The sequence below is a fragment of the Chrysemys picta genome, chromosome 12, assembly GCF_011386835.1.
Source record: "Chrysemys picta bellii isolate R12L10 chromosome 12, ASM1138683v2, whole genome shotgun sequence".
Classification (NCBI taxonomy): domain Eukaryota; kingdom Metazoa; phylum Chordata; order Testudines; family Emydidae; genus Chrysemys; species Chrysemys picta.
Window position 1 is genome coordinate 26,306,395 of NC_088802.1, and position 118,970 is coordinate 26,425,364.

Sequence of the window (118,970 nt, forward strand, 5' to 3'; positions counted from 1 at the left end):
GTACAACAGCCCCATTATATTATTGCTATGGGAATGTTATTGCTTGTGTTGCTATTAGTTAGCTTAGGATTATGTTATCATTGTTGTAAAAGACGTAATAATAGTAATACCTTTCATGTTTATGCTAATCATGCATTGTCATTACATCCAATCAGAACCCCTAAGATTGAAGCATCTGATGTAGAATTTGAAGTCCAGGGCTTAATGCAAATAGAGATTTAAGAATGTTTGTTGTACTAGAAGTACAAAAAAGGCGGGGTCGTAGAAGCAGAGAAAGAACTGTCAGAAAAGAACTGCTATGCATGACAGTTTGTTAGCAAGAGTCAGGCTAACTGTAACCCTGATAACGCGAGATTTGTAGAAGCGAGGATTGTGTGAGGCAGGTGAGAAAGTACTGTGTGAGAAGTTATTGTGACCTTGTATAGATAAGGTGTAGAAAACCTTGTGTAGATAAAGTCTAGAAAATATTGTATGTTGGCAAGAGTCAAAACAAGTAAGGAATTAAGATATCAAGATGGCCTATGTATAACAAAATGCAGCTGTCCCTCATTATTTTTTTTGTAATGAAAGGTATAAATGCAAAGTTTGTTAAGTACCTGCCTTGTTTCTGTTTGCAAACCATTCAATTTGCAATAATAGAGTATTGATTAGTTACAGCATTATACCCCCTTTGTAGCAAATTATGCTAATAATACTTGTGCCAAAGTAGTTAATTGTTTTACTTACAAACCCCATGGGGAGTGTTTGGCAACTGGTCAAGCCTTATGAGATTGGCATTTTGCTTTGCTGTTTTGTTTAGTGTATACCCAATCTAGTGGCATTGTGTATGCTACCCTGCGAGAGCGCTTTGTTTAAACACCGCATCTATAAAATAAAATAGGGGGGGATGTAGGAATGTGTTGCTCCCTAATCACAAGCCTTGAAGAACGGCAAACTGTTCCCTTGGCAATGAGGCAGGAGTGACCTTGTTCTAGCGCCTATGTTTGGGAAACTTATTTGGCTGATTTGATTGTTTCCTCGCAGCTGGCATTCACGCGCTCAAGAGATGGGTTTGTTATCTTATGTGCATGTATACTGCCTGGCCTTTTTATGCGCAAGAATGTAACCACTAAGAAGTGTTGTAAACAAAGTAAGTAAAGAATAAAAGCCCCAGGAAAAGTTCCTGGAGGTAGAGGGGCTTTTCGGCTACCACAGACCTGGTGTTCTGTTTCCTTTCCTGCGTCGTCACCACAGGTTGGACTATTGCAACTGTTTGAAAGAGGGAGGGAAGATTCCTTCTCTGACTGGAGCATTGGCTGTTTAGGTGAGGGGGTGGCTCCCCTCACTCCTGTCTGCAGCAGGGCAGGGACACAGAGAATAAAACTTTGGGCAACCTATGAATTCTGTGGCAGACACACTGAATTCCATGGCATCATGAGTCCACTGAGCTGTGAGGAATGGAGATGTTTCCATTTCTTAGCGCTATTGTTTCAGGCTGCCTGCAGACTCAGGCAAACGTCACTGCATCACTTACACTCAGTTCCTTTTCAGGATTATCTCTGCAACCACAAGGTCTAGAAACACAGGGTGTGATACTGTGCCAGGCCTCTAGGACATGCAGCAGAGAACTCACAGCTCTGGGGAAGAGATGGGAAAAGTCGCTTGACACCACTTTTGCATCCTTGGGATTCCAGGCTGCTCTGGGGGGAGGGAGGGGATAAAACATCCCCCAGTGTAATTTAAGGTAGCCAGGGGAGCTACCCTAAGTCATAGGACTCCAGTGTTGGCCGTCTATGGGCGGCAGCACTGTCAAAAATGTCCATCGTGCTAACAGTATGGACCCACCTCCTACTGTCTGCAGCACATTCCTTCCCAGCCCTGCTAACTCCAAGCTTCACTCCCAGCATGGAGCCCTTTGATGGAGAGCCTGCGGCTGTGTTGCACAGCGCCTGTACAGGGGAAAGTGTCTCCCAACCAGAGACAAGTTTTAATGGCCCCCGTACAGTGCCAGAGTGGGCTGGGCCAAAAGCTCAGATTCTGGATGCTGGTGGCATGGCCGGGGTGAATTTGTTGGTTGTGGAATCAGAGGATTCCCCAGCCTTTGGCCTTGGTGCCTTTCTGAAGAACATCCCTGCGACTTTGGAATGTGAAACTGTTTGGCGGGTTACCAAGGAATTAGGCAGGACAGGTAGATCCAGTGGATGGGGAGTGACCTTTGGAATGTCTTCCCTGAGTGTCAGGACGACATTGGCAGCCCAGCCCCGTTCGTTCCCCTGCGGGACCCGAGTGGGACGGGGGAGGTGGGGCCTGCTGCCCCCACTCCGGGGCCGCTGCGGGATTGCACCAGCTGGGCAGCCAGCCCAGACGCGACTGGTCAGGGGCTGGGCATGCGCAGCGTGCGCCCTGCTGGGTCCCCGCAACAGGCCCAGGCTCGGGCGGTTCGGGCCCGGGCGCCAGAGCCGCAGCCGCCAAGCTTGGCCATCGGCCGCTTCCTCCCGCACGGCAGTGGGAGCTGCAGCAGCGGCTGCTCCCAAGTCCCGCTGCCCGGGGGGAGAACAGCCGCTGCCTATCTCCGCGGGCCGCCCCCCTACTCTCCCTACTGCCCAACTGAGTCCTGCCAGCACTTGAGGCCAGGCCGGACTCTAGGGTTACCATATTTCAGCGAGCAAAAAAGAGGACGGGATGAGCCCCGCCCTAGCCCCGCCCCTGCCCCTCCCACTTCCCGCCCCCCCTGACCTCCCAACCCTCCCCCCATTCCTTGTCCCCTGACTACCCCCTCCTGGGACCCCTGCCCCTAACTGCCCCCCAGGACTATCTAAGCCTCCCTGCCTCTTGTCCCCTGACTGCCCCAACCTTTATCCACACCCCCACCCCCAGACAGACCCCTGGGACTCCCACGCCCCATCCAACCACTCCCCACCCCCTGACAGCCCCCCCCCAGAACTCCCAACCCATCTAAACCCCTCTGCTCCCTGTCCCCTGACTGCTCCGATCCCTCTCCGCACTCCTGCCCCCTGACAGCCCCCCCCAGAACTCCCAACCCATCTAAACCCCTCTGCTCCCTGTCCCCTGACTGCTCCGATCCCTCTCCCCACTCCTGCCCCCTGACAGCTCCCCCCCAGAACTCCCAGCCCCCTACCCCCCCCCCGCTCCTTGTCCCCTGACTGCCCCCTCCTGGGACCCCTGCTCCTAACTGCCCTCCAGAACCCCACCCCCTACCTAAGACTCCCTGTTCCTTGTCCCCTAACTGCCCTCTCCTAAGGACCCCCCCCCCCACTGCCCACCAGGACCCTACCCCCTACCTGTACCCTGACTGCCCAAAACTTTCTCCACTCCCCCCAAAAAGCCCCCCCCCGTTTCTTGACTGCCCCCTCCAGAACCTCCCTGCCCCTTCTCCTGCCCCCCTTACCCTGCTGCTCAGAACAGGGTGTTGGGCTCTGTGCGAGCCGGACACGTGGCTAAGCTCCCCAGCACAACAAAACCCGGTCCCTGGCCCTGCACAATAAAACCCGGTGCCTGGTCCGGACCGGGTTGCAGGGGAGAGCTGCCCTTGTATCAGCACAAAGTGCTCTCGCTCCCGTTTTGCTACGCTGCATGGCAGAAACTGCTCCCAGTTGCAAAAGGGGAGGGCTGCACTTTGTGCTGAGACACTTGCTCAGAATGCAGGGCGGAGCTCCTCTCCAGCTGCTCTGGAGTCCAGCCCGGGACTTTCCTGCAGCCCTCCCAGCCGCTCGCTCTGCTGTGCCGGGGGAGGGGGAAATCCCGGACATTGTGAGTGCTTTACAAATTCCCCCCGGACGCTATTTTTAGCACAAAAAGGAGGACATGTCCGGGTAAATCCGGACGAATGGTAACCCTACTGGACTCTCACTCATGGCACCGTGCTCCCCCTGCATCTCCGGGGCCTCCCTCCCGCTCTTGTGGAGGGAGGAGGAAGGGGGGGGGGGTTGTGGTTTTTTTTTTTTTTTGCTCTGACGTTTTGGGTTTTTTTGCCCCGCCCACCCCCGCCACGCGTCCCGATATTTGACCTGGGTGATCTGGTCACCCTAGAGGAAGATGCAGAACCTACGAACCCGGGCAGCAGCAGGGAGCAGAAGTCTGGAGCCTCTGGACTGCCTCAGCTGTTGGGAGGGGAATGGGAAGGGAGGGAGATGGGAAAGGGGAGGGGGGTGGAATTCTTGAGCCCACGCTGCCCTGACTGCAGCTGGCAGGAGCGGAAGCCCCCAGGAGATGCAGGATGAGAAGCCCAGGGAGCCGCGGTAGGAGCTTGGGGCAGCAGGAGGACAGGGCTGCAGGGCAGGGCAGAAGTCCCAATCCCGGGCTGCCTTGGCTGGGGTGGAAGACAGTCAGTTCCCAGCCTAGTTGGAGCCTGGGCTGTCTCGGCCGTTGGGGAGGGTGCATGGAATTCCTGAGTCCCATCTGGAGCAGGGGAGGAAGGATGGAAGCCCCGAGCCTGGGCTGCCCCAACCCCTTGCTGGAGCTGGGAGAGGACCCGAGCCCAGGCTGCCCCGGCTGCTGCAGTGACTGGGAGCAGAAGTACCTCCTCATTGATTAGCCCCATCCATTGTGCGGCTGCTAAGGTTGCAAGCACCTTGTCCTACTACTTCCCCAATCCCCAGGTGGACTTTCCATCCCTGGGGGGGCTCCACATCTAGGTCCCCTGGGGCAGAAGCTCCCAGGACCAGGGGATAAATCAAGGCCTGTGTCTGCACAGCACTTTGCAGATGAAGCCAGCTAGCCACGAGCAAAAGGTTCTGCTTAACTTTGCAGATTTGAACTTTTGCCTCTGCAACTCCTTGCACTGAAACAAAGAACCATTTCCCATGTAAGCTGCAACTTCAGCCTGGCTGGGCATTGTCCAGAGCCAGCCCTAAACACCCTCCCTGCTAGGGTTACCATACGTCCTCAAATCCCCGTCCGGGAGGAATTTCCAAAAAGCCGAACATGTCCGGGAAAATAGGGAGGCATGGTAAGAGGACCGCCTCCTCCCCGGGCTCCAACTTTCCCGGCTCCCGCTGCTCTCCATCGTGGCGGGGGCCAAAGCAACTTCCCCGTGGGGGCCAGGCGGCGGCTGTTCGTTCTCCCCACCTGGGCAGCCGGACTCAGGAGCAGCCGCTGCTGCAGCTCCCACTGCCGCGGGGGGAGGAAGCAGCACAGGCGGGGCAGAGGGGGTAACAGTTACCCAGTGGGACTGAGACCCCAGTGTTTGCAAAAATGGTGGGGGGCAAAGGGGCTTTTTTATTTCCCCTCTCACAGACAGCACCTTTCGGCATCGGCTTCCCAGGGCTGGGTTCTTAAAGGCACAGGGCTGGTTTCTTAAAGGCACAGGCCTCCCAATGTCTAGTCAAAGCAGCTCCTCTTTGTCTGATCTAACCTACTGAAACTATGTCTACACTACAAAGTTCAAAGCGCTGCTGTGTGTGCCAGTGCTCCTGGTAATTCACCTCGATGAGGGGATTAGCTCCAAGCATTGGGAGCCAAGCCTGTTCATACTAGCACTTTAAAGCGCTCAAACTTGCTGCGCTCGGGGGGAGGGGGGTGATTTTTCACATCCCTGAGTCAGCAAGTGAGAGCACTTTAACTTGCCAGTGTAGATAATCCCTGAGACTTAATTCAGTGAAACATTTTACACATATCTAGGGTGACCAGATGTCCCGATTTTATAGGGACAGTCCCGATTTTTGGGTCTTTTTCTTCTATAGGCTCTTATTACCCCCCACTCGCTGTCCCGATTTTTCCCACTTGCTGTCTGGTCACCCTACACATATCCCCTCAGAAACAAAGAATCCCTTATCACTGTATCTGATTGCATAGAGTCTCCTAGCAGTTTCCCAAGTTATCTTATCTGCTGCTGGGATTCCCTGAATTCCCTGAATTTTTAAATTTAATTTTTTCTTCTCATTTTAGAGCTGACTGATTTTCTGGCCTAGTGTCAAAACTTTGTTTTGAGTCAATACACCAATGGGAATTGCATTTTTGCAACTGTTATTTTGCCTCTCAGTCTAGCCCTTAGTGTTTTTCCGCATGCCATTGTGTAGAACTTGATTCTGAAATATTCAATAAAGGCAGTATACTATCTCCTATAACATCTTTCTCCCTGGAAAAAAATCTATTGTCATTTTTGCAGAAAATTAGAATTGCCATCATGGGTCAGACCAATAGTCCGCCTAATCTAGTATCCTGTCTTGTGACAGTGGCCAATGCCAGGTGCTTCTAAGGGAATGATCAGACCAGGCAATCACTGAGTGAACCATCCCATTGTCCACTCCCAGCATCTGGCGGTCAAAGGACAGTTCAGGGACATGCAGAGCATGGGCCTGCATCCCTGATTATCTTGGCTAATAGCCAATGTACTTATCCTGACGAACTGATCTAATTCTTTGTTCAACCCATTCATAGTTTTGCCTTTCAAAATATAATGAACACACATCTACAACCCCAAGATACCTTTACAACTACAAGAATTCTAAAATCATGAGTTATACACCCTCGAGTCAAGACATTTTAATAAATAAATGATCTCTTTTTTTATGTGCCTCTTTGTTCCTGAGCCTGCAGGGTGCAGTAAGGCCAGTTCCAATGCCTTGAGCCTAAACACCTGAATGAATCTTAGGCCTGGTCTACACTACGACTTTAATTCGGATTTATCAGCTTTAATTCGAATTAACCCTGTAACCGTCCACACAACGACGCCATTTAATTCGATGTAAAGGGCCCTTTAAATCGATTTCTGTACTCCACCCCAACGAGCGGAGTAGCGCCAAAATCGATTTTAGCAATTCGAATTAGGGTTAGTGTGGCCGCAATTCGATGGTATTGGCCTCCGGGAGCTATCCCACAGTGCATCATTGTGACCGCTCTGGACAGCAATCCGAACTCGGATGCACTGGCCAGGTAGACAGGAAAAGCCCCGCGAACATTTGAACTTCATTTCCTGTTTGCCCAGCGTGGAGAGCACAGGTGACCACAGATACCTCATCAGCACAGGTAACCATGCAGGCTGATAATCGAAAAAGAGCACCAGCATGGACCGTGAGGGAGGTACTGGATCTGATCGCTGTATGGGGAGAGGATTCAGTGCTTGCAGAACTTCGTTCAAAAAGACGAAATGCAAAAACTTTTGAAAAAATTTCCAAGGGCATGATGGAGAGAGGCCACAATAGGGACTCTGAGCAGTGCCGCGTGAAGGTCAAGGAGCTCAGACAAGCCTATCAAAAAACAAAGGAGGCAAACGGTCGCTCCGGGTCAGAGCCGCGGACATGCCGCTACTACGCCGAGCTGCATGCAATTCTAGGGGGGGCTGCCACCACTACCCCACCTTTGTTCGTGGATTCTGGGTCGGGGATAGTCTCGACGCCTGAGGATTCTGCCGATGGGGTAGAGGAGGAGGAGGAGGAGGAGGAGGATGAGCTTGCAGAGAGCACACAGCACTCCATTCTCCCCAACAGCCAGGATCTTTTTATCACCCTGACTGAAGTACCCTCCCAAGCCTCCCAAGCCAGTACCCAAGACTCTGACCCCATGGAAGGGACCTCAGGTGAGTTTACCTTTTAAAATATAAAACTTGTTTTAAAAGCAAACGGTTTTTAATGATTACTTTGTCTGACTTTGCATTCGCGGTCAGTTCAGCTACTGGAAAAGTCTGTAGCTACTGGAAAAGTCTGTTAACGTGTATGGGGATGGAGCGGAAATCCTCCAGGGACATCTCCATGAAGCTCTCCTGGAGGTACTCTGAAAGCCTTGCCAGAAGGTTTCTGGGCAGTGCATCCTTATTCCCTCCTCCATGGTAGGACACTTGACCACGCCATGCTTGCAGCAAGTAATCTGGTATCATTGCCTGACAAAGCCTGGCAGCGTATGGTCCCGGTGTTTGCTGGCATTCAAGCAACATCCGATCTTTATCTTGTTGTGTAATCCTCAGGAGAGTGATATCACTCCTGGTAACCTGGTTGAAATACGGGAACTTAATTAAGGGGACAGAGGTGGCCGTTCCTACTGGGCTGTTTGCCTGTGGCGGAAAATAAATCCTTCCCTGCAGTTAGCCAAGCGCAGATGGGAAATTGGCCCTGAGTTTTTCGCGTTTGGCTAGCAGGGATCTTCCCTGTTACCAGCCACGCGGTGGGGGGAGGGTACCGTGATCATCCCAGAGAATTCATGGCGAGGGGGGGGGGGTCGGCGGAGGGGGGGGGGTAGTTTGGTGCCTGCAGGGATCTTCCCTGATACCAGCCACGCGGTGGGGGGAGGGTACCGTGATCATCCCAGAGAATTCATGGCGAGGGGGGGGGGGTCGGCGGAGGGGGGGGTAGTTTGGTGCCTGCAGGGATCTTCCCTGATACCAGCCACGCGGTGGGGGGAGGGGTACCGTGATCATCCCAGAGAATTCATGGCGAGGGGGGGGGGGTTAGTTTGTTTTCTGGTGCTGCTGAATGTTAACAGAAAAACCGCAGCACTCTACTTGCCTGAAGGGGCCCAGACAAGCCCCACCACACTGCCCCCCCCCCCCAACTGGCTGAGATTGGCCAGGCTTCTGCAGCACTCTACAAGCTATGCTTGGTATGTGGGAAAGGAGGGTGCAGAAGCTGTAAAACAATGGCTTACCATGGCCGCATGCAAGCCAAATTCTGTTGCCCAGACCTGTGATCTCTAGCAGCAAAGCCACAGGCACTCAGCATTAAGAGGCAAAATGCGACCTTGCACAGAAATCACATGTGCTATGTAATGTGAACAGTGTTGGTCACCGTGAAAGAGTATAAGCATTGTTCTGCAAAATGTAGCTTTTAAAACAATTCTCTCTTTTTTCCCCTCCCTACAGCAGCTGCAAATTCCTCAAGCCTCCCTCCTCCATCCCGAAGGTTATCACAGATAAGGCGTCGTAAGAAGAAGACGCGGGAGGACATGTTTTCTGAAATTATGCAATCCAGCAGGAGTGACAGAGCTCATCTGAATGAGTGGAAGGAAACAGTTTCAAAGTATAGGAAAGAAGTCAGTGATCGTGAGGAGAGGAGGGACCAACGTGAGGAGAGGAGGGACCAACGTGAGGAGAGGAGAGACGATCGAGATGAGAGATGGCGGCAGGAAGACCAGAGGATGAAGGATGCAACGCTGGGGCTGCTCCGGCGTCTGGTGGAGGTTCAGGAACGGCTGCTGGAAAACAGACTGCCGCTTCAGCCCCTGTTCCACCCTCCCCCCTCCCCATGTTCCGTATCCTCCTCACCCAGACGTGTAAGAACGCGGGGGGGGAGGCTCCGTACACCTTCCCATTCCACCCCAGTAGACAGCCCAAGCAAAAGGCTGTCATTTTTTTAACCTTTTCTTTGTGGCTTTTTCCTTCCCAGCAATCCTCCTCCCAAATCCCACCCGGGTTCCCGCCCTCTTTTTCTAATCTATTAATAAAGAATAAATGATTTTTAAATGATAGTGACTTTATTTGGTTTGAAAGAAAGCTGGGGGAAGGGGCAGGGTGGGTTCCTTACAGAAAATCAGTCAGTAAAGGGGGAGGGTTTTCATTAAGGAGAAACAAACAGATATTTCACACGGTAGCCTGGCCAGCCATGAAACTGGTTTTCAAAGCTTCTCTGATGCACAGCGCTTCATGGTGTGATCTTCTAATCGCCCTGGTGTCTGGCTGCGCGTAATCAGCAGCCAGGCGATTTGCCTCAGCCTCCCACCCCGCCATAAAGGTCTCCCCCTTACTTTCACAGAGATTGTGGAGCACACAGCAAGCAGAAATAACAATGGGGAGATTTCTTTGGCTGAGGTCAGAGCGAGTCAATAATGAACGCCAGCGACCTTTTAAACGGCCAAATGCACATTCTACCACCATTCTGCACTTGCTTAGCCTGTAGTTAAACAGCTCCTGACTCCTGTCCAGGCTGCCTGTGTATGGCTTCATAAGCCATGGCATTAAGGGGTAGGCTGGGTCCCCAAGAATAACTATGGGCATTTCAACATCCCCAACGGTTATTTTCTGGTCCGGAAAGTAAGTCCCTTGCTGCAGCCCTTTAAACAGAGTAGTGTTCCTGAAGACGCGAGCGTCATGAACCCTTCCCGCCCAGCCCGCGTTGATGTTGGTGAAACGTCCCTTGTGATCCACAAGTGCTTGCAGCACCATTGAAAAGTACCCCTTGCGGTTTATGTACTCAGTGGCTTGGTGCTCCGGTGCCAAGATAGGGATATGGGTTCCGTCTATCGCCCCACCACAGTTAGGGAATCCCATTGCAGCAAAACCATCCACTATAGCCTGCACATTTCCCAGAGTCACTAACTTTCGTAGCAGCACCTGAGTGATTGCTTTGGCTACTTGCATCACAGCAGCCCCCACAGTAGATTTGCCCACTCCAAATTGATTCCCGACTGACCGGTAGCTGTCTGGCGTTGCAAGCTTCCACAGGGCTATCGCCACGCGCTTCTCAACTGTGAGGGCTGCTCTCATCTTGGTATTCTGGCGTTTCAGGGCAGGGGACAGCAAGTCACAAAGTTCCATGAAAGTGCCCTTACGCATGCGAAAGTTCCGCAGCCACTGGGAATCATCCCAGACCTGCAACACTATGCGGTCCCACCAGTCTGTGCTTGTTTCCCTTGCCCAGAATCGGCGTTCCATGGATAGAATCTGCCCCATTAACAACATGATCTCCAAAGCACCGGGGCCTGTGGTTTCACTGAATTCTGTGTCCGTGTCCGTGTCCATGTCCTCATCATGCTTGTCGCTGCGCTGCCGCCGCCGCTGCCTCCTCTCCTCGTTTTTCTGGTCCTGGCTGAGCATAAACTCCACGAGAACGCGCGAGGTGTTTGCAATATTCATGAGTGCTGTCTTGACCTCAGCGGGCTCCATGCTTCCCGTGGTATGGAGTCTGCAGTGTTCACCCACCCAGGAAAAAAGGCGCAAAAATGGTTGTCTGCCGTCCGTTGCTTTCATGCAGGGAGGGAGGGAGGGAGGAAGTGAGGCTGTACCCAGAACCACCTGCGACGATGTTTTTTGTCCCATCAGGCACTGGGATCTTAACCCACAATCCCAATGGGCGCGGGAGACTGCGGGAACTATGGGATAGCTATGGAATTGCTACCCACAGTGCAACGGTGCAGAAATCGACGCTAGCCCCGGTACTTGGACGCACACCACCGAATTACTGTGCTAGTGTGGCCGCACTCATTTCGACTTTATACAACCTGTTTCTCAAATCCGAATTATCTAAATTCGGATTAATCCCGTAGTGTAGACATACCCTTAGTCTACCCTCATACTGTTCCTGTTCCCTCTCCCAAACATTTCATAGACCTAAGGCCATATCTACACTTTAAGTGTGGATTAACTCAAGTTATGTCACCATAGAGTCACCACGATTACTATGTCACTTGTGTGCATGCCTCCTGGACTCCTTGTCTCAGCAGTCATGGTACTCACCAGAAGCACTTGTCTAGATTCAGAGTGAGGTGCACCATGAATAGATATCTCACTGTATTTTGGGAAGCTTTGGTTTGGCAGTGTATGCTGGGTACTAAACAGGTCAGACAGGGGTGATTGTGGTCATGGGATCCAACTTCTTATAATGCATTGTTAACCATCCACTAATTTTATATGTATCCCATACATAAACGTATACATAATGTTTACACCTTTTTTTCTAAACCCACAAACCTGCCTGGTCCTCCTCACTGTCTGCCATCTCACACAGACTCATGGAGCTTGCATGGCTCTGCACTATTGTCATGAGCGTTTGCACCCAAAGGTGCATGCTCCTTTACTATTTGCAGATCAGCAAACATACATGTGGGGTGTGACATTATCCTCTACATTCTTTATGAAAATATGCTTATGATATGGCTATCACATAGCTAATATATTCTTTATGCAAGATGGCTGATGTGGGGTATCATTGCAAAACTTAAGACCTGTTTACTGTGTTTATCCAACCTGTATTCATGTAACATTTGTATCTGAGGCTAGAAATATTGACCATGTTTTATCTGAATTACTGATAACACAGTGATCCCTAGAGATCAGGAATAGCAACTTCGGGGGGAGGGGGGCCATTGACACCCCTACACTGGCATACCTGGCAAACTGCCCCTACCAGGGCCACCCCCGCCAGCTCTGTGCCCTGTGGGTGGGGCTGTTTCTTTAAGAGGAATTTGCTGTGCCCCAAACAGCCAGGGACACAGACCGTTATCTTAACTTCCTGCTACATTTGTACTTTCAGTTTTGAAGTGAGTGGAAGGCCCAGGCCGGGAGGGAGCTCGGCCCAGTCAATTCAGCTACAAATGTAACAAAAATAACAATGAAGAGTCGGGTCTCAAACCCTCCCGCTTCATGACCCTGTGTGTGGAACTGGTGCTGCAGCCTCAGTAAGTGACATGGGGACCAGAGCCAGATTTAGGGGCACGTAACCTGGGTGACTGCCTGAGGTGCCAGGCTTGGGGGGTGCCGGGCTTGGGGGCCTGTGTTTGTTGTTAGCAATAAAAGGAAACATAGAATGTTTGAAGTAAAATGTTTCGGGTTTTCCTTGTGTGCGCTAATTTTTCACTAACCTTCTAGACTTTCTGATTCAAAGCTTCTTTCTGGGATTCAGCAGGGAGGGGAGCTCTGGGCTCTGGATCCCCAGCTGCACGGCTCTGGCTGAGATTTCCGGACACACAGCGCTGAGGTCCCTTCAGATGGGCTGTTATTACCAATGGGCCTCACTGAAGGGATTCTCAGGGAGAAACCAGCCCCCTCTGACTCTGAAAGTAAACCTGGCTGTGGGAATGTCTCTGCAAATTCAGAGATTTCTCTGCATCTGAACACAGACTGGGATGCTGGCTGGCACAGAGCTGGGCTCCCTTTGTGACAGGTGTGTGTGTGTGTGTGTTTGTGTATTTGTGTTTCTCTTCCCCCTCCTTCCCTTTGTTATTGTCACTAAACTGTCGTTCCAGAGTGCGCTGTTGAAAGACAAGAAGAGAAAAACCTTGGTCCAGATTCAGTGAATCCCTCCCATCCCCACCCAAGTCTGCAGGGCCATTGCCCCGAGGGAGGGCAGGTGCTGTTACCACACCCACCCATCCTACAGGTTTCTGCCAGGGCAGGGGGTGCATCACCCCCTCCCAGATCTCTGTCAGTGGGAATCACACAGGGAGGCCGTGAGTATGTGCCCTGGAGCCCTGGTCAGGCTCCCTTCCTGGCCAATGCTGGCCTATCTGTGGGTAACATGGTGACCATCCCAGTCTAGGGGAAGTTACAGGCACAGCCTGGTTCCTGGGAGGACTTGACACCACTGCACAGCCTGACAGGGGCTGCACAACTGGGTGGAGCATGAGCCATGAGTGACTCTAACATTTATCTAAAGCTCTTTGTCTCTAAGGGTACGTCTACACTGCAGCTGGGACTGAGCTTCCTAGTGTGGGTATATAGACACATCCTTGCTGTGCTCAAGTTAGTTTGCTAAAACTTACAGTGTAGCCGGGGTAGCACAGGTGGCGGCTCAAGCTAGCCACCCGGATACATACCCCAGGAGTCCAGACAGGTTTGATCTCAGGCAGGAAGCCTGACCTGCCACCTGGGCTACACCATTACTCTGCTATTTTTAGTATCCTAGCTCAAGGAGAGCTAGCACGACTGTCTACCAGCGCTGGGAAGCTCACTCCCAGTGGCGGTGTAGACGTACCCTGAGAGTGGTTTATATGGTGCAGATCCCAGGGGGCACAGAGATGTGGTGACCCTATTCAGAATTTCTTTGACATTTACACCAGTACTGGAGGCAATGAGGGTGGGTCACTGACACAAAAAATCACTGAGGTCAGGGACTGAGCTGCTCATAGGGAGATCCCCAGAGACCCCTCACCTAGGACAAGTGTGGCTGGGAGGTGGGGCCACTTTCCCCCACAGCGATCAGTGGCCATTCATACCCCCATTCAAAGGCTTTGCCTGCACTGGCTTGTTTTCCCTAATATGTCCCATGGTAGCATCTAAATGCCCCAGCCAAGATGGGGCCCCACTGTGCTGGGAGCTGGACACACCAATAGTGAGAGATCCCCTCTGCCCAGGTTTAAGGGACCAGGGCACAGGCAGTCTTGCCTAGTGGTCACAGCTGGGCTGAGGTCTGCCCACCTGGGATGGGAGTCATTGGGCCAGAGTTAGAGGAATCACAAGGCCAGGGTCCGTAAACAAGAGTCAGGGTCAGAGTCAGATACCAGAGGTAGTACCAGGTTAGAATCAAGAGGCTGGATTCAGGGTCAGAGGTCAGGAGACAAGGCAAAGTCCAGCATCACAGTAGGCAAAGGTCTGGGTGGTTGCCCAGACATCTTCCTGGGGCAAGCCCTGCGGTTAAGTAGGGGCACTTGGCCAATCAGAGGCCCACAGGGTACTGTCACTCTGGGTCTCGCAGGCAGTACTTCCTGTAGTGCCTATTTTCCACACTGCTCCCCAGGTCCTTACACAATCTAAATAGAGCAGAGAGCTCCATAGGTCTCAGCCGTGGTATGGACTGGCTTCTGGCAGTTCTGGGTTTTAATCACAGCAACATCTAACCCTGCTCAGAGCCACAGCAGACGAGGACTGTGGGGGAAATCCCTTCCATTCTGGTGTATGGCAGGCAACAGTGAGGCTTGTTACCACCTCCCCACTGCCCTGTGTCACTTTCAATGCATCACATTGACGGGGAGGGATAGCTCAGTGGTTTGAGCATTGGCCTGCTAAAACCCAGGGTTGTGAGTTCAATCCTTGAGGGGGCCACTTAGGGATCTGGGGCAAAAATCAGTGCTCAGTCCTGCTAATGAAGGCAGGGGGCTGGACTCAATGACCTTTCAAGGTCCCTTCCAGTTCTAGGAGATAGGATATCTCCATAATCACTCACCATCTGGTTTGTTATTTCTCCTGTTCCCCAGATCAAGCTATGATGATGGGGAAGATTCTCTCATTCTCCCGTGGCTCCACTCTGCCCAGCTACGTCGCTCTCTGCCTCACTCTACAGGTTCACAGGCTGGTGTCAGGTAGGAGCTCTGGCTTCCTCACTGGGTTTGCTGCTGGTGTCAGAGAATAACAGAGTTCTCACTCTTTGTTTGGGTACAGCAAGTCAGATACTTTATTTTCTCTAACAATTGCGTAGAGGGAGAGAGCTAAACAGGTCTCTCTACAGGTAAACAATTACAGCAAACCTTTATACCTTTCATTACAGACAATAATAAGCAACAGCTGCATTTTGTTTATACATAGGCCATCTTGATATCTTATTTTTCTCACTTGTTTTGACTCTAGTCTACATACAATATTTTCTACATATTATCTACATAAGGTCGCAACAACTTCTCACACAGTTCTTTCCCACTCACCTCACACAATCCTCGCTTCTACAAATCTCGCTTTATTAGGGTTACAGTTAGCCTGACTCTTGCTAACGAACTGTCATGCATTGCATCCCCTTCCTGTCAGTTCTTTCTCTGCTTCCACACTGGTCATCACCGTCCATCTCGCATCACTGCCTTGTTTTATAAACAGCATCTGCTCAACCCACCTGGAGTATCTTTGCTCTTTACACAACAATCAGCAACATGGAGAAACCACAGGGCACAGCTGGGTCCCCCTGACCATGGTTAAGATTTATACACCAGTTTGTCAGGTCTTGTCACTACATCCATCCTACTGCTCTGGCTGGTTTCTGGTAGCTTCAAAAATACACAACACAGTGAGCGCCACTACAGGGCTCACAGACTATTTAAAGGGACACTGCCCATTCCTGTACACTGCACTGGCAGTCTGTATAAGTCACAGATCAGACTCTTTGGCCACAAACAAATCATGAATCTCCGACTCTTCAGCTATGAAGTAACAACCCACAAATCATTCATGCTGCACAAGGCACATCTGACCAGGGCTCAGAGCTAAAGCTCCTGTTACAATGAGGATGTGAAATTAGCCAGCTTCTGTGTTCTGTTCCCTCAGGGATGATAGTGACCCACTCCAGCCCTGGGGCTGCCTCCACAGCAACTTGGGCATTTTGGTTCCCTCCTGCTGTGGTTTCCATCCTACTAATTTAACCTGCTCTCTCTGTCTCTCCTGATGCTGAGTCTCTGCACTGAGACCCCCCCCCCCCTGTAATTCCATAATGGCTGGTTCTCTGCTTCCTGCACTTTTCTATCTGCATCCTTCTCCCTCTGCATTATCTGGCCTCTGACTTTGCCTGCATAGTGGTGATGATCTATTTTCATATCTCATATCTTTTCTTCTTGCATGCCCTTCACCGTCCCTGCAGCAGTTGGGGAGGCCCCATGACGGAGTGGCACAAAAAGTCCTTTGTGTATCAGAGAATTAAGCCCCCAATATCCATTATACCCAGGGTGCCTGTGAGAAGTTTTGAGCCCTATTCAGAGATAATAGGAACAATCTATAACACTCACATGTGTACTCTGTCTAACAGATATTGCAACCACATGTGGTATTTTGGGAATTATTGAATTAATTTTATGAATGTTCCTTTTGTATCCCCTGTATAAATGGCACCTACACATGTTATAGGTACATCTGTGGGCTCAGGATTTTAATCTACTCCATTGGGGAGGGTTACCCCATCTCCTCCAGGAGCTACAACCCATGGGGGGTAATTACTGCTAGGACAGGTAACAGCTGCAGAGAAGTGCCATCCCTAGGCAGAATTGCACAAACCAGTTCAGATCAAGTCCCAGAAGCCAAAGAGAACAAAGATATTTGGTAAAAAAAACCCTTGTTTTAAATGGACCAGAGGCCTGGTATCTTGGCCTACAAACTAACAGGACCTGTTATTCAAGAGGACAAACCCCTAGGGAAGGTTTGAAGGACTTTGGAACCTATCAGAGAATCCCATGTGCCTAATGAGAATCCTTCAGTATAAGTGTAATGTTCAGACCTTTTATTGGTTTATGGTAAGTTTTCTCTGTCAGGCTTTTGTCCTTCAATGTTCTCTGCTTCGGAAGAGCTATTGGGTTGCTGGTAATCACTGACACATGCTGTTCATAGCCCTGGGAGAGAAAGCAAAGCACAAATGCTGGTACTTGGTCAGGCCTGCTGGGAAACCCACAGTGAATTGCAGGGAGGCAGCAAGCCTGAAACCCCGGTATGAAGAGAGAGGGATGTGGGTCCCTGCCCAGGGAGACACCTGAGAGCTAAGGGGACACGCCTTGAGCAAACCACAGAGGGAGTCAGAGGTGCAGTTACCCCAAGCCTGTGACTCTCTGCACTCTTCAAACCATCATCTGATCCCTGGCCTCAGCATCAGCTGAATATTCACAGACTGGCCCTGGGCTGAACTCCCCTTAAAGAACTAGCCACCCTGTGACACTCAGTCTCTCCCATCTTAAAACTTTCTATCCCCGACCCCAATTGCCTCTCTACCTACTGCCCCTTCTGCTTCCATCTCTAAGCTCAGTGAACGCTCTGTCTACAATCGCTGTCTGGAGTTCCTCTCCTCCAATTCCATCCTAGATCCTCTCCAATCCAGCTCCCACCGCCTTGCACAACACTGAAACCGCTCTCACCAAAGTCTCTAATGACCTTCCTGGCCAGATCATATGGTTTCTATGTGATCCGCATCCTCCTTGTGCTAGCCTCATGCTCCTCCTTCTGACACCACTGACCACTCCTGTCGCCATTAAATCATTGGCTTTCACAGCTCCCTCCTCTCCCAGTTCTCCTCCTGCCTTTCTAATCACTTCTTCGATGTCTGTTTTCTTGGGTTGGTCTCTTCCTGTCTCCCTCTTTCAGAGAATGTCCCCCAAAGCTCAGTGCTTGGCCCCCAGCTCTCCTCTCTCCACACGCTGCCTCTAGTAGCTCCTATCTACACACATGGCTTCAGATACCACCTCTATGCCAATGTCTCTCAAACTCCTTCTCCGCTAAAGACTGTTCCCCCTCCATCCCATCCCACATCTCGGCTTGTCTGACGTCTCCTCCTTGTCAATGTCCAGTGGGCAATTTAAGCTCAACAGCTGAGTGTTTAATCTCTTCCGCACCTCTCACAGCCCACCCCACTTCCTAGTTTCTTCAGCCCTTTGGATAACACCACGAGCCCTCCCAGAGGCAGGGGGCTGTGGCTGCTCTCCCTCCTCCCTGCCTCCTATCCCGCACACTGGGCCCCACCAGAGCAAGGTACCAGGATCTCTGCCCCTCCTGTGGGCCAGGGATTGTGGCCCTGTGGTGGGGTATGAGGCCTGGGCTGGCTGGAGGGAGCTCAGAGCGGAGTGGAAGACCTGGGGTCTGAGCCCTGCTCGAGGTGGCTTCTTTCAGGAGGAGTCCAGGGGGTATTTCCTCTGCTCTGGCTGGGAGAACCACTCCATGATGTAGGCCCAGGTCGAGGGTTGGGGAGAGCAGAAAAAACTATCCTGTAATTTTGAAATACAGTGCTGGCCACCCTTAGAACACGTCCATTCACCCAATCACTTAGGCCAGAAATCTGGGCATTGTCTCTGACTCAGCCTCTCTCTAAGCCCCCATGTCCTGACCTCACCCCAGTCTCCCTGCTCCTGCGTGTATAACACGTCACAGATTCAGCGTCTCCTGTCTGTCCTGACAGCCCAGGCTCTCATTCACCCCATCATCTCACACCTCCACTGCTGTGATCTCCTCCTGCCCGGCCTTGATACCAGCCACTTTGTTCCGCTTTGTCCCCTCACCTCCATCCAAAACACTGCTGCTAGGATCAGCTTTCAGGGGTATTGTCTCTGCTACCACATCCACCACTTAGTGTCCCTCCACTGAGACCCCCTTCAGCTCCACTCCCTCACAAGCTTCTTGTGTTTACCTTTAGGTCCCTCACCAGTTAGTACCCAGTTGGCCTTGCAGAGGGTGATCTCCCTGGGCCAGGGACTGTCTCTTTGTTAGATGCAGTTTGTGTGGACAGAAGGGGGACAGTGGGTGTGACTGGGAGCCATAGAAGAGGATGTTAATAGTGGCGGGATATAGTGAGGGCCTTTGAGTGAGGGCCTGTGCTGCAGGGATGGTGAGAAAAGGACGATTCTGGAGATAACAGTCAGGAAAGAGCAGTGGTGTTTGGAAATGGCCTGGGTGTGCAGAGGGAGGAATAAAAAAAACCCCCTGTGATTATGGGCATTGAGATTTGGCCAGAAGATCATTAGGGACCCCAGTGAGAGCCGTCTGACTAGAGTGGGAAGGAGGGACGTCAGACTGGAAGGGATCTAAGACAGCTGGAGACACAAGCATTGTTTGCAGACTGGGTTCACTGAGTTCAGAGATAAAGGGGAGGAGGGAGATGGGGCAGTACCTGGAGGGGTGAGTGGGGAAGAGGGGCAGGTTTCTGAGTAAAGTTATACCTGGCTATAAATATTTTCAGGGTCAGGACCCTAGATTGTAAACTCTTTGGAGTAGGGCCTGTGTCATCTTACAGTCTGGAGTGTGTGTGTGTGTACAGGACCTAGCTCAGTGGGGCCCGGCCCTGAGGGTATGTGTACAGGACCTAGCGCCATGGGGCCCAGCCCTGAGTGTATGTGTACAGGACCTAGCGTCGTGCGGCCCAGCCCTGAGTGTATGTGTACAGGACCTAGCGCTGTGGGGCCCAGCCCTGAGTGTGTGTGTACAGGACCGAGTGCTGCGGGGCCTGGCCCTGAGAGTGTGCATACAGGACCTAGCGCCATGGGGCCCAGCTCAGAGTGTGTGTGTACAGTAATTAGCACTGTGGGGCCTAGCTCAGAGTGTGTGCGTACAGGAGCTAGCATAGTGGAGCCTGGCCCTGAGTGTGTCTGTACAGGACCTAGTGCCGTGGGGCCCAGCTCTGAGTGCAACCTCTAGGTGCTACTGGAATGCAAATAACAATGTGCAGTGGGGCAGGAGACTGGCCCTGGGATATGGATTTATGGCAGGGGATGGGGCTTAAAGGTGTGTGTCTGTGCAGAGGACGGGGGATGAAGAGGTATAGGTGGGTGGGGGGTTGCAGGGATCAGTGTGGGAGGGACAGAGAGTTGTGATGTGGAGCCAGGAAGCCCTGCTCTCTGGGCCATGTTGATCTGTGCAGTATCTGAGGTGTATAACAAGTAAATGTAACAGCTGGGGCAGGACAGGTTTAGGGTTGCCAGGCATCTGGTTTTCGACCAGAACTCCCAGTCAAAAAGGGACCCTGGCAACTCTGGTCAGCACTGCCGACTGGGCCATTAAAAGTCTGGTCAGCGGCACAGCGGGGAACCGGGGCTAAGGCAGGCTCCCGGAAGCAGCCGCCAGGTCCCTGCGGCCCATAGGCACATAGACAGCCAGGGAAGCTCCGTGCGCTGCCCACACCCTGAGTGCCGGCTCCACAGCTCCCATTGGCTGGTAATCGTGACTATAGGGAGCTGCAGGGGCAGCGCCTGCAGCCGCGAGGGCAACACACAAAGCCTCCCTGGCCACCCATGCACCTAGGTGCCTCAGGGACCTGGCAGCCGCTTCCAAGAGCCGTGGTAAGCACTGCCAGGACCTCACACCTCGTCCTGCACCCCAACCCTCTGTCCCAGCCCTGAGCCCCCTCCTGCACCCCAAACCCCTCATCTCCAGCCCCCCCCCATAGCGCCTGACCGAGCCTGTTGTCCCAGCGCTGACCCCTCCCCTGCAGGTGGAGACCCTGCTGTTCTCAATGGCTGCGCTCCCTCTCTCTGCCGCTGCCTCTGCTGCTGCACTCGCAGGCTCAGCACATGCTTTTCCTTTCCTTTCAACCACCCCAGCAGCCCCGGCCAGTCAGTGCCACTTGACTGCCTGCGCTCTGACCCCAGGGATCCGGATCTGGCAGCTCGGGGGAGTCTCAGGATGAATGTGTGGGCAGCGGCGGCTCCAGGCACCAGCGCTCGAAGCACGTGCCTGGGGCGGCAAGCCGCTGGGGGCACCCTGCCGGTCCCTGCGAGGGCAGCAGGCAGGCTGCCTTCGGCGGCCTGCCTGCGGGAGGTCCGCCAGTCCCGCGGATTCGGTGGCAATTCAGCGGCAGGTACGCCGAATCCACGGGACCGGCAGACCTCCCGCAGGCATGCTGCCAAATCCGTGGGACCCGGGACCTCTCGCAGGCAAGCCACCCCTGACCCTGTATTTTTTTTTTTTATGGGTAATTTTTTTTTTTTTTGCTTCGCCGCTCCGGCTGCCCTGAGGGTTTGTTTTTTTTTTGCTTGGGGCGGCAAAAAAGCCAGAGCCAGCCCTGTGTGTGGGGCAGAGTAACCAGGGCTTCCTTCCCCCCAGGGTCCCCATGTGCAATGGGGAAGGCCACGCACTGTCATGCAGACCTTAGGGGCTGGGCAGTGAGCGTTATTGATATAGCGCCCACGCATGAGCCAGGCTCTGCAGAGATAGAACAAGGGGCTGCCAGTCCCACAGGGCTCCCAGTCTGAGCGCAGACAAGGCCCAGCAAGGGCAGCAGTGAACACTGGGGGAGGGGGCACGAGGGTCCCATTGTGGGACCGGAGTGGAGCTGGGGGCAGAGCAGGGCTGGGGGCTGGTCCAGGCCCTGCCATGCCCCCAAATGTTCCTCCACGCCCTCTAGAGGGGCATGACCCACAGTTTGGGGACCACTGCTCCAAGAGCACCTCTTCCAGGCTCCTTGCTCTGGTGAGCTCTCCTGGGAGCTCCTCTCTTCAGCAGCTTCCTGTCCCTAGGATCCCTACAGCTGAGCCCTGGTAACCCTTTATCAAGCTCATTAGCTATTTAACTGCCAACTAGCCACCTAGGATTTAATTACTTCCAGGTTGGTCTGGGCTGTCTCATTCTCCCTTACAGCAGCCTGTCATAGGTAGTCTGGTCCCTGACTCTTCTAAACGGGGACTGTCCAGCATTCCAGGGAACCAAAGCTTCCAGCGCTTGCCAGGCATGTTCTAGAGGCAAAATCAGAAAGTCCCAGTTGTTGAGCTGAGGATCAGGAGCTCCCTCCTCTGCTCCAGACCACAGAAGGCTGGTCGCCTGCCGTTTCCAATGCACAAGCAAAGTGGCATGAATCCCTGTGCAGGAGGCTTGCGTTGGGAAAGTTGGCCTGTGACAGATCTCTGGGTGGAATGTCAGAGGAGGATTTCTAGGTGTGATTTCTGGTGTTGTGTTGTGTTTGGTTTGGTTTGTATAAGTCCTCCTCTAGGTAAGCAGGGAGGGATGTAAGGCCAGATTTTCAAAGGCATTTAGGAACCTAAAGAAGCAGATAGGTACCTTGTGGGGTTGTCAAAAGTGCTTACTCTGTTTAGACACCTAACTCCCATTGATTTCAATAGTCTGTAGGCACCTAACTCCCATTGATTTCAATAGTCTGTAGGCACCTAACTCCCATTGGTTTCAATAACCCTTAGGTACCTAACTCCTATTGATTTCCCTTGGGTGCATTACTTGCTTAGATTCTTTTGAGAACCCCACTAGGCATCTGTCTGCCTCTGTAGGCACTGCCGTACCTTCATAACTCTGGTTCGTAGTGAAATTCCATGGGCAGGACTGGTTGGGACATCTGCCTCTGTTAGACCTGGACCCCTCTGTGCTTCCTGTGCCCAGCTCTGTAAGCTCACAGGCCCTTCTCTCTGGGCAGCCAGGGGCCAGCTATGGCCCTTGCCCGCTGTGAGCGCTCTATCTTAGTGAGTATGTCCCATTGTCAGCTACCCCAGGACCTGCTGCGCCCATTCTCTGCTGGCACCACAGGAGGAGCCCTAGGAAAAGCCAGACTGGGAGGAAAGCTGGGGCTGGAGTTCCCATTGTGTTATTGTGAGTTACTTTGTGAATAAAACAAAGTCCCAGGGCAGGGCAGGGGTGCGTTTGACCCCACACAGCATGTGCAGACTCTGGAGCGGAGTGGGAATGCCGCTCGATTACAGCATCATGTCAGCAGGAGTTTATAGCTCCTTGGTCAGTTTCTAACCACCTGTCCAGTGACAGAAGGAGATCGTCCATCAGTGCCCTTAAAGCAGTTGCAGTTCCATGGCCTGGCCTCAATCCAGAGAGAGACGTGTCTGGAGTGTGAGCTCCAGCTAGATGAGCTGGTGTTGGGCCGTTTGCTAGCTCCCCTCTCAGCTCGCTCAGGAATAGATATGATGCTGGTAATAGTGGTGAAAACTGAAGCATCCAGTGTGGGTTTGCTCAGTGTTGATTGGACTATTGCAACTGTTTGAAAGAGGGAGGGAAGATTCCTTCTCTGACTGGGGTGTTGGCTGTTTAGGTGAGGGGTGGCTCCCCCCACTCCTGTCTGCAGCAGGGCAGGGACACAGAAGATAAAACTTTGGGCAACCTGTGAATTCTGTGGCAGACACACTGAATTCCGTGGCATTATGAGTCCACTGAGCTGTGAGGAATGGAGAAGTTCCCCTTTCTTAGCACTATTGTTTCAGGCTGTCTGCAGACTCAGGCAGGCGTCATTGCATCACTTACACTGAGGTTTATGGGGGTGTCCATGTATAGAGAAAGTTTTTAAAAACAAAACTTCTGTGTCGTTAATTGATTGACTGCTCCAGATATGGCAATCATAGTAAATCATATTTACTATTGAAGCATTTTGGAGCTTGGAGTCTTAGCAGAAACATTTATTTATATGAACTTATCCTCATCTCTGTACAGTTCTTTGCAAACCACTCAGACCGGTTCCCTGGGCTCTGAGTCAGATGTGGACAATGGCTTGTTGTTTACAGTCAGGTTGCTTTAAGCAGGTATTTGAAAAGACCTCAAGCTTCCTGATTCATGGTCTGTAGTGTAAATACCTCAGAGTGACCTGAAACACTCAGAGGAGTCACTTCTTTGCTTTGGGTTTTCTGGTAGTTGGAAAAGAAGTTTTATTTCCTCATCCTGCCGTACCTAATCTGAGGGCTGTGTTCTGCACTAAGAGCATAGGCACTGTCTCGGTAAGTGCTCTGGGGCCCGAGCACCCATGAAAAAAATAGGGAGTGCCCAGCACCCACCAGCCACAGCTGTTTGGTGCTGGCTGCCAATCAGCCGTTGCGCAGGTTCTGGGGCTGGCCGCTGATCAGTGAGCGGCTGTGGGAGGCGCTTGGGGGAGGGGGCAAAGAGGAGCGAGAGGCTGATGAGTGGGCGGGGAGGCTCGTGGAGGGGGTGGAGAGGAGCAAGTTGCAAGTAGGCAGGGGGGCCTCCGGGGAGGGAGCAGAGTAGGGGCAGGAAGAGACAGAGTGAGGGCGGGGTCTGGGGGACGAGGCCCCGTGGGAGCAGGGCCTCGGGGCAGAGCAAGGCCAGAGCACCCACTGGGAAAAACAAAAGTTAGCGCCTGTTTTCAACAGGGTCTGTCTTCATAGCAGAGTTAACTCGGGCTCTAACTCAGGCAGTGCCCTAACCCCCCTTGTGTCCACACACAAACCCTTTCATCCCAGTCTGGTGGTGATTTCAACCCAGGTGACTTAAGTGACCAATCACATCACACATAATGAATATACAAGGTGATTTGCTCCATGCCTGCTCACATCACATGGTTTCTGACAGGTCTCGATGCCTCTTTGGCTGAGCAGCAGTTGTAATTTGGGGCCTGGCTGGGGGAGCAGGGATCCGTTTGGATGAGCAATTGCAGACATGAAGTCAGAGTTATCTTCGGTGTCATATGGTTATTTACAGTAAGTTCTGTTCCCCTGAAAAGCAGTGGGGATGTACAGTGCACAGGCGCCTATAGAAATCCCAAGCCCGACACTCCAGCCCTGTGCCCGAGAAGCAGCTCTCTCTGCCGCATTACCCTGCCACTGCGAGGGCTAAGTCACACAGTGCAGAACCAACCCCCAGTCCCTGCACTTGGAATCTAGGGACTTATCTCGATGAGGGGGTTAATCCAGTCTAATTCAAGTTAATGCAGATTGAAAATGCTTGTGTGCACATGACACAAACCTTTAAAGCACACTAACTCCCCACTTGTTGTGAATACTGGATTCCACTTTAAAAGTGCACTACATTCAATGTGAATTAAGTTAGTTTGCGGACTATTGCTCGTGTGGATGCAATGATGCCACCATGAGGACAGTGGAGCCCCTGAGGCTGAGCAGCAAGAGTCACTGGAGGAGGAACACAAAGAGGGTGGGGAGCAGATCTCCCCAGAAAGCCAGGATCTCTTCGGGACTCAGGACTCTGAGGGTGGCCTTGTAGGAAACTGCCCCAATTCCCGGCCCCAAACCCAGCCCAGAACACAAAAGGAAGATCTGATTGAGGGTCAGATGACCGTGTCTCCCTTGATTTATTTCCTGAAACAACCTCACACAGAGTACAATTACCAAGAGCTTTGGGTTGAAAGAATCCTGGGTAACAGATTTTGGAGGCCCCAGTGAGGATGGTAGAGAGGAAGGAGATGGATGGTACGAACAGTCTGTAGTTTGTCCATTGCAATAGGAGGTAAAAGATGGCAGGGTGGGATCACTCCCCACAAGTACCCGTGTCGCAGTTTGTGAGTTAATCTATGGATAAATTGATTACTGGGACTCAGGCTGATTGCCTGCTTGAGTGCAGAATTATGCCCAGGGACAAGGAAACACTTGGAAAAAGATAACAGGTGTAAATGACGTTGGGGAACAGTTTGACAGATTTTGTACATGAATATGGGGGTAATGGACCCTGGAAGCTTGGCGCCTTCACTGGCCCTGGAGCCTTCCTGCAGCTCCACAAGCAGTGGGATGTCTGGGGTGGTGCAGGGAAGTGGGGAGGTCCAAACGTTAGGGCAAAGAAGAGAGATGCCTTGCAGGGATTGTGGATGGTCGCGACAACACTAGATCAGGAGAAAGATCGGCTGGAAGACAGACTGCAGGAACTGGAAAGAATCAGAGCTGAAAAGGAAAGTGAAGTGATTAATCTAAAGGGGGGAGGGATAGCTCAGTGGTTTGGGTTGTGATAGCATTGGCCTGCTAAACCCAGCATTGTGAGTTCAATCCTTGAGGGGGCCACTTGGGGATCTGGGGCAAAATCAGTACTTGGTCCTGCTAGTGAAGGCAGGGGGCTGGACTCAATGACCTTTCAAGGTCCCTTCCAGTTCTAGGAGATGGGATATCTCTATTATTATTATTTATTATTAGAATCTGATGCTCTCAGAGCTACGTCTCTGACACAAGCAGCACAGATTGTAGGAATGCAGAAGCAAGTGTGTGACAGTGAGAGGGTCAGTGGCAGGTTGCAGAAGGAAGTGTCTGAGTGGAAGCAGCAGACAACAGAGAGCAAAGCTGCAGTGAGAGCCCTTTTAAAAGAAAAGCAGAACCTAGGCAGACCATGGGGAATGCTGGGTAGCAAGCAGAAGGCAGTTGGCAGCAGGGAAATGGGCGGTTGCTGTTAGGGCAGCACATTTCTAGGAACAGGAAAATTAAAATAAACCTGTTAGTCCTGGGTCACACGGATGTGAGCAGGAGAATCAGGCCAAGGGAATGCAGAGTCCTGTCCTGTCAAGTCTTCCGCAGCTCCTCTGAGCGGGGGGGGCGAAGGACACACCCTGACCTGGCTGGGCTGTTGTTCCTGGGCTGGGGTTCTCTCCCCACGGAGTCCCGGAACTTTTTGCCAATAAAGGTCTTAACAAAGGTAGAAAGACACTCACCACCTTTAAATTCCCAGGATTTTTCCAGCTTTAGGGACATAGCAAAAGTTTAATTGGGCACATGCAACCCCGTCTCCTGCGTGCATTCAAAATCGTAAAAAAAAAACCCACCCCCAAACATACACACAGACTTTTCTGATGATTCAGTCTTTCTAATGCTATCCATAAAACACAGGTGGCTGTCTACATCACCGGAGATCAAACCCTGACACTGCTTACAACGCCTCCCTTTACACCTGTGCCCCTTGTCCACGTAAGACTAACACTGATCACATAAAGTTTTAAACAGGCATTTGACTTGTTTTTTTTCAATGCACAGTTGACATGTCTGTCTAAACACTCTTTGGAGCAACAATACAGTCTACAGCTAGGACACCTCAGCTGCACACCCACACTCTCTGAGCTCGTCGCACTCAAGCAGAAGTGGCAAAGATACCTGCAAGAGTGCTCGTGACTACACCATGTGCAAAACTCACAATAATTTTTTGCACCAAACAACTCTTTCACATCCAGAACTCCATAGTAATGCTCATTGTTCAACAGGATGAAAAAAAAGTCTTGGGGTACACTGGGCCCATTTAAAAAAAAAAAGCACTCGCCTTTTGCCGCATAAAGCACCACCTGTATTTTGACTCCTAAATGCTGTTCAAATGCTGCTATGTCACTGAGCATAATCTTTTTTTGATTTGACCACCCCAGTTTCTCATGCAACTTTCTCGCCCCATCTAACAATTCCGTGTCTGTGGGGTTACAGTCGGACATGACAGCCAAGAGCCCACCCACAAAACACAGATTGGTAAGTCAGGTCTACTAAACACGGTCTCTTTTGATGATAATTTGACTACTGAGGATAGAATTTAAAACTCTATGGCCACCCCCACCCATGTTTTTTTACAATTGTCACAATGAGACACAATGTCCCATCGACATGCATCTCTCTATTACTCTGTAACAGCTCTGAGATCTGATTTAAGAAGTCTTCAGCAGACAGCTCATCCCTAGTTCTTCTTACCAAAAACAAAGGACTGGTTAAATTATGACTCTCTAAACATAACTGAACGTAATCGTCAGGGGCTATTCTACTGTTAACATCATCAAGAACTAACTGTATCCCCCTGTGTATGGCTTCGACGACCTGCTGAACTGAATTTATTCGCTCAAGATTGACAAAATGAAATTCCTCACAATACACCGAACCCCCAAATCTAGGTAATTCCCATTGCCAACTTCTCACTCACTCCATATACACATCTGTTTGGGGGTCTGAATCTGCATTTTCAGGGTTACTTGGGGGTTTCTCTACAGGACCATCAGCTGCATCTTCTACATCAGACACTATTTGAGAGTCAGACTCTGAGGGGCACCGTGAGGATCATCAGGAGTAGACAGGGACCCGTCTGGAGAGCCTTCTGGGGAATTTTCTAAATCAGACTCTGTTTCCTCCTCCCCATTCTCAGACACATCAGTCTGAGAGTCTTAAATGGAGGCATCTCTTTTTGTTCTTTTCTCCTCATCACCTCTTTAGCCTTTAAAAAAAATTTTACAGCAATCCTGGCCTGTAACTTTTAGCAGCTGTTTGTTTATCCCCCAAATTCTGTCCCCCTTTTGTTTAAGCCTTAGCTGATGTGTACCCTTGAGGATGCCCCTTTTACCCAAGCCCCTTTCCACGGCTAGTCACATCTGCTCAGAGCCACCCTCTTTGAAAAATACTTCAATTTTTCCAAAGTCACCTGCAAGAGCTTTTGCATTTTTGATGTAGTTTCCAGCCCTCCTTTCTTTGAGAACCCCTGAGGATACAGTGGCCATCAGCTTTCTGAACGAAGCGTCATATTTTTGCCAAATCTTTTTAGAATACCGAAGAGTTGTGCCAAGCTTATTGTGTTGGCAGAATGGTTCGTAATAATTTTCAGATACTTCATAAAGAGATACCCCACATTCACAACCCCTAAAGCGCGTGCTCCGGGTTTGTGAATATCTGTGTTTTTGCTCACAGTTTTCTCAGGGTTTGGTGTGGTGCTGACCGCTGAGGAACTGGAGTTGTGTTTGCGTGGTTGCTTTTTCCTGGAGTCTTTTGTTTTGTCCTTGGGTTTGACGTATGCGAGCTTTGGACTGCCCTGATAACTCATCTGTGCTCTTGTGCTGTTTTGCATTGGCGCTGTTGTTGTTGTTAAAGGTCTCAGAGCAGATTCCTGGTTCTTTGGTGGTTCTGGTGGAGGTGTCCCTGTAGCTCTGACTACAGCATTGTCAGGAGAGCTGCCCATGCCTGATTAAGAAAAACAGAAGTTCCAATTTAGCATCAAATAAACATTTTACAAAACTTAACTTTACCATCTTTCTCACTCACACATATGTACTTGCTTAAAATACAAAACCTCATAACATAACCAAACCAATAAGCAAAATATATTTACTGGGCTTCGTCCATCCATCAGCCGTTGATGCTGGTGAATTTTCCTTTTCAGCTGTCTCTTTCCTTTTTCTTTTGAGCTTGTTTGCACTCTGGTCTAAGGATCTCTCATGTTTTGACCGTACTGTGGAGCAGACAACATTGTTATTATAAAACACATGAAATGGTCTTGTAAACTTAAAAATAAAGTACTCATTAGGGTGTTTTTCTCTTTAAAAAGTCATAGCTGTAAAACAAAATAATCAATTTCAAGCTGTATAACACACACAGGTTTTGATTTATTTCTACCACTAGTGTTCCTCTAAAACCTGGACATTTTTTAATACAAGCACATGTTTCCACCATGCACCCAAAAACAAAGTGTGCAATAAAATACTTTTTAATTCCCCCACCATAACTATGTCTTGCATAGGCCCCTTAAATCACCAACAACACTAACTAATTTTAAAACAACCCATTTTAAGAAACACATCACATTTTGCAGAGTAAAAACCAAACTGTTTTGAAATAAAATATTGTAAGACCCCACACACTTATCTCTAGCATAGGCTCTCTGAATCACACACACAAAAAAACAGCAGTTTTAAACACACCAAACCAACAGTCTGTAACCAAATACTTTTAAAAAACCCGCACCTATCTCTAGCATAGGCCTCCTAAATCACCAACAACAATTTAAACACTAATTAAAAAACATTTTCAAAGAGACGCACAGTTTTAAAAGCCAATTGCAAAAGTTACCTTCCACCACAGGGTAAAGGGATGCTGGCACATGGTTATTCTGTCCCCACCCCCCCCCCCCCATGTGTATTTGGGTCTTTGGATTAAAGAACAAGCAAAATTTGTAGTTACTATTATTCCCCAATTGTATCAAATCCCTATGCAATCTGTGTTATACCTGGTGTTTTCTAATTTAACAATATTAAGCACAACTATAGTTAAAAATGGGGTTTTACCTGGCCCTGGTGAAAAGCAGCTTGAAGTTGCTATTTCCATGCTAAACAGATCACACTGCAATAAAGATAGGTACCATTATTTAGTAAGGACAGCATGGATAAACAGTGACCTTATATAATATATATTTTCAGAGTTAAAAACAAGTAGTATACCTAGTCTTGCAGTCCAGCAGCTATTCTGTGCTGTTCTGTTCTGATAGTTTCTGTTGAAAAAGGACAGTCTCAAAAAAAAAAAAAACCCACAACCTGAGGTTTTTATACCATCCTAACTGTAGTTTGCAGGTTGATTCAATCACTTACAACTCTGAATTAATAAATACTGAAGGAAATTAGGCCCCCCTCCCCAAAGTTCCCTTTTGTGATCTGAGGGGTGGGGGAATTAAGTTGTCTGCACAACTGGGCTGCTTTTTTTTTTTTTTAGTTAAAATACATTTTTCTGTTTCAATGAAAAAACAACATTGTAGGGCCTTCTTACAGAATTAAACAGTAAATCACCATACACAACAATCCTTAATGTTACTAATATCAGTGAATATCTTGGTTTTTTTAAAAACATGTTTCTTTCATGCTTAAAGTTTTGGGTTGTTTTGAAATAAAATGGATGTATCACAACCATAGTAAACACCCTACAAATACCCATAGCTTTTAAATGTTTTTACAGCAAATGCTTGTTCTATAAAAGTATGGTGGAGGTTTGTGAACCCTTGAAACATTTCAGTTTTGGGTTAGACCCTTGTTTATTTTTGTAAATATATTATTTTAATGACTTTGAGTTGCTAGAAAGAGCGACCCATAGCATTCAACCAACTCCTGGGTTATATTTAAACTGTCCAATAGCATCTATGAACTCCTGAAGTTTTATTTCATTTAATATTAATCAGAGCTCACCATCCCCAACCACCCACCTCTCTTACTGTGGGTGTTCACCCATCAAACTTAATGATTGATCACTAATACGTTTAATCCTGATGGCAACAAGGGTGGGTAATCACATCTAGACCTACAGACTCAATAGAGTCACCCTGGCTATTCAGTGGGGGTGTGGTTAAACCATCAGCTCAACAGGGTGAGTCAGCTCTATTGTATGGTCTTTTTCTTAAGCAGGGTTCTGTAACTTCTTGTGTGGACCAGGCGGTCCATATAACGCTGTAAGCAGGCATCTTCCGGTTTGGTCATTTTCTTTAAAACACGGTCAGGGTCTCGACCGAATTGCACAGCATTTACCAAGGTCACCCCTTGTGCTAAATTTTCTTACATTAAGCACAGATATTGCATAGCATAACTATGGCAATAACAGTGTTTAATAAGTTTTCCAAACACAGGTCAGGTCACAGGTCCCAGGAGCTTGCAGTTTATATCCTCCGAAGTCCAACTCACACAGTCATGGTGCCATTGGGCTGGCACATCTATGACACAGCCCTCACAATCTTCAAAAAGCTTTTCCCTAAGGCAGTGATTAAGGACAGCATAAACAGCAATGTGTACAATAGAACACATGACTTTTTTACGCTCATGACATGGCATTGGCTCAGTTAGTTTCATTCCAAGCCTCCTCCTTAAATCCATATAGCTATCATCCTCAGGGTCCTTGTCAATGATTTCTACCGGCATTGAACAAAAACAAGGCAGGCTCGGTTCGTCTTCGCTGTCTGACGCAACACTGTCCAGGGCCTCTGGGTCCTCCAGAAAGGCATCATTGAGCTGTTGAGAGATTTTCAGAAAAGAAACAATTGTAAACCCCCACTGCTTGTTTTTAGATTTATGCAACTCCAGGTTGGTTCCTAATCCCATTATACCCCATCCTCGACAGTCACTTCTTAATCGTTCATTTACCTGAGTGATGTCTTTTCTGTTCACCTTGTCCACCGGTGACTCCCAAGAGCCACGGTCACCTTCCTTCTCTAGGGGGGTGGACGACGAGAGGCCATTGTGCTCGTTGGTCTTCCTCATGAGCAGTTGGGTTTCAGTGTCAGGTTCTGGCGTATCCATCAACGGCTGGGCCAAAGGGCTCCCCTTGGCCGCTCCCTCCTGATGTAGCACTTTCTCCATGGGCAGTTGAAGGCCCTCGGAGCTAAAACAAAGTCCTAAGTTCTCTCAGGGGTGGTGAAGGAGTCCACATTTCCTTTTAGACTTTCCACGATTTTTAAAACACGCGTTCTTGGAACGAAATGGCCTCCTCTGCACAGTTCTGGGACTTACAGGGGCGGTGCTCTGCTCTGATTGGTAGAGGACGGTGGGAAAAGTTCTTAGAGGGGTCACACGACCCTCTTCTGGGCGGGTCACCCTGCCCCTGAACTCCGTCCAATTGGTCAAATCTGCTCTCGGGGAGGTCCTACAGGGACTGAAACCCATCCTGATTGGTAGAGGGCCATGGGAGGAGTTCTTCGTGGGGTCACATGATCCACCTCCAGATGGATCACCCACGGAACCTCCCCTGATTGGTCAAATCTCCTCTCAGGGCGGTCCTACAGGAGGTGAAATCCATCTTGATTTGTAGGTGGCAGTGGAAGGAGTTCTTAGAGGGGTCACATGGCACCCTTTTATTCTGGTCATGTGTCCGTCTTGACCCCAGAAGTAATACCCCAAGGGGCGGGTCTTAGGGTGACAAGTGGGCGGGGCCTGTGCTTGATTGATAGTAGACCCCTTATACAATGAGAGGCCATCATGCTCGTTGGTCTTCCTCACGAGCGATTGGGTTTCAGGGTCAGGTTCTGGCGTATCCATCAACGACTGGGCCAAAGGGCTCCCCTCAGCCGCTCCTTCCTCCTCCTAGGAACTGTCACTGATCTAGCGCTTTCTCCACAGGTGTTGAAGGCCCTTGGAGCTAAAACAAAGTCCAAAGTTCTCATGGGGGTGGTGAAGGAATCCACGTTTCCTCTTAGCCTTTCCACAATTTTTAAAACACGCATTCTTGGAATGAAATGGCTTCATCGCATGGCGCTGGGACTTCCGAGGGCAGTGCTGTGCACTGATTGGTAGAGGACAGTGGGAGGAGTTCTTAGAGGGGTCACACAGTCCACTTCCAGACGGATCACCCCACACCAAAACACCCTCTAATTGGTCAAATCTTCTCTCGGGGCAGTCATATGGGGGCGCAAAACCCATCCTGATTGGTAAAGGGTGGGGAGGGATAGCTCAGTGGTTTGAGTATTGGGCTGCTAAACCCAGAGTTGTTAGTTCAATCCTTGAGGGGGCCATTTAGGGATCTGGGGCCAAAATCTGTCTGGGGATTGGTCCTGCTTTGAGCAGGGGGTTGGACTAGATGACCTCCTGAGGTCCCTTCCAACCCTAATATTCTAGGAGCTCTTCTATGATTCTAGGGTGGTGGGAGGAGTTCCATCAGTCTGGTGGAGTGAGGACAGGTCTACATGGACCTCCCTCATGCATTAGACACCTTGATAAGTTGCAAAGGACTGTGGCCTGGATCCAGGGCCCTCCCTAGTGGGGGTGCAGGACTTGGGAAAAATCAGCATCCCCTTTAGTCTCCTCATCGTCTGCCTGGCGCGCCCACCCGCCCGGCCACTGCTCACTTCCTCATCCCCCCCTGTGCCCCGCTCTCCTCCTCACCATCTGTCTGCCCACACGCCGCTCGCCTCCTCACCCACCTGCCCACCACTCGTCTCCCCGCCAGGGCCGGATTAACTTTTTGTGGGCCCAGCACCAAACATATTTGTGGGCCCCCCTGGGGAATGAAGGGGTCAGGAGTAAGAGCACAGCGGGCAGGGTGGATTTGATTTAAATCATGATTTAAATACTAGTGAGGAAGACTCGATTTAATCATGGTTTTCTACATAAAAGTGCATAAAAGTTGGTTGTTATTACCTTAATACATATTCTTCACAACTCAGAGCTAGATGTAGGTTTCATTTTTAAAAGGTACACACTATACATTTTTAAACAGTGATTTATTTTGAAAACTTTTCAGATGAGTTTTACAGCTATATCAGAAAATGAATGATTGTTTGGTTATTTCATTTACCAAACATAATTGAAGCAGATATTTATGAAGTCATTGGGAGATGAACTATCTCCAATTCAACAGGTTAATCATTAATATTTGGAGGATTTTCTTGCCAGGCTGAATAGGAGGAAAACATCACCAGGCAGACTTTTAAATCATTTTATTTAACTAAAACAATGTTAAGTATTCTGGATTTTTTTCTTCAACAGCAAACATAATATTTTAACAAAAAAGCATACATCCCTCACTTCTCACATTTATCTCCAGACTTCTTCTCCTTGTCCAGATCTATTCCGCCCCCCAACAATCTTCTCTTCACTGAACTTTTTGAAACTTTTCACTTTTAAAGAGAGCTAAGGGACTGACTCTGTGTACACAAATTTGCAGAGGGACAATAGAGTTGAGGTCTGTTATTTCTCACCTCTATCTATTATTTATTTATTTTAAAATATTTTTGCTGTTAACAAGCATGTTACCTTTGGAGACACAAATCCACAGTTTGAGAACTGCAAAACTAAGGATCTCTGATGGTATCTTCGAAACTGAGCAATGATTCCCATTGGGTAGGTAGAAAGATTAACCTAAATAATCTATACAGAAGCCTGTGGAAAGCCATAAGATTGGGTCCCTAATCCATGAACTATTAGAACTCATTTACAAAACTTTTTTAAACATTACATGAATATATTGTCTCATACTATAGAACAGGCCTGCACAACATATGGCCCACGGGCCACATGTGGCCGTGGGGGCTCACTATGCGGCATGCGGGGGGTGAGTAGGCAAGCGGCAGGGTGAGGCAAGCCAATGGCTGGTTGGCTGGCCGGCCGGCTGGCCAGCGGGTGGGAAGGGTGGTGAAGAGGCCAGTGGAAGCTGGGGAGTGAGGGTGAGCAAGCGGCAGGGGGTGGGGGCAGCAGCAGAAGGTAAGAGGCCAGTGGTGGGCAGGCAGGTGAACTGGCAGTGGGAGGAGCAGGTGAGCCGGTGGCGAACAGGCAGGTGAGCTGGTGGGGGCTGAGGAGGCGAGCGGACGGCAGGGGTGAGTAGGCAAGCTGGGGGGTGGGGGGATGACGAGCCGAGTGGGCAGGCAGTGGCAGGGGGGCAGGTGAGCTGCCGGCGGGGGAGGAGGGGTGAGTAGGCGAGCTGGAGGGATGGGGGGATGAGGAGGTGAGTGGATGGGCAGTGGCGGTGGGGGGCAGGTGAGCCGGCGGCGGGGGAGGGGGGCTTTATACTTGGTCCTTTTTGCTTCTTTTCTCTGGGCTGGGGGTTGTCCCAATGCTGCAAAGAGGGTGTTCCCAAAGGAAGGTGCTTGCTTCTAACCCTCGAGGCCCTCAGTATGTCTGCTCTTCTCTAGTCAGCCCACTTGACAAGTTTGATTGTCCTTGGTCTGGCTCCCATCCCCTCTCCAAGGGTTGCAGCTGTCTGGAGGTGCCTGTCTTCCACGCCGTCCTCATTCACACCTCATTCATTCAACAGGGCAATTGATTACTAAGTGGGGGGAAGATCTTATTCTACTTCTAGCAAAAAGACATTTTTCTTTTACCTTAATTATACTACCTTAGGGGCCCACTATAACATATTACCAAGATTCAATACCGCTGTTTCGGCGGGGCGGCGCTGGGGAAGGAGGGTTTGTTTCCATGGGGTGGGTGGCGCTGGGGGGGGTTGTTTCCATGGGGCCGGGCGGTGCTGGGGTGGGAGGTTGTGTTTTGGGAGGGAGTTGAGGTGCAGGAGCAGGCTGTGGGTTGGGGTGCAGGGCCTGGCCAGGAGCTAGGGTGAGGAAGGGGGCTCAGGGTTGGGGCAGGAGGTTGGGGTGTGGAGCGCTTACCTGGGTCAGCTCCCATTTGGTGTGAGGGCTGCAGGTGGGAATGTGGCAGGTGTGTGTGTGCAGGAGCTCCCGTTTGGTGCTCAGGGTATGGGTGGGGATGTGGGGGTGTGTGCAGGAGTCAGGGCATGGGGTGTTGCGGGGCTGGGTATGTGTTGGGGCTGCAGGAGTCAGGGCTGGGGGTGTTGGCTGGGGTCGTGGGGGTGCTCCACACCCTTCCCCAAGGCCCCACCCCCGCCTCTTCTCCACCTCCTCCCCCCAGCAGCAAGTGCGCTGGGGCTCTGCTCCTCCCCCTCCCTCGCGTGAGCGATCAGCTGTTTGGCGGCAGGGAGAGGGGAAGGGGTGGGAATGTGGGACACTGGGGGAAGAGGCAGGAGAGGAGCTTGGCTGCCGGTGGAGCCTGCCCTGCTGCAGCAGTGAGCCCCAGGAGCTGGCAGCACCAAGCTTCTGCCCCCACAGGAGAGAGTGGGGGGGGCCCTTTGGCACGTGAGCCCGGCGCCATGGTACATCCGGTACTGCTCCAAGGGATGGCTCTGCCTGGATCTACAAAGGGCCTTAGGTGTTGCAATGCTGAGTGTTGCAATGCTCAACTTTTAGACACCTTGAAAATCACTAGAGTTCACAAAACCTGGGTTGGGTGCCCAGACTGCCTCCACAATACACTGGGAGTGAGATGCACCTAAAAATGGGATCCATGCAAACCAGCACACTAGCTAGCCAATGAGAGATGCCAAGGCGGGGGGGGGGGGCCGCTAAGCCCAGGCCCTTCTCAGGGAGCTAGTCACCTAACTCTGGGCTGCAGGGAGGCACCTATCTCTGCTAGTGACCCACAGCTTGGAACCCATCTCCTGGAGTGTGGAGCTGAAGGCATTTCTTGCTAGAAGCACTGGAGGCTGAGGAGATGCTGCTGCCTCCCTTACAACACTCCCTGGGGATGTGGGACACCTACACTCAATTCCCCCCTCTGCCGGGGGGGAGAAAGGATTTGAAGAAGGTCTCCCACCTCTCACAAGATTGCTGTAACCACAGGGCCATTGGACATTCCAATGTGGGGATCCCTCAATCTGTCCTGCTGAGACCCTTGCACTGTGTATAAAAACTTAAACAGTCACTGGGCAGAGAGACCGAGCACGTGAGAATGACTGTCTAGCCTGGCGGTCAGGGCATCCCCCGAAGGGATGCTGGGTCCTGCCCACCTGCCCCAGTGATACGGTTCCAGAACTGGGCTCAGGCATAGGTGAGGGATTCAGTGACTCATTCTGAAAGTCCGAGGGCTGCACTGTGCTCTGAGTGCTGCTTAGTGCTGGACCAACGTGGGGGAAGGAAGGACAAAAGTAGCTTTTTGCCATGTTTCCACTTGCCCCAATACCTGCGGCTGCCAGAAGCCAATTCAGATCCTGGCATTATGAAAGCAGCCTCAGGTCTTCTCCATATTGCCCCAGCAGGCAGCAGCCCCCAAGGGAACATCACATCTGCTGGGGATCAGTGGAGTTCAGCAGCACCCCAGCCACACCCTTTCCATCCCACCACAACCCAATAACCCTTCAACCCTGGGGAGATGGAGGGGCTGCAAGGGGGTGACCTAGAACTGGTGGCTTTACACCACCTGAGGATTCCCCTACGCTGACAGAATTCCCAGCTGGATGCCTGCACTGGCTTTCCAGCCCCTCTGCACTGCTGGCGAGGCACAAAGGGACCAGGGTAACATCAAAGATCTGGCCAGCTTCATGCAACAATGTATACAAGAATGTAAGAGGTTTAATGATACATTTAGTCTTGTTTTCATGTGGCATGGCATGTTTGTAAGCTTCTGGCCTTCGTACTGCAACACTCTGTGTCCTGCAGCTTATTCACTGCACTAGTAGAGAAATCCCAGCAGTTTGCTAACATGGGTTTGATTTTGTTTGTTTCTCTCCCTGTTCAGAACAAGTTATAATGAAGAGGACGATTTTCTCATTCTTTCATGGCTTCACTGTGAGCTCCTTTCTGCCTGGATATGTCGTTTTCTTCATTGCTCTGCACATTCACAATTTTGCATCAGGTGGGAATTGTTGTTTATCCATGAGATTTCTGCCTGCTCATATACCTTCTCCTTCTAAAAGTACCAGTTCTCTCACATTATAGTGTCATGTTATTCACCATGTCTGTTCACCCTGGAAGATCATGCAAGTCACAAACTCGTCTCTTGGTTCCAGATTTTTGTCTGCATTCTAGTACCATGACTTCAGAAAGCTGCCAGGTTCTCCCAGTTAAGAATTTCCCCCTCTTGGGGGTGGTGTTTCCCTGAGGGACATGTGGCTGGTTTAACAGCCCAGCACTGCTCCCTGCACAGGAGTATCCTGGGAGTGCTTGGGGCCTGATTTGCAAAAGTGAAAAACACTCACCACTGCCAGTGAATTCCAGGGGAGTGTGGTGTGGACATGTAACATGCCCTAAGAATGCAAATCAGGCCCTAGGTGTCTCAAATTAGTGGACAGTTTTGGCCTCAATGTCTCTGTGCCTCAGTTTCCCATCTGGAAAATGGAGATAATGAAACCTCCCTACCTCAAAAGAATATTGTGAAGTTAAAGACATTAGTATTAGTTGACACACTCAGCTAGGGATGAGCACCACCGAAAAGCTTTTGAGTAGATAATGTAATTCTATATCTAGTGCAGGATTTGGGAGGTGGCAGTAAATATGGCCTGGAGCCCTCACTGAATGATTAGGATAAAAAGAAGCATTGAATAGCTGCTAATTCAGTGAGCACGATGCATCCTGTGCACTGAATAAGCCAGGGCTCCCATGGAAAAAATACCACATTTTCAAGTAATTAAAGACTGTAGCATAATGAACACACACAATTAAGGTTTCATACAAATTGTGACTAAAATGCTTTACTAATGATAAACTGTGGCATTTCCTCAGTGCATTTTGCCTCAGGCACTGCCTCGTCACCTCTGTGGGTACTAGTCTCATACCCTCTGGCTGTGTTAGAGAATTGAACCATTGCTCATTGAACAGGAGGGCTGCTCTAGTGTAAGCACCCGTGCTGCATTGTATCCATACTCTTTCTGTTTGCACCCTGCCCACTTTTGTGCCCTGCCACACTGTTGCACCTAAATTAATGTCCATTCAGTTTCTCTTTGACTTAATCACCTTTTTCTATTGGTACATTTCACAGCACAGTTCACAGTGACTGGACCTGACCATCCAATCACCACCTCCATAGGTGGGGAGGCTGTCCTGCCCTGCCATCTCTCCCCCAGGATGAGCGCTGAGAACATGGAGGTGCGATGGTTCCGATTCCAATATCATTCAGTTGTCCACCTGTATCAGGAGGGACAGGATAAGTATGAAGAGCAGATGCTGGAATATCATGGGAGGACAGAGCTGCTGAAAGATGGCATCACTAATGGGAGTGTTTCCCTGAGACTATGCCAGGTCCAGCTCTCTGATCATGGGCAGTACACATGCTTTTTTCAATACAGTATCTCTTATGAAGAAGCCATATTGGAACTAATGGTATCAGGTTAGTTATTGTGTTTAATTGTTTTGATTTGCCAGCAGTATAATAAATGGAGTAATCACTCATTGTGATTTACCTCTTGATCGCTCTCATTCACACATGAATATCCAGAATTCTCTTTTAGCTTCCAATTATTGCATTGCAGGGTCAATTCCTGAGGGAAAATGGAAGAATTTTGCTTGTGTGCTCTGTACTTGGGGCAGTTTCTAAATTTGATTTTAAACAGAGTAATATAGAGTTCAAATATTTCTCTGGCAATAAACAAACCCACTGTGATGATTTGAGGACTTATGAATTCTGTTTGAACACATGGGATTCAATGGCTGGATCCCCTTACAACAGTCTGGTGAGTGGCCAAGAGGGGGTGCTTGACAAAGCTGTGACACCCCCTCACTCTTTTTCCTTAGATTCTGCTTATATCAGGTGTCTGTCATTTGCCTATTTAAACATAGAACACGTCATCTGAAACCTTTCCAGCATGTTTATTTTTTTCCCCCTTCCATATTATGAGCCAAACCTCGAGAAGGGCTGATCACTGATGACTCCCACTGAAACTGCAGTTACTCAGATCCTCTCTGGATCTGGATCTATGTCTATTAACTGTTTTTTTTCGAGTCATACAATAGGATCGACTTCTTTTGGAATCGCCTTGTTATTTTCATAGTCCTGTACCCCTCTGGAATAGAGCTGGTCGGGAAGTTTTTGACCAAGCTTTTCTTTCATCAAAAATTGCTGATTTGTTGAAAATGAAATTTTCTACAGGAAAGAGTTGGTTTCAACTGATTTTTTTACTCAAAATTTTTGAAAAAAAGTTTCAAAATTGTCAAAATGTTTTTGTTTTGACATTTATAACATGAGAACATCCGTTTTCCAGTTAAAATGAATTGTTTGTTTTAAAATGCAAGCTAATTATAGTAAATAAGTAAAAGTAGTCAAAATTGAAATGAAATGTTTCAACTAACTTGACTCAACATTTTTGGGGGATTTTTGATTCATGAAAGTTTTGGAGATTTTGATTTTTTGTCTCAGTTTGCTAGGAGAAATGTTTTGTATATATCTTGAAAATTTTCACAGGGCAGGAAAACTGCTTCCTGCCCAGCTCTGCTCAGGAACTAAGATCAGGAAGAACATTGTCAGAGTATCTCAGGATGCTGTCAGAGTATATCAGTATCTCTATCTACTGATAGCTCAAAACTCAATATAAATGACAAATTGAATTGTGAAATAATCATTTTTAGATAAAGCAATAAAGTGACATGTCACCTGAAGAAATATATGAAAATAGTCAGAATGAATTTACTCTCAGACTTAGTCTCTATAATATTAATTTCCCCATAAAAAAGGAAACCCAGCCCAGATGAAACCAATAGAAGGAAACTGCAATGTAAGGCATAAGATATAAATTAGGAGGGGGAGAATAAAAGCCAAAGCCAAAAACAAATATCAAGAAATTGTTTCAGTGTTTATCAGGGGTTGGTAGTCTGCCAGAGAGTTGGTGGGTAAGGTGTACCAATACAGAAGAAAGGGAGCAATCAAAGAGGATAAGGACATTACAGAGAAGCTAAAGGTTTTCTTTGTGCCAGTCGTCAGCACAGAGGAGATATCTGCTCTTCTCAGCTAATAAAGATGAGGCATTGTCAGAGAATGATGTATCAAAAGAAGAAAAGCTGGAACAAACTAATGAGTTAAATAGCAAGGCGTCACCAAGAGTTCCTTCAGAACAGTTATAAGAATTTAAGAGTTCAGTGGCTGAGCTGCAAATAAAATCATGCAAACGTCAAAATCACTGCTCGACTGGAGGAATGGAAGGCAGCCAGTGTTTTAACTGTCAGTAAATATGGTGCTAGAGGTGACCCTTGGATTTACTTCAGAACTGAATAAATTGGTTGAAACAATAATCAAAGACAGTTAGAATAGTTTCACCTCTGTGGAATTTCCACATAATTATATGGCAAATTTTTGTAGTTTTGAAACTTTTCAAACATGAAACAAGTGTAGCTGAAGCACTTTTGTCTTCCTGAATCCAGCAACATCCTGAAATAATTGGTGAAGAGATGTGAATGTCCCAATCATCTCATTGGGATATTGACTCTGAAACATAATGATGACATTTAAAATATCATCATTGTTGACTATTTCATTGCTGAGATACCAATAAAGTAACTGTCCAAAACTTAACCTATCTTCTAGTGAAGGGCTGAGTCCAGTGTGATGGGATTGAACAGGCAATTTTAGGAGTCCAGGTGCCAGGGCCATAAGCAGGGTAGAGCAAGTGGGGCAGTCGCCCAGGGCACAAAGCTGCAGTGATGGAAAAATGGGGTGGAAACAGAGGTGACTAGTAAAGCCCTGCGTGGCAGGGCTCGGTTGGGCCAGCCCCACATGGCAGAGCTTGGTTGGACCAGTCCCACACAGCTTGGGTTCAGGAAGGACTTTCTCAGCAGGCTACCCATCCTGTCTGGGTTGGGGGAGACGCAACTATAAAATCTGTTGGGGCATGTGACCCCATGTGCCCCCCCCATACATGTTGCCACTGTGCAGAAAAAAGATGAAAAAAGCTCAAATATGATTGCTCACCCCGGGCACTAAAATGCTTAATTACTGCTCTGCTAGGTGCTTCAGACAAGAGATCACCAAGGGCCTTTTCCAGTGACTTCAGTGGGCTTTGGGCTAGGCCCTGTCCTCTAACATGCACTGTCCACACTAAGCTAAGTGTTCAGCTTTCGAGGGTGTGTGCACTAGTGAGATTCTGGTATCTAGCTGAGCCATAGTGAAGGGACCAGGCCGCCCAGCACTCAATGACACACACCTGCAGTGAGTTTTCCACATAGCTCGCTCTGACGGTGGGTGCTGGGGACAGAGAAAAGGGTTAATTTGCTACTTCTCCTGAAGGTTAGGCTCCTGTCTGCTTTGCTGAAAGTGTAGAATTAACACAGGTTCATTCCTTTCTCCTCTAGCTATGGGCTCGGACCCCCACATCTCTGTTGATGGTCACCAGGACGGAGGAATCCGGGTTGTGTGTCAATCGGCCGGGTGGCACCCAGAACCTGAGGCTCAGTGGAGAGATCACCATGGGCAGCTGCTATCATCTGCCTCTGAAAAAATATCCAAGGCAGACAATGGCCTATTCCAAACTCAGATTTCTATTGTTATAACAGAAGATTCCAACCAGAACTTGTCCTGTTCTGTCAGGAACCCACTTGTCAACCAAGATAAAATATCAACAGTTTTCATAGCAGGTCAGTGCCTGTCCACACTGCACTGGGGTCTGACGAGACATTACAGATGTTAGTGGGGAGTGTATAGTATTGTGCGATTATTACTGACCCCCTGTTTATAGCTTTTCTCTGGATAACACAAGACACCCTCTCTTACACTCTTACCTCGGTTTCTTTCTTGCATTACATCCAGAAGACTACACTAATCTAACAGCAGCACCAAGGGGCCCATCAGCATGCTGGCAGGAATCAAGACAAACTCTCACTGGCTTAAATGAAATCTTTACATGAGTAAGGAGTGAAGGATCAGGCCCTAGTGTCATATTTTGGTGGAGTGGCAGCATTTTTAAAGTTTTGGCAGAGTTTTATTGTGACAGCACTGTTAAACCTCTGTTTTTAAGAAATGTAGTAAAAGTGGTTTAAAAAAAAAAACACAACCAAACCCAGCCATATTGTTATGGGTTGGACATAAGATGGGCACTCACATGTTCCCGGAATACCAGCCATTCCAGTACTTCTGAGAATGGTGTGACCCCACCCCCATTGGTGTGATCCTGTTCCTGCTGGTGAGATGGTGCATGTGAGGTCACGCTGAATGGGGCACCACTATCTTTAAGTGTGCGCCACCCTGCTCCCACCAGTGTGACCTTGTACACACCGTGTGTGTGAGGTCATGCTGCACTGGGGTGAGAGGTGCCAGAAGAGGCAGAGCAGCATGCCCCATCTGATACCAGACAAAACCCAGTGCAGGACAGGGGACAAAGGTCTCAAACAGAGCACCAATCGGTTTAATACTGGATGAACGGCCTCCCTAGTTGGGCATAACCACTGCCCTTAATTTAAGACAGGGGTAAGAAGCCAGTAAGCCCTTTTGTGGAACCAGAGAGCTGAAAAAACTAGCAGCCTCCACCCCAAATATAGGCACATGCCACTGCCCAAAATAAAGGCCTGTGTCAGGCACATGTGGGTGGAGGGGTTTGGCTGGGTATTATTTTCGGGGGGGGGGGAGTGTGAGAGAGAAGCAGCAATTACACAGTACAGAGGCAGACACAGGGAAGGAGCATAACAAGCACTGGGAGCGTGGGCCTGAGAAAAGCCTAGCGAGAGAGTTTTGGGCTGAGTGCTGGCTGAAAGGGGCTTGGAGCTGTGAACAAAACAATGGCTTGATTCCTTCTGCATCAGTCCCTGTGTGTGTGGTTTGGTTATTCTATCGATGACCAGCTCACCACAGTGCCCTCCCAGCTCCAGAAACACACACCAGCATTCCTGTACTCCAGTTTTCTACTTTCAGAGTAACAGCCGTGTTAGTCTGTATCCGCAAAAAGAAGAACAGGAGTACTTGTGGCACCTTAGAGACTAACAAATTTATTAGAGCATAAGCTTTCGTGGACTACAGCCCACTTCTTCGGATGCATATAGAATGGAACATATAATGAGGAGATATATATACACACATACAGAGAGCATAAACAGGTGGGAGTTGTCTTACCAACTCTGAGAGGCCAATTAATTAAGAGAAAAAAAACTTTTGAAGTGATAATCAAGCTAGCCGAGTACAGACAGTGTGATAAGAAGTGTGAGAGTACTTACAAGGGGAGATAGAGTCAATGTTTGTAATGGCTCAGCCATTCCCAGTCTTTATTCAAACCGGAGTTGATTGTGTCTAGTTTGCATATCAATTCTAGCTCTGCAGTCTCTCTTTGGAGTCTGTTTTTGAAGTTTTTCTGTTGTAATATAGCCACCCGCAGGTCTGTCACTGAATGACCAGACAGGTTAAAGTGTTCTCCCACTGGTTTTTGAGTATTTTGATTCCTGATGTCAGATTTGTGTCCATTAATTCTTTTGCGTAGAGACTGTCCGGTTTGGCCAATGTACATGGCAGAGGGGCATTGCTGGCACATAATGGCATATATCACATTGGTAGATGTGCAGGTGAACGAGCCCCTGATGGTATGGCTGATGTGATTAGGTCCTATGATGATGTCACTTGAATAGATATGTGGACAGAGTTGGCATCGGGGTTTGTTACAAGGATAGGTTCCTGGGTTAGTGGTTTTGTTCAGTGATGTGTGGTTGCTGGTGAGTATTTGCTTTAGGTTGGGGGGTTGTCTGTAAGCGAGGACAGGTCTGTCTCCCAAGATCTGTGAGAGTAAAGGATCATCTTTCAGGATAGGTTGTAGATCTCTGATGATGCGCTGGAGAGGTTTTAGTTGGGGGCTGAAGGTGACAGCTAGTGGTGTTCTGTTATTTTCTTTGTTGGGCCTGTCTTGTAGGAGGTGACTTCTGGGTACTCGTCTGGCTCTGTCAATCTGTTTTTTCACTTCAGCAGGTGGGTATTGTAGTTTTAAGAATGCTTGATAGAGATCTTGTAGGTGCTTGTCTCTATCCGAGGGATTGGAGCAAATGCGGTTATATCTTAGAGCTTGGCTGTAGACAATGGATCGTGTGGTGTGTCCTGGATGGAAGCTGGAGGCATGTAGGTAAGTGTAGCGGTCAGTAGGTTTCCGGTATAGGGTGGTATTGATGTGACCAGCACAGTAGTGTCCAGGAAATGGACCGCTTGTGTGGATTGATCTAGGCTGAGGTTGATGGTGGGATGGAAATTATTGAAATCATGGTGAAATTCCTCAAGGGCTTCTTTTGCATGGGTCCAGATGATGAAGATGTCATCAATGTAGCGCAAGTAGAGTAGGGGCGTTAGGGGACGAGAGCTAAGGAAGTGTTGTTCTAAGTCAGCCATAAAAATGTTGGCATATTGTGGGGCCATGCGGGTACCCATAGCAGTGCCGCTGACTTGAAGGTATATATTGTCCCCAAATGTGAAATAGTTGTGGGTGAGGACAAAATCACAAAGTTCAGCCACCAGGTTAGCTGTGACATTATCTACTGCAGTCTAATAAATAGTTGTGTAACTCAACGGAAAGTGTGTGTCAGGCCTGTCTCTAGTAACTACCTTAATAGGATGCTAGCCATAGCTCAAATAGTAGAAGTTGGTGTTGAAGCTCTATAGGGTCTGGGTTAAAACCTTTCTGCTCCTGCTGCAAGAAGTTTGTAGTTGCTTATAACAGAATTTATTTATTTATTTATTTAAACTAGTTGATGTAATTCACACAATGAAAAACCATCCTTTAAAAAAGCTGTTTGGTCTCAGTGGGAGGTGCAAGTGGCAGCCTTATGGAGTGCTGGAGTCGGAGTGTGTTATTGACAGCCATGTCGAGGATGTGAAGGCTGCTAGGAATGAAGGAATGTTTTTCCTTCATTTCTGATTTCTAGGCTGTTAGGGTTGTGCTGGGTGGGTTGTGCCTTGGCACCACCTTAATGGTCACTAAAGAAAGTTTTTATTTTTGTTAATTAAATTAATAGTTACTACAGAAGGGATGTGGACAAATTGGAGAGAGTCCAGCGGAGGGCAACAAAAATGCTTAGGGGGCTGGGGCACATGACTTATGGGGAGAGGCTGGGGGAACTGGGCTTGTTTAGTCTGCAGAAGCGAAGAGTGAGGGGGGATTTGATAGCAGCCTTCAACTACCTGAAGGGGGGTTCCAAAGAGGATGGAGCTAGGCTGTTCTCAGTGGTGGCAGATGATAGAACAAGAAGCAATGGTCTCAAGTTACAGTGGGGGAGGTCTAGGTTGGATATTAGGAAACATTATTTCGCTAGGAGGGTGGTGAAGCACTGGGATGGGTTACCTAGGGAAGTGGTGGAATTGCCATCCTTAGAGGTTTTTAAGGCCTGGATTGACAAAGCCCTGGCTGGGATGATTTAGTTGGTGTTGACCCTGCTTTGAGCAGGGAGTTGGACTAGATGACCTCCTGAGGTCTCTTCCAACCCTAATATTCTATGATTCACTGACCCAGTCCAGAATTGCTTGGCTGCTGAGATTTATCAAGGTTTTATGGCACTGAGGCTACAGGGCAGATATTTATTTGCTGTTAAATTTAGTGATACTTCAGGAAGTGAGATAAGGGGAACGGGAATCCAAGTGAGGTCTCATTTAACAACAAAGAGCACTGGGAATAGGTTACCAGGAAAGATGTCAAAGGCCAAATGTTCAGCCAAAACTCGGGGCTTGTCTACACCTGAAACACTGCAGCAGCACAGGTGCAGCTGCCCTGCTGTCACACGTCAGTGTAGACACTCATTACAGCAATGGGAAGGGTTCTCCTGTTGTTGCAGTTAACACACCTCCTGAAGAGGCAGTAGCTGGGCTGAGAGAAGAATTCCACCATCGACTTAGTGCGGCCAGCACCGGGGGTTTGCTTGGCTTAACTACGTTGCTCGGGGGCATGGATTTGTTACAGCTCAGAGCGACATAGCTGGGTCGACCTGACTTTTTAGTGTAGAGCAGGCCTGTGCTTCGCGTTCGTGCCTAGGCTTTGCAGGTGACAATATTTGTATTCACAGAGTTACAGGCTCGTGGTGTCAGAGCACACGATTAAACTGGAAAACATTAACTGTGACATTCCTGGGTGCAATGGAATTTTCACCTTAGTGTTACGTTCCTATCTAATTTACAGTTAACAAAGGCTGGGATTTTCAAAAGAGGGTTAAGCTCCCAAATCCCTCTGACAATCTAGCCACCAAGGCAACTGGACTATGAGATAAATGGTCACTTACACCAAAAATCACAAAATATTCAAGTTACACCCAGTCCCAAGAGACCGGTCTCTCACCCAGATCGATTTGAATCCCAGATCTCACTCTAAAGACTACAATGGCAGCCAATTCTATAGTAAACCTACTAAAGGTTTATCAGCTAGAAAAAAGGCATGAGAGTTATTGAGAAGTTAAAGTAAGTAAAAATGTAAGTACAGGTGAATCACAGTCTATAATTTCAAAAGGTAGCGGAGATGTAGTAATCTGTGAATTTCCAAAAACTCTTTCAGGGCTACCCAGAATAATTCAGGGGATCACCACCACCTCTTTGTTCAGTTATTCGGCCCTCTTAGAATCCAAACTGTCCAGAGATGAAGAATTTTTCCTTGTGTCCATACTTCTTCTCACAGGAGCCAAGCTCACAGCAACACTTCCTATGAAGGTCCCTTCTTCATGGGGTGGGGAAGGAATGCACTTAACGAAGTCTTTGATCCCTGATCTCACACAATGGCTCATTTGCATGTAATGAACAGGATTTAACATCTTGTTAGAGACCCTTATTTGCATTACACAACAAGGCTTTTTCCCTTTTTGATGAGTTACATAGTCACAGAGGTTTACAATGCAAATGCTTGTTATCACGTTATACCATGGGGTATAGCTGAGTGAGAACAATGCACGCAGCATCCTACAAGTATTTTGTAAAACACTAAACACATCCCTATCAACTTAACCTCTATTATTTATTTTGATGATGCTAACACAGAGATGAGCAAGACTGGTTTTCAGCTATGCATTTGTAAGTGTTCAGTGAGGCCTGGGGCCTTGGCATGAGCAGGCATGTCATCTGCCAACATCACAGAGAGATTAATATTTAACCAGCTGGGCTCCCTATTTGTTCCCCGTAAGTATGTCACTGGTCTGTTGTAGGAAGGGGGATCTGCCTCTCTCCCCCTCAGACCAAGCTCAAGGATTCAGAGACCATGCTGGTTTCACTAGTTCCTATCTTACCCTTTCAAAAACGTAACCATGTATTTTCTGCCCATGTAAGGCCCAATGATGTTGCAACTATGGCCAGGTCAGGGTGTCTCCAGCAGCACTACGACACAGGTCAGATCTGCAGTGCGGATGGGACCTTTGTTATATTCCATAAGCAGGTTAAGGCTTGGACTTCCACTGGTTTAGAAGCAAAGCATGGAGGGCCATAGCTCACCATGAAATCCATAGGTAGCCCCTGATGACTATTCCAGTCAGACACAGAGAGTCATCTTTGCTCACAATACGACCACATTTAGTCTGTCAGGGTTTGCAGAATTGCCATTGCAAAATACTGCAGGTGCATTCCGTATTCCACCAGCCGCCACCGACTGTCATGGGTTTATACGACCAAGGGCTCAGATTTTGCCACAAGAATAGACAACAGAGCCTCCAGGCTCCAGCACTCCTGCTTCTCACAGTGAGCTCTGCCCAGCAAGCCCCTGTGAGGTAGATGCCCTTTCAGAGACCTTTGCTCCCTTCAGGAGCCAACAGACTTCAGCAAGTAAGAATCTGCAGTGATACCAGGCAGTCTTTTCCTTTTAATAGTCAGCTGGAGTATTAGGAAGCCCTTAGGTTAGCATAGAGAGGCCAAGGTTAAAACACAGCCCATGTCAGGGGCCAGTCTCCAGCACAGACAGTCTCTTGGCGATCTAATGAGCGCAGGTGGCCCTCATACAAGCTGTCTGATTGACTGTGCTTCCTGATGGGTTGCAGGAGTCAGCAGGGTGCTGCTTAAGCTTTGTAGCACAAAGGATCAGAGACAAAGAAAGGACACCAAGATGGTTCCTACAGCTGCCTGCCTCATAGGATGTCAGCAACCAAGTCATGGGTGGTCTGACCTAATGGTTGGAGCAAGAGTTCAGCATACCAGTTAGAGCTAGATCCAGATTGGGTGGGCCTGGGATCAAAGCCAAGAGTCAGAGCTGGGAGTGAGAAGCCTAAGCGCAGGGTTAATCAGAGTCACAGTCAGAAGGCACAGTGGAGAGTCAGAGCCAGGAAGTAGCTGGGGGCTGGAGTAGGAGTGGTTACAGACAGGTACAAAATGCACTGTGTAGCCACTGGATTGATTGCTGACTGCTCTTAGTTCCAGGTGAGAGCCCTGTGTCTCTGTGAGCCCAGTTCTTACCACTGCCTCCTGTCACCTCTGCCCATCGTTGGCCTGCTGCAGAGCTGTGCTGAGTTCACATGTTCACCCAGTCCTTCAGGTGTCTCCTGTCTCTGTCAGGGCTTCCATTGATATAGAATCATAGAATATCAGGGTTGGAAGGGACCTCAGGAGGTCATCTAGTCCAACCCCCAGACAGATCTTTGCCCCAGATCCCTAAATGGCCCCTCAAGGATTGAACTGACAATCCTGGGTTTAGCAGGCCAATGCTCAAACCACTGAGCTATCCCTCCCCACCCTGGCCCTAGCCAGTCCTGAGCAACCCATTCAGATCACTCCAGACAAACATCTCCTGTCTTCTGCTTTGTTCCAGGGGCAGCATTTTAACCCTTCTGCACCCACTGGGTAGCAATACCAAGGTGATAGGTAGAAAATCATAAAAACATTACAGACAGTTTCCACATTGTCACAATGGCGCTTTCTCTTGCAGAGCTGTTTTTCCCAAGGGTCAATCCCTGGCTGGTGGCTCTGGGTGTGATCCTGGCTATTCTCATTGCCCTGGCCAGTTACTGCTTCTGGAGGCAACACAGAATGAAAGGTAAAGTTAAAAAGGGACAGAATGTAGAGAGAATGAGGGTGATTTTCTGTTTTGGGGTTTTTTCTTCCTTTTAAAGAGAGGGGTTGACACAGGGACTGGGAGTCAATGTTCTGAAGAGAGATTTGGACACTGAGAGATGGAGCGAGGCTGAGGGAGAACAAATAATTCAACCTGAAGAAAATATCAAGTGCATTCACCCCTATAGCTCTCACTAAACAATCCAATCCTGGCATTGGAAAGAGTCCAGCGGAGGGCAACAAAAATGATTAGGGGGCTGGAGCACATGACTTACGAGGAGAGGCTGAGGGAACTGGGACTATTTAGTCTGCAAAGATGAGGGGGGATTTGATAGCTGCTTTCAACTACCTGAAAGGGGGTTCCAAAGAGGATGGATCTAGACTGTTCTCAATGGTAGCAGATGACAGAACAAGGACTAATGGTCTCAAGTTGCAGTGGGGGAGGTTTAGGTTGGATGTTAGGAAAAACTTTTTCACTAGGAGGGTGGTGAAGCACTGGAATGGGTTACCTAGGAGGTGGTGGAATCACCTTCCTTAGAGGTTTTTAAGGTCAGGCTTGACAAAGCCCTGGCTGGGATGACTTAGTTGGGAATTGGTCCTGCTTCAAGCAGGGGGTTGGACTAGATGACCTCCTGAGGTCCCTTCCAACCCTGATATTCTATGTTTCTATGACCCAGGGAGCCAGTCCCCAGCGACTCTTTAATTATTTATATGCAGTGGCACAGCTTTCTCAGGAGAGATTGAAGGAGCCCCACATCAGAATATCCCAGGGCTCAGGGGTTGGTTACAGCATTCTCCTGAGAGGGAGAGACCCCCCTGTCAAATCCTTTGTCCCCTGCAGGTAGAGGGGAAATTGAACCTGGGTCTCCCACATCCCAAATGAGGGCTAGAACCACTGGGCTAGAACTCAGGTGGCAACTCTTCCTCTGGCCATTTTGCATGGAGTTAGGCAGGCACTTAACTTGTTCTCACAAGAAGCAGTCCAGGCACCTGACTTGGAACCCGTTTTCCAGCTGAGAATCGCTAGCAGGGTTAGGCACCTCCCTGCAGCCTGGACTTAGGTGCTGAACTCTGAAAGGGGGTGGGGCTTAGCACAGACCCCTCTGGTTAGCATCTCCCATTGGCTAACTTAGGTGGCTCCCTGCCTAACATGCTGGCTTTTGTGAATCCCATTCTAAGGCATCTCTCGATTCTCTCCCCATTCTGAGAGGAGTGTGACTGGGGCCCAGGTAGCAGGGGTGACTTCTGGGGGCAGACCTTTAAGTGGCCACTGGAGGGGATACGTCACCCTGTTCCCACTATTATCTGCTACCATGATGCAGTCCCAGGCAGAGGGGACGCTGAGTGCAAAGGCCCTTGGACAGATCTGTCTGCGTGTCCATTTGTTGTCTGTCTGCCCTCCTCACCCTAATGCAGTGGTTCTCAAACTTTTGTACTGGTGACCCCTTTCATATAGCAAGTCTCTGAGTGTGACCCCCCCCCCCAATAAATTAAAAACACTTCTTTATATATTTAACACCATTATAAATGCTGGAGGCAAAGTGGGGCTTGGGGTGAAGGCTGACAGCTCGCGACCCCCCAGGTAATAACCTTGTGACCCTCTGAGGGGTCCTGACCCCCAGTTTGAGAACCCCTGCCCTAATGTGATTGTGCTGTAGTTAACAATAGTGATGTGCCCATAAACATGATGGTGAAATCTCACTTCTCACCCTTTTCTCCCCCTAGAGATGCTGCGATCTGACCTGGCGAGACAGAAAGGTCAGTGTCTGGGCCAATGGGGCATGTTAAACATTTTATGTAGCTATTTGCAAACAGTGAAGAGATGAGCAAGTACCAAGATTCTCTGTAAATGGGTCATTTGCAGGGCGCCCCCCGCGGCTTGCCACCCCAGGCACGCGCTTTGAGCACTGGTGCCTGGAGCCGTTGCTGATGCTGACAGTCCTCCAGTGCCATCCCATGATTCCCCTGAGTGAGCCAGAAGCACAGAGAAGTTCTCCCATAATTCACAGGGAAAGAATCAGTGTGGCTCAGCTCACTCAGCACGGAGAACCATGGGATATGTTTCCAGCAGTCCTAGGGACTCACACGGGGTGCACAGCACCAATGCGGACACAGTAACGGGGTGGGGCTTTGCAGTGGGGCTGCTCTCACCCAGGTTAGGTTAACCCAGGGGCTCAGACTCAGGTGCTGATCATGTGGGCTAACTCTGCAGAGAAGACCTACTCTGGGTGGCATTTCAGACTGAGGAGGGGATACATCTGTCCCCTTTGGCCACAGGCAGAGGTGACTTAAATTTGGGAGGGAAAGCCCTTGATTTCATTATTCTAAACCCAGCAGCCTTCATGGCAAGTAACTGCCTCAGTGCACTCTACCCCACTTTCTGTCACTACCTCGAACAGTGAGGGAGAAGCACACTACTGAGTGGTTCTGATCAAATTATCAGCCATGAAATAGCTATGAATGCTGTCACTATAAGGCTTTAGAATCTACAACCTGAGATAAAGGGGGCAGTTCATATCTCTCAGATCACAGGTTTCAGGCTCTCTGCAGACTCAGGCAGACATTGCTGTTTTGTTACAGATGGTTCTCTTTGGAAGTATTTCTTTTTATTAGGGATTTTTTTTATTAGTGTTTATCGGTTAAACCCAAAAATCAGAAGCACCAGTTATGGAGCACAACTATGTGGTGATTTTTAAAAAGTGGAAATAATATTGCTAAGCAAATGACTGCATAATCACATTACACAAGGACCTGATAATGCAGTTAATGGGAACATCTGTAAGCCTGCGTATGTATAGATAATAGTAGAAAATACTCCTGTAAATGTGCAATATGTTAAATCAAATCCTCTTCTTTATGATTTATTTGCAGAAGAACATCGTGAAGAAATAGGTAATGTTTCTTCATTAATGTTAGCGAGGAGGGAATATAACTTATACTTCTTAAGCAGCTACTGAGGGCTCTTATCAAATGGAACACAGTCTGCTTTATACTGCATGCAAAGTAGAGCTCCACCATAACCCCTTCTGGTCTACACATACTAGCTATGTTTACCAGTGCCCCAGCCACTGAAATAACCTGGGGATTTGCTTCCTTGTCATTGGCAGAAGGGATCAGATGAATGTATTATTTTGTCATTCACTATATAGTTAGAAATATTATTGTAACTTAACATTTCCCCATCACTAACTTCCCCATCAGGGACATTCCCCATCAGGAAGGTGGTAGCCAGGATGAAATTGGGTGCACAAAGGTTGGGGCTGGGGTTAAACGTATAATTGTGAATTTCTAAACTTTCAGACATTTAAGTTGTGATTTATTTTTATAACATTTCATGGCAGATTTTCACAAATGCATTAACTTAGAGTTGATATTTGGGATAATTACCTAGGTACTGTAATGTGATTTTATATAGTAACTCTTGACCTGTACATTCAGTAAACAGAATCCCACAGTAGCTTCTTCCCTAGTCTGATCTGCTGTGATCTGGCAAAGATTCTGTCTCCCACAGCACCAGTTGCTTCAGAGAAAGGTTCCAGAAACCCCAATAAGACAATCATGGAATACCGTGCCCAGATGGGACCTTTCTTCCTAGCTCTAGGCAGCTCAGGGTCAGCTTATGCCCTGAAACAGAAGGTTTTATATCCCCAATAATTTTGCAGTTCTAACATACTGTGACTGTCCTCACTCTCCCTAGATATGTATAATGCTACTCAGCTCTTGGTCTGAGTGATACCTGATGGTGAAGATTCACTGTGTATTTCTTGGAGAAGTATTTCAGTGAAATTGAAAGGCAGCAACTTAAAAAACTGGGGGGGAAATGTTGAGAGAGGGTGAATAGGACCATCCGATAATCGATTTACCATCTCCGTGCTATTCATTAGTATGTGCACTTCTGCCATGTCCTCTGCTATGTCCTCTTTGAACAGTCCTAATAATAACATCTCTCCCCACACTGAAATCTTTCCATACTATTCATTAACACATTCTCCCTTTTCTGAACCCCACCCCTCAATTTCTGCTCTATCCTGTTGGAGATAGTGACCAGAAGAGGCATCGACTTTCTAATGTGCTGGGGGATGCTCAATCCCCCGGTTCTGCCCCAGGCCCCACCCTCCATCCCTTCTCCCAAGGCCCTGCCCTGCCTCTTGCCATCCCGTTCCACCCCCTCCCCTGAGTGCACCCGGCCCTTGCTCCTCCAGCAGTCCCCTCAGTGCCTCCTGCACGCCACAAAACAGCTGATCTGCGGCAGGCGAGAGGGGCTGGGAGGGAGGAGGAGGCACTGATTAGCTGGTGGGTCCGAAGCACTGGGGTGCAGGGGGGTTGGCTGCTGATGCTCAGCACCCACTATTTTTTTTCCATGGGTGCTCCAGCCCAGGAGCACCCATGGAGTTGGTGCTATGTGTTCATCTAAATGCTTTTGGATTCTATTTTTAATTATTATTTCAACCAGTTTACCGGGATCTGAACTTAAGTTAACTGGGCTGTAATTCTCCTTATCACTCTTGCGCTTTTTTAAAAATATAGGTGCAACATTTCCTACCCTCTTTTCCTCTGGGTCAGTTGCTGATTTTAATTAGATGCATATTTTTGCTAGCAGCTCAGCAGTTTCATTCTTAACACTCCTTCAGGACTGCTTGTTATGGGCTGTGCAAGTGTCTGGAACTGTTGTGAATGCCTAGGTGCATCTTTTGTCTAAAGAGTTAAGCTTCTTTTAGGTTTTTGACTCCCATCCCTTTTTATAAGCATGGTTTCAGATCTATTCATTTATTGTTTTCTAGGGAAACTCTTCACTGAATTGGGGCTTGGTAAGTTCCATTTCCTGCCCCCCACAACACACCCTTAATATAATCCATGTTATACACTGTGTCCTGGTCACCGTGTCTGTGCTCAGGGGAGTTCTCATCTCTCTCTGTGTTTGCTTTCAGGATTGAGAAGAGCCCAGCTATATGCAGGTACTGTACATAAAACTGACATTTTATTCACGTCAGCATCCCACCTGCCCCTGAGAGCTCTCTCCTCACTTCCCCAGTGCACCAGTACTTTCATATCAAAAGCAATAGGCTGGAAACAGCAATGTCACTGGGGGTGGGTGGAAAGGGGCAGGCGACACCCCAGGTTGATTGCAGAGCAGGGACATGGCCCCTTTGGGAAAGGGCTGATTGGTGAGGAAATGCTGCCCCCTGGTGTCACCTTTGCAGGGGGTACCTGGGCTCTGCAGGATGCACATTCTTAGCTGTCCATAAATTAAATAGAAGGAAATTGTGGTTAAAGCTTGGTCTGAGCATGGTGATGCTGCTGTTGGGAGGAGAGAGAGCTGGAGAGAGAGCTTAGCATCACCATGCTTAGACCAAGCTTTAACCACAATTTCCTTCTAACGTAACAGGACCAGACAAGAGCTGTTCATTGTCCCCATGGATTTGGGGTGAGGAAGTCCCTGTCCCCACTGCAAGGGCAGACATCTTTTTATAACCAGCTTGTGACACTCCCCTGAACCACTTACAACAAACTGTGCCCAGCCCACACAGCAGCTTTTCTGCCTCACAGCCGTGGCTGAGCTGTGTGTGTGTGTGTGTGTTTGTACCCAGCATGCTGTCCGACTGTGTGTGTGCACTGGTGCATGCTGGGACAGTCTGGGCAGTTCCAGCAGGAATCAGAGAGCCCAGGGGCCATGCACACACATTCAACACCACTGGTCAAAGGGTCCATGCACTCCGGGGTATCCTACCGCATAGAGCTGGTGGGAGGGACACCCAGGGCAGTTACACAAGCACCGCTGGAGGTCCTGTTAGGGTTGCCACCGCTGAGGTGCAAAAAAATCCAGGACATCTGCCTGCTCCACATACACTACCTGTCCCCTCACCCCGGGCACTGTCGCCCCATCCCACACCCGGGCACTGTGTCCATATCCCACCCCTGGGAGAGGGCACTAGCCCCTGTGGGCTCCTGTTCCTGGGGCTGAGCTGGGAACCAACCTCGCCAAGCAGGACATGGTGCCAGATCTACTCCACTCCCCCCCATCCCGGCAGTGACCCCCACATGCGGTACTTGTGTGGTGTAAATGGGCCCTACTGGCCCCAAGCTCCCCATTTCACTCACTGCTCCTAAGCTGCCCCATCCCCACGGCTCCCAGACTCTCTGGAGCCAGAGCTCCCTCTGTGCAGGCACCGCCACCCTGCAGCTCCCCCGCTACAGCCACTGACACACCTGGGGCTTGTCATGTCCTGAGCAGACTCACAGATTTCCCAGGACAGCGACCTGAACAAAGGGGTGATCCTGGGAAAACCTGGACAGGTGCCAGTCCTAGGTCCTGTCCACACAGCACAGTAACACCCAGCTGAGCCAGGTACATGCAGCCAGACATGTGCCAGCCCAGGCCCCTGGCAGGGACAGTGAGCTGCCATGGTCACTAACTGTGTTAACCCCCCCACGTGCCCCACACCACGCTTAGAGCCCCCAGGACCCAGCCCCAGAACAGCTGTAACCTAGACTCATGGCAGGAAGGGACATCGAGATTTCACCTAGTTCAGCCCCCCACGCTGGGGCGGGGCCTAGACCATCCCTGACAGGACAGGGGTCCTGTTCTTACAAACTTCCAGTGATGCGGATCCCACAACCTCCCTTGGAGCTGAGTCCAGAGTTTCACTGCCCTGAGAGTTAGAAAGTGTTTCCTCATCTCCAGCCTCAGTCTCCCTTGCTGCAGATTGCACCCATTGCTCCTTGGATGGGCCCTTGTCCTGCCCGCTGGGGCACTGGGCGTATCACCAAGTATGAGCATGGCTGGTATCACACTGCGGGGGGAAGGGGAACCAGCTGACTCAGGGGGACAGTGATGGGAGCCGGGGCCTTTCACTCCCCAGTCACCGATCTCAGCCCAGACTCAGAGTCCGGTTCCCAGTAGACAGGAGCTCACATCATAATTCACATTAATGGCAGACTCACAGGCCACCTCCTCAGGGAGGCCAAGAACTGAATGCCGCAGGGATGGTTCCTCCCCAGGGAGAGGCTCCAGCAGGTGTCAGGGCTGAGCCATGTTGGCACGACAGTGGGGGGCTCACACGGCCGCTGTGACATCCTCTTACACTCGATACACAGAGCTCCAGGAGCCAGGGTGTAAACCCCACTCGTACCCCCAGCACTGAGCTCACTGACACTGCCCCCAAGGGTCCCTCTCTCCACACCAGAAGAGGGGGTGACAGGGGGCCATGGCCCCATCACTTTTAAAAGTGGGAGGGCTTTGCCTCCCACTTTTTACCAGCCATAAGGGTTAGGATTAAGAGAGAAGCAACCAGGGGGGTGGGTCTTGGGGGGAAGAGGCAGCACGGGGAGAAGGGGTGGTGCGGGGACAGGAGCTTGGGTAGAAAGGGTGGCATGGGGTGGGGGCCTTAGGGGGAAGGGGTGGCATGGGTGGGCAGGGCCACGGTTCGGGTACCGGTGGCCCCTCTACTCTTAGGGAGCTTCTGTCACTCCTGGGGAGAGTTCCATCCCAGATCCTGATCCCAGGGGCCAGAGGCACCAACTTTCTAATGTGCCAGGGGGTGCTTGACCCACACACTTCCCCAGGCCCCACTCCCACTCCATGCCTTCCTCCAAGGCCCCGCCCCCACCCTGCCTCTTTCCACCCCTCTCCATCCCCACCCCACCTCTTCCTGCCCTGTTCCGCCCCCTCCACCGAGCTTGCCCTGCCGTTGCTCCTCCCCCTCACCCCAGTGCCTCCTGCAGGCCACTGAACAGCTGATCATGGCGGGAGGGAGGGGAGGCACTGATCATCAGGGCCGCTGGTGGGCGGAGGTGCTGGGGGGAGGGGGAGGAGCTGATTGGCAGGGTTACCGGTGGGTGCTCAGCACCCATCACTTTTCCCCAAAGTGTCTCCAGCGGCTGGGTGTGAAAGTTCCCAGCGTGTCTGATCCAGGGCTGGTTAATGAGAGCAAGGAGGGTGGCTGGCGCAGTCATTAGATGGAGACACCTGAACCCCTGGGGCTCTGAGATGGTCTCTGTGACCATTATCTGCTCTGGGAGATGCCTGGGGTCTGTGCTGCTGTGCTGCTGGCAGAGCCCATGGGACAAATCGCTCTGAGCAGAGAGTCCAGGCTGGAGCCAAGACTCCATTTTCAGCCTGATTTGTGGGGGTGAGATCAGGGGCCCAGGGGGAATTTTTCTACCCAGGGCAAATTAAATAGCAGCTGTGGAGTGTTTCATAGCTGATATCCTGAGTCTGGCCTGCACATAACTGCGTTTCTGGGGATGTTGACAGTCACTCACTGCAAGTCACTGGGATTTGGGCTCCTAAGTTACTCAGACAGGTTTACAGTGGAGCTGGGTGAAATTTGGGTGCAAATAGTTTGAGTCAACCTGAAATAAAACAGCAAACAAACTATTTGCAAATCCATGTTGAGTTTGCTGAATGGTTTGAATGAACAGAAGAAGGTGCCACCACTTCTCTTCTAGCCTTTAGCCCAGTGGCTGGGCCCTCAGCTGGGAGCCCCAAGTTCGATCTCCCCGGGTGATGTGGGGCAGGAATTGGAATGTGGGTCTCCTCCACTCAGGTGAGGGCTGGAACCACTGGGCTCCAGGAGTCTGATGTGGGGCTCCCTCAATCTCTCCTGCTGGAGATGCCCCCTGTGTCTAAACACTGCCATGGGCACTGGGCCAGAGCGTGGGAGTGAGAAAGACTCTGCAGCCCAGTGGATCGGACCCCACCTGAAAGCCCCAGACTCCAGCTCCCCTGGTCCTGTGACCCTGTAATTATTGATCCATAATCCCAGTGAAGGGAGGGGTTATGACCCCTGGCACAGCAGTGTCTCTGGCATGTTGGTGCCCCAATGCAAACCCTTAGTGCAGATGTGCTGTGTGGGTGTGCGCTGGGACTGGCCCCTGGTGCAGCTTCTCCTAGATGAAGGGGGCAGCAAGTGAGGAAATGCCCCTCCCTCCCCACTGCCCCTGCCTCATTAACAATGGCCCCTGTTCCCCGCAGGACCCCTCAACTCCCATCCCCCCACTACCCTGCCCCCTTCCAGCGAGCCCACACACCCTGCCCATGCCCTAGCATGGAGAGTCCCAGCTGTGCCCCGTGAGGCAGAGCTGCACCCCCAGTGTATGTGGGGATGGCACCAACCTGCTCTTAGCAACAAACCAGTGCCACACAGCCCCAAAGCAACAGAGATTCTCTGGGGTCTGCCACCTTCATCTCTCTCTACCCCCCTGGCATCTGCCCCTCCCTTACTTTTCCCTCAACCCCTGTGCCAACCTGGCCCCTGCATCTATCCTCCCCCCCTCCTCACCCCACCCCTCCTTTCAACCCCTTTCTGCTCCCCTTGGCCCCTGCCCCTGTCTCCCCGCTTCGTCTCCCAGGCACATACCCCTGCCCTCCACCCACCTCAACCCTTCTAGAACTGCCCCCCTTTGTCCCCCTGCCCTCCTGGCACCTGCCCCTCTCCCCCCAAACACACTCTGCACCCTGGCACCCACCCATCGCTTCACCCCATTCTACTGCCTGCAGGCTTCCAACAGCAATTCTGGGCCCCGGGGCAGGACAGTCAGTGTGCCCCCCGCACGCACAAGCTGTGCCCGCGTGGACGCCATCCGCCTGACATTAGGGCGGTGATGTGCCTGCACTGGCTGGTGCCCAGCGAGCTGCCGGCTGCACTGCTGGCCGTGCTGTTCTGGCACAACCAAGGCTTCCACGTGCCCATCTGTCTAATTGTGCAAACCCAAAGACCTGTGCCCTGCCCCTCCCCTGAGGCCACGCTCCTGTCCCAACCCTTCTCCAAGGCCCTGCCCCCGCTCACTCCATCCCCCCTCCCTCCATTGCTTGCTCTCCCTCACCCACTTTCATCAGGCTGGGGCAAGGGGTTGGGGTGCTGGGGGAGGTGTGGGGTACAGACTCTGGGAGGGAGTTTGGGTGTGGGGAGGGTTGGACTCTGGGAGGGAGTTTGGGTGCGGGACAGGTACAGGATCTCGGAGGGAGTTTGGGTGTGGGGAGGGTTCAGGGTGCGGGCTCTAGGCTAGGGCAGGGGGTTGGTGCAGGAGGGGCTCAGGGGATCAGCGTTTACCATCGATGGCTTCCAAAACTGGCTGGCACACCCCTCTGGCAGTGGCTCCTAGGTGCGTGGGCCGCTGTGATGGGTTCGGTCACAGAGATCCCCTTGGGACTGTCACCTGATGTGTTGAAACTACCTCTGAGCCTGTTTTCCCTGTCAGCTTGGGACTCCAGAACCCTGCCTTGCTGAGCCAGACACACAAGCCTGCTGCAACACAGACCCTGGTCTGAACCATGTCCCCAAAGCTGCAGGCTTTAACTGAAAACCACTCAGTAGGTACTTCTGTCTCCAGCACCCAGATGCCCAGCTCCCCAATGGGATCCAAACCCCAAGTAAATATGTTTACCCTGTATAAGCTTTATACAGAGTAAAACTCATAAATTGTCTGCCCTCTATAACACTGATAGAGAGATATGCACAGCTGTTTGCTCCCCCAGGTATTAATCACTTACTCTGGGTTAATTAATAAACAAAAGTGATTTTATTAAGTATAAAAGGTAGGATTTAAGTGGTTTCAAGTAATAACAGACAGAACAAAGTAAGTTACCAAGCAAAATAAAACAAAACATGCAAGTCTAAGCCTAATACATTTAAGAAACTGAATACAGGTAAATCTCACCCTCAGAGATGTTCCAATAAGCTTCTTTCACAGACTAGACTCCTTCCTAGTCTGGGCCCAATCCTTTCCCCTGGTACAGACCTTGTTCCAGCTCAGGTAGTAACTCGGGGATTTTTCATGACTGGCAGCCCCCTTTGTTCTGGTCCACCCCCTTTTATAGCTTTGGAACAAGGAGGGAATCCTGTGTCTCTCTCTGGGTTCCCCCCCCTTCTAAATGGAAAAGCATCAGGTTTAATATGGATTCCAATACCAGGTGACATGGTCACATGTCCTGTGAGACTTCATTACTCACTGGCTGGCACCGACGTATACAGGAAGGCTTACAAATAAATAAACCATTTACAACCAATTGTCCCAGTCAATGGGAGCCATCAAGATTCTAAGCCACCATTAATGGCCCACACTTTGAAGTCCTATTGTAACTATGCAGAGTTATACTTCATATTTCAAGTTTCAGATACAAGAATGATACATATATATAAATAGGATGAACACACTCAGTAGATTATAAGCTTTGTAATGATATCTTACAAAGACCTTTTGCATAGCGCATATTGCAGTTACATTATAGTCACACTCATGTTTATGAAAATATGCTTATATGCAGTGCAGCACCAGCCAATTGGAGCTGCAGAGTCGGCTCTCAGGGCAGGGGCAGCCCATGGAGACCCGCCCCCAGGGGCCACCGGTCACTTCCGGGAGTGGTGTGCAGTGAGGGTGGGCAGGAAGCCTGCCTTAGCCGTGCTGCACTGCTGTCCGGGGGCCCCTGGGCCCTTTTACATTGCCCAGCCCCCAGGGCAATTGCCCCCCTTACCTCCCCGTTGGCAGGCCTGACCGCCTGGCATCCACCTCTCCCTTTTCCCCCTCTGATCCCATGTCTCCCACCCTAGTGTTGCCCCCATCAGCACCCCTGTGCCTGCCACTGCCCTCACCCCAGATGCCCACCCCACCCCTCATCCTCCTCTGCTCTGCTGGCTCCCGTCCTTCTCCTCACCCTCATCCCAACCTGTGCCCACCTTTCTTCTAGCGTCATTCTGATCCCCTCTGCCCCTCTGGAGTCCTCCCATCTACTCACCCCTCCCTCTGCCCCCCTGGTGCCAGCCCCTCCGCCCTGCCCTCCTTTTGTCTGCCCCCTGCTCAATCCCCCTCAATCTCCCTGGCACCTGCCCCTCCCTTTGCCCCCTTCCTGCCTGCTGCCCACCCCCCTATGCCTCACTGGCTCCCCTCCCCTCTGCCCCAGCACCCACTTCTGCCCTCCCCTCTTTCCCTCCTTTTGCCTGATCCTTCCTTTCCCTCCTCTTTTGTCCCCCTGGAACCTGCTCCACCCCCTGCCGCTTTGGCACCCACCCCTTCCCTTGTCCCCTCTACTCCCTCATGCCTTCCCCTCCCTTTGCCCCTTGTTGGCCCGGATGCCTGCCCCATCTGACACCCCACCACTGTCCCCCCATTGTCCACCTCTCCCTCACTTTGCCCCCCAGTGCCTGCCTCTTCCTTCTCCCATACTGACCCCCTCCCCGCCACTTGCTCCCTGGCACAAGCTCCTTCCTACCCCCTGTGCTCTGGTGCCTGCTCCTTCCCTCACTCCTTCTACCCTCTGGGACCTGCTCCTCCCCTCGGGTTCCCACCCCTGGTGCCTGCACCTCCCTTCACACCCCTCTGTCCTTCTAGACCTGCCCTTTTCCACACTCCTCTCTCTGCCCCCCTTGTGCTCACCTGTTCCCTCACCCCCCAATCTGCCCCCCTGCCCTCCTTGCATCTGCCCTTCTGCTTGACCCCCTGCAACCCTCCTGGGGTCTGCTCCTTCACACCATCTCCCTCTTGGTGCCCTCCCCTCCGCTCACTCCCTCCATTCCCCTCTGGTGCCTGCCCCACCCCTCACCACCTTTGTCCCCTGTTCACCTGCTCCTTCCCCCATCCCCTCATTTGCCCACCTAATGCCTGCCCCTTCCCTTGCTCCCCTCTAGACCCCTGGTGCCAACCCCTCCTTTTTCACCCCCTCTGCCTCCCTGGTGCCTGCCCCTCCATTCATCCCTTCTGTCTGCTGTTGCAACCCCCTTCCCTCTGCCCCCCTCTGTGCCCCAGTGCTCCCCCCTTCTCCTGCCCTCCTTTGTCCCCTGGTGCCCACCCCTCCCCTCTTTTCCCCTAGGCATCAGCCCCTCTCCTCACCAACCCTCTACCCACTGGGCCTGCCCCCCTCTTCCCCCTAAGCTCCTTGGCACCAGCCACTCTGTCCCCTTGACACCTGCTCGTCTCCTCACTCTGCTCTGGCCTCCAGTGACTGCCCCTGCCCTAGCTACCTCCTCTCCCCCGGTTCCTGCCTCCCTTTGTCCCCCTTGTGCCTGCCCCACTCCTCATCTCCCCACCCCAGCACCTGACCCTCTCCTTGACTCCCATCTTCCCCTCTGGAGTCCACCCCTCTCCTCATTTCCCCTGCCCCTTGGAGCTTCCCCCCATTCCCTTACACCCCTTTTTCCCTGGATGCCTGCCCCTTCCTTTGCTTCCCTGTGCCCCCTGGTGTCTGCCCCCTTCTTCTTGGTGCCCACCCTTCCCCTCATCCCAAAACCTGCCCTCCCCCCCGCTGGTGCCTGCTCCTTCCCTTGCCCCCCATTGCTCTTGTGCCTGCCCCTCTGCTCACTCATCTCTGCCCCTCCCCTTTCCTCTCCCAGCATGAGCCTGGTGCCTTCCTGTCACGTTGTTACCCTCCCCTCCCCCACCCTCACTGACTTGTCATCCCCCCACACACCTTCCTCTTGTCGTTCCCCTCAAGTTCACTCTCATGGGCAGACAGGGCCCTGAGTCCCCTTAAAGGGAAACACCCCCCAGCACAGCGATTAACGTGGATGCAGGTTAATTTCCCTTTGATCCCAGTGACTAGCCCCTGCCCCCGGCACTGATTCTGTGACTCTCTCCCCAGTGGACATGACTCTGGATCTAGACACGGCAAATCCCTGGCTAGTCCTGTCGGAGGATCGAAAATGTGTGAGATATGGAGACACACAACAGGATCTGCCCAACAACCCTGAGAGATTTGATCCTTTTCCCTGTGTCCTGGGCGCTGAGCAGTTCACGGGTGGGAGGCATTACTGGGAGGTGGAGGTAGGAGACAAGACTAGATGGACTCTGGGGGTTTGTAGGGAATCTATGAGCAGGAAGGTCACACCCACACCTGGGAATGGATGCTGGGTCATGTGGCTGAGGGGTGGGGAATACAAGGCTGGCACCTCCACCTCTCCTCCCATCTCCGTGAGCATCCAGCCCAGCCGGGTGGGGATTTTCCTGGACTATGAGGCAGGCAAGGTCTCATTTTACAATGTGACTGACAGGTCCCATCTCTTCACTTTCACTAACACTTTCTCTGGGACTCTTCGTCCTTATTTCTATCCTGGTCACAAAGCTGGGGGTACAAACGTGGCTCCCCTGATAATCTGCCCGGTCCCAGCTCAGGCCAGAGGGAATCTCTGCCTCTGACAGTGACATCCACGGCACAGACTCTCCCCTCCCAGCGCTGCTGCGCTTCCTGCCCCCCACCACACACACACAGTGATGGAGGCCAGTTACTGCTAGCAACTGGATTTTTTGTGCTGACCAGACGCTGCCAGTTTCCCTTTTCAACTGGAGGTTCCAGTTGAAAACCGGACACCTGGCAACCCCCAGCCCTCACCTTTCCCCGTCCTCTGCCCCAAGGGTAGCAGATGGTGTTGGATCAGGGTCATTCACTCCTGTCAGAATTTTCTATCCCTATGAAATCTCAATGTAAAATATGAAAGAAAAAAGATTAGTTTGTATTTACACCTTGTTACAATTATATTTTGTGAATTAGAATATTTTAATTTACATTTCAACAGTATTTCAAAAACAAGCACCTAAACATATTTTTGGAAATGGAATTCTTTACATTTATTTTTTGATTCCTCCCTCAAATCTATATTGAAGTTTAACTTCTCTAAATAATGTCATTTGTATTTCAACTGTGGAATTTTAAAATATTTATCTTAACAAAATAAACTATTAAATTGTCAGATTGGGGTGTTCAGTTACAATGTACATGTGTCATAAACATCACAAGTACACACATATGCAGCTGCTCTCTGTCTCTCTCTCTCCCCCTCCCTTTATTGTGTTGACTGGTTCTCTCTGGAAGGCAGGACACATACATCCACCTCCTGCACTACATCTTTGAAAATTAATAGGTGAAAAAATGATAGAATTAACTTAAATACATTGCTTATATAATCTTGTGTGAGTTAATTAATATTATTTTAAAAATCACATGAATTAATGTTGACAGAAGTTCAATTTGTAGCTACATATAATCAGTAATCAAGATATGATCCTTCCTTTCTTTTTCTCACATCAATGAACAAAAGTACCCAACCTCAAATGCTTTCTTCCTATATATAGAAATCTCTTCTACACTCTCCATTTTTTAGTTTTATTTTTCTTTAGAAATATTATTTGCAGGCAATGTACTGTCAGTGTTCACTGTTGATTTCAATGTACTGCCAGGCTCTTCATGTTCTTGGTTATAAGGACACAACAAATGTAGTTTGGTAAAGAAATAGAGAAGAGGTTGTATTCCTTTACTGAATCATCATAAATTAAGTGCCAGCGTCTTCAATACAAATGAGTTAATGACATGAAATCTGGTGAAGCTTTATCGGGAAACCTTTCTTCTCGGCCACAAATCAGTCAAAAGGGTGATTATTTTCTTTTTACTCTAAACGTCACCTGACAAGAAAGTTGCTCCAGGAAATTTATTACAATTCCTCTGGGTTCTGTCCAACACCTACTGGAATGCTCTGTAAAAATAGTGACTGATTGGTCTAATTTCTTGAAATTAGCGATTGAACCTCATTTCTTGCAGAGCTTGCTGAGCAGAGTATGAGGGGAGGTGTGACGGGTTGGATCACAGAAACCCCCTTGGGAGCTGCCACCCAATGTACCAAGACTACCCCTGCTCCTGTTTTCCCTGCCAGCTCAGGACTCCAGCACACGGTCTTGCTGAGCCAGACACTCCCGTCTGCTCCAACACAGACCCAGGGTCTGAATAACTTGCCCCAAAGCTGCAAGTTTACCTGAAAACTACTCACAGAAGTGTGCTTGTCTTTAGCACTCAGATGCCCAGCTCCCAATGGGGTCTAAACCCAAATAAATCCGTTTTACCCTTCATAAAGCTTATGCAGGGCAAACTCATAAATTGATAGATAGAGAGATATGCACAGTTGTTTGCTCTCCCAGGTATTAATACATACTCTGAGTTAAATAATAAGTAAAAAGTGATTTTATTAAATACAGAAAGTAGGATTTAAGTGGTTCCAAGTAGTAACAGACAGAACAAAGTAAGTCACCAAGCAAAATAAAATAAAATGCGCAAATCTATGTCTAATCAAACTGAATACAGACAATCTCACCCTCAGAGATGCTTCAGTAATTTTTTTCTCAGACTGGACACCTTCCAAGCCTGGGCACAGTTCTTTCCCCTGGTACAGCTCTTGTTCCAGCTCAGGTGATAACTAGGGGATTCTTCATGATGGCTCCTCTCCTCTCTGTTCTTTCCACCCCTTTATATATCTTTTGCATAAGGCGGGAACCCTTTGTCCCTCTGGGTTTCCACCCCCACTCACTGGAAAAGCACCAGGTTAAAGATGGATTCCAGTTCAGGTGAGATGATCACATGTCACTGCAAGACTTAATTACCCACTTGCCAGCACACACATATACAGGAAGACTCACAGGTAAAACAGAGCCATTTGCAGACAATGGTCCTTGTTAATGGGAGTCATCAAGATTCCAAACCACCATTAATGGCCCACACTTTGCATAATTACAATAGGCCCTCAGCGTTATATTTTATATTTCTAGTTTTAGAGTGGTACGTTTATACAAATAGGATGATCACACTCAGTATATTATAAGCTTTGTAATGATACCTTACAAGAGACCTTTTGCATGAAGCATATCCCAGTTACATTATATTCACTTATTATCATGTTTTTATAAAACCATATAGACTGCACAACGTCACAAGAGGCACATCACATGGCATTACTAGGACTACTTTTTGTTTTAAGCATGATGCATTATGAACATTTTCAATGTCATAATTCAGTTTTGAAGATTTATTCACAATATGCCATTCATGGCAGCGTGCCCTAAATTTGATGGATTCATTTGTATTTATTTTCAAATAATCAAGGTAAAAGATAATTTGAGAGTGTTTTTAATCCAGTCTGCTGGTGTGTAGGTGGCATGGGCTGCTGAAGCTATCTGTTTTTCCTAGTTTTTAACAGGGAAATTTTAATCTAAAAATAGATATTTCTGAAGGAAATTTTAGGGAAAAATTACCTGTGTTCCTTTACACATAATTCTGTGAGAAATAGGGAATTACTGTGGTTTTTATCCAATCTTATTGCGTTAGTGAAAACCATGTTGCATATTAACCTATTTTCCAATGTACTATCTGACAAGACATAGAAAATTAAAAATGAACATTGCCTGCAATCTCTTCATGCCATTTCATGCTGTAAATTGTGACAACACATTTTTAACTATGAATAGGCTCCCGCATCAGTTCCTGCAACCCCTGGCTGGTAGACCTCTGTGTGAATTAAGCAGCAGGCAGTCTGCCAGGGACCCTCCACCAAATGTCTTTATTACCTTTTATGGTGCATCACAACATAGCAGCAGTTACAAGGAGCCCCCTTCCTGCCCCCTGATTCAGCCTTTTATACTGCTGCTTTCTTCTCAGCACTGAGCTAGTGACATCATCAGGCTCCCTACAGGTGCAGGTGATCCCCTTTGCCCTTCCAAACCCAAACTACTCAGTCCCTCCTCCTCTAACTTCACCCGGTGCCCTGGGTGTTCTCAGTGACCAGGGTGCTGGCTTCCAAAGGGCTCAGTTTGTAGCTGCTAGCAGCACCCTGTCACACGGCCATGATTGTGTAATTGACCACCTAGTGAAAATAACACCAAATGTTCTAGCCACTCTGGTCATCAGTTCAACTCTACTGCCCTGCCCTCAGGTGACCAACCATCAGACCCGCCCTTTAAATTCTCTGGGAATTTAAAAAAATACCTTCCTGTTTGCTCAGCCAGGCGTGGAGTGCTCTCATCACATCTTTCCAGGTGACCATGCCTCCACATGCCAGGTGATCCCCAGTGGATCACCACCTGGCAATGGCGAGGTGCTGGACCTCATCAGTGTTTGGGGGGAGGAAGCTGTCCAGTCCCAGCTGCGCTCCAGCCATAGAAATTATGATACCTTTGAGCAGATATCAAGGGACATGATGAAAGGGGCCATGACCGGGACGAACTGCAGTGTGGGGTTAAAGTGAAGGATCTGTAGAATGCCTACCGCAAGGCAAACCACCACTCCGGTGCTGCCCCTGCGACCTGCCATTTCTACAAAGAGCTGAACACAATACTGGGGGGCGACCCCACCTCCACTCCGAGTACCAGCGTGGACACTTCAGAGCCCAGTTCAACAAGGCAGGAGGAGGAGGAAGAAAGCGAGAGCAAGGGTGCTGAGGAGGAGGAAGAAACCCCGGAATCCCTAGGTGCATGCAGCCAGGAGCTGTTCTCAAGCCAGGAGGAAGGTAGCCAGTTGCAGCAGCGGGTGCTTGGGGAAGGACAAACACCAGTGGAGATTCCTGGTAAGTGGCTTTTATTTTGGGAAGGAAGTTATTCGGTGCGGGCTCTTGGCGCAAGGAAGGTTAGGGCTGCATGCATGCCTAGATGCGGAATAGGACATTGATGTGCTCTCTCACATCGCAGTAATCGGCCTCTGTGATCTCTTCAAAGGTCTCTGCCAGAACTTGGGCAATGCGCTTGCATAGGTTTCTTGGGAGAGCCACTGTGGTTCTTGTCCCAGTCAGCTGACATGTCCACACCACTGTGCCGTGAGAGAAGGGGGGGCCATTGCTGCACACAGGCAAGCTGCATATGGGCCAGGGTAGAAGCTGCATTGTAGTAGAAGATCCTCCCTGGCTTCCCAGGTCACCCTCAGCAGTGAGATATCTTCCAGGATGAACTCCTGTGGAAAATGTTGGGACAGTGTTCAGTATAGGGGTGCCCTGCAGCTGTTGGCTCTCCCCAAGGCACAGAAACCCAGAGGACAGTACAGCCATGAAACAATCAGTCCCCCTTGACCCTGTGCTTACTCACCATTTTGGGGCTTCCATCAGTAGCGTAACTGGGGGGGAGCAGGGGGCGCAGCCGCTCCCCCCTTAGCACATTTTCCAAAAGCTGCGCCTTTCCAGGCAGCCAGCACTGGGCTCCGGACTTGAAGTCCGGGGCCGGGTTTTGTGCGCAGCTGCCGGCTGGCTCTGGGATCCGCACCGCCCCCCTGCGTCCCCAGCCCTGCTCGCTGGCTCCTGGGCTGCAGGCAGCGTCAGCTGGTTGCCTGGCTCCCCAGGGATGAGGAGGAGGAGGAGCAGTAGCGTAGCTAGTGGGGGAGCAGAGGGAGTGCCCGCTCCCCCTGAACACATTTTGCAAAAGCTGCGCCTTTCCATGCAGCCAGCACTGGGCTCTAAGTCCGGAGCCAGGTTTTGGCTGTGGCCGCCAGCTGGCTCTGGGCTCTGCACCGCCCTCCCCCATCTCCAGCCTGGCTCGCTCGCTCCCCCCAGGGATGAGGAGGAGGAGGCTCCCTAAGCCAGGGTGGGCTCTGCCAAGAGGGGAAGGGGCGGCAGCACAGCCCCCCCGCCCCAGCGCGGCGGAGGTGGGGAGGATTTCATTTTTAAGACTTGTACAATAACAAGACAGAGAAGATAAACTAGGAGAGACTTCCCTCTGAGTTTCCCAGATTTTGAGAGTTTGTCAGAGATTTGTTACTGTGCTTGTGACTAAATAGAATGCAGTGACTAAATTCTACATAGTTGTGAATTAATCCAATTACATTTAGAAACCAGGTTCATTAACTACATTGTAGTTCCATTAGCTTATTTCATTTTTAGATACAAACACTTAGCACAATATATCAAAAAAGTCTCTTCACACTCAGGCCAGTATAAATAATAGAAATTACTTCACTGGAATATAAGAGTACCTGATCAACAGCATATGGAACACAAGGGACAATAATAAGAGATTCCATTTTAAAGTTAATTTGCTATTTGTATGAACTAGTGGTAAGGACAGATGTAATCACAGTCACTGAGCTAGAAAGGGAATCCACATGGCTTACCTGGAACTGGATGGTCAGATCCCTGAAGTCTGTCCATGGGAAAGTTTTACTGGTATACATTTTTCTGCTATAACTATACAGGTGTAAATATAGTGAAAGTGTGTGTCCACACTGCTTTGTTTATGTTGGCTTAAACTACTTCGCTAGTGACTCATTGCATCCACACAGTTCTTCACTTTTTCAAAATAAGTGCACAGCCTTTTGGGTAGTTATCCCATGGTACCATGTTCCATAGCAGGGCTCTCTGCATTCTGGGATTTTTTTCATGGTGCATTGTGGGATGCCTACCAGAACCTACTGGAATTCTGATACTTGAGATCAAACTTACAAACGTCCCTGGTTCCTCTCCTGATGATCCATAATTCATCCGTTTTTTTTGCAAGACAGCACCATTTTCCAACTGCTGCCAGACAGCATGCAGGAAACACTGCTGAGCACTGTGATTCTGACAGGCATTCGTTCAAACTGGCTGTTCCACATGAATTGGCTTTCCCACCAGTGGATGGCTTTAGAGGGGTTGTGGGACAGACATGGTGATGCCACAGTGATAGAGGAGGATGGGATAGAACATCACGCTGTAGAAAGGCTCCTTCACTAGAGATCTGTGCAGCGCTCGCCCTAGAGCTGCAGCGGCAGAATGCCAACACAAGAGTTCCCTGCAGCATGGAGATGCATGTGGCCATTGCTGTCTGGAAGCACCCAGCCCTGACAGCTACGGGTCAGTAGCTATCTAGACTGGTTTTAGTAGATGAATCGTCAGGGGCATTTTCATGGAGCTGGGGACTGCTATGGAGAGGTGCTGCTGGGAGCTTGGCAATGCATGGGAGATTATTGATAGATTTGCTCGGTTGGGGTTCCCAGATTATGTAGGAGTGATTGATGGGACCCATGTTCCTGATATTCGTCCCCAACACCAGGTCTCAGAGTCCATCATCAAAAAGAGGTCTGGTGCTGCAAGGCCTCTGATCACCGTGCAGCATTCGGCATTATTAATGTGCGGTGGCCATGGTGCCAGGATCTTTAGAAACTCAGACTGGTTTTACACATTGAAAAAGCGAACTTTTGCCCCGTTGGCCATTATGGATATAAATAGTTTTGTGATTCCTCCTGTTGTGCCTAAAGGGTCAAATTTGACTCTTGAATATGCAGTTGTGACATTCTTTTACTTCAGCGCTATAAGGTAAATGATACAATAGAATAGCTCACACTTGAATCATGTGTGTATTCTTGTATTCAAACCGAGGCCCAATTTTTAGGCCCAGTTACCCACAATTCAACTTTGAAGTGCTTTACACAGTTTTATTATCCTTGAGTTAACAGACTTTCTAACTATATAAATGTTATAGTAAAGAAGAAGAATGAATATTCTCTTGCGACCTTCAGGAGAAAAATATGATTGTAAAGCAAGGAATAAACAAAGGCCTCTTAATAAAGCCACACATTTTAGACCCTAAAAGAATGACCTGCCTTTCTCTTCATTTAGATTTCTGTATAACATTGTGAATGAACCTGTACTGGGAAGTCAGAAATAAGATGTAACACACTGAAAGGCCTCAAAATGGACTTAGTACCAAAATAAATGCTTCAATTTATCTCCTAATAAGTGACATAAAACTTTATAAATGGTGCTACAATTAGTTTTCTCTGTGTAAATGCAGACAGTACCTTGTTGCTGAAAGGTATCAAGGACCCACATAAAGAAGCTATAAAATTAAATCTCAGCCAGGAAAGTGAGACCAAAAACCTATCTCCAAAATTCTTCTGAAGATGTTTCTTATCTTTGAGCAAACTCAATGGTTTCATCACAACCATTAGTGCGCCTCTTAGGAATGTGCAAAAGTGTGCAAAACTTAATATGTAATCTCACAACATTACCTAATTCAGGGGTAGGCAACCTATGGCACGTGTGCCAAAGGTGGCATGCGAGCTGATTTTCATTGGCACTCACACTGCCCGGGTCCTGACCACTGGTCCCGTGGGCACCACTGCTGGCCTGGGGTACCGGCCGCCAGCCCCCTGACAGCTGGGGTTCCATCCGCCAGCCCCACTCAGCCCGCAGCTGGCCCCCAGTCCCAGACCCCAGTCCCGGGGGCTCCGCTGCCAGCCTGGGGTACCAGCCACTGGCCCGGGGTTCTGCAGCCGCCCCAGCTGTGGCCCACTGGCCCCATCCTGAAGCACTGAGGGGTGCAGACAGGGACAAGAGGGGGCGCAGCTCAGCACCCTCATCTTAAAAATTATTCCAGCGCCACTGTACTGGGATATTTTTAAGTCCTGATTTGCTGCTTACATCACTATCATGCCACGTAGGACAGTGCACTGCATTTGACGTTGAGATTAGAATGTACATGCAAGAACTGGAATTAAAATTTTCTGACAGATTTCAAGATTTCCAGCGATTTGGCCCAATGCTTTCTTTTCTAATTAAACCTGAAAAGTTCAACGAAAGTGACTTGGATTTGTCTGTATTTCAGTGGATGGGTGTTGAAGATTTCGAAATGCAGCTCATTCAGTTAAAAAGCTCAGAATTGTGGGCATCAAAGTTTGGAGATCTGTGGAGTGCACTTGAAGCTACCAAGAGAGATCATGGGGCCTCTATTCTGACCTGCTGGACGTCCCTGCCAGTGAAATTTAACAGTTTGAAGAAAATTGCATTTGCAATGCTTTCAGCATTTGGATTCACATACCTGTGTGAACAGGTATTTTCACACATGAAATCTGTCCTCTGTCCCTTTCAAAGCTGGTTAACAACTGATCACTCAGAAGCCTGTGTGCAGCTTAAAGTATCCAAATACGTGCCAGACATTGGAAAACTCAGGAAGGAAAAGCAAGGTTAAGGATCACACTAAACTGATAAGATTTGCATTTTAGTTTAATTTTAAATGAAGCTTCTTAAACATTTTAAAAACCTTATTTACTTTACATACAACAATAGTTTAGTTCTATATTATAGACTTATAGAAAGAGACTTCTAAAAACGTTAAAATGTATTGCTGGCATGCGAAACCTTAAATTAGATTGAATAAATGAAGACTTGGCACACCACTTCTGAAAGGTTGCTGACCCCTGCCCTAATTCATAAGATGAAGAAAAGTAAACAACCAATGTTTTAGACATCCAAGGAAAAATAAAACTCTAATGCCAATAAATAAATAAATAAATAAAACCCAACCACCACCAATGAAAGACTTTTTGGTAATAAAGCAGGTTTTTGTGGAGATGTATGTAGTTGGATGTATTCATATACATGAAAAGAGATTTACTAACAAAACATGAGATTTTGGTGCATAACGTTGTAGTATATGCTCATATATTAGTAAATCTAGGGATGTTGTATAAAGGTTAAGTGTAAGAATTGTGCAGTTATATTAGATAACATTATTAGTAAGAATTAGCCCTCTTGTTTTGTTACTAATGTTTTGAAGTATCGTGACAATGCTTAAAATAAGAGAGGCATGCCATGCATCTGAAGAAGTGAGGTTTTTTACCCACGAAAACTTATGCCCAAATAAATCTGTTAATCTTTAAGGTGCCACTGGACTCCTTGTTGTTTTTGTGGATACAGACTAACACGGCTACCTCCTGATACTTAAAATAAGAGAGATCATTCTAATCATATGGAGTCAGGATACTGATTTTATAATGAACTTGGAAGCTCTTAAAATTAGAATCAAACTAGGGGTAATTTCTTCCTGCATTTGGAAGTGGGATGGAATTAAGCTCTCCTGAAATTAAAGTTGAGTAAAAAGAAAGAAGAATAAAGCTTCCAGAAGATAATTACCAAGTTATAACAAAATATAAGAAAACGTATTCTGTTTTTAAATGGCTCATGAATACGTAGCAACAGGAAATTGAGCCAAAATCCTTTAAAAACTATTAGGAGTCCAAAGAGGCTGGAAACCCTTTTGTGGCACTCAAACACCACCTAGTGGATGGGCAGGAAATTTGCCATGACATTTTAATTTAGCCAGTTATCAAGTGACAATCTGCAGTTAAAAGAAATACTCCCCCCCAAAAAAGGGCCAGGTATGTACTTTTGAGGTAGACCACCCCCTCAATGCAACCAAATGGGGAGATGATACATAAAAAAGATTGTCAAGCCCAAAACCTTTGTCCAGCAAAATCCTGCATCTGGCAAATTATGTTCGGCAGATCAACACCGGATTCAGAGGAAGCTGATCCATTCCATATAAGAAATGTTCTAAGAGAAAGTGATTTTCTTGTTCTCTAAGGACGAGAACTTAGATCCTGAGATGCTAAAATCCAGAATCCCAGCTTGGGGGAAAAGACATTTATCTTAGTACAGAATCCTAAGTCCCAACACAGAGAAAAAGACTGCACACCAAACCACAGAAGGAAGGGTGAGAAATTCCACCTGCTTAGAAGTACCTAAAGACTTTGAAAATCAATGCTTATTGCTAAAATTCCACAGGGAACATCTATGCTTGGAAGGAAGTCAGAATTTGGCCTTGGAGAGCTTAATTATTGTTTTCCTACTACACTGAATCCACAGGTGTTCAGATCTGTTCCATAAAAACATACTCTTGGGCTGGTAGGTACTCTTAACTAGAAAACACTAAAGTCAAAAACCTAACAACTTCCATCCAACGATTAAAAAGTATCCTTATTTCAAACAGTGCAAAAGAAAGGAATGACACTAGAAATAGTAAAAAGGAATAGAGCCTTAAAGTAATTTAAGATTGGGATAAATTCTCCTCCTAAGAATATAACTGAACTGAAGTTATAGGATTTGAATCTAAGAATATTGTAACTAAAACTGATTTAGCGTGGATTTAAACTCATGTGTTCACACCAGAGTTCTTGTTCACACCTTATGTGTGCAGTCCTGAGCTCACTTTACTTGGTTTACTAAGTTATTTGTCTTAGGGTGGAACCCTAGAGTTACTTGAGTCACTTTACTTGGTTTACTAAGTTATTTGTCTTAGGGTGGAACCCTAGAACCCTAGGAACTGCCAGAGTTCTTGTTCACACCTTATGTGTGCAGTCCTGAGCTCACTTTACTTGGTTTACTAAGTTATTTGTCTTAGGGTGGAACCCAAGAAGGAACTTAGACGGTATGATGCTGAGCGTTACAGGACCCACACTGGGATCCACCAACCTGAGTTAGGTGCCAGATGTTCCTATACAATCAGTGAGGAGAGCTAGACAGCTAAAACTGTGATCCTGCAAAACCAGCTTTCTAAGCAAGGAGCTGCCTAGCAACCAATGGAAGATGCCAACTAGCCAGGTGTGTCCTAAATCCAGGCTGCGGGAAGGAGCCTAGCTCTGCTTAGCGATTCAGGAATGGGAACCTGCCTTGGGAGACGGCTTAGGCTCCTAAGGCGTTTCTTGCAGGAATGAGCTTGGTGCTTGCCTCACTCCCCACAAAATGGTTGGAGGAGGAGATGGTGATGCCTCTCCTACAACTTTCACCAGGGCGTTTGCAGCAGTTATCTGGGACAGAGGCTGATTTAAGCAATAGGTTACATACCACAGTTAGTAGTTCTGTAATTTCATATCTGAGTTCCTTCAGAACTCTGGGGTGAATCCCATCTGGCCCTGGTGACTTATTACTGTTCAATTTATCAGTTTGGTCCAAAACGTCCTCTACTGACACCTCAATCTGGGGCAGTTCCTCAAACAGAGCTATGAACTACGCATATACTTACCTGGAGGTCTGAGCTCTGCAGGCTGCCTCAAACAATGGCTTCCCCAGTCATCTCAGACAGTCGGGTGTTAACCCCACAGGCCGCCTGAGGGCAATGGAAATACCAGGGCAGGGTGGGGGGTCTTGAGCCTCCATGGGGACTGCATGGGTGACTGAGGGCTCAGTCTGGCCCATACTATGTAACTCTGTAAATCCATTAGACACACAAATTACTGTGGATTCTCTGGCCCATAATAAGCCTGAAGTGGGGATGGGGATCCCATGCAGCTGAGATTCTCGGTCCTTTGTGAATTTTTGTTATTAAAGAACAAAATGAGGAGAAAAAGAGAGATGATGGAGTACAAATTTGAAAAAGTGCATCAGCTCCCGAGAGAGGAAGAGCAGCTGCTTCTGCAGAGACTAGAGGAGGAGGAGAGGGGGACTTTGCAGAGACTATTGAGAAAAGTAACCAAACTGTCTCAGCAAAGGTCCCCTCTGCAGAAGCTGAAATAGAGGATAATAGAGAGATAGAGACAAAGTGTCAGCAACTGACTGCTGCGCAGCTGAAGAGGAGATGACATCAAAGATCTACCCCTCCTCTACCCATTCCCCATCTCTGCATCAAGGCTTATGGTCAATGCTCCTGTTGTTGATTAAATTGAATTTAGCCTCCCCCTTCATCCCCATGCTCATGCTGCAGGGAGGTGATGTCTGGCAGTTTAAAACTCAGGCTGCTCACAAAGCGAATATTGTGAGGTCTTGGAGTTACTATGATGCAGGTTATTAGTTCTTCCCCATCTCTCCTCCCTCTAGGACTTGCAGAGAACGCAGGCCAGGTACCTCTCCATGCCATGGGTGGCTTTGTAGAACCCAGCACTATGTTCTTTATCATGGGAAACAGTCTCCCAAGAGATATGATGGCTGGTTCAAGCACAAATCCTGTCAAAACAGCAAAAAGCAGGGGCACAGACAAAATGTGCAGGTTAGTGAAAGAACCACTTCATTGGGGTAATTCAGAGGGTTTAAGATAAACCAGCTTTCAGGTGACAACATGGAGTCCACAGAGGGTCTGTCTTCACTGCAGAGCTAACTCCAGTTGTCTATTCATGGCCACACTGAAATAACACGCAAATTACAGTGTCTGTTCTCACTGTTCTCACTTTGCATGTCACTACGACTTCCGGTGGCAGATCCCATGACTCTCAGTACTGCAGAACGCCGAGTTGCTTTCCAGTTCTGGAGTTTGTGTGTGGATGGATGGGTCTTGAGTTAGGGTAACACTCAGGTTATAACTAGAGCCAAGCCAAGTCGTGAGAGTGTAATAACTTCTCAAGAACTGTTGAACTTAGAAGAAGATCGAGTATTATTTGGATTTCTTTACAAGCAGAAATCAGACTTAAAATGGAGCTGGATAATGGTTCCACTGTGTTTTTAACTTCACAACACAGCGATCAGAGGCTACGTAAAACAGTGAGGTTGCAGCAAACCTCAGTGCTACTAAAAACATACAGGGGAAATCCTTGCTCCCCTGGGTTTGTCACAGTGAGGGAGGTAACATCTAACTAAACAGCATATGCTAAACCTCTCTGTTGTGAAGCGAACAGGTCAGATATTAAATAACAGAGAGATTCAGCTAGACTGGCAAATCAGCAAATCCCTAAAGTTAAATAAATGATGGACTCCATTACAAAACAAATTAGTTAAACTTTTGGATAAGGAGCTTTCAATGAACATGTCCTCAGGAAGACACCTAGACAGCTGCTAAGCACAAGTTCAGCAGGATGTTCTACCCCAGTGACACCCATTGAAAATACCGCACCTATAACCCAACCACAGACAGTGACTCGTGACAGCACCAATGAGCCTCATGTCTTGCTTCTACTACAAGTGACCCTAGCAGCACACAGCAGATTGACTTTGAAAGTCAATCTGCCCAGCTCCATTCACTGCACCCCGGGGCAGATTGACTTTCCTGGGGAGAAGGTGAGCGGCAGAGAAAGGAAAAGTCAGTTCCTGCCTCTGCCTGATCCCTGCGCTGCTGGGGGGATGTGCTGCCCTGGGAACAGTGTCGGGGGGGAGGGAATTCCCTAAAGCGGCTCCTTTGATTCTACTCCTTTCTAGTATTTGGCTCAGAGACAGTTATTGGGGGGTTAAAAATATCTCAGTGGGTTTGGTCATTGTGTGTAGTGTGCTGGATATTTAATCACAGTACTTTTGATAATAGATTGATACGGGTTCTTTTAAATGTCCTTTTAAATTGAAGAGGGAGGGGTATGTAGTGTGCAAGAATTGGGTAGTTTCCCTTGAAATAGTTTGCGAGTCCTCTGGTGACACACTTTGTGTTCTATGTTTTAAGGAAGCTGCTGTCAGAAACCACCCACCTGCATCAGTGTGTGTATGTATGTGGCTCAGCCTTGCATATCTGTGTGTACAGTAGAACCTCAGCGTTACAAACACCAGTTACGAACTGACCAGTCAACCACACACCTCATTTGGAACCAGAAGTACACAATCAGGCACCACTAGAGACAAAAAAAGAAGAAAGAAAAGCTAATACAGTACAGTATAAAGGTAAATAAAGGAAAAGCAGCATTTTTCTTCTGCATAATAAAGTTTAAAAGCTGTTTTAAGTCAATGTTCAGTTATAAACTTTTGAAAGAACCATAACGTTTTGTTCAGAGAGTTACAAACAACCTCCATTCCTGACTGAGTTTCTACTGTAACACTGGTCTACAATTTTTGAGAAGTCGTCTGCTTCAGAGATAAAATGTGCTATTTATTATGTATTTTGATGTGCTGAATTCAAATATGACAACTAAAACAACTGATTGGCTACTGTTTCTAAGCTATTTAAGTTTTTACATTTTATGTCTATGTATATTGTGTAGATAGTAGAGTTTTAATCATAAATTGTAAACCTAGGTCTTTTCATGTGTTTATGGTGGCTTTACATGATATTTCACCTGTCCTGTTTATGAAACACTTAAAAAATCAGCAAAAGGGTTATTTAAATAAAATTTATTATGAAACAAAAGGCAAAAAACTATTATGTACATAGCTTAGTCCTATTCAGTGTCTACTCGGCGCTTCTTGGCTTGTCTCTTGTATTCATTAAATGGAGCATCTCTTGTCACTGTCCAGCAATAGTCTGCAAGCATTGATGGGCTCCATTTGCCCTGATAGCGTTTCTCCATTGTTGCAATGTCCTGGTAAAATCGCTCGCCGTGCTCATCACTCACTGCTCCGCAGTTCGGTGGAAAAAAAAAATCTAGATGAGAGTGCAAAAAATGTATCTTTAGTGACATGTTGCAACCAAGGCTTTCGTATGCCTTGAGGAGGTTTTCCACCAACAACCTGTAGTTGTCTGCCTTGTTGTTTCCGAGAAAATCTATTGCCACTAACTGGAAGGCTTTCCATGCCATCTTTTCCTTGCCACGCAGTGCATGGTCAAATGCATCATCTCGAAGAAGTTCACGAATCTGAGGACCAACAAAGACACCTTCCTTTATCTTAGCTTCACTTAACCTTGGAAATTTTCCACGGAGGTACTTGAAAGCTGCTTGTGTTTTGTCAATGGCCTTGACAAAGTTCTTCATCAGACCCAGCTTGATGTGTAAGGGTGGTAACAAAATCTTCCTTGATTCAACAAGTGGTGGATGCTGAACACTTTTCCTCCCAGGCTCCAATGACTGTCGGAGTGGCCAATCTTTCTTGATGTAGTGGGAATCTCTTGCACGACTATCCCATTCGCAGAGAAAACAGCAGTACTTTGTGTATCCAGTCTGCAGACCAAGCAAGAGAGCAACAACCTTCAAATCGCCACAAAGCTGCCACTGACGTTGGTCATAGTTTATGCACCTCAAAAGTTGTTTCATGTTGTCATAGGTTTCCTTCATGTGGACTGCATGACCAACTGGAATTGATGGCAAAAACATTGCCATTATGCAGTAAAACAGCTTTAAGACTCGTCTTCAATGAATCAATGAACAGTCTCCACTCATCTGGATTGTGAACGATGTTGAGGGCTGCCATCACACCATCGATGTTGTTGCAGGCTACAAGATCACCTTCCATGAAGAAGAATGGGACAAGATCCTTTTGACGGTCACAGAACATGGAAACCCTAACATCACCTGCCAGGAGATTCCACTGCTGTAGTCTGGAACCCAACAGCTCTGCCTTACTCTTGGGTAGTTCCAAATCCCTGACAAGGTCATTCAGTTCACCTTGTGTTATGAGGTGTGGTTCAGAGGAGGAGAATGGGAGAAAATGTGGGTCCTGTGACATTAATGGTTCAGGATCAGAAGTTTCATCCTCTTCCTCGTCCGACTCAAGTGAGAATGATTCTGGTGCATCAGGAACCGGCAGTCCTTCTCCCTGGGGTACTGGGCGTATAGCTGATGGAATGTTTGGATAATGCACAGTCCACTTTTTCTTCTTTGACACACCTTTCCCAACTGGAGGCACCAGGCAGAAGTAACAATTGCTGGTATGATCTGTTGGCGCTCTCCAAATCATTGGCACTGCAAAAGGCATAGATTTCCTTTTCCTCTTCAACCACTGGCCAAGATTTGTTGCACAAGTGTTGCAGCATATATGTGGGGCCCACCTCTTGTCCTGATCTCCAATTTTGCAGCCAAAATAAAGGTGATAGGCTTTCTTAACCATAGTGGTTATACTGCACTTTTGTGATGCAAAAGTCACTTCACCACAAACATAGCAGAAGTTATCTGCACTGTTCACACAAGTATGAGGCATCTCTGCTCACTTTGGCTAAACAGAAATGTGTCCCTTTGCAAAATCAAACACTGACAAATAAGAGAGCACGACACTGTATGATTTCTAGAGCTGATATAGGGCAATTTGTTCAGCAGAGTGATGTAAGCTTCGTTATGATTGCATCATCCATGACTTCTAGGAATAACATGATGCAATTCATATCATGTATGACGCAATACCAGCTTCAGATTGCATCATTCATTGTTTTGCCTAAAAAGCAAGTACCGTCCAAACCCAGTCATAGATTTATTCATAGATCCAGTCAAAGATGTATTTTAGTCATTTCTGGTTTAAATTGAGATCCCTTCCCTTTATAACTCACTTATCCTCCGCCATTCCCAAGTCAAGGGTCATATATACTGACCCAATAGCATATCTTGAAAACTAGAGCCAATCAACAATTTTAAGCATCATTTTCATTCTCAGTGACCCAGAATTAGTAAAGTTTGACTACATTTATTTCAGAAGCATTTTGGCTGTAGAGCAGTGCAATTAGTAAACACAGTTTTTTGGGAGCCAGCTGTGCCCCGTGGCTTCTCCATACTGAGTTTGTTGTGTAAAGAGCAAAAAACATAACAGAAAATTTTTCATTTCCTGGTTTTCTCTCCTTCTGTATTTATTTCCCCCTCCACATCCAGACCTTCCCCCAGCAACAACCTGACAATGGCTTTCCTGAGCTGTCTGCACTGCTGCTATTGTTCTTTTCTAACCCCAAGGAATGGGGAGGAGGGGGTGCAAATCTTATTCTGCAGCCTGTCGGGGCAAGAAGGGCAATGGGGGGAGTTTCCGGAGGGGCTTTAATCCATTTCGCACCTTGATTCCCTCCAGCTGCTTTCTCTGCAGATGCTCTAGACTCTGCAGATGCTGGAAGAATTCTTGGTCACTTTATTGCAGCCCCAATCCACTCATTCGCACCAGGACTAAACCCCAAAAGCCATTTTTAAACCCTGGCAGGAACAGTCCCTGAAGTTACCAAATGCTAGAAAAGAGCAGGATCCAAGGAGCCGCTCTGGGGGATCCCCCTGATACTGTCCCCAGGGCAGCACATCCCCCCAGGAGTGCGGGGACCAGGCAGAGGCAGGAACTGCCTTTTCCTCTCCCTGCTCCCTCCCCAGGAAAGTCAATCTGCCCTGGGGTGCTGCAGGGAATGGAGCTGGGCAGGGTTAGAAGCTGGGAACCTCCCTCCCCACTAATTGCTCCTGCTGCCCCCTGCCAGTCTCTCCCCAGTCTCCCTCCCGCCCCCTCTCCCCTCCCCTCAGACTGGGAGACTCGGTCCCTGGCCTGGCCCAAGGGCATTCGCTGGCTCGGCTCCTGCAGGCGCTCAGGGGGGCAGAGCTAGGCCGAGGAGGGGTCGTTGGTTCAGTCATTTCCTGCCCAGCCCCAGCTCTTTCCCCCGGGTCTCTCCCCTCACCTCAGGCTCAAGCTCAGGAGCTGGTGTCAGCAGAGCCCGGGGCTGCCCCAGGGTCTGGTTCCAGCCACCGCAGAAAGTCGCCCCGGCTGGGCACAGAGCAGGGTTAATGTAGGTCTCTCCCCACACAGACCCCACTGGGGAGCAGCAGCAACTCAGCCTGGGCTCCCAAATCACATGGGACTATGGAGGCAGCAGCAGCGCCAGCCTCTGAGCTGCCTGACCCCAAAAGCTTAAACTGCAAATATCTCCTGGATTCATGGAGCGAGTTAAAGGGCCAGCGCAGCCTGCCCGTCCCCAGCCTCCGCAACACCCACAGCCCTCTGGTGGCAGGAGCTAATCAATCCCGCTCCCCACCTGCGCTCTGCTCTGGGGATGAAAACGTGGCCCAGGAGGGATCCAGCCAGAATCTTTTTCCAACTCTGGAAACACGTCCCACAGAGCAGCATCCCCTGCTGCCCGCCAGGGCTGTGTCTCAGCTCAGCTAAAGCAATGGCTCTCTGGTCCCCAGAGCATCTCCCCAGGCTGCTGCTTCCCACCCAGACTGCTAGGAGAAGGGAAGCGAACACTTGCTCACGAGACGCCTTGCACAGGGCACCCAGATTGACAGGGCACCTTCAGCAGGGGCTGGGGGACAGATGGCTCTGACCCACCCTCTCTGACCTTTCAGTTCCTTCTTGGGACTCCAAGCATCATCATGCCCTGGTAGAGCTCTGGGAGACACAGACTTCACACCAAACACACAAACAAAAATATTAGGAATTTATTGTATAAAAAGAAACATTCAGGTAAAAATTTCAATGAAATATAAAAGACTCACCCAAAAGCTGAATTTCCAGAAACACAAGACCCTGCCCCTCCCCATGATCCAGAAACAAGGAGAAAATCCCTCCCAGGACAATTATTTCAGGAATAATCCCAGTGGGTCAATCTCAGTTGAGCCCCTTCCTGAAAATAGGGATAAGGGATTCCAGCTACAGACCTGCCTTTCCATTCAGTAACACACTCTCCCTGACAGAGAGAGCTGGGAAGGGACAGGAGATAATCAAATAGTTATAATAATGGATGACAAAAAGGCTGAGGTGTTTAATGCCTACTTTGTATCAGTATTCACTAGTCTGACCAGATACTTAACGTAATTAATATGAACAGCAAGGGGGAAGGAATTCAAGCCAAAACAGGAAAAGAACAGATAGAGAGGTAAAATGTATTGAAATTGGCCTGGCCTGATAGAAATTGACTCTACACTAGGGTACTTAAGTAACTAGCTGAACCAGTCTCTGAATCATTAGCGATTATCTATGAGAACACAGAGGATGGGTGAGGTCCCAGAGCACTGGAGTAGGGAAACATTGTAGCGGTCTTTAAAAAGGGAAACAAAGAGGACCTGGAGAACTATAGACTGGTCACCCTAACTTCAACACCTGGAAAGATACTGGAACAAATTATTGAACAATCAGTTTGTAAGTACCTACAGGAGAACAGGCTTATAAGAAATAGCCAACATGGATTTTTCAAGAACAAAGCACGCCAAACCAATCTAATTTCCTTCTTTGACAGGGTTACTGGTGTAATGGCCATGGGGAAAGCAGCAGATAGATCTTGATTTTAGTAAGGCTTTTGGCACAGTCCCCTGTGACAATCTCCGAAACAATCTAGGGAAATGTGGTCTAGATGAAATTACTATAAGGTGGGTGCAAAACTGTTTGAAAGGCCGTACTCAAACAGTAGTTATCAATGACTCGTTGTTAAACTACAGGGACATAGATAATGGGGCTCCTCAGGGGTCAGTCATGAATCTGGTACTATTCAATATTGTCATTAATCACTAGCATAATAGACAGAGTCCTGTGGCACCTTATAGACTAACAGACGTATTGGAGCATACGCTTTCGTGGGTGAATACCCACTTCGTCTCTTTGTCGCTTTTTACAGATCCAGACTAACATGGCTATCCCTCTGATACTAGGATAATAGAGTGGAGAATATGCGTATAACATTTACTGATGACACCAAGATGGGAGGGATTTCTAGCACTTTCGAGGACAGGATTAGAATTCAAAATGACCTTGACAAATTGGAGAATTGGTCTGAAATCAAGTCAGTAAAGACAAGTGCAAAATGGTATGCTTCGGAAGGAAAAAATCATTTGCTTTCTAACTATTAGGGTAGCTAAGCTCTGGAATAGACTTCCAGGGGAGGCCGTGGAATCCCCGTCATTGTCTAACCTGTTCTTAAAAACCTCCAAACACCTGACAAGGGTGGTCTAGGTTTACTTGGTCCTGCCTCAGTGCAGGGAATTGGACTGGAGGACCTCTCGAGGTTCCTTCCAACCCAGGGGTGCTGGAACAATTTGTATAGAGGGGGTGCTGCAAGCCATTGAACTAAACTATAAACCTTGTATATAATAGAAACCGCCTCAAGCCAGGGAGTTTGGCAGCACCCCTAGTTCCAGCATCTATGATCCAACCCTGCATTTCTGTGATTCTATGAAAACACAGTAATAACAATAATAAAAATAATGATGTTTTCCCTCCCAAGTACTTGCATTCTCCTGAGCTACAGAACACACAGTAATTACCGGCCCCTCACAACGCTCCAAGGAGTTGCACACTATTATCTCCACTATTATCTCCACTGTAGAGATGGGAGAAATGGACACAGAGAGGGGACAGGAAGTGACTGGCACTAGTTCACACCCAGGAGTCCTAACTCATTTCCCCCACTGTCCCCTCTAACCACTAGACCACACTCCTAAAAGGGCATCCCCCAGAGTTCCCACCTCTCTGGGGAATCTCCACCATGAATTCCCCAATCTCCAGCTGCCCCCATCACTCACGACTGCATAGATGTCCAATACACTGAGCAGTGCTCCGACATCCTGTTAGTTCAGATCGGCAGCTGTTACTGCCTTGTAACTACAGCCCCAGAGGGCCCCTTGCTACTTCCCTGAATAATATTCCCCTGTCCCTATCCCGAGATGCCCTAGGAGCTGCAGAGACAACTCAGACATAAACTGCAATGGGGCATTTTTACCTCTCTTCTAAACTGGAAAGGGCATGCAGAACCCACAGAAATGTCCTCCACTAATCCCATCACCTGCTCCCCTCAGACCCTGAAATCACACAGCTCCCTAGTGCTTCCTCCTTCTCTGCCACTGCCAACTATCCCCCATTGAAACCAGAACCCTTCATCCACTTGCTGCCCCTACACGGACCCTCCACCAATGAAGGACATTCACTCTTTGCTTCATGAGGGCACAGACCCATTGCCCCATACTGAGAGTTCCTGCCACCTGCTAGCCTGTGTGGAGTTTCTGATGGGACATTAGAGAGACCTTCCCCTTGTAGCTTTTCCCACAGACAGAACATTTATAGTTTCTCTTTCTGTGAGCTCTCTGATGTGAAATAAGTTCTGACCTCTGCTTGAAGCTTTTTCGACAGACAGAACATTTATATGATATCTTTCCAGTGTGGGTTTTCTGATGTTTAATGAGGTCAGAGCTGCTAGAGAAGTTTTCCCCACACTCAAGGCAGTTAAAGGATCTCTCAACCCTGTGTATTTTCCGGTGTGAAATGACGTGAGCCTTCCGACTGAACCCCTTCCCACATTCAGGGCAGTAATAGGGTTTTTCTCCTGTGTGGATTATCTGATGATTCATAAGGTTTGAGCTCTGCTTGAAGCTTTTCCCACATTCGAGGCATTTATAGGGTCTCTCTCCAGTATGGATCCTCTGATGTCTAATAACAGCTGAGCTGTCACTGAAGCCTTTCCCACAGTCAGGGCAATTATAGGGCATCTTTCCAGTGTGCATTCTCTGATGTTTAATGAGGTGTGAACTCCAAGTGAAACTTTTCCCGCACTCAAGGCAGTTATAGGGTTTCTCTCCTGTGTGGATTCTCTGATGTTTGTTTAGGTTTGAGCGTTCACTGAAGCCTTTCCCACATTCAAGGCAGTTATAAGGTCTCTCTCCTGTGTGGATTTTCTGGTGTGAAATAAGGGTTGAGCTCCGCTTGAAGCTTTTCCCGCAGTCGGGGCATTTATAGGGTTTCTCTTCTGTGTGCACTCTCTGATGCACAACAAGGGTGGAGCTCCGAGTGAAGGATTTCCCACACTCCGAGCAGTTATAGGGTCTCTCTCCTGTGTGGACTCTCCGATGAACAATCAGGGATGAGTCATTACTGAAGATTTTTCCGCACTCAGCACATTCATATAGTTTCCCTTTAGTGCAGATTCCTGGCTGGATCATGTCTTCAGGAAGGTCCTTCAAACCAACCCCCTGGTCAGTGGATTCACCCTGTTGTCTCTCCCCTGAGGAGGTTCCCTGCTGCACCTCTGGCCTGTGCTGATTTCCGCAGGCTTCTCCCTCCTCAGGACTCCAGGACACTTCCCCTTCAGATCTTCCCGATAGTGTTCTCTGTGCTTCCATTTGACCAGGACCTCCCTGCTGAGGATGCTCCTCCTTGTTCTCACTCACCATCCCATCACCTGATGTGACAGAGAGACAATCCAGACAGGAGTCAGTCCCTGCACTGGAAGAAGAGCGCAATGAAGCAGAGAAACTCCCAGCTGCCTTAGCAAGGGTTAAAGAAAGTGTTTGAGTTAAGCTAGCCCCACCCAACTATACCTGCAAACAATGCCAGGACTGGAGGGAGGATAAAAGAAGGGACCCTGGTTCTGCTCAGGGCTGAAGGGATGGAGCAGTGACCTGCCAGCCAGGGCAGCCACCTGGAAGCCAGCACTGGCTCCGCAACCAAGGGGAGACCGCGAATGAACCCCCAGCACCAGAGGTATCAGACTGAGCAGACCCCAGAGACATTGTAGGCTCATCCTCACCTTGCCGGAAGGACCTTGGACCACATCAAGGCATTTCCCTAGACCCAAGAGGGAACCCTATGGGCAGCAAACCACTGGCAGATTGTACTAGAGGGGCCATGTCCCCAACTGAATGGACTTGTAGGAAGTAGCCCAGGGCAGTGGGTTCTGACTCCCTGCCGGGAGGGACATCAACCCCACCCTGTTCAGGGGTTGGTATACACTGGGCCATGCGCTGGACCCTGTGGTGAGAGAGGGCCTGGGTGCCCCTTACCACTCTCCTGGCCTTAAAGACAAAGTACACAGCCCAGTAGGGGACTGAGAGCCTGGCAATCTCTCAGGCTCGGGTGCCCGACCACCCGAGCCCATTACAAATGGGAATCTCAGAAAGTGGAACAGGAAAGGGGGGTGGGGGGACAAATTAAAGTACCTGTTGGGATAATTGAAAAAGCAGGATCTAAATCCTTCCCAAAACATTTCCCAGAATGTGGGGGGAGGGGAGACCAATTCTGCTCCCACATCCCATCCAAACATTCAAAGGCAGGGAACTGCTCCCTGGGGTCAGTGAGGGTGGGTGGGAAGTCACGAGCGACATCTGCCATGTGTATACACCACCGGCTGGGGACAATCCTGACCTGGGGACAGAGACCTGGAGATGCTCACAGGGCTTTTGTGAGAATCTCAGCTGTTTACACGCAAGGAGGGCCATCTCTCCCTGGCAGCTGCAGCCCTGGAGCTGGGGAAAGTTGCCTCTTTCTCTGGCCGCTGCAGCCCTGCATGATCCAAATTCCCCCCACTCCCTCTTCTCACCCCACTGCCCCGTCCCACCTACCCACTATTCTCCCCAAGGCCACCACCTCACCTTACATGTGCATCTTCTCCAGGGTCCAGGCACTTAATTACTAGAGCCACCCCTTTGTGGCTCCACTAATTAGGTGGGTGGCCCTTCATTCTCTTGTGTGCAGCCACCCAGGTGTGCACCTTAGAGGGACTATCCGCAGACCACCTGAATGGAGCTCGCGAACCACAGTTTGATAACCTCTGATCTAGACCATCCCTGACAGGTGTTTGGAGATTTTTAAGAGCAGGTTAGACAATGATGGAGAGTCCACAACCTTCCTAAGCAATTTATTCTAGTGCTTAACTATCCTGAAAGTTAGGAAGTTTTTCCTAATGTCCAACCTAAACCTCCCTTGCTGCGATTTAAGCCCATTGCTTTGTGTCCTATCCTCAGAGGTTAGAGAGAACAATTTTTCTCCCTCCTCTTAGTAACAACCTTTTCTGTACTTGTTCCCTCAGACTTTTCTCCAGACTAAACAAACCCTATTTTTTTCCCCAATCTTCCCTCATAGGTCATGTTTTCTAGAACTAATGTTTTTTGTTGCTTTTCTCTGAGCATTCTCCAATTTCTCCACATCTTTTTTGAAATGTGGTGCACAGAGCTGGGCACAATACTCCAGTTGAGGCCTAATCAGCGTGGAGTAGAGCGAAAGAATTACTTCTTGTTTCTTGCTTACAACACTCCTGCTAATACATCACAGATCACTTTGAATCTTAATCTTATCCTCCAAGGCACTTTGCAACCCCTCCCAGCTTGGTATTGTCCACAAACTTTATAAGTGTACCCTCTATGCCATTATCTAAATCTTTGATGAAGGTATTGAATGGAACCAGACCCAGAACTGATCCCTGTGGAAACCCACTCAATATGTCCTTCCAGCTTGACTGCGAACATCTGATAACTACTCTCTGAATGGCTTTCCAACCAGTTTTGCACCCACCTTATAGTAGCTCCATCTAGGTTGGATTTCCCTAGTTTCTTTATGAGAAGGTCATGTGAGACCGTATCAAAAGTCTTACTACTGTCAAGATATACCACATCAATGGCACACGGCTTCTGCGTCTGTTTAACCAATTCCTCACCTGTGTGGCTGTTTCTCAGGATCTCCCTTTCCTCAGAGTCCTGGAGATCTTGGACCCATGTTTCTTCCCTGGGAGATCACAACAAGCATGGGAATGGGAAATCCTGTTCCAGGCAAAGAAACCATGTGAGACCAAGATTTTACATTTATTCTAAGACACAGTTGTTTCCAGATGTGCTAGCTGGGTGGGTGTGACATAGCAAGGATACAATCCAGACTAATGAGCAGTTGTGTCACCCCTGCCCTGTAACCTTGGGTGCCTTACGATGCCTTGCTGAACTAGCACCCACCAGAGCCATACACAAACAGCCTACCAGCATGCAAACCACACACTCAGTGTGTGACAGAGAGAGAGAGAGAGAGAGAGAGAGAGAGAGAGTGTGTGTGTATGTATAACTGCAGCCTAACAGGCACACTTGGGTTACACTGACTCTCACCAGCCTTGGTTATACTTCAGTGTGACCCACACGCACCCCCAATCTTCGATTTCCCCCCAGAAATGTATGGCCTGTACTACCCAGCCCTCTCCTGGACAATACAAATAAAATAAGTCCTTAATTCCTTAAAGGAATAATGACTGCTTATTACTTTAAATAAAGATACTCCAACTTAAACACACTAGATTGGATAAAACAGTAAAACAAGTTTATTAACTACAAAGAGATAGGTTTTAAGTGAATACAAGTAATGAAGCATAAAAGTGAGAAATGACTACAAGAAAAATAAAGAGAAGATGCTTTCTCACATCTAACAAGATCTGAAGCAAAGTTTCTCACCACATGATTCCAGCAGTGTTACTGACCAACCTTCGGGTCAGGACCCTTTCCCCATAATCCAACAGCTATTTTCTTTGTTTGCTCAGGTGCAAAGGGGGCCTCTTGGGGTGTCTGCCCCTCTTTTTTTATAGTCCTGTTCCCCCTTTGAGAAGCATTTCCAGCTGAGAACCAGGAGACAAAGAGTCTGTGTGGAAGGATTTTCTCTGTTGCTTTTTTCTCACCTGCTTGCACTCCCTTTGTCTCCCTTCCTGCTCGATGACTCTAGTTATTGCATAAATGCTAATGAAGCAGAGCACACATTCCTTTGTTTAGGACAGACCGGTTTGCCAACTTCTGCTATGGTTTGGAACAGGGGTGGCCAACCTGAGCCTGAGAAGGAGCCAGAATTTACCAATGTACATTGCCAAAGAGCCACAGTAATATGTCAGCAGCCCCCGCATCAGCTTCCCCCTCTCCCAGCGCCTCCCACCCACCGGCAGCCCCGTGGTCAGCACCTCCCGCTCCCTCCGCCACGTCCTGATCAGCTGTTTCGTGGCATGCAGGAGGCTCTGGGGGGGGAGGGAAAGGAAGGGGAGGAGCAAGGGCGTGGGAAAGGGTGGAATGGGGGCAGGGCCTGTGGCAGAGCCAGGGGTTGAGCAGTGAGCACCCCCCAGCACATTGGAAAGTTGGCGCCTGTAGTTCCAGCCCCGGAGTCAGTGCCTATACAAGGAGCCGCATGTGGCTCTGGAGCCACAGGTTGGCCACCCCTGGTTTGGAACATGTGTTAACAACATCCTACAGGAAAATCTTAATTTTACATACAGTGTTGCCACATATTTTATCAGGACAACACTGACCACCAAATTATGAATTTTCAAGAGATACCTCAAAAGTCATACTTTGTACAAAAAGTATTCCAGTGGGGTGTAGGATATGAATACAGGAGTGTATTCCATCACGTCTATAAACCAAAGGGATTGGAAACTGTTTCTGGAGACACTTTGAGGAGGACAGATGGTTCCTTGGAGACTTGAGGTTCCCCCCGGCAGGAGATTCAGGGTCCTCCACATACCAAGGGATGTTATGACCCAGACACAGCACAGGTCTTCAACCTCTTATCCCCTCTCCTAGCCCTGCTGAGATCAGAGCCCTAATCAGTCACAGGCAGGGCTGGAAATTTCCCCTCCCCACCGAGAGCAGGGAACTTCCCTGGGGAGCTGGGAAATTTCCCAGAGCTTTCATTAAAAACACACACAATTTCTACTGTGAAAGTGCAATGCCCAGAGCTGCTGACTCTGGTGATTTTTATAATGGAGTCTCATGATATTTAGTTGCAGATGAAGTCAAATGGCCCTTAATCAAGATGGCAACTGTTTCCCTACAGATCTGGCATGTGGAAGTGAGGCTGCCCCTAATAAAGATGGCCACCAACTGCCCTTGTTTTCAGTGTGAATGATATCAGGCTCTTCTCAAGCAATATGGCTGGGGCTCTGTGGTTAGGAGACTGGACAGGAAATTCAGAGGAAAAGTGGAAATATGGGAAGCTATAGGGACTCTGGGGGGTCCAGGAACATGTGTGGGGGACAAAGAGAGGTTGAGGGGGATTCAACCAGCAGGAGGCTGAGCAGGTGCAGGAGAATAGACAGTGCAGGGGCATGTGGGGCAGTAGCTGTGAGAGGTAGGAAATTGTAAAGGGAAAGGCAGGTGAATATAGGGCAGGAGAGAAAAGGAGAGTGTGGGGGAGAAGACTGGCTGGGGTAAAGAGGAAACAGAGTCGTGATTAAGCAGGAGGATGGAGAAGTCAGAAGGGTAAATCCCAGCAGCTGGGGGGGCCCACACTTTTCCATGTGCACTGTTGGAGGTGGAGTTTTGTAGATGCAGTGTGATACACACAACAGGCAGCTTCACGCATACATACCTTCCCTACCCCCTGGGCTCAGAAAACAGAAGGCAAATAAAATTGTCACAAATTTTTTTTTTAAACTTGAACTGGAGAAATTACAATCAACTTCAGAGAACCTGGAAGGGCACTGAAGGAGAAGAACGTCCAAATGATCTTCTCAGAAATATTTCCTGGCCCACAAGCCAAGCAAGACAGAAAGCAGAAGATTCTGGAAGTGAAGCACTGGATAGGTAAGTGGCGTAGGGTTTTAGGTTTGTGGAACATTGTACTACCTTCTGTGGGGTGAAGGGGCTGTACAGGTTGAATGGCTGCATCTCAGCAGAAGAATATAGCTGCAAGGGCACAGACTGGACAGAGTATTCAGAAAGGCAGTAAACTAATACCAACAGAGGAGTGTGAAAAGAGGGAACAAATGAGCACTCAGCAAAAAATTAAGAAGTTGAGAACAAAATTAATCAAGACATCAAGAAACATGAAAAGAAAATTCTTGAATTGCCTACATACCTATGCTAGGGGCCTCGATAAAAAAACGAGAAACTGAAGTTACTCATTTATGAGCACAAATTCGATCTAGATGGTGTTACTGTAACTGGTGGGATGATTCACATGACAGAGTGTTAAAATCAATTTAGGAAAGACTGAATAGGCAGAAGCAGAGGGAGCGTGGCACCCTATGTCACAAATGGCATTACCTGTTTCTGAGTCACCAACTTGAATGCTTACAGATCAGTGTACTAACAGATAAAGCACAACATGAGGTACTAGTTGGTGTCTGCTACAGACTACCAAATCACACTTAAAGAACAGGATGAATGGCTCCTCAAGCATCTTTCTATAACTTGTAGGGAAGAAAGCTGTGTGATCATGATGAACTTTAATCTGACTGACATAGCATGCGAACTGCAGCCTACCAGTACTAAAATGTCATTAGAATTTCTCATTTATACACGATAATTTACTCACTCAAAAGTGTTGCAACCAACATGCGGGAATTCTAGCTGAGACCTCATCTTGACAGATAAATTCCTCTTCATCCCAGCACTAACAATTAGTGGTTACAAACAGAATAAAGCCCAAACAAGTTATATTTATCGCTCTCTCTCCCTGGTGCTTTAACAGGGCCAGTTTCACAAAGCTGAAAATGGTTATGAGCCATATCAGCTGGTAACAATAATTTAAACAGAAAAACATCAGTTACAATGGGAAACTGGTTAGGAACATTTTACTAGATGGCCAAAGAGTCACAATCCCAAAAATCGAGAAAGAAGGCTACACTGGTTAAAAAGGAACAGCCTGGCTTAGCAGGGAAGTGAGAGTATTTTTGAAAACTGAAATATGCACATACATACATACTCACACCACAAATGGGGAAAAGGGGAGGGTGATAGAAATTAATATGTTAGAAGCTAGGAATTGTATATAATTGCTAAGGGAAGCAAAAGGACATAGGGAGAACTCTATGATCAGAATAGTTAAGGACAATAAGGAGTTTTTAAAGATTACAAGGAAGAAAAGCAATCCTATCAATGTTATTAGTCCATTGCTATATGAAAATAGCTGTCAATAATAATACAGAAAAGGCAGAAGTGTTCAATAAATATTTTTGTTCCATATTTGGGAAAAAGTTGATGATATATTCATATCATCATCATCATCATCTGATGATGATGATGATGATGATGATGCTAAAATACTGTCCACTCTAACAATAACTTAGAGGAGAATGCTAAACAGCAGATATTAAAGTTAGACATTTTAAAATCAGCACATCAGATTTTTTTTTTTTTTTTTTTTTTTTTTTTTTTTTTAAAAGCTTGGAACAGTGGAGAAGTTCCAAAGGACTGGAAGGAAACTAATGTTGTGCCAATGTTTTAAAAGGGTAAATGGGATGACCTGGGAATTATAGGCCTGTCAGGCTGACATCAGTCCTAGGAAAAATAATGTAACAGCTGATGTGGGAATTGATTTCTACAGAATTAGAGGAGGGTAATATAATTAATGTCCATCAACATGGATTTATGAAAAATAGATCTTGTCAAACTTAGGATTTATTTAATGATTACAAGTTTGATTGATCAAGGTAACCATGTTAATGTTGTATACTTGACTTCTGCAAGTCATTCAACAAAAGCCAACTCTTGTAACAACATTTTTATCAATGACCTGGAAGAAAGCAAAATCATTATTGATAAAGTTTGCAGAAGACACAAAGATTGGAAGAGTGGTAAATAATAAAGAGGACTGGTCATTTTACAGAGATTTGGATCACTTGGTAAACTGAATGTTGGCCAACAAGATGCGTTTCTCTACACACCATATAAACTCCCACATCTAGGAACAAAGCAGGCGGTATTTGCAAAATGGGACACTCTTTCAGAGTCACTACTTCCCAGGATAAAGATCTGAGGCTCAAGGTAGATAATCAACTGAACGTGAGTTCCCAGTGTGACGCTGTACCTGAAGCATCACATTAGCCCTTTCAATGTATAAACAGGGGAAACTTGAGTAGGAATGGATAAATTATATTACCTCTCTGTGTGTTACTGGTGCAACTGCTACTTGACTACTATGTCCCGTTCTAGTATCCACAATTCAAGAATGATGCTGTACAATTGGAAAGGGCTCAAAGAACCACAAGAATGATTAAAGGATTGAAAAACCTGCCTTACAGTGATAGACACAAGGAGCTCAAGCCATTTAGCTTATCAAACAAATAATTAAGTGGTGACGTGATCCCCATCTACAAGTACTCATATGGGGAACAGAAGTTTGATAATGGGCTCTTCAATCTAGCAGACAAAAGTACAACAAGATACAGTGGCTGGAAGCTGAAGCAATAGAAATTCAGACTAAAATTAGGTGCAAACTTTCTACCAGAGAGAGAGTAATTAAACATTGGGAAAAACTTATCAAGGGTTACAGTGGATTCTCCATCACTGGAAATTTTAAAATCAAGATTGGATGTATTTTTAAAAGAGCCACTCTATTTCAATCAGAAATTAATACCGGAAAGTCCTATGCCCTGCGTTATTCAGAAGGACTGACTAGATGATCACAATGGTCCATTATGGGTTCAGAACTTATGAATCTATGCCTGACTCATAACTTTCTGGAGTGACTCTTGGCTTCGGAGTTCTGCAGGTTGGTAGTAGGTCTTTGATAGCTGGCTGTTCAGGGGTTTCTTTCCTCATAGTGGGCAATTTCTAACTCTTCCTGCTGGGCCTTTCCCACATCTTCTAGCTTCACGTTAAAGAGAATGTAGTGTCCATATAAATAGTTGGTTATCCCTTGTCATGTTCTAGTTTTAGAAAGCTCCAAAAACGTCAGAACAGCAGTGAATGTAGTTAGGCTTTGGATATCTGCACTAGTTAAATAAGTAAGGTTATTTGGAACTCAACTGTGCCTGGGGTTTCTACAAGTTTCTTTGTGTTGTGTAAAGAGCAAAAGACATAACAATTGGTTATGCAGATGGGACTAGAACTCCAGGGATAGAGTGGAAAAGGAAATGACTCCAGAGACCCAGTGGAAGTGAAACGAAAAGTGATTGCACAGCCTGCAATCACTGGGATTGTCATTAAACTACTCATTTACTGGGGAGATGGGGGGGGGGGGAAGGTAAATATGTCTGAATGTTTGGAAAAAATGGACTTGTTTGTTAGCTCAATAGAGGACTCCCATCTATCAAGGAACTAGAACAGTATCTAAACACTAACTACCTGAGGAGAAAAAGTTGGTGGTTTTATTAAGTTTAATGGAGGGGCACACAGAGTCCCTGGCATGAGAGGGAAATCAGGGACACTGGTAGGGATCCCACACACACACACTTACTCCCTGACAATCACTTACCTGTGCCTGTTACACTGCAGCCATTTCCCTTCACTATCCCCAGGGAGAGTGGGAAAATGTGGAGTGAAACCTGGATGTTATTTTCCAGCCTGTCGGTGAAAAGGGCAGAGGAAAGGTTTCAGACGGGGACTTTAGACAATTTCACACATTGGTTCACCACCTTCCCCTTCCCTGCAAACAGACGTTCTGCATTCTGTCACACTGCGAAAACGCTGGGGCATTTTTCTCAACCGACCAACACATACACCTCTACCCCAATATAACGCTGTGCTCAGGAGCCAAAAAACTCTTACCACGTTATAGGTAAAACCACGTTATATCAAACTTGCTTTGATCCGCCGGAGTGTGCAGCCCAGCCCCCCCAGAACACTGCTTTACCGTGTTATATCCGAATTCGTGTTACATTGGGTCACGTTATATTGGGGTAGAGGTATATATTTAAATGCTCCCAGAACCAAATACTAGAAAAGAACAAAATCGAAGCAGCTGCACTGGGGCTCACCCTGACATTGTCACCCAGGGCAGTAGCAGGGACCAGGCAGAGGTAGGAACCTAAAGTCAACAGACCTGGGCAGGTTTAGGCACCTGTAACTTCTCTCCCCACTTGCTTCTCCTTTCCCCCTTTCATTCTCCTTCCCCCCTCTGGACAGGAGATCTGGTTGCTGTTTTGTTGCGGCCATGTCTACTCTGCAGAGTTAAGAATGCATAGCCCTTTAGGGTAGACTCAGCAGGAGTATTTCTTCCGGTGCAGGAACACCACTTCTCTCGACAGCCGGGCCAACAGAAACACTTTGTCAGCATTGCTGTGTCTACCTGGGGGGTTTTCTCGGCATGGCTACGTTGGTCCGGGGAGTGGAAGAAACCACACAGCTTTGTCACTGTAAACTGGCTCGGCTCCTGCAGGAGCTCAGGGGGGCAGAGCCCAGGGGAGGGTCAAGGAGGGCAGCAGCTCTGGGACTCGCAGACCCCCGCCCCCGGGAGCAGAGCTGGGGCGAGGAGGGGCAGTTGGTGCAGAATCACTTTCCTGCCCGGCCCCAGCCCTTTCCCCCGGGTCTCTCCCCTCACCTGCAGGCTCCGGCTCAGGGGCTGGTGTCGGCAGAGCCCGGGGCTGCCCCAGGGGCTGGTTCCAGCCCCCGGAGAAAGTCCCCCCGGCTGGGCACAGAGGGGCGCTAGGGAAGGGCTCTCCCCGCACACACCCCGCTGGGGAGCAGCAGCGGCTCAGCGCAAGCTCCCGGCTCACAATGGAGCTATGGAGGCGGCAGCAGCGTCTGACCCAGGAAGCTCAAATTGAAATATCCCGGATTCCTTGGCAGACCGAGTTAAAGGGCCCGCGCAGCCTGCCCGTCCCCAGCCTCCGCCGCACCCAGAGCCCTCTGGTGGCAGGAGCTAATGACTCCCGCTCCCCTCCTGCGCTCTGCCCTGGGGTTGAACACGTGGCCCAGGAGCAAGGCCGCTTTAGGCTGATTCCCCGGAATCAGCCCCGCGCCTAAGAGGGCTCGCGCACAGTGGCCTTTTTAATTTTTACTCATCCGTACCCCTGCTGCCCGCCAGGGCTGTGTCTCTTTCATTGCGGGACTCTATCGAGCGATGGCTCTCTGTTCCCCAGGACATCTCCCCAGGCTCCTGATTCCCACTCAGACTGCAGCACCACTAGGAGAAGGGAGACAACACTCCCTCACCAACCACATTGCAAAGGGCACCCAGACTGCCAGGCACACCTTCAGCAGGAGCTGGGGGACAGATGGTAAATGATTTGAAAAAACAAACAAACAAACACAAAAACAGTATGGCACAAAACAAATGGATTAAAAACTGGCTAGCTGACAGGTCTCACAACAATTGTACAATGAGGAATCATCACTGAGCGTGTATGTTTCTGGTGGGATCCTGCAAGGATCCATTCTTGGCCCTACCCTACTTCACATGATTTTCATCAGTGAGCTGGAAGAAAACTAAAAAGTATCACCCATAAAGTTGGCAAACTGCAAAGGGGGTTGGTAAATCTCAAAGAGGATAGGTTGCTGACAGAGAGCCTCTGGGTGGCTTGGTGAGCTGGGTGCAAGCAAACAATTTATGTTTTAATATGGCCAAATGCAGAGTTGTGAATCTAGAGCCAAATAATGTAGGACACACTTGCAGGATGGGGCACTGTCTCGTGGGAAGCAGGGACTCGCTGAAAAAAGACTTGTGGGGCATGGTGGATAATCAGCTGAACATGAGCTCCCAGGGCAATGCCATGGCCTAAAGGGCTAATGCAGTCCTTGGATGTATAAACAGGGGAATATCCAGAAGGAGTAGGAAGGTTGTGTTACCTCTGTATTTGGCAGTGGTCCAATCGCTGCTGGACTATTGCGTTGATAAACTGGAGAGAAGAGCCGTGAGAATGATTAAAGGACTGGAAAACAAGCTGTACAGTGACAGAGTCAGCTCCTGGGGTCTATTTTTGCTTTGCAAAGGGAAGGTTAAGGTGTGTCTTGCTCACAGTCTGTAGGTACCTACATGGAGAACAGAAATATGATACAGGGCGGCTCTTCATGTTGCCAGACAAAGGTGTAACAAGATCTAATGGCTGGAAGGTGAAGCCAAATGCAGACAAGTAATAAGGTGCAATTGTTTAACAGTGAGGGGTTATTAGCCAAGGGGGAAATTTACTAATTTTTAAATCAAGATTGGACGGTTTTGAAACCATACGCTCTAGTTCAAGCAGGAATTAATCCAAGGAAGTTCTGTGGCCTGTTATAGAGGAGTTGGGACTAGGTAATCACAATTGTCCCTCCTGACCATGTAATCAATGAATCTATGTAAAGCTTCCCCACAGAGACTAGCCCTAGAACTATTTGGAAATCAGTTGAGAGTAGGATTGCCAGGTGTCCGGTTTTCAAAGGGAATCTGCTGCGTCCAGTCAGCACATCTGACCAGACACTGCAGTAACTGGCCTCTGCCATTTGGGGACAGGAAGAGCAGCAGCTGTGGCTGGACTCACATGGAGGAGCTGCTCTCTGCTCAGCTGCTGATGCTTGACAGAGAGCAGTGGCTGGCTGGCTTCCAGACTAGGCTGCAAGAGGTAGGTGCCATCACCCGGGGGAGAATCCTATCCACCACCCTTCTGCCCCCCCCCCCCCCCTGTGCTCTGATTGCCCCGTCCCTGGCTCCTCACTATGGGGACTCACCCCTCCCCACCCCTGGTCCCTTGCTCCAGGGACCCACCCCCACGTGTCCCAGCTCATTGCTTTGGGGACCACCCCCCACCCCGCTCTGCTGTCCCCCAATTGGGCTGATGGGCAGGCTCCACATCAGCTCCTCCCAGCCTGACTCTGCAGGCAGCCAGTGAGTCCTGGGAGAGGGGAGAATGAGTAGGGCCGGCTCCAGGCACCAGCTAAGGAAGCAGGTGCCTGGGGCGGCCAATACAAAGGGTTGGCACTCCAGTATTGGGGCAACACGTCCAGGTCTTCAGCCACAATTCGGCGGCAGGTCCCTCAGTCCCTCTCTTCCTCTTTGAGCTGCCGCAGAAGTGCCGCTGAAGAGGAAGAGAGGGAGTGAAGGACTTACCGCCGAAGAATAGAGCGGCGCAATTGAGCTGCCACCGAAGTGCTGCCGACCAGCCCTGGGAATGAGTGGGGGGAGGGAGAGTGAGCGACAGAGGGTAGGGGGAGAGGCCTCGGGGGAAGGAGCAGGGCAGGGCAAGGATGTTCGGTTTTCAGCAATTAGAAAATTGGCAACAGTAATGGTAATGCTGAGGGTGGGGTCCGGGAGCAGCAGAGGAAAGCTGAGTCTAAATGCACTGTGTGTTGCTATTTCTTCCTCTCTCTTCTAACCCTTCTTCGCTACCAATCATTCCTTTCCTTCTATTTTCCTCCTTTTGTTACTTTCACTCCATTTTCGCCCCCTTCACATAACCACATTCTCTGTCTCTCACACACAGTCTCGGAGGATCTCTCAGCTGGCCCTGGGCCTCCTCTGTGCTCATTGGGTCTCTCAGACCCACCCCATCCCCATTGGGACTCTGATCCACCCTCTCTGAGCTTACAGTCCTGTCCTGGGACTCTTAAGGATCACCATACCCCTGGCAGAGCTCTGGGAGACAGACTTCTCTCTCTCTCTCTCTCTCTCTCTCTCTATTAGGAATTTATTTGTACAAAAAGAAACAGATTCATGTTCATCTCCCAAAGCCTGAATTTCATGAAACATGAGTCCCTGAACCACCCCACCATCCGGACACAAGAAAATCCCTCCCAGGGCAATTATTTCCTTAAATAATCCTGGTGTGTCACAATCTCAGATGAGTCCCTGCCTGAAAAAGGGGATAAGGGATTCCAGCTACTGTCCTTCCCTTCCCTTAATACACTCCCCATGACAGAAAGAGCTGGGAAGGGACAGAAGAACATCAAATACTAATAATCATGGATTACATCAAAAATGTAATGCCCATTTTGCTTCAGTACTCATTTATGTGACCAGATACTTAACATAATTAATATTCAAATGGGGATGTCCTGATGAAATTTACTCTAAGGTACTTAAGGAACTAGCTGAACCAGTCTCTGAATCATTAGCGAGTATCTTTGAGAACTCCTGGTGGGTGAGTGACGTCCCAGAACACCGGAGTAAAGCAAACATTGTAGCTATCATTAAAAAGGGAAACAGAGAACTGGAGGAACTATAAACCAGTTACACTAACTTCAATAACCGGAAAGATACTGGAACAAATTATTAAACAATCAGTTTGTAAGTACCTACTGGATAATAGGATAAGAAATAGCCAACATGGATTTGTCAACAGTTTCAAAAAGGCTTTGACAAGGTCCCTCACGAAAGGCTCTTAAGCAAAGAAAGCTGTCATGGGATAAGAGGGAAGATCCTTTCATGGATCATTAACTGGTTAAAAAAATAGGAAACACAGGGTAGAAATAAATGGTCAGTTTTCAGAATGGAGAGAGATAAGTAGTGGTGTCTCCCAGGGGTCTGTACTGGGACCAGAACTGTTTAACATATTCATAAATTCTCTGGAAAAAGGGGTAAACAGTGAGGTGGCAAAATTTGCAGATGATAAAAAATTACTCAAGATAATTAAGTCCAAAACAGACTGCGAAGAGTAACAAAGGGATCTCAGAAAACTGGGTGACTGGGCAACAAAATGGCAGATGAAATTCAATGTGGATAAATGCAAAATAATGCACATTGGAAAAAATAACCCCAACTATACATATAAAATGATGGGAGTCTAAATTAGCTCTTTCCACTCAAGAACGAGATCTTGGAGTCATTATGAATAGTTCTCTGAAAACATCCACTCAATGTGCAGCGGCAGTCAAAAAAGCAAACAGAATGTTGGGAATCATTAGGAAAAGGATAGATAAGACAAAAAATATCATATTGCCTCTATATAAATCCATGGTACGCCCACATCTTGAATACTGTGTGCAAATCTGGTCACTCCATCTCAAAAAAGATATATTGGAATTGGAAAAGGTACAAAAAAGAGCAAACAAAAATTATTAGAGGTATGGAACGGCTTCTGTGTGAGGAGAAATTAATAAAACTGGATTTTTCAGCTTGGAAAAGAGATGACTAAGGAGGTATATGATAGAGGTCTATAAAATCATGACTGGTGTGGTGAATGTAAATAAGGAAGTGTTATTAACTCATTCTCCTAACACAAGAACTAGGGGTCACCAAATGAAATGAATAGTTAGCCGGTTTAGAACAAACAAATAGACCTATTTCTTCACACAACTCACTGTCAGCCTTGGGAACTCTTTGCCAGAGGATGTTGTAAAGGCCAAGACTATAACAAGGTTAAAAAAACGGCTAGATAAGTTAATGATGGATGGGTCCATCAATAGCTATTAGCCAGGATGTGCAGGGTTGCAAAACCATGCTCTGAAGTGTCCCTAGCCTCTGTTGCCAGAAGTTGGGAGTAAGCAACAGGGGATGGATCACTTGATGATTTCCTGTTCTGTCCATTCCCTCTGAAGCATCTGGCACTGGCCACTGCCGGAAGACAGGATACTTGGCTAGATGGACCATTGGTCTGACCCAGCATGGCTGTTCTTATGTTCTTAAATCATACCAAACCAATCTAATTTCCTCTTTGACAGGGTTACTGGTCTAGTGGCTAGGGGGAAAGCAATAGATGTGATACATCTTGTACTCCTGACAGAATTCTGTGCACCTGCATAGCTGCAGAATTCTTATGGTTTGCAGTTTTCTGTGCTCCCTGCTCAGAAAAATGCAGAAGAAATATGTGGGGGACATGCACCTCTTCCCTGGCAGCACAGGTGGTGCATCTGTTCCAGCACACTTTGAGTAGCCATCAGAGATGCAAATCACTGTGGGGGAGGGGAGCTGGGCGTGCATGCCTGCAGTGGGGACATTAATTACTGTCAAGGGGCAGGGCTGGGCATGCGTGAGCAAACAAACGAAAGAGACTCTGTCCTTCTTGCTTTCTCCTGCAGAGCACCGGGTGTGGAGGGGTAGGGCTTTTTGTTAGGTATAACGCAGGCTCTATCCCCTAAGGCAGAAATGTAGCAGCCTGCCTGCCTATGTTCCTTCATTGCAATGAAGCAGCTGTTTTGCCAGGTTTGGAAATGTAATCAGCCAGTGCTATCCCTTAAATTGCCTGGAGGCTCATTTTATAGAAGATAACGGGGATTGGATTGAAACAAAATTCAGTCAGGTTTTATTTGAGAGGGGACAAGGTGTGGAAGAATAAGAGTGTTCTGTGCAAAACTGTTTCAACATTTGAAATAAAACACTCATTTTCTGAGGCAGAAATGTAGCAGCCTGCCTGCATAGTAATGTGGTTAATGTTCCTATTCTTAGTTAACTGTTCCCATTCTCAGTCAATTACCTCAGGAGCATAAAACCTATAAAAGTTTTAAGGCTCCTTTGCATTGCCAGAGTGATGTAAAGGAGCCTTATTATAAATAACAGTAAGGAAATCCTCTGCTAGGAAGATCTATGTGCTCTCTCACTGTTTTCCTGTGCCAAAGTGGCACCATGGTGGTTAGATTATAGCTCAGGATTTATTTTACTTACCCATTTAAAAAAAAACTTTGAGCACAAATAAAACATTTATCAAGCAGTTAATAAAATGTCAGGACAATCAGAACCAAGCACTTCCCAAAGTACCCAGCCAGGTCCAGATGAAATTATCAAATGGCAAAGGGATATTCTTTCTTTTGCACAACATGAACAGCCTTCACATCATGTATCAAAACTGCTACACCAGCTTCTCGTGCTTGAGAATATCCCTATAAAACACATGTGGATGGGGACAAATTATTTTGCACATCCTGCAATGTTGTTCTCAATCATGACTGACTGTCTGTAATTGTGGATCTTTTTGCAGTAAAAAAACCCACATTATTTTGACAAATAAAATATGCAGAATTTTAAAATATTGTGTGCAGAATTTTTTTTTTTTTTTTTGGCACAGAATTCCCCCTGGAGTAATCTTTATTTCAGTAAGGCTTATGACACAGTCCCACCTGACATTCTCATAAGCAAACTAGGAAAATGTGGTCTAGATGAAATGACTATAATGTGGATGCAAAACTCTTTGAAAGGCTATACTCAGAGAGTAGTTATCAATGGTTCATACTCAAATATGAGGAACATGGGAGGGATTTCTAGCACTTTCGAGGACAGGATTAGATTTCAAAATGGCCTTGACAAATTGGAGAATTTGTCTGAAATAAAGACAGTAAAGATAAATGCAAAATATTACACTTGGGAAGGAAAAAGTCACCTGCTTTATAATGATAAGGCAGAGCTCCTAAAACTGTGGGGTGCAGAGGAACATTTGGGGGGATGCAGCAGGGTTTGGGCCAGCCCCCTTGGGGTGAAGGGAGTGCCACCCAGCCCCGCTTCGCTCCCAGCTCTGCTCTGGCACTGCCCCCAGCCGTGGTCCTGCACCACGCCCAGCCTCAGCTCACCACCATGGCCCAATCGCGGCTCCACACCCGGCCCCAGTCCCAGCTGCGTCCCCACACTAGGCCCCCTTAATCCTGTCCATGCTCCCTCCCTCCCCCTGGGAGCTGCAGCCCCACTCCCAAACCCAGCTCCCATGAGGCCAGGGGGGCACAAACAGGGGTAAGGAAGGCCACTACTCTGTAAAGTTTGGGGACCACTGCTATTAGCATAGTTAAGCTCTGGAATAGACTATCAAGGGAGGTTGTGGAATTCCCATCATTGGAGGTTTTTAAGACAAACACCTGTCAGGGATAGTATAGGATTACTTGGTTCTGCCTCGGCACAGGAAACTGGACTAGATGACCTTTCAAGGTTCCTTCCAACCCTGCATTTCTGTGTTCTATAATCCTGTGAACACAGTACACAGTAATAACAATAATAGTGAAACTCAGCCTCTCCTGTACTCGCATTCTCCTGAACCACTTCATACACAGTAATTAATGGCCCCTCACAACTCTCCAGGGCATTGGTCAAATATTATCACCATTGTAGGGATGGGAGAAATGGACACAGAGAGAGCAGGGGAAGTAACCAGCACTAGCTCACACCCAGGAATCTTAACTCTCATTTCCCCCACCCTCCCCTCCAACTGCTACACCACACTCCCAAAAAGGCATCCCCTAGAGTTCCCACCTCTCTGGGTAATCTCCATGTATTCCCCAATCTCCAGCCACCCCCACCATCCATGACTTCAGAGATGTCCAATACACTGAGCAGTGCTCTGGCATCCTGTTAGTTCAGATCAGCAGCTCTTCCTGCCTTGTAACTACAGCCCCAGAGGGCCCCTTGCTGCTTCCCTGAATAACATTCCTCTGTCCCTATCCCGAGATGCCCTAGGAGCTACAGAGACAACTCAGGCAAGAACTGCAACGGGGCATTTTTACCTGTCCTCTAAATTGGAAAATACGTGTGTAACCCACAGAAATGTCTCTCTACCAATCCCAATCGCCTGCTCACCCCAGACCCTGAAATCACCCAGCTCCTGGGTATCCAGCGTTCCATCCTCTTCTACCCCTGTCAACTATCCCCCACTGAAACCCAAACCCTTCATCCACTTGCTGCCCCTGCAAAGACCATCTATCAATGAAACATTTACACTTTGCTTCAGGAGAGCACAGACCCATTGTCCATAGTGAGAGCTCCTGCCATCTGCTAGCCTGTGTGGAGTTTCTGATGGGACATTAGAGACACCTTCACCTTGTAGCTTTTCCCACAGACAGAACATTTATAGTTTCTCTTTGTTGTGTGAGCTCTCTGATGTGAAATAAGTTCTAACCTCTGCTTGAAGCTTTTTCGACAGACAGAACATTTATATGGTGTCTTCCTAGTGTGGGTTTTCTGATGTCTAATGAGGTCAGAGCTCCTAGTGAAGTTTTTCCCACATTCGAGGCAGTTAGAGGATCTTTCTGGCCTGTGCATTTTCTGGTGCGAAATAACGTGAGCCTTCCGACTGAACCCCTTCCCACACTCTGGGCAGTAATAGGGTTTTTCTCCTGTGTGGCTTCTCTGATGATTCATAAGGTCTGAGCTCTGCTTGAAGCTTTTCCCACACTCAAGGCATTTATAGGGTCTCTCTCCAGTATGGATCCTCTGATGTCTAATAACAGCTGAGCTGTCACTAAAGTTTTTTCCACAGTCAGGGCACCTATAGGGTATCTTTCCAGTGTGCATTCTCTGATGTCTAATGAGGTGCGAGTGCCGAGTGAAACTTTTCCCGCACTCAAGGCAGTTATAGGGTCTCTCCCCTGTGTGGATTCTCTGATGCTTAATTAGGTTTGAGCCTTGATTGAAACTTTTCCCACATTCCAGGCAGTTATAAGGTCTCTCTCCTGTGTGGATTTTCTGGTGTGAAATAAGGGTTGAGCTCCGCTTGAAGCTTTTCCCGCAGTCGGGGCATTTATAGGGTTTCTCTTCCGTGTGCACTCTCTGATGCACAACAAGGGTGGAGCTCCGAGGGAAGGATTTCCCACACTCTGGGCAGTTATAGGGTCTCTCTCCTGTGTGGACTCTCCGATGAATAATCAGGGATGAGTCATTATTGAAGATTTTTCCGCACTCAGCACATTCATACAGTTTCCCTTTAGTGCAGATTCCTGGCTGGATCATGTCTTCAGGAAGGTCCTTCAAACCAACCCCCTGGTCAGTGGATTTACCCTGTTGTTTCTCCCCTGAAGAGATTCCCTGCTGCACCTCTGGCCTGTGCTGATTTTCGCAGGCTTCTCCCTGCTCAGGACTCCAGGACACATCCCCTTCAGATCTTCCTGATAGTGTTCTCTGTGCTTCCATTTGACCAGGACCTCCCTGCTGAGGATGCTCCTCCTTGTTCTTACTCACCATCCCATCACCTGATGTGACAGAGAGACAATCCAGACAGGAGTCAGTCCCTGCACTGGAAGAAGAGCACAATGAAGCAGAGAAACTCCCAGCTGCCTCAGCAAGGGTTAAAGAAAGTGTTTGAGTTAAACTAGCCCCACTCAACTATACCTGAAAACAATGCCAGGACTGGAGGGAGAATCAAAGAAGGGACCCTGGTTCTGCTCAGGGCTGAAGGGATGGAGCAGTGACCTGCCAGCCAGGGCAGCCACCTGGAAGCCAGAACTTGCTACTCAACCAAGGGGAGACTGCGAATGAACCCCCAGCACCAGAGGTATCAGACTGAGCAGACCCCAGAGACATTGTGGGGCTCATCCTCACCTTGCCTGAAGGGACCTGGGATCACACCAAGGCATTTCCCTAGACCCAAGAGGGAACCTATGGGCAGCAAGCCACTGGCAGATTGTACTAGAGGGGCCATGCCCCCAACTGAATGGACTTGTAGGAAGTAGTCCAGGGCAGTGGGTTCTGACTCACTCCCAGGAGGGACACCAACCCCACCCTGTTCAGGGGTTGAGATACACAGGGCTATGGGCTGGGACCCTGTGGAGAGAGAGGGAGGGCCTGGGTGCCCCTTACCACTCCCCTGGCCTTAAAGACAAAGTACACAGCCCAGTAGGGGACTGAGAGAGAGCCTGGTGATCTAACCACTATGCTGCCTGACCACCCGAGCCCCTGGTACAAATGGGAATCTCAGAAAGTGGAACAGGAAAGGGGGGAACAAATTAAAATATCTGTTGGGATAATTGAAAACTCAATCTAAATCCTTCCTAAAACATTTTTTTTGGGGGGGGGGGGGGGGGGGGGGGAAGACCTATTCTGCTCCCACATCCCATCCAAACATTCAAAGGCAGGGAGCTGCTCCCTGGGGTCAGTGAGGGTGGGTGGGAAGTCACGAGCAACATCTGCCATGTGTGTACACTACCCGCTGGGGACAATCCTGACCTGGGGACAGAGACCTGGAGATGCTCACAGGCCTTTGTGAGAATCTCAGCTGTTTACATAAAACTGTAGGACTGGAAGGGACCTCGAGAGGTCTTCTAGTCCAGTCCCCTGCACTCAAGGCAGAACTAAGAACCAGTGGTTCTCAAACTTTTTTTTTTTTTCCCCCACAGACCACTTGAAAATTGCTGAGGGTCTCAGTGGACCACTTAATGATCTTTCCAAATGTTGTTTGTACCGTTAGCTAACGATTGTAAAGCACTTTGGATAAAAGTGCTATATTAAAAACTTAATAATTAGTTTTTTTGTTCTACAAATAAAAGGACAACTCTTATTTTAATATCAGTAGTCTTACCTTTCTAATGCAAGGGATGTGCCTTCTCTCCCCTGCCGTGGCAGCCCCCAAGCTGGGACTGGGAAGGAGGGGGGGGGGGGTCTTTTCCTCTCTCCCCCACTGTAGCATCCCCCAAACTGGGGCCTCTTTCTCTGGCTACCGCAGCCCTGCATGTCCCAAATTCCTCCCACCCCCTCTTCTCTTACCACTGCCACCTCCCACCTACCCCCTGTTTCCCCCACGACTGCCACCTCACCTTACATGTGCATCTTCTCCAGGGTCCAGACACAATTACTGGAGCCACACCTGCGTGGCTCCACTAACTAGGTGGGTGGCCCTTCATTCTCTTGTGTGCAGCCACCCAGGTGTGCACCTTAGAAGGAACTATCCATGGACCACCTGAATGGAGCTCGCGAACCACTGGTGGTTCGCGGACCACAGTTTGAGAACCTCTGATCTAGACCATCCTTGACAGGTGTTTGGAGATTTTTAAGAGCAGGTTAGACAGTGATGGAGAGTCCACAACCTCCTTAGGCAATTTATTCCAGTGGTTAACTACCCTGAAAGTTAAGAAGTTTTTCCTAATGTCCAACCTAAACTGCCCTTGCAGTAATTTAAGCCCATTGCTTCTTGTCCTATCCTCAGAGGTTAGAGAGAACAATTTTTCTCCCTCCTCTTAGTAACAACCTTTTATGTACTTGAAAACTATTATATCCCCTCTGTCTTCTCTTCTCCAGACTAAACAAACCCAAGTTTTTTTTCAATCTTCCCTCATAGGTCATGTTTTCTAGACCTTTGATCATTTTTGTTGCTCTTCTCTGGGCATTCTCCAATTTGTCCACATCTTTTCTGAAATGTGGTGCAGAGCTGGGCACAATATTCCAGTTGAGTATGAGCAGAAGAATTATTTCTTGTCTTGCTTATAACACTCCTGCTAATACATCGCAGAACGAGGTTTGCTTTTTTTTTTTTTTCTTTTTTTCTTTGCAGCAGTGTTACACTGTTGACTTATTTAGCCTGTGATCCCACTATGACCCCCAGATCCCTTTCCACAGTAGTCCTTCCTTGCTAGTCATTTCCCATTTTGTGTGTGTGCAACTGATTGTTCCTTCCTAAGTGGAGTACTTTGCATTTGTCCTTATTGAATTTCATCCTATTTACGTCAGACCATTTCTCCAGTTTGTCCAGATCATTTTCAATTTTAATCCTATCCTCCAAAGCACTTTGCAACCCCTCCCAGCTTGGTATTGTCCGCAAACTTTATAATGTACTCTCTATGCCATTATCTAAATTACTGATGAAGATACTGAACGGAACCAGACCCAGAACTGATCCCTGTGGGACCCCACTCAATATGCGCTTCCAGCTTCACTGTGAACCACTGATAGCTACTCTATGAATGGCTTTCCAACCAGTTATGCACCCACCTTATAGTAGCTCCATCTAGGTTGTATTTCCCTAGTTTCTTTATGAGAAGGTCATGTGAGACCATATCAAAAGTCTTACTACTGTCAAGATATACCACATCAATGGCAGATGGCTTCTGCGTCTGTTTAACCAATTCCTCACCTGTGTGGCTCTCTCAGGATCTCCCTTTCCTCAGAGTCCTGGAGATCTTGGACCCATGTCTCTTCCCTGGGAGATCACAACAAGTTTGGGAATGGGAAATCCTGCTCCAGGCAAAGAAAACACGTGAGACCAAGATTTTACACTTATTCTAAGACACGGCTGTTTCCAGATGTGCTAGCTGGATGGGTGTGACATAGCAAGGGTACAATCCAGACTAATGAGCAGCTGTGTCACCCCTGCCCTGTAACCTTCGGTGCCTTACAATGCCTTGCTGAACTAGCACCCACCAGGGCCACACACAAACAGCCTACCAGCATGCAAACCACATCCTCAAAAAGAGAGAGAGAGAGAGAGAGAGAGAGAGAGAGAGAGAGAGAGTAAGTAACTGCAGCCTACCAGGCACACTTGGGTTACACTCTGACTCTCACCAGCCTTGGTTATACTTCAGTGTGACCCCCACGCACCCCCACTCTTAAATTGCCCTCCAGAAATGTATGTCCTGTACTACCCAGCCCTCTCCTGGACAATACAAATAAATTAAGTCCTTAATTCCTTAAAGTACTAATATGACTGCTTATTACTTTAAATAAAGTACCCAGACACTCCAAGTTAAAACACACTAGATTGTAGTTAATAAACTTGTTTTACCATTTTATCCAAAGAGATAGGTTTTAAGTGAATACAAGTAATGAAGCATAAAAGTAAGAAATGACAAGAAAAATAGAGAAGATGCTTTCTCGCATCTAACAACAAGATCTGAAGCAAAGTTTCTCACCACATACTTCCAGCAGTGTTACTGACCAACCTTCGGGTCAGGACCCGTCCCCCATAGTCCAACGGCTATTTTCTTTGTCTGCTCAAGTGCAAAGAGTGAGATGAAGGGAGTGGGGGGGGGGGCAGAAAAGAGGTCTCTTGGGGTGTCTGCCCCTATTTTTTATAGTCCTGTTCCCCCTTTGAGAAGCATATCCAGCTGAGAACCAGGAGACAAAGAGTCTGTGTGGAAGGATTTTCTCTGCTGCTTTTTTCTTCACCTGTTTGTGCTCCCTTTGTCTCCCTTCCTGCTTGATGACTCTAGTTACTGCTTAAATGCTAATGAAGCAGAGCACACTGTTTGGGACAGACCGGTTTGCCAACTTCTGCTATGGTTTGGAACATGTGTTAACAACATCCTACAGGAAAATCTTAATTTTACATACAATATTGCCAAATATTTTATCAGGACAACACTGACCACCAAATTATGAATTTTCAAAAGATACTTCAAAAGTCATACTTTGTACAAAAATTATTCCAGTAGGGTGTAGGGTATGAATACAGGAGTGTATTCCATCACTTGTATAAACTAAAGAAATTGGAAACCGTTCCTGGAGACCCTTTGAGGAGGTCAGATGGTTCCTTGGAGACTTGAGGTTCCTCCCAGCAGGAGATTCAGGGTGCGAGTTTTTGACTCCAGAACATTTCCCCTTGTGAGACATGGCTGTCATTTCCCATTACTTTGGGAGGGGTCTGGGGGGGCTGAAGTCAAATGGCCCTTAATCAAGATGGCCACTGTTTCCGTACAGATTTGGCATGTGAAAGTGAGGCTGCCCCTAATAAAGATGACCACCAACTGCCCTTGTTTCCAGTGTGAATGTCAGGCTGTTCTCGAGGAATATGGCTGGGGCTCTGTGGTTAGGAGACTGGACAGGAAACTCAGAGGAAAAGTGGAAATATGGGGAGCTATAGGGACCCGGGGGGGGGGTCCAGGAGGATGCGTGGGGGAATCAGCCAGCAGGAGGATGAGCAGGTGCAGGAGAATAGACAGTGCAGAGGCACGTGGGGCAGTAGCTGTAACAGGTGGGAAACTGGAAAGGGAAAGGCAGGTAACTATAGGGCAGGAGAGAAAAGGAGAAGACTGGCTGGGGTAAAGAGGAAACAGAGTCGTGATTAAGCAGGGGGATAGAGAAGTCAGAAGGGTAAATCCCAGCAGCTGGGGGGGTGGGGGGGGCACACTTTTCCATGTGCACTGTTGGAGGTGGAGTTTTGTCGATACAGTGTGATACACACACACCAGGGAGCTTCACACATACATATCTTCCCTACCCCCTGGGCTCAGAAAACAGAAGGCAAATAAAATTACCACCATTTTTTTTTAAACTTGTGATTTTTAAGTTGAACTGGAGAGAATACAGTCAACTTCAGAGAACCTAGAAGGGCGCTGAAGGAGAAGAACGTCCAAATGATCTTCTCAGAAACATTTCCTGGCCCATGAGCCAAGAAAGACAGGAAGCAGAAGATTCTGGAAGTGAAGCACTGGATAGGTAAGTGGCGTAGGGTTTTGGGTTTGTGGAACATTGTACTACCTTCTGTGGGGTGAAGGGGCTGTACAGGTTGGATGGCTGCATCTCAGCAGAATCATAGAATATCAGGGTTGGAAGGGACCTCAGGAGGTCACCTAGTCCAACCCCCTGCTCAAAGCAGGACCCATCCCCAACTAAATTATCCCAGCCAGGGCTTTGTCACACCTGACCTTAAAAACCTGTAAGGAAGGAGATTCCACCACCTCCCTAGGTAACCCATTCCAGTGCTTCACCACCCTCCTAGTGAAAAAGGTTTTCCTAATATCCAACCTAAACCTCCCCCACTGCAACTTGAGATCATTACTCCTTGTTCCGTCATCTGCTACCACTGAGAATAGTCTAGATCCATCCTCTTTGGAACCCCCTTTCAGGTAGTTGAAAGCAGCTATCAAATCCCCCCTCATTCTTCTCTTCTGCAGACTAAACAATCCCAGTTCCCTCAGCTTCTCCTCATAAATCATGTGCTCCAGCCCCCTAATCATTTTTGTTGCCCTCCACTGGACTCTTTCCAATTTTTCCACATCCTTCTTGTCGTGTGGGGCCCAAAACTGGACACAGTACTCCAGATGAGGCCTCACCAATGTCGAATAGAGGGGAACGATCACATCCCTTGATCTGCTGGCAATGCCCCTACTTATACAGCCCAAAATGCCGTTAGCTTTCTGGGCAACAAGGGTACACTGTTGACTCATATCCAGCTTCTCGTCCACTGTAACCCCTGGGTCCTTTTCTGCAGAACTGCTGTCTAGCCATTCGGTCCCTAGTCTGTAGCAGTGCATGGGATTCTTCCGGCTTAAGTGCAAGACTCTGGACTTGTCCTTGTTGAACCTCATCAGATTTCTTTTGGCCCAATCCTCTAATTTGTCTAGGTCCCTCTGTATCCTATCCCTACCCTCCAACATATCTACCACTCCTCCCAGTTTAGTGTCATCTGCAAACTTGCTGAGGGTGCAGTCCACGCCATCCTTCAGATCACTGATAAATATATTGAACAAAACCGGTCCCAGGACCGACCCTTGGGGCACTCCGCTTGATGCCAGCTGCCAACTAGACATGGAGCCATTGATCACTACCCGTTGAGCCCAACGATCTAGCCAGCTTTCTATCCACCTTATGGTCCATTCATCCAGCCCATACTACTTTAACTTGCTGGCAAGAATACTGTGGGAGACCGTATCAAAAGCTTTGCTAAAGTCAAGGAATAACACATCCACTGTTTTCCCCTCATCCACACCGCCAGTTATCTCGCCATGGATTTGTTTAAATTGCAAGTGAAGAATAACTGAAGGTTTTTTGATATAAAGTCACTTTTCCCTGACTGGGAATCAAACCCAGGCTGTGGCAGTGAGTGCACCAAATCCTAACCACTAGACCACCTTGTCATAGAAGGCAATTAGGTTAGTCAGGCATGACTTGCCCTTGGTGAATCCATGCTGACTATTCTTGATCACTTTCCTCTCCTCTAAGTTCTTCAGAATTGATTCCTTGAGGACCTGTTCGATGGCACATTATATAGATTAAAAACTGTCTAACTGTATAATGTCTCTTTCAACAAAAGCTAACTCTTGTAACAAGTGTTTTCTGTCTCATATGTACCAGGCAAGGATTTGTGAACTTGTTAGAAATTAATAAATAGTTAAAAAAATAAACTAACTGATAAGTCTCAAAATGTAATTGTAAATGGGGAATCGCCAGAGGACAGGTGTGTTTCTAGTGGAATCCCACAGTGGCTAGTTCTTGGCCCTATACTATTTAACATTTTTATCAATGACTTGGAAGAAAGCAAAATCATTATTGATAAAGTTTGCAGAAGACACAAAGATTGGAAGAGTGGTAAATAATAAAGAGGACTAGTCATTTTACAGAGATTTGGATCACTTGGTAAACTCAGTGTCAGCCAACAAGATGCGTTTCTCTACACCCCATATAAACTCCCACATCTAGGAACAAAGCAGGCAGTATTTGCAAAATGGGATACTCTTTCAGAGTCACTGCTTCCCAGGATAAAGATCTGAGGCTCAAGGTAGATAATCAACTGAACGTGAGTTCCCAGTGTGACGCTGTACCTGAAGCATCACATTAGCCCTTTTAATGTATAAACAGGGGAAACTTGAGTAGGAATGGATAAATTATATTACCTCTCTGTGTGTTACTGGTGCAACTGCTACTTGACTACTATGTCCCGTTCTAGTATCCACAATTGAAGAATGATGCTGTACAATTGGAAAGGGCTCAAAGAACCACAAGAATGATTAAAGGATTGAAAAACCTGCCTTATAGTGATAGACACAAGGAGCTCAAGCCATTTAGCTTATCAAACAAATGATTAAGTGGTGACGTGATCCCCATCTACAAGTACTCATATGGGAAACAGAAGTTTGATAATGGGCTCTTCAATCTAGCAGACAAAAGTACAAGATACAGTGGCTAGAAGCTGAAGCAATAGAAATTCAGACTAAAATTAGGTGCAAACTTTCTACCAGAGAGGGTAATTAAGCACTGGGGAAAACTTATCAAGGGTTGCAGTGGATTCTCCATTACTGGACATTTTAAAATCAAGATTGGATGTTTTTCTAAAAGAGCCACTCTATTTCAATCAGAAATTAATACAGGGAAGTCCTATGGCCTGCATTATTCAGAAGGTCTGACTAGATGATCAAAATGGTCCATTATGGCCTTAGAACTTATGAAACTATGCCTGTCTCCTGACTTTCTGGAGTGACTCTTGGCTTCAGAGTCCTGCGGGTTGGTAGTAGGTCTTTGATAAACCTCTGCACATGTGGCTGTTTCCTCATAGTGGGTAATTTCTAACTCTTCCTGCTGGGCCTTTCCCACATCTTCCAGCTTCACATTAAAGAGAATGTAGTGTCCCTATAAATAGTTTGTAAAAAGCAACAAAGAATCCTGTGGCACCTTATAGACTAACAGAAGTATTGGAGCATAAGCTTTTGTGGGTGAATATACATGCGTCTGACGAAGTGGGTAACTATAAATAGCTTGTTAGCCCTCACCATGTTCTAGTTTTAGAAAGCTCCAAAACTGTCAGAACAGCAGTGAATGTAGAGCAAAAACCACAACAATTGGTTATGCGGATAGGATTGGAACCCAGGGATAGAGTGGAATAGGCAATGACTCCAGAGACCCAGTGGAAGTGAAACCAAAAGGAAATCACAGCCTGCAATCACTGGGACTGTCATTAAACTACTCATTTACTGGGGAGATGGGGGGAGAAAAAAAATGGTAAATATGTCTGGATGTTTGGAGAAAATGGACTTGTTTGTTAGCTCAATAGAGGACTGGCCCTCATCTATCAAGGAACTAGAACAGCATCTAATCACTAACTACCTGAGGAGAAAAAGTTGGTGGTTTTATTAAGTGTGATGGAGGGGCACGCAGAGTCCCCGGCGTGAGAGGGAAATCAGGGACACTGGTAGGGACCCCCAAACACACCTGCTCCCTGATAATCGCTTACCTGTGCCTGTTATGCTGCAGCCATTTCCCTTTGCTATCCCCAGGGAGGGTGGGAAAATGTGGAGTGAAACCTGGATGTTATTTTCCAGCCTGTCAGGATGAAAAGGGCAGAGGGAAAGTTTCAGATGGGGACTTTAAACAATTTCACACACTGGTTCACCACCCTCCCCTTCCCTGCAAACAGACGTTTTGCATTCTGCCACACTGCAAAAACACTGGGGCGTTTTTCTAAACCCACCAACATATATATTTAAACCCTCCCAGAACCAAATACTAGAAAAGAACAAAATCGAAGCAGCTGCCTTGGGGTTCCCCCTGACATTGTCACCCAGGGCAGTAGCAGGGATCAGGCAGAGGTAGGAACCTACTTTTCCTGCCTCAGCTCCTTGTCTTGTGCAATGAGAAGTGAATCTGAAGTCAACAGACCTGGGCAGGTTTAGGAGCCTGTAACTTCTCTCCCCACTTGCTTCTCCTTCCCCCGTCTGGACAGGAGATCTGGTTGCTGTTTTGTTGCGGCCATGTCTACTCTGCAGAGTTAAGAATGCATAGCCCTTTAGGGTAGACTCAGCAGGAGTATTTCTTCCGGTGCAGGAACACCACTTCTCTTGACAGCCGGGCCAACAGAAACACTTTGTCGGCATAGCTGTGTCTACCTTGGGGGTTTTCTCGGCATGGCTATGTTGGTCCGGGGTGTGGAAGAAACCACACAGCTTTGTCACTGAAAGCTGGCTCGGCTTCTGCAGGAGCTCAGAGGAGCACAGTCGGGGGGGGCGGGAGGTTTCAAGAAGGGCAGCAGCTCTGGGACTCGCAGACCCCCTCCCTCCCGGGAGCAGAGCTGGGGCGAGGAGGGGGCGTTGGTGCGGAGTCACTTTCCTGCCCGGCCCCAGCCCTTTCCCCCGGGTCTCTCCCCTCACCTGCAGGCTCCGGCTCAGGGGTGGGGTCGGCAGAGCCCGGGGCTGCCCCCAGGGGCTGGTTCCAGCCCCCGGAGAAAGTCCCCCTGGCTGGGCACAGAGGGGCGCTAGGGAAGGGCTCTCCCCGCACACACCCCACTGAGGAGCAGCAGCGGCTCAGCCCAAGCTCCCGGCTCACAATGGAGCCATGGGGGCAGCAGCTGCAGTGTCTGCGCCGCCTGACCCAGGAAGCTCAAATTGAAATATCCCGGATTCCTTGGCAGACCCAGTTAAAGGGCCCGCGCAGCCTGCCCGTCCCCAGCCTCCACCGCACCCAGAGCCCTCTGGTGGCAGGAGCTAATGAATCCCGCTCCCCTCCTGCGCTCTGACCTGGGGTTGAACACGAGGCCCAGGAGGGATCCACCCAGAATCTTTTTCCAACCCTGGAAACGTGTCCCACAGAGCAGCATCCCCTGCTGCCCGCCAAGGCTGTGTCTGAGCTCGGGGGTCTCTTTCACTGGGGGACTCTATCGAGCCATGGGCTCTCTGTCCCCGGAGCATCTCCCCAGAGTGCGGATTCCCACTCAGACTGCAGCACCACTAGGAGAAGGGAGGAGAACACTCCCTCACCAGCCGCCTCGCAAAGGGCACCCAGACTGCCAGGTACACCTTCAGCAGAAGCTGGGGGACAGATGGTAAATGATTTGGAAAAAAAAACAACAGTATGGCACAAAACAAATGGATTAAAAACTGGCAAGCTGACAGGTCTCAGAAGAATTGTACAATGAGGAACCATCACTGAGCGGGTGTGTTGGAAGAGGAGAAGGACCTAGGGGTTCTTGTAGACCGCAGGATGACTGAGTCGACAATGTGACGTGGCGGTGAAAAAAGCCAATGCTGTCTTGGGATGCATTAGGCGAGGTATATCTAGTAGGGATAAGGAGGTCCTGCTTCCGTTGTACAAGGCGCTGGTGAGACCTCATTTGGAGTACTGTGTGCAGTTCTGGTCTCCCATGTTTAAAAAAGATGAACTCAAACTGGAACGGGTGCAGAGAAGGGCCACTAGGATGATCAGAGGAATGGAAAAGCTGTCGTACGAAAGGAGACTAGAGGAGCTTGGGTTGTTTAGTCTGACAAAGCGAAGGCTGAGAGGGGATATGATTGCTATCTTTAAATATATTAGAGGGATTAATACAAGGGAGGGAGAAGAATTATTCCAGCTTAGTACTAACGTGGATACCAGAACGAATGGATACAAACTGGCCGTGGGGAAGTTCAGACTTGAAATTAGACGAAGGTTTCTGACCGTCAGAGGGGTGAAATATTGGAACGGCCTACCGAGGGAAACGGTGGGGGCGACGGACCTGTCTGGTTTTAAGATAAAGTTAGATAAGTTTATGGAGGGAATGGTTTAATGGTAAAACATAGTAGTCAAGGAAAGCCAAGCAATGGTGGGTAAATAGTATAATGGCTAACGGGGTCGGGCTGGAGACTCTTGCCTATATGCTCGGGGTCTTACTGATCGCCACATTTGGGGTCGGGAAGGAATTTTCCTCCAGGGCAGATTGGCTGAGCCTCTGGAGGTTTTTCGCCTTCCTCCGCAGCATGGGGCAGGGATCTCTAGCAGGAGGGTCTCTGGCGATTGCAGTCACTAAAAACAGGATTGGGGACTTCAACAGCAGAGTCCAGGGAAGGGGTAGGGACGGTTTTATGGCCTGCAGCATGCAGGGGGTCAGACCAGATGATCATAATGGTCCCTTCTGACCTTAAAGTGTATGTATGAGTCTATGTATGTGTTTCTGGTGGGATCCTGCAGGGATCAGTTCTTGGCCCTACCCTACTTCACATTTTCATCAGCGAGCTGGAAGAAAACCAAAAAGTATCACCCAAAAAGTTTGCAAATTGCAAAGAAGGGAGGGCGGTAAATCTCAAAGAGGACAGGTTGCTGACAGAGAGCCTCTGGGTGGCTTGGTGAACTGGGTGCAAGCAAACAATTATGTTTTAATATGGCCAAATGCACAGTTATGAATCTAGAGCCAAAGAACGTAGGCTACACTTGCAGGATGGGGCACTGTCTCGTGGGACGCAGGGACTCGCTGAAAAAAGGCTTGTGGGACATGGTGGATAATCATAGAATCATAGAATATCAGGGTTGGAAGGGACCTCAGGAGGTCATCTAGTCCAACCCCCTGCTCAAAGCAGGACCAATTCCCAACTAAATCATCCCAGCCAGGGCTTTGTCAAGCCTGACCTTAAAAACCTATTAAGGAAGGAGATTCCCACGACCTCCCTAGGTAACCCATTCCAGTGCTTCACCACCCTCCTAGTGAAAAAGTTTTTCCTAATATCTAACCTAAACCTCCCCAACTGCAACTTGAGACCATTACTCCTTGTTCTGTCATCAGGTACCACTGAGAACAGTCTAGATCCATCCTCTTTGGAACCCCCTTTCAGGTAGTTGAAAGCAGCTATCAAATCCCCCCTCATTCTTCTCTTCTGTAGACTAAACAATCCCGGTTCCCTCAGCCTCTCCTCATAAGTCATGTGCTCCAGCCCCCTAATCATTTTTGTTGCCCTCCACTGGACTCTTTCCAAATTTTCCACATCCTTCTTGTAGGGTGGGGCCCAAAACTGGACACTGTACACCAGATGAGGCCTCACCAATGTCGAATAGAGGGGAACGATCATGTCCCTTGATCTGCTGGCAATGCCCCTACTTATACAGCCCAAAATGCCGTTAGCCTTCTTGGCAACAAGGGCACACTGTTGACTCATATCCAGCTTCTTGTCCACTGTAACCTCTAGGTCCTTTTCTGCAGAACTGCTTCCTAGCCATTCGGTCCCTAGTCTGTAGCAGTGCATGGGATTCTTCTGTCCTAAGTGCAGGACTCTGCACTTGTCCTTGTTGAACCTCATCAGGTTTCTTTTGGCCCAATCCTCTAATTTGTCTAGGTCCCTCTGTATCCTGTCCCTACCCTCTAGCGTATCTACCACTCCTCCCAGTTTAGTGTCATCTGTAAACTTGCTGAGGGTGCAGTCCACGCCATCCTCCAGATCATTAATGAAGATATTGAACAAAACCGGCCCCAGGACCGACCCCTGGGGCTGCCAACTAGACATGGAGCCGTTGATCAGTACCCGTTGAGCCCGACGATCTAGCCAGCTTTCTATCCAATCAGCTGAACATGAGCTCCCAGGGCTAATGCAGTCCTTGGATGTATAAACAGGGGAATATCCAGGAGTAGGAAGGTTGTGTTACCTCTGTATTTGGCAGTGGTCCAATCGCTGCTGGACTATTGCGTTGATAAACTGGAGAGAAGAGCCGTGAGAATGATTAAAGGACTGGAAAACAAGCTGTACAGTGACAGAGTCAGCTCCTGGGGTCTATTTTTGCTTTGCAAAGGGAAGGTTAAGGTGTGTCTTGCTCACAGTCTGTAGGTACCTACATGGACAACAGAAACATGATACAGGGCGGCTCTTCATGTTGCCAGACAAAGGTGTAACAAGATCTAATGGCTGGAAGGTGAAGCCAAATGCAGACAAGTAACAAGGTGCAATTGTTTAAAGTGAGGAGTTATTAGCCAAGGAGGAAATTTACTAATTTTTAAATCAAGATTGGATGTTTTTGAAACTATACGCTCTAGTTCAAGCAGGAATTAATCCAAGGAAGTTCTATGGCCTGTTATAGAGGAGGTGGGACTAGGTAATCACAATTGTCCCTCCTGGCCATGTAATCAATGAATCTATGTAAAGCTTCCCCACAGAGACCAGCCCAATAACTATTTGGAAATCAGTTGAGAGGAGGATTGCCAGGTGTCCGGTTTTCAAAGGGAATCTGCTGCGTCCAGTAAGCACATCTGACCAGACACTAAAACTCCGGTTTGGCTGCAGTAACTGATCTCTGCCATTTGGGGACAGGAAAAACAGCAGCTGTGGCTGAAGCCACATGGAAGAGCTGCTCTCTGCTCAGCTGCTGATGCCTGACAGAGAGCAGTGGCTGGATTCCAGACTGGGCTGCAAGAGGTAGATGCCACCACCCAGGAGAAAATCCTATCCACCATCCCCCTTCTGTCCCGCCGTGCCCTGACTGCTCCGTCCCTTGCTCCTCGCTATGGGGACTCGCCCCTCCCCACCCCGGTCCTTTGTTCCAGAGACCCACCCCCATGTGTCCCGGCTCATTGCTTTGGGGACCAACCCTCTCCCCCCCCCCAACTCTGCTGTGCCCTGATTGGGCAGGTGGGCAGGCTCCACATCAGCTCCTCCCAGCCTGACTCTGCAGGCAGCGAGTCCCAGGAGAGGGGGGAATGAGGTCCCCCACTCATCCCCCTCCTCCGGGACTCACCTGCTGCCCGAGGGAGAGGGGTGAGGCCTTGGGGGAAGGAGCAGGGCAGGGCAAGGGTGTTCAGTTTTCAGCCATTAGAAAATTGGCAACCCTAATGATAATGCTGAGGATGGGGACTGGGAACAGCAGGGGAGAGCTGAGTCTAAATGCACCATGTGTTGCTATTTCTTCCTCTCCCTTCTAACCCTTGTTC

General features: G+C 48.3%; 3 protein-coding genes across 13 annotated transcripts; 1 reads left to right on the top strand and 2 right to left on the bottom strand.

The window, feature by feature from the left end:
* Positions 1 to 12,145: 12,145 nt before the first annotated feature.
* Positions 12,146 to 64,309, top strand: LOC101932673 (butyrophilin subfamily 1 member A1-like). Of its 11 annotated transcripts, none has more exons than XM_065562407.1 (12): positions 12,146 to 12,321; positions 12,512 to 12,806; positions 14,836 to 14,940; positions 37,479 to 37,595; positions 38,718 to 39,065; positions 42,017 to 42,298; positions 49,507 to 49,614; positions 51,357 to 51,389; positions 52,503 to 52,523; positions 54,413 to 54,439; positions 54,560 to 54,586; positions 63,205 to 64,309. In XM_065562407.1, exons 3-12 carry the CDS (start codon positions 14,844 to 14,846, stop codon positions 63,756 to 63,758), a joined length of 1,614 nt encoding a protein of 537 aa, XP_065418479.1. In that variant the 5' UTR covers positions 12,146 to 12,321; positions 12,512 to 12,806; positions 14,836 to 14,843; the 3' UTR covers positions 63,759 to 64,309. The 11 variants fall into 11 exon arrangements, with proteins under 11 accessions (XP_065418479.1, XP_065418480.1, XP_065418481.1 ...); XM_065562408.1 differs by having other exon boundaries at positions 12,546 to 12,806; XM_065562409.1 differs by having other exon boundaries at positions 12,549 to 12,806.
* Positions 64,310 to 82,049: 17,740 nt separating this feature from the next.
* LOC103306931 (zinc finger protein 239-like) lies at positions 82,050 to 107,809 on the bottom strand. Its single transcript, XM_065562624.1, has 3 exons — positions 107,736 to 107,809; positions 94,544 to 94,632; positions 82,050 to 85,790 (listed from the first exon to the last, which is right to left on the bottom strand). The coding sequence occupies exon 3, from the start codon at positions 85,780 to 85,782 to the stop codon at positions 84,601 to 84,603; it is 1,182 nt and encodes a 393-aa protein (XP_065418696.1). The 5' UTR covers positions 85,783 to 85,790; positions 94,544 to 94,632; positions 107,736 to 107,809; the 3' UTR covers positions 82,050 to 84,600.
* LOC122172859 (zinc finger protein 660-like) lies at positions 101,598 to 114,453 on the bottom strand. The gene is made up of 3 exons (XM_065562443.1): positions 113,972 to 114,453; positions 113,547 to 113,635; positions 101,598 to 104,862 (listed from the first exon to the last, which is right to left on the bottom strand). The coding sequence occupies exons 1-3, from the start codon at positions 114,184 to 114,186 to the stop codon at positions 103,670 to 103,672; spliced, it is 1,497 nt and encodes a 498-aa protein (XP_065418515.1). The 5' UTR covers positions 114,187 to 114,453; the 3' UTR covers positions 101,598 to 103,669.
* Between the last annotated feature and the right edge of the window lie 4,517 nt (positions 114,454 to 118,970).

Coding starts and splice junctions, on each gene's coding strand:
- LOC101932673 (XM_065562407.1), top strand. CDS start 14,844: ATGATGATGGGGAAGATTCTCTCATTCTCCCGTGGCTCCACTCTGCCC. Junction 37,596..38,717: donor CATTCACAATTTTGCATCAG/GTGGGAATTGTT, acceptor TACATTTCACAG/CACAGTTCACAGTGACTGGA. Junction 42,299..49,506: donor ATCAACAGTTTTCATAGCAG/GTCAGTGCCTGT, acceptor TTTCTCTTGCAG/AGCTGTTTTTCCCAAGGGTC.
- LOC103306931 (XM_065562624.1), bottom strand. CDS start 85,782: ATGGTGAGTGAGAACAAGGAGGAGCATCCTCAGCAGGGAGGTCCTGGT.
- LOC122172859 (XM_065562443.1), bottom strand. CDS start 114,186: ATGCCGACAAAGTGTTTCTGTTGGCCCGGCTGTCAAGAGAAGTGGTGT. Junction 113,636..113,971: donor AGGCTCCTAAACCTGCCCAG/GTCTGTTGACTT, acceptor TCATCCTGACAG/GCTGGAAAATAACATCCAGG. Junction 104,863..113,546: donor CTGCAGCATAACAGGCACAG/GTAAGCGATTAT, acceptor CTGTCACATCAG/GTGATGGGATGGTGAGTAAG.